At 37.8% G+C, this 144,179-nt stretch overlaps 3 protein-coding genes across 7 annotated transcripts in view; 1 reads left to right on the plus strand and 2 right to left on the minus strand.

Annotated features, from left to right (window-relative positions):
- The first annotated feature begins 22,781 nt into the window (after positions 1-22,781).
- Positions 22,782-66,183, plus strand: TMEM63A (transmembrane protein 63A). 3 transcript variants are annotated; one of them, XM_031967029.1, is made up of 24 exons: positions 22,782-22,937; positions 28,933-29,150; positions 32,939-33,135; positions 35,547-35,626; positions 38,689-38,755; positions 40,085-40,122; positions 42,179-42,321; positions 43,021-43,072; positions 44,915-45,023; positions 46,699-46,769; positions 49,415-49,495; positions 49,900-50,023; positions 50,209-50,342; positions 52,389-52,526; positions 54,974-55,127; positions 56,187-56,293; positions 56,426-56,512; positions 57,636-57,698; positions 58,442-58,604; positions 60,793-60,898; positions 61,260-61,427; positions 62,509-62,624; positions 63,080-63,142; positions 65,035-66,183. In XM_031967029.1, the coding sequence occupies exons 3-24, from the start codon at positions 32,941-32,943 to the stop codon at positions 65,191-65,193; spliced, it is 2,418 nt and encodes an 805-aa protein (XP_031822889.1). In that variant the 5' UTR covers positions 22,782-22,937; positions 28,933-29,150; positions 32,939-32,940; the 3' UTR covers positions 65,194-66,183. The 3 variants fall into 3 exon arrangements, with proteins under 3 accessions (XP_031822889.1, XP_031822888.1, XP_031822890.1); XM_031967028.1 differs by lacking the exon at positions 22,782-22,937 and adding an exon at positions 22,956-23,142; XM_031967030.1 differs by lacking the exon at positions 22,782-22,937 and adding an exon at positions 28,590-28,688.
- Positions 66,184-70,573: 4,390 nt separating this feature from the next.
- On the minus strand, positions 70,574-118,788 carry EPHX1 (epoxide hydrolase 1). 3 transcript variants are annotated; one of them, XM_023502018.2, is made up of 10 exons: positions 118,688-118,788; positions 116,081-116,155; positions 83,162-83,349; positions 79,843-80,023; positions 78,678-78,905; positions 78,052-78,181; positions 77,251-77,462; positions 75,931-76,039; positions 71,800-71,925; positions 70,574-71,427 (listed from the first exon to the last, which is right to left on the minus strand). In XM_023502018.2, exons 2-10 carry the CDS (start codon positions 116,124-116,126, stop codon positions 71,226-71,228), a joined length of 1,422 nt encoding a protein of 473 aa, XP_023357786.1. In that variant the 5' UTR covers positions 116,127-116,155; positions 118,688-118,788; the 3' UTR covers positions 70,574-71,225. The 3 variants fall into 3 exon arrangements, with proteins under 3 accessions (XP_023357786.1, XP_031822891.1, XP_012403368.1); XM_031967031.1 differs by lacking the exon at positions 118,688-118,788 and adding an exon at positions 118,066-118,606; XM_012547914.3 differs by lacking the exon at positions 118,688-118,788 and adding an exon at positions 118,103-118,242.
- Positions 118,789-124,100: 5,312 nt separating this feature from the next.
- SRP9 (signal recognition particle 9) overlaps positions 124,101-144,179 on the minus strand; it is a 24,929-nt gene continuing 4,850 nt past the window's right edge. The window contains exons 2-3 of the mRNA XM_003767745.3: positions 131,726-131,794; positions 124,101-127,340 (exon numbers count right to left, since the gene is read on the minus strand). Coding sequence (XP_003767793.1) covers positions 127,221-127,340; positions 131,726-131,794 — 189 coding nt within the window. The 3' untranslated portion in view covers positions 124,101-127,220. The remainder of the gene's footprint in view (positions 127,341-131,725; positions 131,795-144,179) is intronic.

Here is a 144,179-nt window from a genome sequence, read left to right on the forward strand (position 1 = left end):
CAGATATATTGACTTTCTTCTGGGACCTAGATCAAACCTTTGTTTGTCAGCTCGACACACTACAGACCCATCCCCCTCGCGGACTGAGCATCGTCTCTAGCATCGTCCCTGTCCAGCTTGAAGAACCAAATGACAGCCATCGCCCGTGCACACTTTTCCTGATGTAATTTGGACTGATGGGGGGGAATGGGAAAGTGGTCGACTTGTTAGAATTTTCACTGTATTACTGTGTTGTGTTTAAGATTTGGAATGGAAATTGTTAAACTTGTGTAACTATTGCTGTTATGTTTGAGGGACTTTTAGTCTGTTATGTATATGCATATCTGTATGATTTGTATGTGGGATGGTCATTTGATAATTCCTTTCCACAAAAAAAAAGGGGGAGGAGGAGAAGAAATAGGAAATTGGGAAAACTGGTACCTTGCTAGTTCAGATTTAATTGAAAGTTGGGAAAACTGGTATCTTGCTAGTTTAGATTTAATTGGAAGTCCTTTACTCCTTGCTTAAATTTACTAGACTACGATTTGCTGGTTGTGCTTTAACTTGGAAATCCCTTATTCTGTTGGAATTGCCCTGGCAGACTCAGTTTTGGGGATTATTTTTTAGAAACAACCAGAAATTGGATTACCTGTCTTGGAACTGACAGTCTCTCTGAGCTGTTTCTCCACTCCTGTTACCCCAGGTCCTTAATTAGTAGTTCAGCGTACTTGAAAGGACCTTGTTGATATTGAGGCCTCTAAAAAGTTTGGGTTTGCTTGCCTTGGTCTAACTGCATAATCTGCTCAGAAATCTGTTCTAGTGGCAGCCCTGTTTGTTCCTCTGGGTGGAACAGGTGGGGCTCCTCCAAGCCTCTCCCTTCTCTCCTGGAGCCGGCTGCTCCTCTGAATGGGCAACACAACTGCCTTGAGCCTGCTGCTCTCAGTAAGCAGAGGCCGAGTCATGCACAAATGACCACAGCTGTCCATATGCTCCCCAACTGCAGAGGATCTGACAATTGATTGTCAGAAATAATTGAAATAAGGAACCTTGTGTATTGCTGATTAATTCTGGGGTTATCAGGGAGAGACTTGTCCTTGCATTGGTCTAGCTTTATTTTGATTTTGATTTGCTTCACATAGGGTTGTTCAAATTATAGTGCTAAGGCCTTCTAGAGGAAGGTAATTCAAAGATTTGAATAGTTCCAAGAGAAAAAGGAGGGAATGTAATGCCAAAGGTCACTTTTAATGGGGTGACCAGTTCCTCCAATTGTCCTATTTGTATTCTGCCTTAAGGTCATGACCATCCCCTCTTAATGGTTGAGATAAAGGTTTTATAGACATTCCTTAATGTCATTAGAATATCAGTAACCTCCATCTATGAGGCTATCCCCACCTAGGTCTCTGCATTATGTCATTGTTCTTGTTATTCCATAAAAGGCTTGCTGTCCCAATACTTGGGGCTAGACTCTTTGAGATGATAGTCTCCTCTAGCCCCGGGATCCATTGGTCCCAGTATTTCTCTCCATTTAATAAACTATTGAATTGGTCTCTAATCTCTGTCTTGCTCAGTTTCTTTTGGCATTACAAAAGTATCATGGGATAGACCAGGATAGGTTAAGGGATATAGGTAATCGACCTAAGGGATGAGAGAAAGATCCAAAGGAAAAAAAAAAATATATATATATATATATATATATATATATATGGCACAAAAAGAAGATAAGCATCATAAAATGTGTCTGAGGTGAGTGGTATGAAATATATCCTTATAAAGTCAAATTCAAATGATCTGGGGAAAGGAAAAGAGAGAAACTGAATTTTCTAATTGGGTGACTAGAGGGGAAGGGAGGTAGGCTAGTTAGATACAGGAAATGCTCACAAAGAGAGGAAGTCTGGCAGCATCCTATTTTAACTAGTTTGGGGGCTTGGGCTTGTTTTTGTTGTTGTTTGTTTGTTTGTTTTGGGGAGAGAAGCAGAGACAAGCCTGTGGCATAGGAAATTCTCAGTGAGAAAGCTCCCTCTACATGCTTGGTAAGTAAAAATCTTAGATTTGCCTCTGGATCTGTCACTAGGTGGCAGAGCCTGCACTATACCCCAGGCCTTCCTGCTTTGAAGGACAGCTTAGCTCACCATGTTACAGCTACATCACAGTGCTTTGCATTTTAATTATTTATGGCTAACTAGGTGCTGAGCTCTGTTGTTTCTACTGGTTGAAATAGTGCAAGTATTGTTAGGGCTTCTGGATCCTGGTACCCAGAAGCAAAGTGACATCACCCTAATTATGACTTTGGCTGCCAGGGGCAGAAAGCAGGCTCCAGAGCAAGAGCGATATCAGGATCTGTGACCATGTCCAAAAGGAAAGGCAAAACAATGGGGTTTGGAGTCCAGCTGTGGAGATTTAATGCTAAAATAAAAAACACTTATAAGAGTTCAGAAAAATATGGGTACATGCTGGGTTTTATGCCCACATATGTGAAACTGGGCCCTAATGTCCAATTCCTTCAAAACATTGGGTGCTGGTCAGTTCCTGCTACCACGGACCTCCAGGACAACAGGTATCTCTAATGGGCAATAAACAGACTAGTTAGTCTCCATTGGGGGAGTGTGCTCTCCTGGATCCTAATTTTTTCTCCAAGATTGGAGATGGATTCTTGGAATATTTTACCAAGCTTTCAGTGTTAATGGGATGATCCTATGACAATTCTGTTCCCTATTAGACAGATCTGATCAGAGGAAGCTAAGCATAGCTAAGTGGATATATTGCTCCATGAATTGGAGCTCCATTGCCCAAATAATTGGAATTAAGAGTTCAAATTTGTACCAGATATTTAACATCTGGGATCCTGAGTAAGTCCCTTAATCTCTGTCTGTATTAGGTTTTTCATCTATAAAATAGGGATAATAAGAGCACCCACCCAGGGTTATTGTAATGAAATTATATAATATTTGCAAAGCACTTCCCGAGCCTTATAGTGTTGTATAAATACCAGCTATGATTGTATTCATTTTCATTATTGTTATTATCCTGATACAGGAAGCAATGGAGTATCTGCAGAAAACCTTCCTCTCATCATCCCTGTCTTTTAAGCCTTGTCAGGATGCTGAGGGAGTTCGGTTTGAAACCTGGGCCAAGAATCTATATTGATATATAGGCAGACGGATACACAGAAACATTAGGGAATTGGTGGGAATGTTTTGGAGGAAGTTTGATAAAAGCAGGATAACCGTGGACCTTAGGAACTGTGTCTTATTGCAATTCCAATGGCCTTTACTTTTCTAGCTGAATAGTGATAACTTCTAGGCTTCCTCTCCATATGGATTGATGGATATGAGATTGTGTAGCGAACAGCCCCATGTGCTAGATCTGCTCTAAACCTAACACTTCTATATTCTTTCAACTGCTTTGAAAGGCACAAATGTTTTCTGCTAATGGTTGGCAGAGACAAGTACCAAATATTCCTTAGGAGGGAACTGCCATGTTATAGAAAAAGTCAGAGGACCTGGCACTATGAAAAAGAAAAGAAAAATGAAGCAGTGAAGAATATGAACTCTAGGATGGGATAAGACTTCTAAAGATGGAGCCACATGTTTATTATACTCAATATTTCTTCCGAGTTTTTAATCTCATATTAAGAATTTTTTGACCTTTGAAATATCTTCAAATCTATAACATGCATAATAACAGAGGTTGGGACCAGATTGTGAAAGAAAAATATTAATTCCATTTGTACTAAGCATAAACCAGGGTGTAAACCATGATGCTAATCTAACTCTGCCCATAAATAAGTCCTTGCTTCTTTCCACTACAGACCTAACTCTTTACCTTCTGCTTCCCATTCCCTAATCTTCCCACCCTATTTTCTTTTCCTCCACCCAACATCTCTATCATAATACTCAGGAACTTTATGGTTAAAATAAACAAACATTTATGAAGCTTCTATTAGGATGGAAATAAACAGACTTTGCTATCAAGGAGCTTACAGCATCCTGGAGGTTGGATGTACAAAATGCTTATCACAGTGTCTCTATAAACATTAGCTACAATTATGATTATTATGCATACAATAAGCATACAAGAAGGGTAAAGATTTTGTTAAGACAGACAAATGGTATAAAGTTTACTTGTTATACCGTGTTCCTTTGTGTCTTGCTTCTGAGGTGAAATTTGCATGAGCTACAATTCACATTTTAGGAATGGGAAGAAATAGAGTCGATTTTTCTCACTCTAAGCCAAAAATGGCAACCCAGAGTGGCAACCTCAGGTAGAAACAAGGGAATTAACAAATAGGCTTGAATGACTAACAGTTTCTTTTAATATCTGGGTGGATCACACAGGCTAGGAGACATATTCCCAAAGGAACTGAAATAGTCCTGGGACCATGAGCTAAAAAAAGCTGAATAGAACTCTTCCCCCTCAATTGAGGAAAAGCTGCATAGCAGTTAGAGGCCAGGAGATGGCAGCAGAGAGAAACTTGGAAGAGAGAGCATCCCTTCAGCAGAGGGAGGACCTGAGCAAGGACATCATCATCTGCTCGCTGGGGAAACAATCAGCAGCATCGGAAGCAGAGAATTGTTTCAAGGGAGATACTTCCTTAGAACTATTAATTTTTCTGGCTGATGAATTCTCTTTCTATTAGTGGCCTGGCTGCTTGTGTGCCTGTAACTAAAGTATTTCCTATACTTGTATATTCCCCAACCACAGGTCTTTCCAAGTAGTAACATGATAATATGCAGGAGAGTGTACCTCTCTATAGATGAATATACTCTTTTTGTTACTTATTTTTGATATAATTTTTAATCAGATGTTTTTTTCTTTGAACTAGATTGATTCACTGATAAGTCTTTTTAAAAAGATATTTGTGAATACCATCAATCAACAGGTATTTATTAAGTCATTGTGCTAGGGACTAGAAATAGAAAGACAGAAATTAACAGTCCCTGTCTTCAAGGAACTATTATTCTATTGAGGACACACGGACACACAGACACACACATATACAGAGTGATGGGAGTATGATGGAGGGAGAGAGGACACTAGCAATTGGGAGATAAGAGAAAACCTTAGGTAGAAAGTGGCACAAACCAAGTTTTAAAGGAGTCTAGGGATTTTAAGAAGCAGAGATAAGGAGGGAACACATTCTAGCCATGTAGAACAAATAAATATCCAAAGGCACTAAGAAAGAAAAGGGATTATAATATATGACAATTAAAAGGCCAGTTTCTTTGGATTATAGAGAAATGGAAGAAATCAATGTATAATAATATTGGAAAGGTAAGTTGGGACCAGGTTGTAAAATTAGTACTGAGCACAAAACAAGTTGTAAAAGCTTGGTGGCTTTAAAGGGATGTGACATGTATAATTTATGGTAATTTGAAGAAGGAGAGAACACAAGCAACTGAGGGAATAAGAGAAGCCTTCATATAAGAATGTGGCACTCAAAATGAACCTCAAAGGATTATCAGGTTTATGAATAAATGAACTAACAAATGAATAAAAAAGCTTTTATTAAGTGCTATGTATTAAGAACTATAGTAAGCACCAGAATTCAAATAGAAAAACAGGGACAACCCTTGATCTCAAGGAACTTACTTTTTTATTTAAGATGATATACAAAAGAAAATTCAGCTTCAGGGCAAATTACAAGGCTCAGGAGTTCTTAGGTCATATAAATAAAGTAGATGGTTTTGCTGGAGGATTTTAGGAATCAGTGGCAGGGCACATAGTGCTGCTCCATGTCAAAGAAAGAATAGATGTTTGTTCCCACCTCATTCAAGCTGTAAGGGAGAAGGGACAGATTAGGAGGGAGAATATTATTCAGGTGGGGGGTTAGTCTGTGCCAATATAGAATATCAAATTTAGAGAACAGCTAGTAGTTAAGTTTAACTAAAATGTAGAGTTTATAAAATACAGTAAGAAATAAAAATGGAAAGGTAGGTAGGAGCCATATTTTTATGAGTCTTTAATGCCAAGCTGAGAAGTTTGTGTTTTATCCTACAAACAATAAAATACCATTGAAAGTTTTTGGATCAGGGTATTAGCATGGTCAGGTCTTTGGAAAATTATTTTGGCAACTCTTTGGGAAATAGATTCAAGATGAGAAGGAATAGAAGCAAAGGATTGAAGGGAAAGGGGAATGTTCAATTTTCTTAACCAGGAGATTATTATAATAATCCAGGTGAATGATATTAAGGACTAAACCTAAAATACTGGCTGTATGTGTGTAGTTAAGAGATATGTTGTGGAAGTTGAATTGGCAAGATTTGGGTGTGGGGAGTAGGAAGATAAAGTTCTCTTTTGAAAATGTTGAGTTTAAGATGACAAGGGGATATCTGTCCAGAAGACAAAATGATGAAGAATTGGAGATCAGGAGAGAAATTAAGGCTGCATGCATAGATGTGGAAATCAACTGTATAAAGATGATAATACATGAATTTATTACCAAGGAAGAGTACATAGAGAAAGAAGGGGGAAAAAAAGGCTCCAGGACTCCAAGGAGTGAAATAATACTAATGATTCAAAGAGTCAAAGAAGGAGAGAAACAGTGAGGGGATTTAGAAGATAACAGGGCCTCAAAAACCAAGGGAAGAGAAAACATCCAATGCTCATGGTGCCAAAAGTTCCAGAGTCAGGAAAAAGGCCCTTACATTTCAGGTATGAGATCTGTAGTTCTCTCAGAGAACTATTCATAAGGGTGGGATTGGAAATCTATTTGCAAGAGATTTGAAAGTGGGTGGAAAGGAAAGTGAAGCAGAGTGTAGATATTTTCTGAAAATTTGGTGATAAAAGGAAGGAGAAATATAATGTGGTAATTTGAGGAAAAAAAGTCCAGTGAAAATTTCTTTCTTTCTTTCTTTCTTTCTTTCTTTCTTTCTTTCTTTCTTTCTTTCTTTCTTTCTTTCTTTCTTTCTTTCTTTCTTTCTTTCTTCCTTCCTTTCTTCCTTCCTTTCTTCCTTCCTTTCTTCCTTTCTTTCTTCCTTTCTTCCTTTCTTCCTTTCTTCCTTTCTTCCTTTCTTCCTTTCTTCCTTTCTTCCTTTCTTCCTTTCTTCCTTCCTTCCTTCCTTCCTTCCTTGGATAGATCTTAAAGAGAGAGGCAACATCATGTAAGAGATAGATTTCTAGACTTGGCATTAAGATCTGGGTTCAAATTCCACCAAGACACATACTAGCTGAGTGACCTTTGACAAATCACCACTGTTTGCCTGATCTTTCCCTCCCCTCCCCCTATTGAGAAGGTAAGTAATTTGACATAGGTTATACATGAATGGTCATACAAAACACATTTTAAGGTGCTTCTGGTGCCTGTACACTCTTAGTATGTGTTCGATGCTGAGATGAAATAAAACATTGATGAGCCATTGGACAGTTAAAAAAAAGGGGGGGGGTGTTATTCAATCCTAACATAGCAAGGTCATCTCACAAGGATGCTGACACTTAACTTCTCTTTATGTGCCCCCCTTTCCGTGTGTGTGTGTGTGTGTGTGTGTGTGTGTGTGTATAACTAGTTGATGACTTGGAAGGTCTTCACAAATTCACGAAGTCTGCAGGGCCCAGATACCATAGAATAGGATTTTTTTGTGCCCTTAGATGACCAGGAGGCTGTGTCAAAGCAGCTGGGCCAATCAGATCCCAGGGGAAGTTTTGTCTTCCTATTTCATGGGATGGGAAGAAAGAAGGTGCTTTAGGGAAATGCTAGTTCTATCACAATCTCTTTGATTTCAACTAACTTATAAATTAATTTCCATTAACTTATAAAATGAAGTAATTTGATTTAGTTGACTTCCAAGGTTTTTGTTGGCTCTAAAACTATGATCCTATGACTTGAATATAGTAGACATCAAGTAAAGACCTGGTAGGTAAGAATGTATATTGAATGAAAGAGAAAAGGGGGTGAGGGAGAGAGGGAGAGAGATACAGACAGACAGACAGACAGAGAGAAAAGAAAGGGGGAGGGAGAGAAAGACACACAGAGACAAAGATAGAGATAGAGAGCAAGGAAAAAGAAGAAGAAATGTGTGATAATGGCAGAAAGAGAATCTGAAAGTAATAGTGGGGAGCAAAGAGTATTGGCTTCTAATTTTGTGTATTGTGTCAGAGGTGGCAAGATATGAAAGATATAAACAAACAGTAATAGAGAGGGTAATTAAGGAACAATGACTTCTGGAAAGGGCCAGGTTTTGAGAATACAAGAAGATAAAAAGAGTGGGAAAAGAAATATATAGCATTACAGAATGAAGAGGGTACAATGAAATCAATCAGCAATCATCTATTAGCACCTTCTATATGCCAGTCACTATGCTATGTTATAAGGATACAAAAGCACATTAGTGAAATCATCCTTGCTCTCAAAGAGTTTATGAACTTGCTGAAGAAGACAAATGTACATATATTTGTATTGTGTATATATTTGTTTTATAAAAACAAATACATGTCAATTGGAGGAAAAGAGCAAGGAAGACCTGGTACCTAATAGCTTTGAAAATTAGGAAAAGTTTCCTGTTGAAGAGCACTTTAACTGAGTCTTGAAGGAAAATAGGGATTCTAAGAGATGCTGTAAGGAGTACATTACAGACATGGAAAGCATCCACGGCAGAAGCACAAAGACGGAAATGGCATATCATATGAGCCAATTGGGCTGGGTCCCAGTGGGCAGGAAGGGGAGTAATGTATATTTGGATCTAGGTTGTAGGAGGCTTACAAGCCAAATAGACGATAGTATATTTTATCTTAGCAGCAATAGGGAGCCACTGGAGTTTACTGAGTAGGAGGAGTTACTTGATCTGACCTGAATTTAAAGATAATCACTTTTTTAGCTATGAAAAAGGGAAAGGAGGAGAGTGGGGAGGGGCAGGGTTGACCTGGAAGCAGATGAATTTTTGCCACAGATGATAATAACTCTGACTCAGAGATTAGGAAAGTGGGAGGTGAGAAATTGCTACAGGAAGTACTAGTTCATTGAGGTTTCCTTTTTTCTCAGGTCCTATGAGGAAAGTTGTTTTGAGACTAGGTGTTTAAACCCTAGAGACCCGGGAGTAGAGAGAGTGGGTCATTTGGGTTAATCATCTGGGTCAGTAAATACTAAAGATTTGGGTTCTAGGAGCTCACACAGTGTCCCAGTTCCACAGCTTACAGCCTTATACCTTAGATAGGAGTAAGTGGGGGAAGGGGTGAGGCACTCCCAAAAATTATCTAGCACTTGGTTAAAGTTAAGACGTGGAGTTTAAGATCTTGGTCTGTGGATCGCTGGATCTAAGTCTGGCATGGTACAAGGCCCTGGGGTGGGCTGTTCTAGACCTTATGTGTAAGGCTTAATTTTGGATAACTGTTAAGCAGTAGTTACAAAGTCTAGTGGAGAATTATTAAACACCATAAAGTTAAACAGTCATCTATCTACATGGGATGTTTGAGAAGAAATACAGAAATAGACTAAAGGCCCTTTAGAGGGCCTTTCTCTTCACTAAGGAGCTAAAATGTTAAATTTTATTTTAGTTCTGCCAACTCTTCATGATCCCATTTGGGGTTTTCTTGACAAAGATACTGAAGTGATTTGCCATTTCTTTTTCCAGTTCATTTTACAGATGAAGAAACTGAGGTAAACATAGTTAAGTGACTTGCCCAGGGTCACATGGATGGTAAGTATTTGAAACTGGATTTGAACTCAAGTCTTGCATATCACAGGCCTGGAACTCTCTTCAATGTATCTCAGCAAGTATCTCAGCCTTGAAAGAAAATACTCTATGAATAATACATGACAAGACCAAGGGCTGCTCTAGGTGATAAGAATCAAGAATTCCTAGTAGAGTTACTGAGGAATTAGATAAGAGAGCACATGCTTTCTTAGAATCCCATTTATTTGTCTGCCTGAACAAGGAACCTATGAATTTTAGGAAAAAATTTCTAATGGCATAGCTCAACCCTTTGCCAAAGGTGTAGAAGCCCAAAGCTCTGATCTTTAAAAGTTTAAATGTTTCTCTCAGCTAAGATTTTCCCATTCTTTGTGGCTAAGTCCTTTGCTATTCAGATAAGAGGAGTAAAGACTAAGTTCTCCAAGTAAAATTTCAGCTCTTTATGCCGAATATTACAACTATGGATTGTTGTAGTTGTAGAGGATTTCAAAGACCATCTCATCTAAATTCCTTACCCTACAAATGAGGAAACTAACACCTACATATGGTTAAGTGTTTTGCATAATGCCTTACAGCAAATAAAGAAGTTCTTCACAGAATGTCCAGGATGATGTGATAAGATCTGCCTCTATTTTTCTAGTTTCTTGCCAATTCTTTTTAGTAAACTAGATTTGGGGGCTATTACTTTAGAATTAATCTTCCTGGATTCACTCTTTTTCCTGAAGACTGAAACTGGACAGAAATGACAGTTAACATCATTGGTGATAATGATGTTAAGAAAGGTGGTTGAAAATTCTATTCCTGGAATTATCTGATAGTTTTTAATTGTTGGGTCTTGGTCAACATCTTTATCTCAATTATACAAAAGGCATAATACACAGAGCAGCTTTCGAGTGTTGAAGAGAAGAATATTAACACTGTACTCTGCATTATTAGGTTTAAATCTGTCAGAAAGAATTTTATTTACTATCCTTTTACATATGACACATTTCTGGGTTAGAGAAAGAAATGTCTAAATTGGTAAAAATAACAAAAATCTATGTCCACTGACATGACTCTCTATCCCAAGATGATTTGAATTAACTTTTATAGAAATCTTAAATGAGGAAAAGATATGTTCTATCTAGGTTAATATTCAAAAATGTTGAGTCAACAAAGTTATCAGAATGACTTCTCTCACTGCTCTAGTAAACAATAGGACCTCCTCCCTTCTATCCACATAATTTCTTATCTGAGAATTATAGGACCTAGTGCCACTCAATCAGTAAAGATTTATTAAGAACTTTAGCATAGCTTTGTGCTAAACACTGTGTGTGTATTGAAGAGGGATAGGAAGTAAGGAGAGATGTTTAAAAAAAAGACAAAAAGCAGCAGTCCTTGTTCTCAAGGAGCTCACAGTTAAATGGGGGGAAATAACATATAAACAACTATGTACAAACAAGATTTATACAAGATAAATTGGAAGTAATCAACAAAGGGAAGGTGCTAATATTAAGGTGGACAAGGAAATGCTTTATATAGAAGGTGGGATTTTAGCTAGGACTTGAAGAAAGCCAGGTAAGCCAGGAGGCAGAAAGAAAGAGAAAGAGTATTCTATGGATGGAGGACAGGCACTGTAAATGCCCAGGGTTGGAGGATGGAATGTCTTGTTCTAAGAATAGCTAGGATGCTGGTGGTTACTTCAAGTGAGTAGGGAGACAATAAGTTGAAAGAGTCAAGAGATGCTCTGTCTTAAAAGATTGAGAAACACCTTTAATTTCCTTTAAAAAGGCCTTTATGTGTGTGTGTGTGTGTGTGTGTGTGTGTGTGTGTGTGTGTGTGTGTGGTATCACCCTTTTCCAAGGAGATTTTTCCAGATTTTAAGGGTTTTAGAAAGAACTTTAGAGAATTTTTTTTTGTTCATCCCAGGACTTTTCATCAGAAATAAATGAAATTCACCTGTATTATTGAATGTCTATCTTCTTCCCTGAAGTTTAGCTGAATAGTTGATTCTTGGCTGCAATCCAAATTCCTTTGCCTTTTGGAATATCAGATTCCAGGCCCTTCAGTCCTTTAAGGTGGGTGCTGCTAGGGCCTCAGTAATCCTAATTGTGACTCCTCGGTATTTGATTTGTTTCTTTCTGACTGCTTGCAATATTTTTAACTTGGTCTGATAATTCTGAAATTTAGCTACAATATTCCTTGGAGTTTTCATTTTGGGTTGTCTTTCAGGAGATGATTGGTGAATTCTTTCAATGGCTAGTTTGCCTTCAGATTCTAGGACATCAGGATAGTTTTCTTTGATGATATCCTAAAACAGGGGTCCTCAAACTTTTAAAATAGGGGCCCAGTTCACTGTCCCTAAGGCTGTTGGAGGGCCAGACTATAGTAAAAACAAAAACTTTGTTTTGTGGGCCTTAAATAAAGAAACTTCATAGCCCTGGGTGAGGGGGATAAACATCCTCAGCTGCTGCATCTGGCCCACGGACCATAGTTTGAGGACCCCTGTCCTAAAATATAATGTCTAGGTTTTTTTTTTTTAATCATGATTTTCAGGAAGTCCAATAATCCTTAGATTGCCTCTCCTAGATCTATTTTCCAGTTCAGTTGTTTTTCCAATGAGGTATTTTACATTTTCTTCTATTTTTTTTTCATTTTATTTTGATTTTGTTTCACTGATTCTTGATGTCCCGTTAAGTCATTCATTTCCATTTATTCAGTTCTAATTTTTAGTGAATTATTTTCTTCAGTTACATTTTTAGCTCCTTTTTTATTTGGCCAATTGAATTTTCAAATGAGCTGTTTTGTTCTATGCATTTTTTTTTTTCCATTTCAGAAATTCTGTTTTTCAAGGAATTGTTTTTCTTTTTCCATTTTGTCAAATCTATTTTGTAAGGAGTTATATGCTTTTTCCATTTTGCTAAATTATTTTGTAAGGAGTTTTCTTCAAATAATTTCTGTTTCCTTTTTCAAACCCTCTTGCAAAGTTCTCATTTCCTTTCCCCATTTTTTTCCCTAACTCTCTTTTAGATCCTTATTGAATTCTTCCAAGAGAGCCTTGTGAGATGGGGACCAATTCATATCATCCTTTGGGGCTTTATCTGGAGACGTCTGCTTTTAGTGTCCTCAGGGTCTGAAATCTATTTTTCTCTTTCTCCATAAAAAATTTCTATGGACAGAGTTCTTTTTGCTTTTTTACTCTTTTTTTTTTTTTTTTTTTTTTTAAGATTGAGGTCTGCTTTTAGGTCAAAAGAGAGATTGTCCAAGCTTCTTCTAAGTCAACAGTGGCTGTGCTAGGTCAGTGATGACTAACTTCTGGTGCTGGATGAGTGTGGCCAGGTCCCAGTATTCTGGGGTTTAGGGGATCACTATTTGTCTTTTATATTTGTGTTGGATGTCTTACAGCTAATCTGCTGATCTACTGGCTTACAAGCAGGGCAGAATAGCCTACACTACTGTAGATTCTTCCAGGTAGATTCCCTGGGCAGGAATCCCACACCTCCCTAGGTCTCTGTACTGCCTGTGCTGAGGCTTGTGTGGGAGAGGGCTTTCCTCAGCTGCTTGTGCTCAGCCCACCTCCCTCCATGCTTGATTGAAATAATCTTTTTCTGAAGATCTTCCAAATTATCTTCTGCTGGAAATTTGTTACATTCCAAAAGTTTGTGAGTTCTGTCACTCCAAAACCAGTTCAGAGGTTTAATTTGCTGGCAATTTGAGGGATATGGGAAGAGCTTAGAAAAAGATGTGTCTCCTCTCTTCCATCTTGACTCTATCCTGAGGGGAAAAAAAATTAAAACAAAAAGGGAAGGGACCTATTTGTACAAAAATATATACATATAGTTGATCTTTGGAAATTGAGGGGATGCCCATTGGGGAATAGCTGATCAAGTTATGATATATGAATGTAATGGAATACTGTTGTTGTGCTATGATAAATGATGAGCAGGGTGCTCTTAGAAAGATCTGTAAAGATTTACTTGAATTGATACAAAGTGAAGTGAGCAGAAGCAGGAAAACAGTATACACAGTATCAGCAATAGTGTACAATGATCAGCTGTGAATAATTTAGCTATTCCCAGTTATACACTGATTAAAGACATTTTTGAAGGGCTTATGATGAAAATGCTATCTCTGTCTCCATCTGTCTCCAGAGAAAAAAAAAACTGATGGAATCTAAATGCAAATCAAAGCTTACTTTTTTTTTTTTTTTTAACTTTATTTTCCTCGGGGTTTTTGGTTTGGTGTTTTTTTGGCCTCTGTTTTCTTTCACAATATGACTAATATGGAAATATGTTTTGCACTACTCCGTAAATAAAAATGTGTGGGAACCACACAAATTGCTTGCCTTCTCAATGAGGAGAGAGAAAGAGAATTTGCAACTCAAATTTTTATTTTATTTTTCAACATTCATTTTTTAAAAGGTTTAGAGTTTCAAAATTTTGTCCCTCCTTCCCTCTTCTTACTCCTCTCCAAGATGGCAATCCATCTGAGATAGGTGATACATTTGCAATCATGTAAAAGATATTTCTATATCAGAGACTGTAAAAGAAGAAACAACAAAAAGGAGGAAAACACACAAAAAGAAAGTAAAAATAGTATGCTTCAATCAGCATTCAGACTCCTAGGTTCTTTCTCTGGATGTGGATAGCATTCTCCATCATGAATCTTTTGGAATTGTCTTGGATTGTTATATTGCTGAGAAAAGTCAAGTACTGACTTATAGTTGCTGTTACTATGTATGATGGAACTCAAAATTAAAAAAAAAAGTTTGAAGCTGTTTATTACATGTAATTAGAGGAAATAAAATACTGAATAAATTCTCTCTCTATATATATCATATATATACACTTGTGTATGTATATATATATATATATGTATATGTGTGTATAAAGCTTATCAAAAAAGAAGCGTTCTTTTTAAATTTTCCAGAAGCATGACTCTATAGGGTATATAGATTACCAGATAAGGTCAACCCAGTCACTGAGTACAAAGCATTGTCAGCCTTTTAGAAGGGCTGAATTAATATCTGGACGTCACTGAGTGATTTAGCCAGATGTGAATATTCTTGAGTACTCAAAGTACCATTGAACATATCTAAAATGATACACTGTGTATAACCACATGATTAGCTGATATTTTCCTTCTACTAATTACAGAAAATGAAATAAAAAGGGGGACTTTACCTAGAGCTTAGCATTTTGGCTCCAAGGATAGGATTTTTAAACTAGACAGTGAGCACTGTTTCTGGTATCAAAATACAAGGTGTTGTTAACAGTCATCTCCATTATTCAGAGACTGATTAGCCAAAGTCTGGTTGTCCAGAGTGTGAGTTATCTAAGACTTCATTCATCTCCTCTTTCTCCCTGAGGTGCCATTTCACTGATCATTTGCACCCTCCCCAGAAGGATTACTAGAAAGGTAAAAGACTGAGAAAGATAAACAGAGACTTGTATATTCAAGACTAATCATTTTTTGTTTCTGTCTCCAGAGGAAGATTATATTAGCTAAAGGGAGATCTTGTCAGTGTAGCAGTGATTATTCTGGACCCCACTGACTAAAAGTCAGACATGTTATATTTCTTCTCTCTACCAGGGTTCTCTGGTACTCCTAAAGGGTGATAGGGAGTATTTATTTTCTGCTATGGTCTCAAGCTCCAATCAGTTGTATTCCCCCAATGCTAGGGATCCCCACACCAAAATTCCATTAATAGAGTCATTTTTACAAAGGAATATTTATTTCAAAGGTATAGCAAGAACAAACATATAAACATCTTTTCACAACTCCTGTGGGGTATAATCCTCTTATTATATTCTATCCCAGACTTTGGGAAAAGAAGGGGGTTTAAATTCATAATTTAAATGAATTCCTGTAAAGCATGGTTATACTAAGTTCCAAGTCCAGAGCTCCCTTGAGCTCTCTAAAAAGGTTTTATAGTGATAGTATACCAAACTACAGTGAATTACAAACACTAGACCTGGGGATCTTACTCTCCCTGCTTTTCCATGATGTCTATAGACATCTTTAGGTATAAGGCAGGCGGAGCCTTTATGTCAAATATCAGCACTACGAGTAGTTTCCACCAATCAGCTGTCTTGTCTCACTGCATATGGGAACCATAGGATAACCCGAAATAAGACATGGAGTTCAAGATAAGACTGTAAAATAACTATAGTCATCTAGTTTGGCTGAAATGAAGATTGTATAAAATAGAGTAAAACAAAATTAAACTGGAAAAATAAGTTGGAGCCAAAATATGGGAGCTTTAAATGACAGTTTAAGATGTTTGCATTTTATTCTAAAGGGAATGGGGAACCACTGAGTTTCTGAGCAGGAATTATATGAATGCTACATAAATGGCTGTTTCTTTATGCTTTCACATCTCAGTGCCAGTCCCACCCTTCTGCAAGAAGTCTTTCCCAGTCTTCCTCAATCTTAGTGTCTTTCCTCTGAGATTACCCCAATTTTCTCTCTATATTGTATATGTATGTGTGTGTACATGAGTGTGGGTGTGTGTATACACATCATTTGTGTTTATTTGTGAGTATGTTGCTTCTTCCATTATATTCTGAGTTTCTTAAGAACAGTGACTTTGTTTTTTGTTTTTATCTTACTTTGTATCCTTAGCACTTACCATAGTGCCTGGCAATCAGTAGTTACTTAATAAATGCTAATTGGCAGACTGGTTAATGTAAATGCTACAATATAAAACTGCCCACAACATTTTACAAATCTAAAATTGCACAAGAAAAAAGGCATGAAGAATAGTATTATAATTTGGACTGGTGATTAGGCAAGAGCAAGGGGGAAAACCACTGGACAACACTGCTTTCAATATCAAGGAACTAGAGGAAGTTTTTCAGCATGTTGAATGGCTCTTAGTGGAAGAAAAACTATAAAACTTGGACAAAAGCCCCATAGAAAGAGGCTATGCAAGGGTTGTGGTAGGTATCATGGAAGGGAATATCCCTGTTTCAGTGACATATATCTGCTGAAATACTGTAACAATCTAGGACACATATGGATGACTCCAAGTTTTATTTATGAAATGAATGCTACCTCTTATTGAAACAGCAATCATTTCTTTCTATTGATAAGGGAGAAGGATAAGGAAAAAAAACAAATATATAGTTAAAAATAGTAGAAACACAGTTCCTCCTAAAACTCAGGCTTCTAAGTCTTCTGTATGTTTGTTCAGTCTAGACCTCTGATTTCATTGGTAGAGAGGAAATTTCTACCAATGGAGATCAATTAGAGTTTTGATATTTATTTGGCCTAGAAAATTGCCTGGGAATGAGAGTTTGGACATTCCAAGTATGTATGTTGGAAGTCTTACTTGCCTCCATCTCCTAATCTGTCTCTGTATATTTGTGTGTGTGTATATATCTATCAATGTATGCATGTGTATATATACAAATACACAAAATATGTTTGTATGTATGTGGAGTGGGACTAGATTTGTCATTTCATCAACATGGTAAAATTCCCAGGTGAGGAAATTTCCCTCTATCAATGTAGGTCATTATCTTCTTTGCAAGTAGAATCTTAGAATAGCTTAGATGTTAGTTAGCCTAGAGTAGCCTAAGAGGTTAAGTACACTAGAATCATGTAGTATGTTTTGGTCAGAGGCTTCCTGACTTAAAGATTGTCTTTCTATCCACTCCTCCAAGCTGGCTTATTCCTGATCTTTTTCACTTTCCTACCTAGTGGGTCCTTTGAGATCTGAGGAAGAAAAGTGATACAATAAACATGAAGAGTTTATGTTTGCTAATTCTGATTTAGTCTTTGATAGAGAGACTTCCTGTCCTTAACTTCAATTTGATTCAATTTGATAAAATAGTTATTAAACACTATATATATATATATATATATATATATATAGTACGATGTTCATTTATATACACATATATATATATATATGTATATAAATGAACATATATATATATATATATGTGTATATAAATGAACATCGTGTCAAGTGCTAAATACGCAAAGATAGTGGAATCTCAGAATAGTTGCCAAGTATCTTACCATCTAATTTAGGTTGTAATTCAGTTTACATGAAGATAAGAAATGGCACAAAAAAAACAGACATGGAGAAACACTGAAATGGAGAGAAGTGAAGAAACTTGAGGGAGAAGTCACTTTTAGTTACAGAGGGCAAGGAAGTGAATGGAATGAATAATTCTTGAGTAGAACTTCAAAGGAAAAGAGGAACTTAAACAAAGATGAGGAGGAAGTCCCTTTCAGATATGGGCAATCCATTGCCTCCCAAAAGTTTCAAGTAGGAGAGCCCAGTTTTATGTAATTTTTTTTTGTTGCAAATTTCCTTCCCAGCAATAGTGGCTATACCTTTATGTGTGTGATAATGACAAACTCCTATGAACTCAGTGATGTTTTTAAATGAAATGATATTCTATTACAGCACCTGCAAATATTTGAAAAGTCAATAATGTGTGTATGACTCATAGTATTTATTCAATATACAGGAGATATACTTGCTTCTTTATTACCTCAATAATGTTGCTAAGCAGCTTTTAACAACTGAAAATTTGGTTTGAAGTAAAGTAAAGAACATTTCAATTCTAGATCTGATCCTACATTATTGTCTTACCCTTTATATTTCAGATTTGTGGCCAAAAAATAAATAAACAAAAGGTCATATTTCTTTGTAAACTTGTTTAAGTTTATATCTATATGTTTCATTGAGATACAAATAGTCTCTCAATCATTCAACGATAATTTACTATCACTTAATATGTGCCATTTCACATTCAAGTTTTTTTTTTTTCAACTGTGTCTAACTTTTCCGGATCCCACATGTGGTTTTCTTGGCAGAGATACTGGAGTGGTTTGTCATTTCCTTCTATAACTCATTTTACAGATGAGAAAACTGAGGAAAGCAGGATTAGGTGATTTGCCCAGGGCCACACAGCTAGTAAGTGTCTGAGACCAGATTTGAACTCAGAAAGATGAGCGTTCCTGACTCCAGGCTTGGTAGTCTATCCACTCTGCCACCTAACTGCCCCTAGTATATGCCAGGTACTGTGCTAATTGATGAGGGCTCAAAAAAAGGCAAAAAGAGTGATTGCCTTCAAGGAGTTCACAATCTGATAGGGGAGATTGTGACTCTCTTGCAAATGTAAATAACTAGATACATATAAGACACATTGAAAGTAGATAATGGGGGGGAGAAGGGGGAAGGAAGGAAGAGGGAGTATTTATCTCAGAAACACTAGCAACTAGGGAAAACCTTCAGAAGAAACCAAGAACTGAGCCGAGAGGAAGGAGATTACAACCATTTTTGTTATTGTTATTGTTGTTTTACTCATATGTAAGGTAAAGCCTACAACAGAGTAGGAGGCACCATGGGAGGCTTGAGGAGAGACAAGGTTTGGAATAGCTGCTGTGGAAAATGAGCTAGTTTATCAGTTAGGGAGGAGTAGAAAGATTGTTTTATAGCACTGAGGCCCAGTTGATAAAATTAGATTTCATAAATTTGTAGATTACATATAATTGCAAACCGACTGGTCATTTCTTCCAGTTCCTTTGGATATTACATGAACTAGGTTGAAGGAAGTAAAGAGGGAATAATGTAGAATTAGTGTTTGGTAAAATATATTAAGAGACCCAGTTGCCTGAAATACACAGTCAATTGCAGGAATCTGGGATAATGAAATTAAAGAAATTCCTTATTTTTTTTTTATTTTTCTTTTTTTCTTCCTTCCTACTCTCTTTCTCCCTTCCTTCTCTTTCTTTCTTCCTTCTTTCTCTTCCCTCCTTTTTCTTCCTTCCTTCCTTCCTCTTATATTCTCTCTTCCTTTTTCACCAGTTTGCAGAACTTCTGATGTAAAAATTGCTACCATTCACAAGGATCAACAATGGTGGAAAGAACATTGAGTCTGGAATCAAAGGACCTGGATTCTAATCCCATTTATAATAATTATATGAAATCTTGGGTAAGTCACTTAACCTCCATGGAACCTCAGTTTTTTCATCTTTAAAATAAAGAGTTTGGACTGGAAAGCTTCTGGGTTCTCTTTTTGTTCTAGATCTATGAACATATTAATAGAGTTTGGATTAGAATCAGAAGAGTTGAGTTCAAATCCAGACTCGGATACTAGTTGAGAAACCCTGGACAAGTCACCTAGCCTGTCTGCCCATTTTCTTATTTAAAATGGGGGTAAGAAAAAGACCTGTTATGATACTTAACTCCCACCTGTTAGTGTGAGAAGCGAGTGATACAATATTTATGTTGGAAATGAAGACTTCAGACTCAAGTTTTCAGAGTTAGTGGAGAAAGGCAAGAAAGGCATTTCTTGCAAGAAGCTGGCATGATATTTCTTTCAAAGAGCATCAATATCTTCACAGAAGCTAGAGCAATCTTGCTTTAATTCCTCCTCCTCCTCTTCCTTCTTCTCTTCCTTTTCCTCCTCCTCAGAGTTTTCATTGTAGGACACCTCCCAAAATCTAACATTTCATTACATGCCCACTACATATACCCCCTGATATGTTTCCATGTTCTTTTTTCCCCTTGCTTTAACATCATGTGTTCAAATATGGTGGATGGCTCCTTCTTAAGAGAGAAGTTAATATGCATAAGGCTTATTAATCATGTTAAACTGAAAATTTAGCTTGCCCGGGCACGAACCCAAGTCATTTGTAGTCAACCAGAGATTGCAGTCCTTTAACTTAAGACATTCTTTAGTCCCCTTATCCAAGAGGTGCTGACCCCAAAGCCTACATACATCACATTCTTTTCTGATCATGGAACCATCTACATAACATTTCTATGAAACTCACCAGACATTTATTCCTATTTAATTTTGATGGGATACAACTTCTAGGAGAAATGTGGCAGTAGTACTGAGGCCTTGACAGTGCTATAGTTCCACAGATAATACTTGCTGCCAGATATCAATCTGTTGGTCTGTGATAACAGGGTTTCCAACCCTAGTGGGGTACTCTTCTACTTCTATCTCTAAATCATAAAATTCTATATTGAAGGGCATAATAAAATTAGCATTTTAGTGACATGAAACACCAGATCTCTGTCCTTTTCCTATACATTTATCTTCTTGCTCCCGATTCTTTGCTAAAATCCTTTTGGAACTTACCCAGCTTCAATTGGCATTATGAGAACAACAAACTTTGCCCCTTGACTTGGAGAAGGGTTCAAGCCTTCAAATTCTTTTGAGACACCTCATGACACTGGTCTGTGATCCCAATCTTTTGGGATCTCCTAAATTCCAACAATTTTATCTAATTAAATTTGGCTCAATATTATAACTATTATATATATAATTATCATAGCTAGTCAAGGTTTATTTGGAATTTTTCAAATGTGTGTGAGAATTGGACAGTGATTTAGTTTCCACAGAGTTATGAAAAATAGAATTGGAGATATGAAACAAATTAAATTAAATTTTAAAAATGGAAACCTAAGAAATGGGAGGCTGGGATCTACAAGGAATTCAAAGAATGTCATTGGGATAGAGATTTTAGATTTGAACAGGAATCCTCTAGACATTGCCCCCTTCCCCTCTGGCTATTTTCTTCCAAAAGAACTTAAGAATGTAAGCTCCTTGGGGGCAGGGACTGGCTATGTAAGGAGGGGTGAACATTCACATTCTGTAACTTCTATAATACCCAATTAATGGGAAATCAGGAGAGGGCTTTGCATTTCAGGATAGGAAAAAAACCACTGCATTTGCAATTTCAAAAAAAAAAAAATGTGATTACTAGCTTCGACACTCATTCTTACAAGAATATAAAATAAAATCTTTCCTGAATTTATCAGCAAGTCATTGAAATTCTTGGTAAGCCATTTTATTTCTTACATGTGGAAACAAAAGCTCACAAAATATTTTACTTTTCATATTTATGAAGTGCTTAGCTATATAGATTTTAGTTAGTATTATTTCTTTTCTTTTGAGGAGGGAGGCAATTGAAGTTAAGTGACTTGCCCAGGATCATACAGCTAGTATGAAAGATCTGAGGTCAAATTTGAACTCAGAGCCACCTAATTCTAGGGCAGGTGCTCTATCTACTGTATCATCTACTTGCCTGAGAGTATTATTTCTAATGTAACATTCTTAGATGTTGTCTAGATCCACTAACATTCAAGCTAAGTAGTGAAGTGCATAGGGGCCTTTAGTTCAAATTTGACCTCAGATACTAGCTGTGTTACTCTGGGCAAGTCACTTAACCCTGTATTCTTCAGTTTCCTTAAATGCAAAAATCAGGATAATAACAGCATCTACCTCTCAGGATTATAAAAATCAAATGAGTTGATATTTATAAAATGCCCCTATAAATGTCCTCCTCCAATTATTTATTTATCATCACTGTCTATAGGAGCAAAAGAAAAGACTGAACTTGATTCAATCACACTGCTACTTAGCTGCCCCATCAGGGTCAAATTTATGTCCTCACTTCCTCCTTCGGAAAAAAAGAAAAACCAAGTCCTTGGTACAAATATGCATATTCAAGCAAAACAAATTCTCACATTGGCCATGTCTGGAGATGTGTCACGTTTGTGAGGAGGCAGGTAGCATCTTTATCCATGGTTTTAGAACCAATTGTAATTCGAGTCGTAACAGCAATCTAGGCACCCTAGCAGAGTGCATGGAGTCTTTTGGCTCTCAGTGAGACTATGTTATCTATACATCAAAATATAAAGTATAAGTATAAAAATACTTTACTTACACAATACCTTACTACTTGGAGGATGGTATAGAGGACAGGAGGGCTAGCCTTAGGATCATAAAAACCCAAATTCAATCTTTTCTTTTGCTTCTACAGACTGTGATCATAGATAAATAATTGGAGGAGGGAATTTATAGGGGCATTTTATAAATATCAACTCATTTGATTCTTATAATCCTGAGAGGCGTATCTATACATGTCTCTCTGCCTTAGCTTCCATCTTTTCCCATACTCTCACTTCCTTTGGCAATAATTTCCTCAATTTGCCGAAAAAAAAAAAAAAAAAAAAAGCTGGCAGCTGCCCCTTCTCTACCCCTAGTTCTGGCCTCACCTCCAAGCACTTGCCCTGCTCCTTTTTCCCCACCCAAAGCTCCATCCAGGGTGGAGGTGAAAGCGAATTTATTTCACGTCTCCCAGACTACGTGTGAATCTCCTAAGAAGAGCTGGGTGCTGGGACCTTCTCCAGTTCCCGGCTCGGAGCTTCAGTTTCCCCGTCTGAAAAATGAGCTTTTTGGAGCAGAGGTTTTCTCTGAGGTCGGTAAGAAGCTCGGGGATGCTTAGTGAAGAGGAAGTACTCAGCTGGGAGGTTTGAGGAAGCGAGGTGGCAACAGGAAGATCTGGGACCCACAGTCGAGGGGCGCAGGTGGTTCGGTGAGTTGGGCTGCGGGGCATCGCTGAAGCGGAGCCTCCTGGGTGACCAGAGAGCCCAAATTGGGCAAGAGGCGGAGCCTCTGCGCATGTGCATTGAAAGTGCTTGAGTTTCACTTTGTAACTTTTAAGTGGTCAGGCCACCTCTGGGCCGGACCAGGTGGAGCTCGGCAGCCTCTCGGGGCCAGGACCGGAGCCACTGCTACAGGTAAAGGGCTACAGGGGTCGGGGGGCGCCGCCGCCGCTGCCCCTCGCCTCCCTGCTCAGGGGTGCTATGGGCTAGGTTGGGCAGGGGGCACCGTCCCCCAATCCTGCCACGTCAAGTGTCCGGTTCCGGGGCGGGCGTGGCAGGTCCAGGCCTTCTGTTTGGTCCGGCAGAACTGTGGGTGGATGAGTGGTGTCCATTGCCCTCCTATCTCGGCTACGAGAAAAGAAAACCGAAAGAGGCCCCTCCCCGGGGGGAAGCGTGACTGTACCCTCGGGGCAGCGCAGAGTTACTCCATTCTTCTGGGATTCCTTACTCCCTGCCCAGGACTCTCTTCCCTACACTTCGCTACCTCCTTTCTTCCGTCCTTATTTCTGCTCCTTCCCCTTCTGATCCTCTTTCTCCCTCACTACCTACTCCCTCCCTCACTTCGGGGGCTGTACCCCTTTCTCTCTCGGTCTGCTGGTGTCTGAAGCCTTCACTGGCTTATCCCGGAGCTCCATTAATTGACATTTCCTCCTTAGGCTTCTAACCCTCCTTTTTAAGGTTCACTTTCATTTACTCTGTATCTTTTAGATACCTTTTTATTTACGTTGTTCTCCCCGCCGCAGGTTAGTCCCTTTAGAGCAGGGACCATTGGTTTTTTCCTTTATATTCCTAAAGTTTAGCTCCATGTCTGTTAACTGGTTAATAAACGCTTTCTGATTGATCGGGTTCATCTACCCATTGGGGGACTTGGCAGGAAAGGTATCAAGGGACTGCTTATTGAAAGGCCTGAACTCACCAGTGGAGCTTAACCTCACAGGCTTAGGCAGAATATATCCCAAAGTGCTTAAAACTGCGCTAAAACTTTTGGGACACGCTGTATTTGGAAGGAACAAAAGATAGAGAAGTTAACTGAATTTGAACCACCTGTAACTAGTTTGGCTCCTTGGGAAGGGGTGGACAGGACTTGAAAGCTGGCTGAGAAAGTTATTGTAAAGAAAGAAAAATCTATTAAGGTTTCAAAACCAAGAGAGCTTATGGTGACTGGTGATTTTCATTCCCAAGGAGATGCCTCCCTTCAAGGACAAAATAGTGGGGTGTTTACTTTCTGCTCTAAGTCCCAAGTAGTAAATAAGCAGTAGGGGTAGGAGTGGGGGACTGAGTCAGGCCCCAGACTGCAGGCTGTGCAAAAAGGCTCTCTATCCTTCCTTGGGACAGTGTGTTGGTAAACACAAGGAGGGTTGAGAAGGATTCTAAAAGGAGTGCAGCCAGGAATCTTTCTTCCTCAGAAAGCATCCCATAAAAATGTCCCTCCCAACACAGGAAGTTCATTGGGCCCCTTAATAACAACACATCTGAAGAAATTTTTCTAAGGGTGGGTGTAGGCAGGAACGGAAAGCATATCCTCATTTCCCTTAGAAGTGTCATCACACAGTCCAGTGTTCAGTTGGGGGATGAACTTGGGCCAGCTGGCAGTTCCTATACCAGAGAGTGGAAGAAAACACAAGTGTGAACTGTTCCTGTGGAAATTGCTTGTGTGTTTCTCTAACTTGAGGGAATGACTTTTTAAAACCAGGAGCTGTAATTTCCCCCTCATCCTTTACTAGCAGGCCACAAGTTTGAAGTGTGCACAAAGTGTCCCAGCTCCAAAGAAAAGGCATTGTGTTAGGAACACCCTTTTCAAGGTGTCCAGTTCATTTGCATACAATTCAGCTGATGGTTGTTAAGTAAGTGCCTTTAGAAGTCAGACTGCCCCACTACTAGGGGTCCTCCATGGAGAAGCTTTTGCAAAGAAACAAAATTGACTGAGTTCATTCACTAATCTAAAATTATCAGAGCTCCCCAGTGACAGGATTTTAAGGGAGATGGCATCCAAGCTCCCCAACAAGAGATTGAGCTGCTTGGACTTAATTGTTCTCTCTCTCTCTTTCTCTCTGTGTTTCTCTCTCTCTCCCTTCTTCCCTCCCTCTCTCTCGTCTCCTAAAGTTTTTATTTTCAAAACATATGCATGGATAATTTTTCAACATCAACCCTTGCAAAACCTTGTGCTCCAAATTTCTCTCACTTTCCCCCATCCCCACCCCAGATGGCAAGTAATCCAATATATGTTAAACATGTGCAATTCTTCTATATATTTTTCTACAATTATCCTGCTGCACAAGAAAAGTCAGATCAAAAAGGAAAAAAATGAGAAAGAAAACAAAATGCAAGCAAACAACAACAAAGAGTGAAAATGCTATGTTGTGATCCACTCTCAGTTCCCACAGTTCTCTCTTTGGGTGCAGATGGCTCTCTTCATCACAAGATCATTGGAACTGGCTTCAATCATCTCATTGCTGAAAGGAGTCACATCCATCAGAATTGATCTTCATATAATTTTCAAGTTTTAACTGTTCTATTAAATTGGTGGGGAGAAAAGAAAAAACATTATCTTTGTGTTTCTGTAGTGCCGCTCTTCTGAGCTGCTTAGCCTTCTATAGTTTTTCTGGGAGGGAATAAGAAGGGTTAGTTGTTTGATGTTAGAGTTGAGGGAAACAGATTCAGGAATGCTAACTTACCAGAATTACACAGTGAGTCTGTCTGTCAGAGCTGAAAAAGAAATTCAGATCTCTTGATTTCCAACACAGTACCCTTTCCATCAATCCTTGCAGTGTGTTACCTTGTAATATACCTATGTAGACCCCCAAAGGCACTGAAATGGGCTGTTTTCACTTTGGTAAAGTCAAAGTTGGCAACTGGATTTGACTGAGAATCCAGGGTTTTAGATGGATTCTGATTTCAGAAGGACAGCAGTACTTGGAAAGAATGCTGAATAAGACATTGCTGAGCCAGCTGGTGTCTAGCATCACTTTTTCTCTGCAATCTTCTTGGGCTAGCTACTTCAATTCTGTTCCTCAGAGGTAATTCATTCAGGAATATTGTAGAGATCAAATGGAAAAATTGTCCTAGGTATTTTTAAAATGTGATTTCTAGGTAGAATAGGACAGTAGTATTTATAGCTTTAGAGCTAAAAGGGACTTTAGAGGTCATTTAGTTCATTGTCCTCACTTTATAGATACGGAAATAGAGTGAATAAATATTAAGCCACCAGAAATGGGATTTGAACCCAGATTCCCTGATACTAAATCCAATACTTTCCACTGTGCTGTGTCGCTTTATTATTTTATTATATTGAACTATCCAGTGTAGTGTGAGACATATTCTCTGAGGATTTTCTGAATTTCATATATTCTGAGAATATATTCTCAGAACACTTCTCAGCAGTAAGTGCCTACATGGCTGGTTTCCCTAGTGTCTTAGATTCTGGTTCACTGTGTCAAAGCTAATAACCTTTAGCATCACATCTCTGTCCCAGCCATCTGGTAGGTGGGCATTTAAAGTTAAGTCCTGCTCCCTTGAGGTTTTCAGTCTCCAATCAATAAGAATTTGTTGCTTGTTGCACTGTGTTAGGTGCTGAGGATATGAATGGAGGAAGGAATGGGCATTTATTAGGGACAATCTAGGACAAGTAGCAATAGCTAGTTGGTACATTGGACAGAGCACAGGTATCAGGAAGACTTCCTGAGTAGGAATTCAGCCTTAGACACTTACTAGCTATGTGAACCTGGACAAGTCTCTTAATCCTATTTGCTCAGTTTCCTTAGTTATAAAATGAGCTGTAGAGGAAATGGCAAAGCACCCCAGGATTTTTGCCAGGAAAACGAGGTCATGAAGAGTCAGACATGACTGAAGGACTTGCCTCCTTGAAGGAATTTTATACAAAAACAAGAGTGGGACTAGCCCCCACCTCGAAGAAGTTATATTTTGAACTGGGAGATAACATATACACATACATTTATGTAAATGTTCCCTGTGGTCCAGAATTTCCCAAGAACAGGGATACACATACACTGGGTTTGATTTTCAGGCCTAATCCTGACTAACCTTCACCTTAAGCCTGTGCTGCTTCCCTCCCAGGCTAGCTATAAACTTCAAATGAGATAAAATATCAAAAGTGTTTTAGAGATTGTAAATGCTATACAAATGTCAACTATTATGATTATGACAGCCCAGCAAGATAATAAAAGCTGTCTGCTGAGAACCAGTGTGCCTTGTGCCAAGTTTGGCCAGCCAAGAATGTCATTATTTAAATGGACACTGAACTGGGAAGTGCAAGGATATGGCTAAGGAGTTGACATTCAGTGGGCCTTGGTACATTGTTCATTTTGCTGCAAACGGATCCTGAAATGACTTCTAAGCTACAAAGCTAATCAAAGGAAACTTTGTTGTGGTGGTTTTAAAAAAAATTAATTCTCTTCCTCACCCACTGATTGAGAAGGCAAGAAATCCAATACCCAGTATACATATCATCTGATGCAAAATGTATTACTGCATTAGCCATGTTCCCTCACCTTAAAAAAGGGGGGGGGGCAAGAAAAATAAAGAAAAAATATGCTTCAACCTGCAGCCTGAGTCCATTGATTCTCTACTGAGGATGGATAGTATTTTATTTACTTCATTAGACTTCAAAGGAAACTGGGTACCCTTAGTGTGATTGCTTTATAAAGCCAGCCTCTGGTCCCAGAGTGGCAAGATTGTACTGTCCATTAACTCTCCAAATTATTCTCTATAGAATTGCTCTTGTAGAAGCATTTAGTCCCAGAGAAAAGAATCCAGAAATGTACCGATGGCTAGTAGTTGGGTGTTGGCTGAAGGAGGGTGAAGGGGAAGTTGGAGTGGGTACCCTTCATTTCCTAAAACTCTGGTAGAAAAAGGCACGGGACATCAACCCCACAGAGTATTGCTTTTGCCTCTGGAACCAGCACAAGATTTTTATGAGTGGCTTGTTTTTGCTTCTAGGATCAGATACAAATTCTTGTTTGGAATGTAAAGCCCTTTCAAGACTGATTACACATTATTCTACTTATGAACTATACTTCTTTCAGACCATCCTATTTGATATTTTCTGTATACAACTTCCATCGCATACTCTTCCACCGTGATACAAACTATCTCCTATGTCAAAAATGCCATCTCTCCTCTCCTCTTGGAACCCCTAAATCCCTTCAAGATCCAGCTCATGTGCTACTTCTTTCATGGGGCTTTTCCCAACTCCCCTAATTTTCTTTGCCTCTTCATTTCCTCCTTTGTCCCTAATCATGTTGCATTTATTTTGCTTATATTCTGTGTTTACTTATATGTGAATATATTATGTTCCCCCTACCCAGTAGAATGGAAGCTCCTTGAGGGAAAAGGCAGTCTCATGTTTGTATTTGTGTTCCTAGCACCTAATATGGTATTTGTCATATAGGTGCTTAATGAACTGTGATAGTTCAATTAAAAAACAATTGAAAACCTTGCCTTTTGAGGCAGAACAAAGTCTCTGATCTTTCCCCTCCCCTTGTCTCTCTCTTTTTTTTATTCTATGTTTTCCTGTTTATTTTATGTCTTCCTGATTCCTTCTTCCTTCTGGAGCAAGGGGAGAGGCCTTTGGGGGATTAGAATATGACCTCAAGGGCCACCTCCCTAGACTACTATCTCTTCTTGGGCAAGAGGGAAAGTTGATCAAAGAAGAAAGTCACAAGGTACTTCCTTTGGAGGGAGAGGTTGAATGAAGCAAAACAAGCCAGTTTTTTTTTTTTTTTTTTTTTTTTTTTTAATAGTTGGGTAGGAATTAGGAGGAAAAAGCTGATGTGGGTGGGCTCTCAGGTAAAACTAAAGTCTACTATGGGCTTAAATTCAAAAATGTTTGGGCACCTTTTCAGGGAATGTGAAAATGCATCAAGGACCCACATCTGGCTTTTTGACATTCCTTCCTATTTCTATCAGAGCAATCCATGACTGCCGAATGATCTCCAAGACTCTGGTTTTTCAAGACCTGCAGGAAATGAATTGTCATCCTGGCGGAGTCCAGCTTTCAGCAGTGTGGGAGGCTCCACTGTGGTGAGCCAGAGACAGGGAATGTGCGCCTCCCTTGCTCCCTTGGCAAACCCCAGAGAAGGCACCAACTGAGGCCATTTTCACAGGATCGTGATTCTAGTCACCCAGTAAGTATAGGGAGGAGGGGGAGAGACAGGCATTCATCTTGTTGCATTGGAACTCTTTGGGAATTTGGTTTGGGGTCTTTTGCTAGAGGCAATTGTGAAAGGACATAGGGAGATTCAGCCTCTGTGGCCCCAATCATTAAACCACCCGTCCAAGTGTATCGTTCCAGGAACACAACCATTTTCCTTGCTAAGCTGCTTCTTCAGGCACAGTTACATGTGATACAAAAGGGATGTGTGTCCAGAATGGGGGGGGGGGTCGAGGCCCTTTTTTGTAGGTGTTTCCTAATTATTCTGTTAAGCTCATTCATTAAGTCATTCACTAAGCATGTAAACGCCCACAGTGTTTGGGCAAAGTCTGGGGATAAGTGCTTGAAATTGAGGAGTGTGAGTTCCCAGTAATTCAGTCTGTGCTTCTGGAGAGAGGACCCTGGACTTAGGAGCTGTGCTACTTACTGCTCCTTACTGCTTCCCCTTCTATAAAATGAAGTTAATGTACTTATTTATATCTAGGCAGCTAGGTGGTACAGTGGATAAAGTGCTAGGTATGGAATCAGGAAGACCTGACTCCATTCTGGGCAAGTCATACAACCTTGTTTGCCTCAGTTTCCTCATCTGTAAAATGAACTGGAGAAGGAAATGACAAACTTCTCCAATATCTCTGGCAAGAAAACCCCAAAATGGGATCATAAAGAGTCAGATGAGACTGAAAATGACTGAACGACAACTACAAGTATCTAAAAGTGAATAGAGTTGGGACTAGACCTGGGATTTCACTGGCAGAGGGAATTCCCTAGTGAGGAAACTCTTGCCAATGCAGGTTGACATCCTCCTTGTATACTGCAATTAAATATCTTTTGAGAGTCACAGAGCCAGTATGTGGACTTGAACTCAGGTTTCCCTGGCTTCAAGACTGGCTTTCTACCCACTATGTCATATGTCATATTGTTTTTCAGCATATAAATAATAATATCAAAAATGATAACAGCCATTTTTTACTGTACTTTAAAGTTTTCAAAGAACTATATGTACATTATTTCACTTGATCTCATATTTACCTTATATTTCTCCATGTACATAGCACACTCCATATATTCAGCCTTGGAGTTATGAATAAGATGAGGCAACATATATTATTAAGTACTTTGTAAGCTTTAATTTGGTACATAAATGATCTTTATCCCCTGGACAGTTGGAGAAGTTCTTGGTTTGAATGATCCAGGTTTCTGGAATTTAAGTTTAAAAAAGCATTTGAGGCCATGGGCAAAAGAAGAGGGGAGGCTGAGTATTTCTGTGTTTAAGAACCACATGGTGAAAGACATTATTTTGCTATTGTATTAACAACAATTATTAAATTAGGATTAAGATTTTTTCCCCCTTTATTTTCTCACTTAGGGACCTGTCCTTATAGGTCAGTCAACCAATATCTGAAGGACATGGTTGAGTGGCTTAGACTTTCTTAATCCTTAGGAGGCAATTCTTGGGCCAGCACCAGTTGGACTCCACCCAACTAGGAAACTTTACTTTTGATTAGAGTGTAAGCAGAATCTAATCTAGATGAATTTTTGTCCTTAAGAAATAAGCCCATGTCCTTGTACCCCTCCTTTGGATGTTAGGTTGGTCTAGCTCCTGAAGGAGAAAACTAACCAGTGATCTGGATGGAGATGGGGAATTCCCCATCCAGATTGTTGAAGTTAGCTGAGGCTCCCGATCAAGCCACATTCTTAGTAGATGAACCTGGAGACTTAGCCCATCTCCTCATTTAAATGTTCACCAGTTGGGGTTGATTTCTCTTGTCAGGTACATTTCCTTTCAAAAAAATTATTTAAGTCATTTCATTATAGTAGGGGTTTTTGGTTACCTAGAGAAACCACTGACCATCGATTTATTGATCATTAGTTAGTCTAATTGATAAATTGATTATAAATCACTCAAAACTGTCTCAGGTTTTTCATTCATTACAGTGTAGCTGGAACCACAGATGTAGCTACAGTTTCTACACCTGCGTAAACTACACTCATAGTTCTTCATAGATCTGTGAGGTAAGGGTTTTGTAAACCTTAAGGTAATACAGAAATGTGAGCTCATCATATAATATACTACATAAAATTTTTCCTGGGCCTTCATTTTTGTGGAACATCTTTAATTTTGCAGAATCACCAACTTATAGAGTTGAAAGATGCCTTAGTATCGGTCCCATACCTGAGAAGAAATCCTCATAGGATGATAGGATCATAGAACTAGAAGGGAGTTTAAGCCCTTCATTTTACAGAGGTGGAAACTGAGGCTCAGAGAGACTACATGGGTGCCAAGTACCTGAGGCAGAGAAGTCACACTGGTAGTAAGTACCTGAAGTCTTCCTGACCCCAGGTCCTGGATTCTGTCCATCTTGCTGTCTATATATCCCACAAGTAATCCTTTAGTCTATTTGAAGGTCTCTAATGAGAGAGAGCCCATTATCTCCCAAGGCAGTTTATATTGCTTTGGATAGCTCTGATTATTGGGAGATTTTTCCTAGATCATTCCAAAATTGTCTCTTTGCAACTTCTTCCTTTGAGACCAGATTGACCAAGGATTGACTAATCTTTCTTCCAGCTTTTTCTTGAAGTCCTCCAATATACCACCTCCTGAGATAATCAGTTTATTCCAGTTTGGGGAAGTTATTTTTAGGAAGTAGTTTTTTCCCCTTTAATATGGAGCCTTTAAAAACAACCTTTAAAGTCATTTTAGAAGTTATTCTAGCTCTAGATTGTGTGGTTCTAGGATTTTATTTATCATGTAAATAGTTTTGTTGGACATGTTGGACAAGGACATGATATTCCATTTTTTTGCTACTCATTTCTTTTCCATATATTTTCCTTATATTTCCTGGGGGCTTGCCTGTGGCCCCCATAAATATTGTTTAATCCTGCTAGTGGCCTGTAGAACCATCTTTGCATAGAGAATATCCTTATTTATTTATATTTGAGACAGCTACTTGGCATTGTGGATAGAGCACTGGGCCCAGAGTCAGGAAGACCTGAATTCAAATGCAGCCTCAGATACTTACTAGTTGTACGAGACTGGGCCAGTTACTTAATCTCAGTCTTCCTCAATTTACTTATCTGTAGAATGGGGATTAGAATCATATCTTCCTCCCATGGTTGTCATAAATATAAAATGATGTAAAATTTGCAAATATTAGCATAGTGCCCAGCACATTGTAGACACATAATAAATGCTTACTCCTTCTTTTTTTTCCTTTTGGCAATATGGTGAAGCCTATGGACTCCTTTTCAGAAAAATGTTTTTAAATATATAAATTACATAAGATTACGAAGTAAACTGATTATGTCAAAATCCAGTTACCCAAATATTTTTAGAAAAAAGTGCATGGATCCCATATTCCATGGTCTGGAGTCTTTTAAGACATTGGCAGCTTCTTCTACATGTTTCCCCTTGGTCTGGTTTCCTCAGTTAATTTCCATTTGATAGATGGTATTTGAGGGAACCTGTTTTATAAGTGAGACCCAGAGTAAGTCTGGCTATCTCAACCCTTCTGATCATCTGGAATTGTTTAAACAATGGAACCATTCTCGAGCAAGGCTGCCAGGCACACAGCATTTCTGAATCCCTTTCTCTCTAGCTGGCTTCCTGCTTAGCCACCAGTCCTTCCAAAGAACCATCCACACCCTGCAGCAGCCTGAGAGAAGCTGGTACCAGTGGTGTGGTCTCAAGGGAGTGTCTTTACTAACTCTGACCCTGCGCCTTTTTTCTTTTCCCTTTTCTTCCTTTTCCCATCTGGCCTCCAGGAATGAAGGGGACAAGTTTCCCAACCCTCAGCCTGTGGCACTCCGGGGTGATCAGGAACAGAGAGAGGCTGAGCCTTGGTGATAAGCCCAATGACACATATTGCTACAGCACCGTCAACAACACCAGCACCGTGCTCCAGGGAGTGACCTTTGGTGGGGTTCCCACTGTCCTGCTCATAGATGTCAGCTGCTTCTTGGTGAGATGCGCCCAGTTCCCGCTGGTTGGGGGGGGGACCACTAGGTGAATCAAACTAAGTGGGGGCTCTGCCTCTAAGGAGTTTGTAAGGGAGGATGAGGGACGGTGTTCTGTCTTGGGGAAGGGGAGAATTGATACCTGAGCAGCATGGAGTGGAGTAGGAAATTGAAGAAGGCCGAGGTTAACAGGATGACTTGGGTCCTAGAAGGGGAGATAAACAGGTAAGGGTGGGGCTAGATGGGGGGGTGTCAATTTTGAAGACAATTTACATATGTGTGTGCATGTGTCTCCTTCCCTTCTGTCTCTCTGTCTGTCTCTGTCTCCCTCCTTTCCTCTCTTCCTTCTCTCTCTCTCTCTCTCTCTCATTCTTTTTCTCTCTCTCTCTTTCTCTCTCTGTCTCTCTCTCTCTCTTTCTCTCTGTCTGTCTCTGTCTCTCTCTCTCTCTTCTTAGTTTCTCTCTTTCTCTTTGTGTATCTCTGTCTCTCTTTCTCTGTCTCATAATGAGAGTATTGAATTACCCTGGTAAGATGGTGGACATGGGAAATTCTGTGTATGTAAATGCTGAAAAAAAGCTGTGTAAACACAGCTTCTAATCAGTCTTTCCAGTATTATGCCAAAATACTATATTGTTTATGATATACTTCAGTCAATTAGCATGTGCCTTTAAAACCAATCAGTCAATACAAAAGCCACAAGTTTTAAGATTCTACTATGCGCTGGATACTGTGATAGAAAACAAAAGTGAAAGCATCTCTTCCCTTAGAGAGTTTACATCCTCAAGGGGGAAACAACACGTACATCTTTAAGTATAGACAAATTCAATATGAGTGTTAACTTGATATGAAGGAACATATAAGGAATATATTTCTAAGAAGGTGAAAGAGTTTTCCCCAGAGGAAGGTTGAGATAGCAAGAGTAGATCAATTTCTGTTACAGAAAACCAAGATTGTAGGGGTCTAACAATAAGTCATAGAAAAAGAATGGTGAGCAGATGACCTAATGTGGTCTCTGTACTTCAGAGAAAGGAGGAAGGCATGTGTTCCTGGCAAAAACAAAGAAATGAGGGATGAAATGTGAGGAAGAACAAGTAGGCCAGTTTGGATGGACCATGGAGTGCATGGAGGAGAGTAATACACAATTAAAATTGAAAGAGCAAGGTGGAGCCAAAGTATAATAGGCTTTAAATGCCAAATGGAAGAATTTATATTTGCTCCTAGAAGTAATAAAGAACCATAGAGATAATTGATCTGGGGAGAAACACACAGACCCGTGCCTATGATACATCACTTTGGCAACTGCTTGGAAGATGTATTGGAAATAAAATGAAGTCCATGTTTGCTTATTTGCAACAATCCCCAGCGGTAACTCAGACCCACTGGAATCAAGCCAGGCTCTGTTATTGCTCTCTAAGAAAACAAAACTTGAGTGATTAAAAATTATTGATCAGGGCTCAGTCAAGGGAAAATGAGCAGGCTTTTTGCTGTTAATTCTTACACACACACACACACACACACACACGCAGACACACACACACGTTTAGTCCTTTCAGTCATGTTCTCTGTGACCTGATTTGAGGTTTTCTTGGCAAAGCTATTAGCATGTTTTGCCATTTCCTTCTCCAGCTCATTTTACAGAGAAGGAAACTGAGGCAAATAGAGTCAAATGACTTGCTCAGTGTCACCCACATTAGTTAAGTATCTGAGGCTGGATCTGAACTCAGGTATTCCTGACTACAGAACCAGTGCTCTATATACTGCATCACCTCTTGCCATATATATATGTATGTGTGGGGGTATATGTGTGTGTGTGTGTATATATATATATCTGTGTATATACACAGAATCTCTGAAATCCTTTCAGAGAGTCTACAAATTCATAATTAGTTTTTATTTTTAATGTAATCAATATCTGTAACTATAAACCACATAAACAAAAACTCTTTGGACAGATCCTCAATCATTTTTAATAGGATAAAAATATTGAGAACAAAAGTTTGAGGACCACTGATATAGATACATAGATATACATATAAATATATATGAAAGAACTTGGTCTACAAGACTGCTACATAAATGTGATTTTGCCTCCAAGGGATACTTTTTAATCTTTCTTTTTTGATGGACAGTTGGGATGATGGGAATGTTGCAGTTAGATTGGACTAAGATCAGGGAAAGCAGCTCCATTGCAAGAGAGTCTGTCCTCCTACCAGGTTACAGCTGAGTAGGATCCTGAGAAATGACCACCTTTCCATGCCCATGGAGGAGAGTTGCCTTTGCTGGAGATGCACAGTAGTGGACTTAGGATGGTGTTACCCTTATTCCCAAGAAATCTCTATTTCTAATTAGAAAAACATCTATGATGCATCTGTTTGTCTTTCTCTTTCCCTGGCCCTTTTTTCTTTCCTGCTCCTAGTTTTTAATAGTTGTGTTTTCCATAATTCGAAGAAGATTTTGGGACTATGGCCGCATCGCACTGGTGTCAGAAACAGACAGGTAAAAATAAGATTCCTTGGGGTGAGGGTAGATTAAAGACTACTTTAGTGTGATGGCAGCAGGACTGTCCCTTGGGTCATTTCCCAGGTCTTTACTTTAGGGTTGGGGTAGAGGAGAGGCCTTCTGGGCAGTGTCCACAGGAAGGAAATGTGGTCAAGAAGGAGATAACTCTTCTAGCTGGTATGTCTACCAGACCAGAGAGATTCATTTTCCCCCCACAAGGGTTGCTGTAAGGAACAAATGAGATAATTTATGCAAAGTATCAAGTTAATATAAATGTTATAATTCAAGCAACTCATAAAATAATCATCAAGGTTAGCCCCTTTCCCTACTTCTCACCCCCATCTTCAGGCATCTCAATTTTGATTTTTTTTTTTACTTCATAGAAATCCCAGATTTTCACTTTAACTTGATTTTTATCTTGATAAACATGTTGAGGGTAGTTCAGAGGTGTGACTGACTGGGCTAAAGCCCAGAAAGTTAGTGTGGGCTTATAATAGAATCCCTGCTCAGTTGGAGCATCACCATTGAAATGACCTTTTGTTCTTGCTGTTGCAAACACCCCTCCTAGCCCTGTTCTTACTGTCTGTCTCAAAAAGAACTATGTCAGGCCTTGTGATCAGGGTTCTTGGCTTTGAAATAAAAATGTACAGGGAAATAAAGTTGCTAAAACTCCCTGTGTGTTTCAACATTGAGGAAAATGTGGAAAGAGGAGGGTTTCTTTACTCAATCTGCTTATTTCAAATTTGAAGTTAATGAACTCCAAAAACCCCAAAAGGGACTTATTAGGGAAAAAAAGTTCATCTTCAGCCCTAGTAAAAGCTTAACTCAGGTGCTTGGAAACCCTTTGAGTTTATTGGGAAAAAAATAATGACTGTATTGGAAGACAAACTTTTAATAGCATACTGTGCTTTGAAGGCCTTTAGTATGTTTTACATTAAAGAGAGAAAAGTGGCAAATTATAGATCTGAATAACTGAACAGGTACAACTTCCAGATCTGGCTAGGGATATTATATATACCTGGGTGCTGTATCTGCTGCTGCAGTAGCCTGTTAATAGGGAAAACTGGGGCACAAAGGCAGCTTCAGTGAGAATTCTTCACTACAGTGCCTTCTCTTTTCACCAGCCTAAGCTAGTGCAGAAATGTGGCTTCTGTGGGAGGAGGGATGCCTGTGAACTGCCCTGTTCTGGGGATAGTTCCTGCAGTTTGTTACACCAAAGCTATCTTGCTTTATGAACCTTGGGATAACCCTGAGAACAAAACCATAATGCCATTTGCTTAGATTTAATTGACGGAAATCTTGGGCTGTTTGTTTGCCTTTTAAAGATAGGGAGAAAAAACCAAGGCTCAAAAAAGTTTTTGTGAGATAGTATTGTTGTTATTTGTCTTATGTTCTCAAAGAGAACCAGGACATCAGGGAGGGGATGCCGTGACATTCAAGTGAATTGAATTACTTGAGGGAGGGCTGTGCAAAATCACCTGCTTCACTTTTCCCTCCAGAGCCCTCTGGGCCCAGTTGCAAGATGTAGATCAAGACAACTGGATGAATGGGAGACTTTGGCCTTTTTAAGTTAAGGTCTTCCACCAGGTCTCTGTTTGCCTGACACTGTACCATTCCATGAGTTAGGCTAGGTAGCAATTAGTGTATTGATGAGGGCACTGAACACAGAATTCCATGATGGAGTAGAAATCCTGATTCCAACACTTAGTGCCTGGATGAATTTGGACAAATCACAACTTCTCCAACTTTAGTTTTCTTATCACTGATTTATTGGCTGGAAAGTGCTTTGTCAAGGAATCCCTAGGCCCACATTTTAATGCATGTGGGAACTCTCTCCACAGAGACACACCAAACAAGTCAGAATTTTCTGCCTTAGAGACTTGTCTACTGCTCAGAGGATTAAATTACTTGTTTATGGTCACCCATTTAAACCCAGATCTTGAACCCAGAATTTCCTGACTCCAGATCCAGCACTTCTAGCCATTATACCAAGAGTTCCTAAAGTTTTTTGTGTCATAGGTAAAGCCTATGACTCCTTTGGAAAAACTTTCTAAAAATGTCTTTAAATGCATAAAATTGTGTATGTGTGTATGTATACAATACACACAAATATATGTGTATATATACATACATGTCTATATAATTACCAGTTAAATTATATTAATAAACAGTTTCAAAATGTTTTTTTTTAAACACCCAAATTTGTGATATGTCAGACTTCCCTGAAATTTATCTTGAGGGGAGGAAAGAAGCAATCTATAGATCCCTAGTTGAGAACTCCTCCTCTATACCAAACTGTAATATAATGCTTTGTAATCTATAAAGCAGATATGTCAGCTTATGCTTGTAAAACTCCCAGAATGTAGATTAAAATGTAATTGGGAAATGTTTAGTAAATAAAAATTCCACAAAACATAGATAAAGCTAATATGTTGCCCTCAGCAATCCCTTTTAGTTTGAATTTGGTGCCATGCAAAGCACCTATACAAAGATGACAAATGTACTCCCCCAGTCAAATTTTCCACCCAAAAACTTTTTTTACAGAAATCTGGGCTTGAGAAATATAGACAGGTGACACACAGATGACGACCTTTTGCTGAAGTTCAGGACATATTCAGTCCACTATCTGTCTGTGTCTACCATCTCCTACCATCTCAGAGCCATATAGTTCTTCCTTACAGAGATTATGGGGTTTTTAATTCTTCTTGCAATTTGAAATGGTTATGGCATCCCCAGGTAAATTTTGCATAATTTACATTGGATTTGGTTCTATTGATTAGAGGCCTATAAAAGGCAAACAGAGTAACTTTAGATGATCTCACAGCACCTTTAATTTTTGTAGCTGGAACTTAGTAATAGGGCAAGGTAGAAAGTCCTTTCCAACTGAATCAGTAATTCTCCAAGTGATGCTGAAGGAAGCCAGTGTGTTTGATTCTATTCGAATGGAGTGACTTAGCACGGGGAATGGATTTCCAGTCAGGAAGGCAGGATAATGTGGACATTGTGCCCCAGGTGTGATTAAACAAGCTTACATACTTTTCTCTCCTTGTGTATCTCAGAAATTCCAGATACCAGAGGCTGTCATCTTCTTCTTCCTCAGGGCATTACGACTTTGAATCGGATCTGGTCAGTATTTTAAAGGTCACAGCAACATGGGCTGTGGCTATTAGGGGAGAGTTCCTAACAGAAATTTGAGAGTAGGATTACTTCTAGGATTGAGGTTGGTTATTGAATACACCACAAGAGGGCAGACCAGTTCAGAGGAAAGATACCTGGATCCAGACGATTGGATTGAGTCCCTGTACTCCAGCAAATTGTTTAACTTCCCTGAGAGTCCTCCTTCTTAGCTATAAAATTCTGATAATACTCTACTACTTGCCTTTCGAGTTGTTGCAAAGAAAGAGCTCTGTAAATGCCAAAATTTAAATTTTTAAAATTTAAAAAAATTTTAATCAATATTAACAGTAATTAACAATATTTTAATTAGTATTTACAGAGAGATTACAAGGCAATACTATTATGTGCTTGTTTGGCCCATGCTCATCAAAGGAATCATAGGCAAGAGAGATATAATGGTGGAGAATACAGTGGATACTATTTGGAAAGATATATCATGGGTTAGACTAGGATTGGGATATTTAAAGAATTCATGTGAACAGCATAGATATAATAGAAAAGATGAAGATCAGTAATTGTTTAGCCTTGATGTTAACCCAAGAGGGTCCCTTAGTAAACTGAAGGTATAGTTGTAAGAGGGGAAGGAAGTGAGAGGGAGAAGAGTAAGAGAATAGGACAGAAGAAAAAAAAAAAGAAAGGAAAGGGAGAGAGGAGGGAGAGAAGAAAAGAAAGAGGTCCCCATGCAGTAGATGACCAGCAGTTGGATTGCTGACCTACTTTTGAGCTAAAGGCATATTAAACCCTAGAGAGTTTTTAGTTTAAAAATAATTGTGATTGCTTTTAAAGTCTAAAAACATATTATAACTTCCTTCCCTTAGACCTTACTCTAAAAGTGGCCCCAGATTGCTGTTTTCTCCTCCCTATGCTTCTGGCCCAAGCAATATCAGTTTTTTCCAAATGTTCCACTGACAGGCTCTGCATTGATGGCTCCAACTCAGCCCTGAGATGTCATCATCTCTTGATTTAAGTGCTTGGACTTTACCCTCTTGAGCTTTAAAAATCTTTTTTCCCCAAATTATTGAGACTTGAAAGAGATGTTTTTTCCAGCGTTCCACACACATGGTGCACGGCTGTGATTTTTTATTTTTTTTTTTTACAAGGAGCATATGGAGACTGTCTTGAAGGGGACAAAGGGCCAGCCTGCAAAACTGTGGACAGATAAAGTGCTTTCAGCATAATAGAAAATTAAGTTGTTGTCTGATTTAAAAGATTATGAAAAGAGCTGTTTCCTCAATCAACAGATGTTTAGAAGCTAATCAAGTTGTTCTTTATTTCCAGGGGTGTTGTTCATGGCTAACTGCTGTTTTTCGGATGCAGTAAGTATGTGATGGAGGGAGAAGTCACTTAGATTCTTTGTTACAGCTCATTTGTTTGGGTGGTAGGAATGTTAGGGAGAAAAGAACTGAACTGCATTGGGATATAGAATGAGTGTTTTTATAGGGGTGTGGTGTGCTTTTTTATTGCATCATAAGCATTATCTTGAGGTTGAAGCATAAGTTTCATCCCAAAACTCTTTCTGATTTGGAAATGGAAGTGCTCAAAAGGAAGGGAACCCACAAAAACAGTCATATGCTGCTGAAGCTTAGAGGGAACTTATGTTTTGCAATAGACCATCTTGGGAATGTGAAGTGGTCATAAAAGGAGTTCAATTGATTATACATTGGGAAATGACAGAAGAGGAAAGGTAGTTGGGGTCCCCCCTTTTTTCTCAGTTACCCAAAATGTAAATTCTGCCACTGTTGAAACTCACAGCTTCGTGCATTGCTTTCTCTCTAAACAGCATTAGGTATGTCGTTGGTGTTTTTCTACTTGGACCAGGTCATTGTGCCAAAACAGGGACACATTTCTAAGATAGGTCCTTTAAAAACTACCCATTGATTAAAAGCTGCAATTAAAAGTTCTTTATTAATAGCAAATCACCAACATAAGTCTAGTTATTGCTACAAGGGGTTTGGTATTTTTTTGTTTTACTCCTACTCCTAGGAAAAGGTAATGAGAGTGGGGTAAGGGGATGTTTTAGTTAAAACTGATGAAGGAAATAGTTGATTTTCTATTACTCATTGCTTCATTCAACAAAATATCATAAAATACTTGCTGTGTGCAAGGCTTAGTAGTAAGAACTCTGGTTTGGAAGTAAAAACATGCAGCCAGATAGGGAGACTTGGAAAATGTTGAATAGTTAGAATCAATGGGATTTGACTATTGATTAGGTATGAGAGGTGAAGAAGAAAGAAGGTTTCTCTCTCCTTTTTCTAATCAGATTTACCAGAGGTTTATCAATTTTGTTGGCTTTTTCATAAAACCAACTCTTAGTTTTATTTATTAGTTCAATAGTTTTTTACTTTCAATATTATTAATTTCTTCTTTTAATTAAGAAAGAAGGTTCAAAGATCACCCCAGAATTTTGAACTTTTGAGAATATGGGAGATAGTGGCACCCCCTGACAGAAATAACAAAGTCAGAAGAAGAAGCAGGCTAAAGGGGGAAAAAGAAAAAGCTTAGTTTGTGGGACACGTTGAGTGTGAGGTGATTATAGGATATCCAGATCGAGATATTCTATAGTAAGTTGGAGACAGAGGTCTCAACCTCAGAAGAGAGGTCAGGGATGGAGATAGGACTTTGGAAGTCATCTGCATAGAGGTGGTATTTTAAAGGTATGGGATTGAATGAGATTATTATTGAATGAAGAAATTTTAAAAAATATTTATTAAGTGCTTACTACATGGGAAGCACTATGCTAGCTGCGGGAGATACAGAGAAAAAGAGGGTCTCTGCTCTTATGGAATTCATGTTCTAAAGGACGTTTCAGCTTCAAGTCAGATGCAAAGATCCCATGGTCCTTAGGATGCGGCAGTAAAACATTGTCATTTCTATTGATAAAATCATCCCAGTTTCTGACGCTGGACCATTTGAAAGTGCTGATAACTTTCTTTTCTTGGTCTATTGTAGCTGCATGCACAGTACCAGCAGAAGGAGTTGCCAGGCTCTCTCTGGGAGTTGCTTTCCAAGATAATGACTTTGAGATCCATAAAGGAAGCAAGACCAGTAGTCTGGGGAAGAATTAGTTAATAAATTAAGATTATTGAACTTCAGTGAGAGCCCACTAAAGTTATGGACCATTCACTTGTAGTGAAATCAGTTCTGTGATGTGACCTTTTTCACCCTGAAAAGCAAAAATAGAGAAATAAGATGCACAGACAATATATTTTGAGATATGTGTGTGCACACACTTTTACACACTTGGGTGGTCCCATGAAATGCTATCAACCCAAACTAAGGTAGGGTCTTGGAGGAATTACTGGACCAAGCTATTTAATTGAAACTTTGTGTGTGTGTGTGTGTGTGTGTGTGTGTGTGTGTGTGTCTGCCCAGAGATGAACAGATCCAGGAATGGTGTGGAGATGATGCCATACATTACTTGAGCTTCCAACGCCACATCATCTTCCTGCTGGTGGTACTCAGCTTCCTATCTCTGTGTGTCATCTTGCCTGTCAACCTCTCGGGCGATTTACTGGGTAAGAAAGAACGTTCTCTCCTTACTTCTGGGATTGGAGGTGGGAGAGACCAGAGCAGGGAACTCCTTGACAACGATCCAGAATGGATCTCCAGGTCATTATTAAGGACTGAATTCAGATGTGAGAAGGTCTGAGTGCCAGATATTCAGCCCAGCTCACACAGATAGATCATATACAAACCTGAAAGTTGGACAAAAGTCTTTAATTTCTAAATTCAGTGCTCTTGTCACAATACAACTCTCTTCAGTCAAGTTCCACAATTGGTGATTTTTTTTCCCCTTAAGTATTCCACAAGGGATCTTATTTTCAAATGCTGAAATTAATTTTCATCCATGGTAGAGATTCCCAAGCCATGAAATGTTTCTAATTTTCCTAAGGACTAATGTTTCTAATGACCCAGGATGTTTCTAATTATCCTAAGGGCTGTAATGAAATTATCTAGAATTAAATTTTAGTTTATTTTGGCTTATAAAAAATGCATGCATACTGGATACTAAAAGAAAAACAAATCCAGGATGGTGTTCCAAAGTGAATTCCAGGTAGTGTTCTAATTTGCTGAGAAATGAGAATCACTGGTTTCTAGGTTAGACAACACTTTATTTCAGCCCCTTACACAGAATTCTATAAATGCAAGCTGACTTTCCTTATCAATCTTCTTCAAGACTTGTCTCAGGACAGTTGTTTCTGTTTTATCTGCAGTTAAAGATGCTTACAATTTCGGGAGGACAACAATAGCAAATCTGCAGACTGGGTGAGTTGGGGAGTTGGGGAGCATACGAATCTGACAGAAGTTGGGCTAGTAGTCCTTGTTCTGATGTGTGTTTCTTCTTAGGCAGGAATTTGAGGGGAAGGTAGACTGGGAATCCCAGAATAGGCCACAACAAATTCAGAAGAGAAGAGGAATGGCTTTTGGGTGGAAGAGAAAGTTTCATTTTGGACAAGTCGATTTTGAATGCTTGTTGGATATACATTTGGAGACAACCTGTAGGTAGTGGGAGATGTAGGGTAACAACTCAGAATCAAGTTCAGGGATGAAGATGCAGCTTTGAGAGGCAGAGATGGCCATTTAAAGTATTAAATTGAATGAGGTTCTGAAGGGAGATGGTGTAGGGAGTAGGATGTCTCAGAATCCCTCCCTTCCTTTGAAATTTAACTCAAGTATCATTTTCTGTATGATGAGTTTTCTATCCTTCCCCTACAACTACTAGTGCCCTTTCTTTCAAACTACTTTGTGTTTAAACAATTTTGTTCTGATTTGTATTTATTTGCTTTAAACTTATGCTGTTGATATATATATATATATATATATATATATATATATATATAAATGTATTTATCTCCTCCATAAGAATATAAATTACTTGAGGGCAGATGCTATTTAATTTTTGTTTTCATGTCTTCATCATTTGTAGAGTGCCTGGCACTTAGTAGGTGTTTAATAAATACTGGTTGACTAATAGGTAGAGATAAGGAGAGGGTCAAGTGCAAGCAGATTTGTGCACTTTTACTGGGTGTGGGTGTTCTTCTGAACCAGGATCTTGAATGTCACAGGCAAAACTCATGTTTTACAGGGGGTGCTCACCAAAGGAGCAGCCCTTCATGCCCCAGAGATACAAATATTTTACAGTTAAAAAGGAATAAGGGCTGGGAGAGAGCTTTCTGACATCTTTACTCTTGATCTTATTCTGGGCACTTTTTCTTTATCCCTAAAGATTGAACCTCTACTCTACCTTCCTCCTATCCCTTCTTTTTCCATAGAACAAGAACTTTTCTAGCCCCTTCCTAAGGTTGGCAGCAGTGGGCTCAGGGCGAGAAGCTGCTGCAAAGCTGAGGAGTTTAATAAATGCTAAGATCACTAGGCATTGTGCTAAGCATCCCTTCCTCAAAGGAGCTCATCTAATGGGGGAAGATACCTGCAAACAACTATGTCCATACAAGATATACAGAGTAGAGGAAAGGTTATCTGGGAGAGGAAGTGAATAAAACTAAAAGGACTAGGAAAGCTTCTTGCAGGAGGTAAGATTTGAACTGAGGCTTGATCAGGAGATGGAATTGAGAAGAAAAAAAAATTCCAGGCACAGGGAAGAGCCAATAAAAACACACAAAGGAGAAAGTGAGTGAGAATGAGAAAGAAGGCAGATGTTGATAGATCATAAACTATGGAGAAGGGAGTAAAATGTAATAAGACAGTTGGGAAAGATTTTAAAAACTAAAGATTTTTAGTTGATCTTGAAAATAATAAGGCAGCCACTGGAGTAGAGGGAGAGGGAAGAAAAGGAATGTAATTAGATCTACATTTTAAAAGGAAGATCACTTTGATGGTGAAGTGATCGAGAACTTGGAGCACCCTAGCCCACTAAACCCAGCTCTGCTACATGACTGTAGTGAGGTGGTTCTATATCCTGTTCCTGTCCCCTTTCCAAAAAAGTATATTTTGAATGCCCCCAATATTCCGAAATACCAGAGGGGAGAAGGGTTTCCCTAAGGGAAGGAGAAATGCTGGTTTTTATATACCTGCCAAAAATTGAGATTGCATATAAAATCTCCTCTGCACCCCCAAACCCAACTCTGAAGTTTTTTCTCTTCTCCTCAGAAATAACTTGCTCTGGCTGCATACCATCTTTGCCGTCATCTACCTGCTGCTGACCATTGCCTTCATGAGGCACCATACCCAGTCCATCAAGTACAAAGAGGAAAACCTGGTCAGTGACCGTAGCCAGTGCCCAGAAATGGGAAGGGTGCAGAGAGGGGAAGCCCAGTGGGAACTCCCTCAGCTCATCCTGATCTCTGCTTGAGGTCATAGAGGGTCTTGGGGGAGCTCATAATTGCAGATTTGCTCCTGAATTTGTCCTGGGCTTTCCAACTGTTTCTTCCAAGGTCTGAAGGACAATATTATCAACAGAGGAGTTTTGACTGTTTAATTTTTCATTTTGCTGACTGCTTCTTTTCTGCTAAGATTTTCTGATATTTTATTCCTAATTCTCCAGTTATATCTTAAAATAAAACATTTTACATTTGCCTTCACTCAGATTAAACTCCCCCATGTAACAAAGAAAAACAGTTAAGCAAAAATACTTGATGAAGCAACCTTGCTTTAAAATATGTACTACATTCTGTTCTTGTGGTTCCCCACCTCTCTACCATGACGAGGGAGATCTGTTTCATTATCTGTTCTCCAGAATCATCATTGGTCTTTTTATTTACTCATTTGTTAGCATCCTTTTGGTGATCTTTTTATTTGTCATTTGTAGTCATTGGGATTATTCCTCATTTCCTAAATCATGTCTTTCTTTTTATTTTGAATAACATTTAACATTTTCCCCAATTACAAGTAAAGACAATTTTTAACATTTGCTTTTTCTAAAAATTTTGAATCCCAAATTTTCTCCCTCCTCTCACCTCCTCTCTCCCTGAGATATGAACAATTTGCTATAGGTTGTTCTTGTGCAATCATGCAAAACATATTTCCATATTCCATGTTGTGTAAAAAAGACACAGACTCAAAGGAGAAACACACACACATACACAGAATAATATGCTTTGACCTTCATTCAGCTGAGTCATATCTTAAAAAAAAAAAAATAATCTCTTCTCCAAATAGAATCAGGTGTTCTATGATCAGGCACACCCCCAGCTGGAGGGCAGCTCTGGTTCTCCTGGGGTTAGCTGGGCCCCAGATTTACTGTGTGGCCTGGAGCCGGTCAGCTCTCTTTTCTGGGTTTTTGTTTCTCAGTCTCTCTGTGTTGCAAATAAAGTCAGCACTGTGTTTTCTGTGTCTCCGAGGCTTCTGAAGAAGGTTCCAAATAAACAAATCCCTTCTTTTTCAGGCAACAGAAAGGCCTAAAGTAAAAGTCAATAAAGCATCCAGTAAAGCTCCCAGATGTTTTTTCTGGATTCTCTGGAAAGCACAAAACAAGCTGTGCTGTTTTCTTAGAGTTTTTCAAAGCCCTTCAGGAGTACCTGTCAGAGGATCCAAATCTTAATCTCCCTTCTGCCCCATACTGCATAAATACTATTGGGCAAGCCCTTGAACTCCTTTGGGCCTCTGTTTCCTTCAGCTGGGAGAACAACAGCTGCATGGTCTACTTCCTAAAGAATGCTGTGAAGTTGGAATGAGATTATCTACATAGAAATTCTCTGTAAACTGGAGAATGCTTTACAGGAAAAAAAAAAAAAACCCAAACCCTGACATACATTGTTATTTATTTATTTATTATTATATTATTATTATTACATTATAGCATATGTTATACATTATTAAGGTTTGCAAAGGGCTTTTTATATGACTCATTTGGGCAGGCACATTTGAGGGACACATCCTAGAGATGTTATTTAAAAAGTAATGTGCTGTTTTTGTCTTTTTTTTTCCTGCTGTAGGTGAGGCGCACTTTGTTTATTACAGGACTCCCCAAAAACACCAGGAAAGAGACATTAGAAAGTCACTTCAGGTAAGGAGGCCAATGGTGGAGCTTCCTGGGGCCAAACCCCTGCAGAAGTGAAAACATCCTTAGTTGTTGAATCAACCTTGGAAGTATCTCAGAGCCACACGAAAGTCAGGGTCCAGGATCCATTCAAAGAGAATGTTCAGTCATGGGACATAATCTGTGCTTGAGAAAGATCACCGAGTCGAGGATAGACTGGAACAAAGAGGGACTTGTGGCAGCAAGTTCAACCAGAAACCACTCATTAAAAAGGCAGGTTTTTCTTGTATCACTCCCACTTTGCCTTCATTCAAGAGGCTAGTTACTACAGGTTTTTCATGTATCACTCCTACTTACCCCCAACCAAGAGAACTAGTTATTACAGGTTTTCCTTGTATCACTCCCACTTTCCCTCATCCAAGGAGACTAGTTACTACAGTTTTTTTGTTTGTTTGTTTGTTTTATTCACTTTCCCCCATTTAAGGGGACTAATTACTACAGGTTTTTCTTGTATCACTCCCACTTTCCCTCATACAAGAGAACTATTTACTATAGTTTTTTCTTGTATCACTCCCACTTTCCCCCATCCAAGAGAACTATTTACTACAGTTTTTTCTTGTATCACTCCCACTTTCCCCCATCCAAGAGAACTATTTACTACAGTTTTTTTCTTGTATCACTCCCACTTTCCCCCATCCAAGAAGACTAGTTACTACAGTTTTTTTTTGTGTGTTTGTTTTATTCACTTTCCCCCATTCAAGGGGACTAATTACTAGAGGTTTTTCTTGTATCACTCCCACTTTCCCCCATTCAAGAGGACTAGTTACTATAGGTTTTTCTTGTATCACTCCCACTTTCCCCCATTCAAGGAGACTAGTTACTACAGTTTTTTTTTTGTTTTGTTTTATTCACTTTCCCCCAACCAAGAGGACTAGTTACTACAGGTTTTTCTTGTATCACTTCCACTTTCCCCCATTCAAAAGGACTAGTTATTAAAGAACCAGTAACTAATCCCCTTGGATGGGTGAAAGTAGGAGTGAGACAAGAAAAACCTGTCTTACACTATAGCACTTCATTAATTCAGACCATTTTCTTTGAGACCTTGGATCAGGGCTGGCTGTAGCTGAGTCCAGTCTATCAAGCAGAGAAGCAGTGTGGCAATGTGGATAGAGTGCTGGGCTTAGAGTCAGGAAGACCTGAGTTCAAGCATAGCTTTTGAGGAAGGAAAGGAAACAAGTACTTAACAAGTGCCTATTATGATCCAGGCATGTGATGAGTGCTTTAAAAATATTATCTCATTTGATCCTCACAGCCACCTAGGAAGTAGCTGCTATCATTACCCCCATTTTATAGTGGAAGAAACTGAGGTCTCAGAGTGACCTGCTCAGGGTCACACAGCTAGAAAGTGCCAAAGAATGGATTTGACATTCAGATCTTCGTAACTTTAGGCTAGTGCTTTGTTCATTATACCATATAGTTATGCAGTGATACTACATGGCATCTTAGGTGACTTGTCTTAAGTAGTAAAAGTAGGAATATTATACCTAAAAAGGAGAAGCTTAGCTTTGTATGTTAGTTTTGAGCTAGAAGCTTTCCTTTAATAATCACATGTGGATAACTCCTGTTAAATAGCTTTCTTGAACACAGTCATAGTTTATTTGTGGGACTCAGTTTTATCAGCACACTATCTTATATGCCAAAAGATCCAGAGTACTGATCCCCACAGATTTTGGGTTACAAGCAAAGTAGCCAAGATTTCCAAGGGAATTAGGATGTGTCCCTCTAAAGTCTCTTCTCTTAGCAGTTTTATTAATATACTTAGAAAGCAAAAATTGAAAGAGTAGCTGGACTAGAATGAATGAATGAATGAAAAAGAATTTATCATCAGTCATTCGGTCAATTAACATTTATACTTTCTGTGTTCCAGGCATTGTTTGAAGTGCATTAATTGGGGAAACAATGTTCAAATAACTATGTACAAACAAGCTCTATATATACTGTACAGTTTTAAAAGAAAATAATTAACAAAGAAAAAGTACAAACATTAAGAGGAACTGGGAAAGGCTTCCTGTAGAAGATGGGATTTTAGGTGAGACTTGGAAGGAAGCCAGGGCAGGTCAGAGGCAGGAATGAGGCATTCCAGGCATAGGGAGAGCCAATCTGGAGATGGAGCATCTTGGGCTAGGAACTTTAAAAATGTTGCAGGGGGAAGGCAGTGATGGTCTGGACAGTAAGATGCACAAAGACTAAGACAATAGAGATTGTGAATGGAAGATTTGATATTTGAACCTGGAAGGATAGGGAGTCACTGGAGTTTGTCAGATAGGAAGATCACTTTGAGTTGAGAAAAAACTGGAGCAGAGAGACTTGCGGCAGCAAGATCAATCAGGAACCACCTCATTTAAAAAAAAATAATGCATAATATATATAAGATTACAAAGAAAACCAATTATATTAAAATATAATTATTCAAATTAAAAAAAAAGTTCACGGATCTCAGGTTAAAAACAACTTGCTAAGTTTGGCGGAATTCTTCATAAGAACAACCCATGAGAAGCTCATCTTGCCCATTGGTTACCATTTTAAATGAATGATGATATTCTCCGAGTAGAGTTTGCTCTTTCCCATGATGCTTATTTTGTTTCCTTTTCCCTCCTTTCTCCATGCTGCAGAGAGGCCTATCCCACCTGTACTGTAGTAGAGGTCCAACTATGTTATGATGTTGCCAAACTAATTTATCTGTGTAATGAAAGGTAAGCTAGAGGAATATGTATGTCAAGGGATTCTATGGGAATGGGGGGCAGAGAACCTTGGATTAAGCCAAAACTGTCAGGTTCTAGTCTTGACTTCCGTGGTGATCCATGTCTCCTCAGCTATAAAGTAAGCAAGACTTCTGCTTGAATAATAAAACAATTTTAATTTAAAAATTTTGTCAATACACTATAAGCTTCTCAAGGGCAGGGACTATTTTATTTTCATCTGTCTTTTCCCTTACTACAGTGCCTTGTACATGGTTGGCACTTAATAAATGTTTGAATTTAATTGAAATTTTTCCCCATGATTACAAGGAGCAGACTCTTCTACTCTTTGTTGCCTGCCTATACCTTGGTAAATATTGCCCATGCCTCTGCTCTTGAATTTTCGTCCCCATTTGCAGAAAGAAAGCTGAGAAAAGCCTGAACTATTACACCAACCTGCAGATAAAAACGGGCGAGCGTACGTTCATCAACCCCAAGCCCTGTGGCCAGTTCTGTTTCTGTGATATCTCAGGATGCGAGAAGGTGAGGACCTTGAACCTTTTAGGAACAGATGCTGTTCCACAAGCTGAAGGGGAGCTGGCTCCTCTTTGTCTCATTTGAGTTCCTACAGGACAGGTTATATGGTCCTATGAAGGTCCTGTGGCTTTCTGGGTCTGGGCAATGTCCCATCATGTTGCTGTGGGATTGAGTCAGTGTTTTCCCGGCAGGAAGATGCCATCATCTACTATACCCGGATGAAAGACAGGCTGCTGCGAAGGTTATCCCAAGAGGAACACACTGTTCAGGATCACCCCTTGGGAATGGCTTTTGTCACCTTCCAGGAACACTCCATGGCTAACTTGTGAGTAGATACAAATGGGGGTTTGGGCTCCAGATTCTGCTTTCACAAAAGCTCCCTGTTTTCCATCTCTGTTCACCTTTTGTTCATTTCCCACTTACCTTCATGGGCTATTTTTAGATACCAAAAGGATGCTGTGATTAAGATATATGACCTTCTGCTATAAAAGTGAGGGGCTACAATGAACACCCTCCCTTTCCCAACTACTCTTTGACCCTTGGTATACATTTGTAAGATTGTAGATTAAGGGTGTAATCATTTATGAACATGGCACAGGGATTGCTAACTGGTTCAGGTCATGATTCACTCCTGGAACATCAGCACTATGTTTTTTTTTTTTATTTTATTAAAGCTTTTTATTTTTCAAAACATATGCATGGACAATTCTTCAACATTAGCCCTTGCAAAAAAACTTGTTCCAATTCCCCCGCCTCCATGCCCTTCCCTAGATGGTAAGTAATCCAATATATGTTAAACATGGTAGAAATATATGTTAAATCCAATATATGCATACATAGTTATACAATTATTAATCAACACTATGTTTTAACTAATTGAGCTGACAAGCTTTGGTATCACCTTAGAGCAGGGATCCTCAAACTATGGCCATGGGCCAGATGCAGCATCTGAGGACGTTTATCCCCCTCATCCAGGGCTATGAAGTTTCTTTATTTAAAGGCCCACAAAACAAAGTTTTTGTTTTTATTATAGTTCAGCCCTCCAACAGTCTGAGGGACAGTGAACTGGCCCCTATTTAAAAAGTTTGAGGACCCCTGCGAGAACCATCCTACATTAGCTCAGGCTTTGTCCTTTTTGCCATATTTAAAAGATCTTCCCTCCATTTCATTTCCACCCCTGGGATATCAGTTTTAGAAACACACTGATCCTTTCTTCAATTTTTGAATTCCTCAATATTCCTTGAAGTCAGAAGACAAGAATAACAGTAAATATGGGAAGAACATGAGTTTGCCATCCTAAATTTCTTCCAAATCCTGTTATATCCATCTGTGGCCCACTCATGGAAACATTGAACATGGGGATATCTGAGAGGCACCATTGATCCATTGGTGACAAAGTCTCTGGTATCCCTCACATTAAGAAGACATCATATGGATGAATTTTTTTCTTTTGTCATGGTACCTTGCTCATAAGCAGTCTAGGATAACTTAATTAAATGTACAAAGATAACAAGAAGCACTTGTAGCCACAGCGTACTCCTTTAAGAAAGCATTCATCATACCCTTAGCCACCACTAGGTCCGAGGGAACAGTATCTAGCTTCTGTTAGTATTAGTCCAGTTTTAGTCATTGTAGGTAGGTTAATTTTCATTTCTAGAAATAAGACTGTCTAGTTTTATCATCTCAGAAGCAAAGCTAGGAGCATGGAGGACTTGAGGGAAACCAAGGCAAAAGTAAATGTGATTTTTCAACTTAACTACACAGAAGCCATTTTCTAAGTTGGAGTTTCTCATTTCAGAAGAGGGACAATGCAAGGTACTCTTCTCCTTGCCTCTCTTTTGATAGCAGGTGCCAAGAAAAATGTAGCCATTTGAAATATTTTCCTCTGTCCCTCCCCTACTCAGATCCTGAAGACCAACTAGCTCGCACCCCATGTCTCTGATAGATCTTGGACTCTGGGAGAGCATATTTTTGAGTGTTAGCCTGGATAAATATCATGTCATGAGTTTTATCCCAGATAAATATCATCAAGCCATCCCATGTGTCTTCAGAGCCACAGGATTAACAGGAGGAGTCGAGGGTGAGCCTGAGATTGGAAGGAGAAATATTCTGAGGAAGTTTATTTGTGGGGAGAGAGAAGAAACTGAGGGGGACCTGATGGTATAGCAATGAGCTACAAGACTGGAGTCATCTCCATGATCTTGGATAGGAAAGACTTTAGGGACAGGAATGGCTCATAGGAAGGCAGAGGTGCTCATCTCACTCCACAAGGCTTTCAGAATGTCTCCCAGTGAATCACAGTCTTTGCCCTGGTGGGAATGAGCCCCTTCTGCATGCTGGATGTGTTCTAGTCTGTCTTTTATCTTGGCAGCATCCTCAAGGATTTCAACGCTTGCAAGTGTCAGGGCTGCAGGTGCAAAGGCGAGCCACAGCCTTCAGCCTACAGCAAAGAACTCTGTACCTCCAGCTGGACTGTAGCCTTTGCCTCCTATCCAGAGAACATTTGTTGGTGAGCTCTGGCCTGACTCTTGGGGGACTGGATTTGGGGATGGGTATTGGTGGGAAGGACTTGTATTTATTATAATGAACATTGCATCTTATGTTCATTGTTGTGTCTGGCACAAATCTCCTGGGGATCCCACTCTGCTGTGCTGATATGGTAATAACTCAAATTTATATAGAACTTTAAAGTTTGTAAAAGTCTTTCTATCCATCATCACAATAAACCTGTGAGGTAGATATGACAGGTAGGTGTTGTTATCCCCATTTACAAGGGCGACTGAGTAATTTTTCCAAAGTTAATGAATGTTAGGTCTATTTTGACTTCTATGCCATCATTTCTTAGCCCAATACCACACCTACAGTTCAGTTTAGTGGAATTCTGCCTAGTAAACTCATTAACCATTTTCTGACCTGTCTCCCCAGTAGCCTTATGATAGGTTAAATGGTGGAAGTTCAAACTGTTAATGACTTAGTTCCTTGGAGTCTCTATATGGAGCTTATGAATCCTGTTTCCCTCTCCCTGGATCATGGCTTGCCCAGCCCCTCTGCTCCATGATAGCTCTAAGGCAGGGATTCTTATTCTGGGGTCTATGGATTGATTTCAGGGGATCATGAACTTGTATCAGGAAAAAAAATGATAGCTTTATTTTTGCTAATGTTTAACTGAAATTTAGCATTGCCTTTAATATTATTCTAAGAACAAAGTTTTTACCATGTTCCTCAAAGCATGATATAAAAACAACAAAAATTGTTTTTACATACAAATGGGGGGAAAATAAAATACTAAATTAAAAAAAAAGCCTAGATCAGAAAGGGCACGGACAAATGTGTTACAGAAAATTCAAGACCTGATTCATATAAACATCCTACACTAGATGCATTCTCTTCAGCTAAGACTGCTTCAGGCTGTCTTTTCACAGGTTGCTCTGGGATTAATCACTGTATATTCAGGAATGTAAAGGGATGTTACTATTAGTCTTGAAAAAAAGTTTTTATTTTTTGAGCAGAGTTAAAGATAAAGGTTAAAAAAAGGATATAATACCAAAAAAGGGTTAAGAATACCTGGTCAAAGGTATAAGCTGGAAGAACCAATCCACAGGCATTTCTTAAGTACCTGCTATGTTCCTAGTGCTAGGAAGAATAGGAAAAGAGAGAGGAAATGGAAGAAGGAGGAACAAGAAAGAGAAGACGGATGGCAGGGGGAGAAACACAGAGATCTGTAGCCATATGCCAATGCTGTGGATTGCGAGCCTTGCCTTTCCTCCTCTAGCCATAAGTGTTCTCTCCTTTGCTCTTTCACAATACCACATAAGGAAAACTTGCTTAATTTTGGGTGGGGAGGAGTGGAGATTCTCTCCTCCTTTCCAATTTGGGAAATTTTTCTTGTTTGTTACTAACTCAGTTGGCTTGCTATGAATATAGATGATACCGTTTGTCAGTTCAATTCAGCACCTACTATGTGCTGAATACTTTGTTCATCTCCAGGAATATAAAGAAAAAATAAACTATCACTTCCCCTCAAGGAACTCATATGCTAATGGGGGAATACATTAGTAAACACACACATATACATGTACACATATACATATGTATATCTATACATATACACAGATGGATACACATAAATTATAGCTATACATATATAAATATATATCCACACATGCAAATGATATATAAATATATACACATAAATTATACACCCACATATAAAACTATATACATATAAATTTTATTTACACACATAAAATATAAACACATGTAAATTATATATACACATTCAGCATGCATATATATGAATTACATATATGCATGTAAATTATATATACACATTCAGCATACATATATATGAATGACACATACACATGTAAATTATATACACAATTCATAAATTATATATAAACATGAATCTATTTAAGCATACATGTATATTTAAATTAAACACACACATATATAAATAGAGAGAGAGAGATGAGGAAACATCACGAGACTAGTAGGCTGCAGAGCAGGAACCAGAGCTTGCTTTTTCTTATGGCTCTTGGCTCAGCACTGATTCCACAGCCCCAGCTATGTCTTCCAAGTTACAGTTACAAAGTAAACAAAGTAAACCCAAGGAGGGTGAATTTGCCTCTTTTGTTTCCCCTCCAAGCCTGCGGGGATCCAGTGGTTTGGCTTGCCTCCGGCTGAAAGCCATTCAGAGGTGGGTCTTATATTAACCCCTGCATGTCCAGAAGTCAAGAGTTTTGCATTGAATCCCTCAGAAGGAATCCTCCATAGTCCTCAGTTTTGGCTGTATAAGGTCTAGAGACATTTAATACCTCTAAGGCCCTAGACATGGATCGGAACAGAGACTGGGTGATATCTCTACACCAGGGGCTGCTACTAGTAGGAAATACTGAGGGAAGTCAGGAAACACTGAAAATGAGCTTCTCTTCCTTGTCTTCCTTTCTCCCACAGGAAGAATCTTTCTATTCAGGGCCTCCGATGGTGGTTCCAGTGGGCAGGTATCAATTTCATCCTCTCGGTGGTATTGTTCTTCCTGACCACTCCCTCGATCATTCTCTCCACCATGGACAAGTTCAATGTCACCAAACCCATTCATGCCCTAAATGTGAGTGCTCATTCTAACATACCTTGTTGGAGGTGGGAAGATAGGGGTGACAGGTGAAGATGAGAGAGCGAGAAAGAGGAAGAAATTGGCATAGTAATTGAAATAAGAAGCTACTAGCCTAGAATGAGAAAGATGAAGAGGTCATACTTGTCTCTAGAGTCTTGAGTAAAAAAGATAAAAAATCCCTATCATTTGAGACTAGGAATCTATGAGAATTATAATCATGATAATGAAGTAGGAGATGGCTATATGCATCTCCTGGAAGAACTGAGTTGAAATTTTTTCTCATTTACTTATTATCTTCTTACTTATTAGCTATATGATCCTGAGCAAATGATTTAATTGTTCTGTGCCTCAGTTTCCTTATCTGTAAAATGAGGGAATTGGGCTTCCTTTGAGTGCTTTTCCTACTCTAGAGCTATGATCCTTTGAAAATAACTGATATTTATTTTCCACTTTTAGCATTTGCAAAGTATTTTGCATGTCTTTCATTTGAACCAAACATCATCACTGTCCTATAAGCATATGACTATTATTATCCCTATTTAACAGATGAAGAAACTGAGGTTCTATCACAAGTAAAGTGACTTGTGCATAGTCATACCTGTCTAGTTCAACCACTTTTATTTCACATATAGGAAGGCTGAGGCTGTGTCAAGTGGAGGGACTTGTTCAGGTCACATCAGTCCTAAGTAGCAAAACTGGGATCAGTGGGATCCATGGCACCTGATTCCCAGTTCATGTTTCATCCCATTATCTGAATAGAGTTCATTTTACTGTATCACTTTTCAGCTTGAGGATGTAGTCATTGGTTTTCCTGGAATTGGCTTGGCTGAGGTCTCCACATTCCCATTCCTCTCCCCCCCCCACCCACACATGTTTTTGTGGATTTTGTTTCTCTTTCATTCTGGTGTTCAGTTAATTGTCAGCTGTTTATTTCAGACCCTTACCCTGCCTCCCAGAGGCATTGAGTGCTGATCCCAGCAGCTCCTTTCCCAGTGGGGATGGCATTCCAAGGACCCTGCTGTGCCTGTTCTTACTCTAACTCTTATTCTGTAGGATCCAGTAATCAGTCAGTTCTTCCCAACCCTCCTTTTGTGGTCCTTCTCTGCACTGCTGCCTTCCATTGTCTACTACTCCACACTGCTGGAGTCCCACTGGACCAAGTGAGTGAACAGGGTCCCTTCTTCCTCTTAGAGGGGTGGCTTTGGACCATATACAATGATAAGGAACATTGAAAAGGAACGTTGGAGGGCAGGGTGGAAATCTTTAGGACTCTCACCTTTTCTTTTCTTCAGGTCAGGAGAAAACAGAATAATGATGATCAAGGTGTACATTTTCCTGATCTTCATGGTGCTGATCCTCCCCTCTCTGGGACTTACCAGGTATAAAACATCACTTTCCACTGTGAGATCCACTTCTTTCCCATAAAAACATGGAATTTCATAGCCATGGATCTATGAGTATTTTTTTTTTTTTCATTTTTACCTATTTACAGTATAACTGTAGGGCTTCACTTAGAATTAGGCATTAACCTATTCAAAGAGAAATTCAATTTCCCCCCTCTTTTTACTTTGATAATTAAAAGCAAACTCACTTTTTAACCCTGTCAGTTAGGGATGTTCTTGTCATTGACCATAGGTGTCCTATTTAAAAGTCACAGCCGAGGGGCAGCACAGTATGATGGGAAAAGTCATAGATCCCTAGTTAGGAGGCTTGTGTTTGAATCCCAGTTCTTTATACTAGTAAGTTGACCTTGGATAGGGCTCTTATCCTGGATAAATCTTGATAGCTATAAAAAAGCAAGTATTACAAATCTTGACAGAGAAAGAATCAAGATGTGAAATGAGTCATATATTTTAGGACCAAGCCACTTAAGAATTTGTTTTGTTTGATTTTGTATATTTATCATCAGAGTTTTGTTTTTCTTTTTTCACTGGTAGGGAGGCAAGATGAGAAGAAGAGAGACACTAGTAATAAGGTTACAAAAGAAAAGAAAGAAAATGGATTACTGAAACATTTTTTTAAATATACAGAAGAAAACAAAAAAAAGTCTAGAAGGAAACATAGACAAACAGAAGCTTTGAAAGTATAAGATTGCATTTATTGTATATGAAGGAAAATCAAGACTGGCAGTTTCATATACAATTCTTTTTTGTGAGTATATATATACATATGTGTGTATATATATATAATTATTATATAATCTTTATTTGGTGTGTATGTTTAGAATTTTTCTAAAAAGCCACAATCATTTTAAAAGATCTTAAAGACTTAAAAAAAAAAGAAATAAATAAAATGAAGGGATTAAATTGGACCTTATTAGGTCTTTTCCACTTCTAACTTCCTGGAATTCCTTACAGAAAGCAGATATAGCTCCTGTTATTGGGCCTGTTTTTTGGATTAGAGAAAATGTGTATATGAGAAAGAGAGAGAGAGAGAATATGAATGTATGTGTGTGTATGTCTAGCTGCCTGACTGTAATCATGGGATCCATTTCTATTCCAGTTTAGATTTTTTCTTCCGGTGGCTATTTGACAAAGCTTCCTCTGAGACCTCGATCAGATTAGAGTGAGTGATACACATAGTGTCTCCCCATATCCCTACCCTATGTTCTTTGACTCATTTGTCTGGAATACTCTGAGGCCCAAATATTCTACAGAGGATGAAGGGGGAACCTAATGCAAAAACTTTCAAGTTGAAATCTATGCTTCAGAAGATATTTTTCTCCTTCCTCCTTCATTTCCGTCCACCCCCTCCAAAAAAAACAAACAAATTAAAAAAAAAAGTCTTGGGCTTTGTTGGCCCATATTGGGATTAAAGCCACCCTTGGGATAGGTATGTACAGTGACTTCCTTGTCAGCATAACTGTGAGCTGACCCACTTTTTACTGTGCTTATGAAAATGTTATTAATTTTCTGGGGATAAAACTCAATTAGCCAGAGCCTTATTCATCCTCTGAACCTTATTTACAGCAAACTCATCCACTTGGGGGAGCGGGCACACTTAGGAAAGGAAGCAGCAGGATAATTAAGCCATAACACTGAGCTGCTGTCCTTGTGGGATCTGTTTGCCTGACTAGCTGAGACATATGCTGTGAGCACACTCCTACGCCCACATGCCTACTGTCCTTTCCAAGGACTCTTGCCCTGCCCGCCTCCATGTATTCAGCATCATGGCTTAGTTCATCCTTCCAGCTCCCCAAAAGATTATTCCTCAAGGGAGCAGTCAAACCTTCCCTCCCTTCCTGTTTTATTGGGTCCTTCCCTTGCTCCTGCTCTCCCACCTTGCCCCTGACTCAGGCTTTCCCTTAGGTGTGTCTTCCTGCCTGACCAAGGAGCCTTCTTTGTGAACTACGTCATTGCATCTGCCTTTATTGGCAACGGCATGGAGCTCCTGCGGCTGCCGGGTCTCATTCTTTATACCATCCGCATGATCATGGCCAAGACAACTGCTGACCGAAGAAACCTCAAACAGGTGCTGGAAGGTTGTCCGCTGTCAGATCAACGACGCCCTCTCCTCTCTTATCTTCTTCCTTTCACTGGTCACTTAACAACTGTGTGGGCCCTCTGGGAGGAGTGAGAGATGCAGACTAGACAGACCTGGCCCTCAAGGAACTTATGATTTGTCCAGGCAGAGTACTTGAAACAGTGAATAATACATTGCACAGTGCAGTCACTCTCAGGGCACTGGGAAGTTAGTAATAGATTGGGAAGGAATAATACTTTTGGAATCACAGTACTTGGGCTTGCCATTTATTATCTTTTTGGGATGGGTTTTTGTTTTTGCTTTTTTTTTTTTTTGGATGCAATTAGGGTTAAGTGACTTCCCCAGAGATCAATCACATAACTACTAAATGTCACATGTCTGAGGCTAGATTTGAACTCAGGTCCTCCTGATTCCATTGTGCCACCTAGTATCCCCTATTTATTATCTCTGTGACTGGGCAAGTCACTTAACTTTCAGGAGACCTCATCTTCTTCTCCTGTAAAATGAAGGAGTTAGACTTAGATCAGTGGTTCTTAACTTGGGACTCTCTTAACCTTTGCCATGGCTAGAGCACTGGACCCGGAATCTGGAAGACTTGTAAAAAGGTTTAGATCCAGCCTCAGTCACTTATTAGCTCTATGACATTAGGCTACTTGCTTAACCTCTGTTTACCTCAGTTTTCTTATGTTAAAAAAGGATAATATTATCTATCTCCGAAGTGGTGTGAGGATAAAATGAAATATTTGCATAGATTTGTGAAACTTAAAACTACATAGAAATGCTTGTTGTTTGGTCATTTCAGTTGTGTCCCCATTTGGGGTCCCCCTTCTGTAACCTCATTTGGGATTTTCTTGGCAGAGATAATGCTAAGATATAGAGATCTTTCTTTAGCTCATTTTACAGATGAGGAAAACGGAGAGGGTCTTCCTAATCCTAGGTCCAACAATCTGTCCACCGTACCACCTAGCTACTCATATGAATTCTAGCTATTATTACTGAAAATGTTTGAAAATTGTATTTCAGTATAATTGGCTTCCCTTATAATTCTACAAATTAGCATTGCTACCTTTCAGATTTGCAGATTGTTAGCATCTCAAGGTATATTGGCTTTCTAAAAAACAAAACAGAATAAAGACATGCTTATAAACTTTTCATTTTAATTTACATTATTAGCATTTTCTCCAACACTTTCTTAAGTCTAGACATGCAACAAAACAGTAAACTAAGCCTTGATTTGTTAACAGTTGCCAGTTTCTGTTATGTAAATATTTATACTGAAAATGTAACAGTTGGCTCTTCCCAAGCCAGTGCAAGCTGGCGCCAGCACCCCCACCTGCATCCCAGTTTTCCCCCTCCTATAGATAATAATATCTGCTCTCTACCCCACAGAAATAGGGAAGGTTATTGTTAGATAGTTGTTTTAAGATATTAGGGTGGAGGAACAACTAGATGGTCAAGGGATAGAGCACCAGCTTTGGAATCGAGAGGACGTGAATTCAGATCTGGTCTTAGATACTTACTAGTTGTGTGATCCCCAACAAGTCACTTAACCCTGATTACCTCCAAAAGAAAAGGGGGAAGGAGAGAGACAGAGAAAAAAGAGAGAAAGGGACAGAGAAAAAGAAAGAAAGAAAAGAGAGAAGAAAGGACGGAAGGAAGAAAGAAAAGAGAAACTAATTTGGGTGAAAGCAAGAAGGAAAGAGCAAGTAGTCACTTTACTGCTATATCTCCATAGAGCTCTCAGAATAAAGGCATGTTTAGATATCTTTGTGTGAATTATTGTGCTATTCTTCTATAGGACAGTATATTCAGAAAGACTTTATGGCAAGATTGAAGGGGGGGTATATTTGGAGAAAGAGGGCTATTCTTCACAAAATCAAAGTTCTAAACTTCAAAGGGGCCTTGGAGACTAGTCCAATCTCCTTGTCTTACTGAAGAGGAAATTAGATCCACTTTGGATAAGTCATTTTCTCCCAGGCTATTCCAGTTAGTTGACATCAAAGTTGTTTATCTCCTATATCTAAAATCTTCCATTGTATACTTTTCATTTTTTCCTTTTTTTTTTTTTTAACTGCCCTGTGGTATAACATAAGTAGTTGGGGTTTGAGGTGAGGCTGCTCTATAAATTTGGTCATTGCTTTTCTCTCTAAAACACTTCTTTCCTTCTGACCTCCAGAATCAGGCATTTGAGTATGAGTTCGGAGCTATGTACGCATGGATGCTATGTGTTTTTACTGTCATCATGGCTTACAGTATTACTTGCCCCCTCATTGTCCCTTTTGGTGAGTGCTTCCCCTCCCCTCCATCAGTATCCTTTGAAATGATGTACCAAAGAGAATTCTCTGTTGTGAGTTTGGAAAGGAGTTTGTCCAAATGAGAAAGTGCCATTTGAGGGCAGATCTCACCATATAGCAACTGGCTTTCCCTAGTAGCCATGGGAAATCACAATCACTACTATTGGAGTTGAAATGGGGATAAGTCAGTTGGCTCATCCCTGACTGTCCCTCTCTTCTGTGATTGGGTGTGGTAGGGGCACTTGGGGCATTTGGGACAGGACAGATGACTCGGTGGCCACAGATCTGGCCCTGTTTGCTTCTGCATCATGGCACCCTGATCCTTAGATTCCCCATCCCCTTCCCACAGGTCTCATCTATATCCTCCTCAAGCACATGGTAGATCGACATAACCTCTACTTTGCCTACCTCCCTACCAAACTGGAAAAAAAGATCCATTTTGCTGCTGTGAACCAGGCTCTGGCTGCACCCATTCTCTGCCTCTTTTGGCTGTATTTTTTCTCCTTCCTGAGGTTAGGTGAGTAGCCCCGACCATGCCTGTGAAAGGCAGTGATACTCATGTACTTCTGTCCCAACTGAAGTCAATCCAGCCACTACTGTCCATGAGGTACCAGAATTGTCGCTCTGGATGGGAGAGAGGATCCCCCAAAACAAAGCAAGAAAAATCAGAAGTCAGACCACCTGGAATCAGTCCTAGTTATGATTTGATGATGTTGGATTAGTCACTTTACCTCAGGAGAACACCTTTCCTCATCTGTAAAACTGGGGGAATTTGACTAAGGTCCCTTCCAGCTTTGATTCTGTGATAGTGTGAAGAGACAAATGGATTCCAGGCTTGTCCTAAGCCTTTCTTGGGAAGTTTACAATTTTAGTATGTAGGATTTGGAAACTGTTGTCCCTGTGAACCAGCCAATCAGTTTCTTGCTGGTTTTAAGACATCTAGTTGATGGTCAGTCAGAAAACAGCTTAACTTAAAAGATGGCTCTTGGCTGTGTTTGGATGATGTCTTCAGCAGTCAGTTTCTAAGACATCCGGTACATAGAAGCAATCCATAGTGGGAAGGACCCAACTTGTAGGCCTGTGTCTCCACTGGACAAAACAATGGCATTGAGGATTCAGAGACAAAAGTGAAAGGGTCCCTACTCTCAGGGAGCTTACATTCTTTTGGAGGGGATGATGTAAAATAAAAGATCCCAGGATCATAGATTTAGAGGTGGAAGAGACATCCTGTTCATCCTCCTCAAGAGAGGTTAGTGATTTGCCCACTATCACATAGGGAGAAGGTGGCAGGGCTGGAATCCAAATCCACAGCTTTTCCCACTGCCCCATGCTGTCCGCTGTCTCTAAATACCAGGTTTCTTTGGGGCAGAGAGTGTATCAGGAAGGCTTCACATCACCTTCATTGCAAGGTGAGGGGAATAGCCAGGAGCTCACATATTGATGGGAGAGGGGAAACATTTTCTGCTTTGGTTTTGTTGGGAACATCCCTGCCATTTGGAGGTCTTCCTTTCTCAAGATCTGAGAGCGTGGGTCTCCTCCCTCCTTCCCTCTCGGCTCCAGCTCATTCTCCAGTGCTGAGGTTTGTTTCTAATCTTCAGGTTTCCGAGCACCCACGACCCTATTTACCCTACTGGCAGTGTTGCTCACCATTGCCGCCTGCATAGGCTACACCTGCTTTGGCTGCTTCAAGCACCTCAGCCCCCTCAATTACAAGGTAAGATGACCCCCATCGTGGACAAGGAAGAGCAATGGAGACTCATGTTTGCCATTCACTAACTGTTCTTCTGAACATTCTATTTTTATTTTAAGTGGGGTGGGACTTAGGTAGAAAAAGGGGGTCCCCTCCCCAATTCCCCCAAACCTTTCATTTTTCAGGTAAAGAAGCTAAAGACCTGGGGCTAGGGTTTGGTTGTGAGTAAAAGTCACCAAGTTAGAGACTTCAGACCTGGGATTTGAATGCAGATCTTTTAAATTTAGCATTCTTTACACCACCTTCTCCCTGGACCCCATTCTTCATCACCCCTCCCCCAGTCTTCTATCTCTACTTCAGATGAGAGTCTGGTGCCAGCTGGTGCTGTTATTCTGGGTGTTAATAGGCTGTTTGTTTGGAGGGTGTCAGTTCAGGACGATTGGTTTTGTTTATCGTCGCAATTTTGTTGTCGTCTATAGACAGATGAATCGGCAAACGACAAAGGAAATGAAACAGACGGACGCCTGCCTCCCAGAGCTGCTGTAAGTCACCACTTTTACTAAGAGTAATAGTGATCGTAGTAGTAGGATTTGTCATTTGCCTCATTTCTCAGATTAATGTGACCCTGGCACACTGGAACACCATGGGCACACGAGAATCAATCATTATGGAACAGATTCTTCCTGATTCTCTGATAAAGCAAGATAATGCTCATCAGCAATCACTCCCGTTTCTTTCAGATGCTTTGTAGCCTGGAGAAGATAATGCATCTTCCTGGGCTGTTCCAAAATGGTCACATTAAGTTTTGTCTCCCTCTTCCAGATCTCTGTGCTCATTTATTTTTTCTGCAGAGTTAAGACATGTAACCCTCTGGCTTGGGGGAGGAGAATCACAAGGCTCTCTGATTTTGTTCTTCTTAACTAGAATTTACTGAGCATATACTATGTGTGAAGCCTTGTGCTTCCTAGGTCATAGGAATATGACTATAAAGACAGAGGGCACTGTAGGAGTCTTCTGGTCCAAACTTCTCATTTTAGAGCTGAAGAAAAACAAGCTCAGTGACTCTTTTTCCCCTTCCTCCCCCCAGCCCCCATGCACCCACCCAAGCTAGGTGACTCAGTGAATAGAGCCCTGGACCTTGAATCAAGAATTCCTGAATTCAAATGTAGCCTCAGATACTTATTAGCTTTGTAACTGTAGTTACTGTAACTGTTACTGTAGTAACTGTAGTTACTGTAGTAACTATCTTTGCCAAGAAAACTCCACAGACAATATAGTCCATAGATGGACACAACTGAACAATGACCAAGTTGCCTAAGTAGCAAATGATTTACACCATGACTTCCAAGCTATTCTGTTCTCATAGACACACTTGTTGTAGAAGGCAGGGGAAGGTGGGGGAAACCTGGGAGTAATTCTTTCTGAGGTGTCCTTCAAAGGTTGGACATCTACTCCTAAAATAGTAATAATAATGTTAATCACTTTTGGTTTTTCCATTTTGTTCTGGCTTTTCTCTCCCAACACAATTCATAAGGAAATATGTAAAAGAATTAATGTACATGTTTAACAAAAAAATAAATGTACACATATTGGGAAAAATTAAAATGTAATACATATAAATAACAATAATTTTAATAATATAAAATAAAATAAACAAATGTGTGAAATGATTAGGAAAGAAAAAAAAAGAATAGCAAATTATACACAACAAATTTACAGTTTTAAGTGCAATATCATCTTTTCCCCCCTAAATTTATTGTCTTATGGAAATACTTGTTTTATTTAAGTTGAGAATAAAATTTTTTAAAAAACAACAAAAATTTTAAAAATATATTCACCACTTTTAAAGAAAGGACAGGATCAATTGTAGATGCCAGTCCTTTGTTCCTTAGTTAAAAGAACTTAACTAATCCTTTTTAAGAATTAGTTTCTTAACTGATCCTTAACAATTAATCCTTGTTCCTATAGTTGGGGTCAGTATTGTATTAAATTGGAAAGAGTTATGGGCAGAGCTTTAAAATGCTCACAGGTCTAGTTTAAACCTTTGTACAGTTCTAACTTTGGTTCCAGGAATAAATAGGCATCTAAGTGATGAAGCAGATGAAAGGTTAGGTCTGGAGTTAGAAAGCTCTGAATTCAAATTTGACTTCAGATAACTAGCTGTATGAAAACTGGGCAAGCCATTTAGCCTCTGTTTGCCTGTTTCCTCAGCTATAAAATAAAGTGAAGGTAAAAACAGCATCTACCTGGCAAGAATAAATGAGATAATATTTGTAAAGTGATTAGCCCAGTGCCTGGTTACATAGTAGGGGCTATATAAATGCTTATTCTCTTCCCTTCCCAATATTAGGGGTGAAGGGTTAGATCGGGATCTGGGGCAGGTGGAGAGACTTAGCCAGGGAACAAAAGTCCCAACTCCTCTTTTTGTCAACAGATGTATGTGCCCAAGGTACTGAACAGCTTGGCTTCGGAGAGGACTTCCCTGTCCCCCCAGGATCAGCAGACATATGGCGCCATCCAGAACATCAGTGGGACTCTCCCTGGACAGCACTCTCCAAAGCCTTCAGACTTTGCTCCTTCCTTGGATGACTGAGATAAACTTAACCCAAAATGGGCACGACTGGGATAGAGCCTTCAGTCTGGCTCTTGGGGAGAAGGAGAAGATGGACAGACCGCAGCTTGGTTTCTAAGCACCTCAGCTTCTTCCTCCTTTTCTTTTGACCCATTTTAAGCACCATTTTCCTAGGACAGGATGACCTTAAATGGCTTACAAAGTCAGGGACCCATCTGAGAGGATTGTTAAAATCCCTGTCCCAATCTGCTCAGTGGACATCTACCAGATGACCAGTAAGAAGGGCAAACCTGGCTTTCTGGATTCCTGATAGCTCCTTTGAAGAGAGTTTTTTCCCTTCCAGCTCTGTCCCCTGGCAGTGCTGCCCCTATGGTGCCAGCATATTTAGCTTACTGTCTGCAATAATGTACTTTAATTAAGGGTTCATGTTAGTATTGTGACCCTGGACAAACAATCCAAGGGACTGGAGCAAGTACTGGGATTAAGAGACTGGGGCCAGGGCAGACTGGAGCAGGTTTCCTCCCTCCTGAGCCCTTGCACTAACACACATATCCAAGCACACACATGTATACCAAATACACGTATTCCAGTTGTATGCAAAGAGCCTTCAGAGACAAAGGCTGTTGGGTAGGTTTCCGGGTCAGAGGAAGGGGCCTGCTCATCGTCCAATCTTCCCACTCTTGTCTTCCCACCTGCCAGGGAGTCCCAGTTTATTCTGTGCTGAGTCTAGACTTTCCTGTAGCCCCCAGGGGCAGAGGTAATGAAGGGGAACATGGTTTTAAAGCCCATCTCTTTGGTTCTTGGGTAGAGTGCCGATTCCAACCATAGTGCCATTGCTCCTTGCCTACAGCTGCCTTACTGCTTCTGTTGGTTCTTGTGCTTTCCTACTGTTGCCTTATGGTGTCAGTGACACTGCCAGCCAGTTCTCTCAGGGCATGTGTCAGGAGAAAAAGATAATGGCACAAAGATGAAACTGATGGCCCCTTAATAAAGCATGGAACGGAGAGTGCACAGATGGCCAGTTAGTCTTTTTCTGCCTTGATCCTCCTCCTGGCCCTTTTCTCCTTCACTCCCTGTCTTGGATGTGTGGAGTGCAAGCTACCTCCCTCCAACATATACCCCTGCCTTTGGACCAATAGCTGTATCTTCCTGATTTAGATTCTGCCACTGATAGCCCAGAGGGGAAAGTGAGGGAGGAGACCTTGCACAGCCCTCCCTCATGTAAATCCAACTCCCCTCCCACTAGTATCAGGGTCCTTCTTAGGAACCAAGAACAAGCAGCAGCAATAGCTTGCTTCTGGCGGCTGTTCTGGTCCCTTTGATCCTTCTCCCCCAGCCGCACAGAAGTTTCACTCCGTTATTGGAAGGAGCACCTTCTCTGGAGTGAGAGGACCTCAGCTTGTACCCAAACTATTATTAATTACCTGGGGGATGAGGTTGAGGGGGTCACTCTCTGAGCCTCAGTTTCCACATAACTAAAAAGGGATTTGGAGCAGGATGCCTCCAGGGCCCCTTCTGGTTCTCAGTCTACCTCTCGAGTGAATGGAGTGCATCTTGCATCTTTCCTGGCTCTCCCTGACAACCTTCCATCCCTCACTTATGTCAGGGCCTTCCCTGATTTCTCAATGAGCCCTGAAGTCCATCCAGTCTTGTGTTGGACCTCAGTTCCAGTCTGTCTTCTGACTTTGCTCCAAGAACTCTTAGGCTCTCTGTCTCCGGTCCCTGTCATCTGACTGCTACAAGGGCTATTAAGCCTTGGCCTTGTCTGTGCTGTCTGGCCAGACTTCTGTTTGCTTCCTCAGACCAAAGGGAAAGATTTTTCTGGTCTTTTGTGGCTGTGTGACTAATTAAATGAAGAATCCATCAACCAGCCAACATTTATTAAGAGCCTATTGGGTGCTAGATGCTGGGGATGTAGTCAAAAATGAAACAGTTGTTTTTAATATTCTGTTCCAAGCTTCTTTCTGTGGGTCTCAGTGCAAGAGCCCTCATTTGAGTATTTCAGCCCTGCCTCCAGGCTACTTTCCCTCACTCTTGGGCAAAAGCACTAAGGACAGTCAACTGCTTTTCCACTTCCCCCCTTCCCTCCCTTCCTCCCCCCTCTCTCCTTCTTTCTCTCTCTCTCTCCCTTCCTTCCTTCCTCCCTCCTTCCCTCCCTCCCTTTCTCTCTTTCTCTTTCTCCTTTTTTTCTCTCTTACTCTCTCTCTTCCTGCTTCCCTTCCTCCTTCTTTCTTTCTTTCTTTCTTTCTTTCTTTCTTTCTTTCTTTCTTTCTTTCTTTCTTTCTTTCTTTCTTTCTTTCTTTCTTTCTTTCTTTCTTTCTTTCTTTCTTTCTTTCTTTCTTTCTTTCTTTCTTTCTTTCTTTCTTTCTTTCTTTCTTTCTCTCTCTCTCTCTCTCTCTCTCTCTCTCTCTCTCTCTTTCTTTCTTTCTTTCTTTCTCTCTCTCTCTCTCTCTCTTTCTCTCTTTCTTTCTCTCTTTCTTCACTCCTTAGCTGCTCCACTTCCATTTTTAAACGATGATTTGGCCCTATTTTGGGAAATCAGACAGGCAGTGTTATTGTCTTGGAAGAGCCGAGGGGTAGAGATAGTTGCTGGTTTTCCAGCCCCGGACTTCTCCCAATCTAGGAACATTTGCCAGGCAGGAGCTACTGCTGCCAACACCCTGTGATAGTCTCCTCCCTTGGGACTGGGATTGAGCAAAGAAAGAAAAACATACAGGCTGTCAGATGCAGGGACGTCAGCTGGAGCAGAGAAGGTGGGATGGTAGCCTGCACAGAGCCCGGGAGTAGACAGGAAACCTGGTTCTAACACCTGGCTCTGACTTTTGCTAGGTGTGCAGCAAGTCACTTAGCTTAGTTCTAGGCCACAGCCATCTCTCCTATAGAAGGAAATGGTCAGATCCTCTGGCTTCTAACTTCTTTTACAATTCTAAATCTATGAATTATGATCTTGTCAGGGCTGAACTTGTTCTAACAATTTCCTCCAGGAGAGCACACTTGGAATATGGAAAGGAGGTATTCTTCCCACTGCCCTGCAGGCGGTGCCAGTGGAATATTTAGAACTGGAAGGGACTGGGACTTTCAGTCCTGTGGTCTCCATCTTTTCTAGGATGATTTATCCCTATTAGGAAAAGACTTTTGAGCACATACCTAATTATATTTATATAGTTGTTTATACATTACAAATAAGCACTAATAATTATGTTATAAAATTTACACAAAAATGGAAATTAAATTAAAGAGGAGACAAAGATGGAAAAAAATTTAGTCGAAGAGTCAATGAATGGGGAATTACTGGAGTGACATGGTCAAATCTGTGATGGGAAACTCATATTGGCAGGTACTTGGGGGGTGGACTTGAGAGGGGCAGACTCTTGAAGAAGTCCAAAATAGGTAACAGTGTAAGGGGACAAAAGGAATAGAAGTGAGTGGTTTTGCAGTGGCAGAAATGACCGGAGATAAGGGGGGGAGAGGGGGGGAAATGAGTGCTTACAAAGACTTAGTTGTATGGAATTATAATGGTATCTTTAAAAGGGATGGGGGAATTTGAAAGTTGGTAAGTTTATGGAGAAAAAAATGTAATGAGTTTTATGACAGATCGTAACCTATCCATCCTGTTTGAGGTCTTCTGTTCTACTTAAAGCAAAAAGGAGGGAGGGGAGAGTCTGCCTTTTAAAGGGGCGTGTGCCATAGTATTCATTGATCTGGGAGGGCCAGGGATGGGGCTACTGTGAATTTTTCAGTGGTATTGATGCAACTGCTGCTGGGGGCTGCTGGGTATGGGGGTTAGGTTATAATTACCCTGAGGGACTCATATCTGGGTCAGAAGGGACAAAGTTGGGCATCTGCAGGATGGAAAAAGAGCTGTGGTTGTTCATACTGGAGACAAAGCCCATGACTGGTTATCTTGAGGATCTTGGGATATGACATCTCCCTACTTCCCTATAAGTTGGCCAATTACAGGGATATCACCATGACCCCCTGCACTGAAGACCAATGATTTAACCTAGTCCCCTCGTTTAAATATAAGAGAATGGGAGCTCAGATGAGTTGTGATTTTCCCATGTCACACTGCCAGCTGGGATTCAGACTCGGGGCTTTCCCTGTTACACACATGTTCAAAACAAATGCGAGCACATCGCCAAGTCGGCTTGCCAGCCTCCCTACATTAGAGAAGGAGCTGATTCCTGGTGGCCAGGGGTGGGAACCTCTGCTAGCTTGGCAGCAGAGGGGCTGAATAATATCATTTCTTGTCATTCCCTCGGCTGTTTGGTTCTAAGAGATCAAATTCACCTTTGAACTTTATGAACCTTTCTCTTATCTTACCAACTGATATGTGTGTACCTGGGGAGAGAGCAGCAGAAAGAATACCCATAAGACTCCTGAGCAGAAAATTCAGTCTGTCCCCATTACTCACCCACACCTTTCCCTCTCTCCCTCTCCCTTTCTCTCCCTCCCTCCCTCTTGGCAGCCCAGAGTCTGTGGCAGATGGGAGTCTGTGGCCACAAGCCACATTGTGACTCCCCCATTACCCCCTGGCTCCCCTTCCTTTGCTTCCAGATAGGGAGAAGGGGTGAACTTGAGGACAGTAACCAGACCCACCCCTCAGCAGCAGGCTTAACAGCTGCTATCAACAGCTCTGTAAATCAAGCCCTCCTGTGGGGCCCAAGATTAGTCCCGAGGGGCTGGGGACATCCACTCAAATTGCTCAACTCTGGTCTGTTGGAGGTGGGCAAAGAACATAATCTGGCTGGATGTGAGAATCCCCACAATCCCTCCCATCTTTAAATCTATGATCCTAGTGGGAAACCAGAGGCCCAGAGGTTCAGGGACTTATGGGGGTCACACAGAACTTGCCCCCACCAGCTGGGAATGGTGGTACTCAGACCAATAGTTTCTGGGAATCTACTACCTGGGTGCCTGGGGAAGGTGGGAATGGGGCATCGGCTTTCCCCTTTGAGCTCAAGGGGTAAGTCCTCAGCTTCTCACTTTGAAATGAGGGCAAGCAAGAAAGGAGCCAGATCTATTTTCATAAGTTCTGGATCCTTTGAGCCCAGCTGTTAAATCCCTCCTGGTCATGTCTCTTTCTCTGAACATGAGGTGGCCAGATAAGAACTAGAACTAGAGGCAATGAGCCAGAGAGGTTGGGCCATGAAAGGAGTGCCAGAAAGCAGCCTCTTACTTCAATGTCATTTGGAAGCGGCAGGATTGGAACGAGCTCTCCAGGATGTTCAGTCTCTGTTACACAGAGCCCATTTCCTCTAACCATCCTCCTCTCATGTCATTTGGAAGTGCCAAGATTGGAACGAGCTCTCCAGGATGTTCAGTCTCTGTTACACAAAGCCCATTTCCTCTAACCATCCTCCTCTCCCCACCCCCAACTTCCCCCATGTCCGAGACTCGAGTTCTTGTGAAGCAAAAAAATTTATTATCAAAAGCCATTTTCCTTTCTATCTGCCATACAGCCCAAACCTACCACCAGGACCCAAGAAAAGTGTTGAGAGTCATAAGGAAGGCGGGATTTGTGTTTTGGGCTCCATCCAACACACAGAGAACAGTGATTTATTCATGGTGGGATAGCCAGGATGAGCAAACTCCCCTTACCAACATAAAGCTGCACCATCTGCAGCCCATTGAGGGAAGGGGAGCAAAATCACTCATTTGGCAGCTCCATCCCATGGTAAGCTATATATGTAAATGAGCAACAGACAAAAGTAACAAGAGGTAAGGTGACTAGTGCTCTCCCTCCTAATGAAAACTATTTCCACCATCCCAGAGACCAATTCTGAGTAGCTGGAGCACAGAGAAATTTAGGATTGGGCACGTACCACAAAGATGGGGTTTAATTTCCCCAGCCTAGTGGCCCAACCTTGGGATTCAAGGCAAGGAGAGCTGGTACACTTCCCTTCCATCATCATCTTCAAGAAGCTGTTTGTGGATTTATATCAGAGTTATGGTTTGGAGTCAGGGATATGGAAGGGAGTCTGGGGCATCTGAGAGATGATGGGAGAGAGATGGGCAGTTGGGGAGGGGAGGGAAGCATCTCCTCTTAAAACTCACTTCCCCTTTATTCTCCCTATAAACTTTTGGATGTCTTCTGCAAGCAGCAGAGGCTCTTCAAAGGCAGCAAAGTGGCCCCCTTGGGGCAAATGAGTATAGGAGCAGAGATTCGGGAATTTCTTCCGAGCCCAACTTTCTGGACAGTGCAGTAGTTCAAAGGGAAAGGCAGCCAGAGCAGAAGGTACAAATACCTTAATCCTACAAAACAAGAGAGGTCAATTGAGAGGGGTAGGTCATATAGCTTTACTCCCATCCCTATCCCCCAAGAAGAGGCTGAATCATCATTCATAAAGAAATAATTCATTAACTCATTAGGGCAAGTCAAGGGAAATTCAGGTTGAATTCAAAATTATAGATGGAAGGATTTTTAGCCACCTTTCCTTAGCACCAACCAGGTAAATGTCCTCTCCAGTCCAGTAAGAAGGAGGTAGAGAAGATGAGACTGGGCATATACAGAGTAGATGGTGAAGAGTAAGTTTTGGATGATGGAGAGATTCAGTCCCAAATCTTGCAAAAAGGGAAAAACACCTCCCACTCTCAAAGGGATTTTCCTTCAGCTGTAAGACTCACTTGGAATGTTTATGTGCACCTATGCCTTGGCCAAGATTCTCCTTGTAGAAGCGCTGTGAGGGGATGATACTGGCGGTCACCCAGTAGATCATGACGTTGGTCAGGAGATCATCCAAAGTATATTTCCTATACAGATCAAAGAAAAAGTCCCAGATAGGATCAGGTTTAGGAAGACATAAGAATTCAGAGTCTCTCTGGGTTTGGAGTATCATGTACAGTGAAGAGAGTATGGTAAACATAAGCAAATATAAAATATTCAGAAAGCAGCATAATAAATATAGACATATGGTTAGAAGAAATGCACATGTTTAACCTATATTGGATTATTTGCTGTCTAGGGGAAAAGGGTGGGAGGAAGGGAGGCAGAAAAATTTGGAGTACAAGGTTTTGCAAGGATGAATGTTGAAAACTATCTTTGCATGTAGTTTGAAAATAAAAAGCTATTATTAAATTTTTTAAAAAATATTCAAAAAATGCTACATCAACACTTCATTTAAGTTTAGAAGACATGATTTTTTTATTGAAGTTTTTTTATTTTCAAAACATATGTGAAGATAATTTTCTCAACAATGACCCTTGAAAAACTTTGTGTTCTAATTTTTCCCCTCCTTTCCCTACCTTCTCCCTTAGATGGCATATGATCCAATATATGTTAAACATGTTAAAAATATATGTTAAGTCCAAAATAGGCATACAATTATCTTGCTGCACAAGAAAAATCAGATCAAAAAGTAAAAAAAAAAATTAGAAAGGAAATAAAATTCAAGTAAACCACAGCAATAATAGTAAAAATGCTATGTTGTGATCCACCCTCTGTTCCCACATCCTCTCTCTGATTGTAGATGACTCTCATCATCACAAGATCATTGGAACAGGTATAAAGTGTGATTCTAAGAAATAACAAATTCTCATTAAATTTATTTTCAATAATTTGGGATTTGGGATTGTCAAGAGCTGATAAATATGATTTTTATTGGATACAAAATAGAAATAAAAAATTCACAAACACAAAGTTATGTGGGGGTGAGGAGGAGGCAGGACACTAGCAACTGAGGAGGTTAGGATGGTCCTAGTGTAGGAGGTGGTCCCGAGCTGAATCCCAAAGGAAGCAAGACCCTCTACAAGCATTTATTAAGCACCTACTATGTATCAGGCACTATGCCAAACATTATGGATAGAAAGAAAGGCAAGAGAGAATTCCTTACCTCAAGAAGCTCACCGTTTAATGGGGTATACAATATGTAAATAATTATGTGAAAACAAAATATAAACAGGATAAATTGGAGATAACCAACAGAAAGAAGACACTTACAGCATTAAAGAAAATGAGGAAAGGTTTCCTATAGAAAGTTGGATTTTAGTTAGGACTTGAAGAAAGCCAGGAGGTAAGGAAGTAGAGCATTCTAGGAATGGCAAAAAGCCAGTGAAGATGCCCAGAATCGGAAGATGAAGTATCTTATGTGAAGAAGAGCAAGAAGACTTGTGGGACTGGATTTCAGAGTACGTGATGGAGTGTGAGAAGCCTAGAAAGGTCAGAGGGAGCAGGTTGTGAAGGGCTTTGGATGCCAAACAAAGGATTTCACATGTGATCTTGAGGGGACAGGGAGCTAGCTGCTGGAGTTTCCTGAAGAGGGGAGTGTCTTTGGGAAGTTTTCTGGGAAGAACCATAATATCCAAGGATTGGAGAAGGGAGAAACTGGAAGCAGGGGGATCCACTAGCAGGCAGTGGAATAGTTGATAAGAACTTATAGCCAGGTAGTGACAAAATAGGAGGAGAGAAGGGGACATATAGGAGAGATGCTTCAAAGGTAAAATAGACAGGAGTTTGCCACAGATTGGATATGGTGGGTGAGGGCATGAGGAGTCCAGGATGACATTTAGATTATGAGTCTGGGTGACTGAGAATGGTGGTACATCAATAACAGCAAAGTTCAGTAGGGGGTAAGATTTTGGGGTAAAGGTAATGAGATTCAGTTGGAGATGGGAGTATGGAGGTTAGCATAGAGGTGATGATGGAAGCTGATGAGGTGACAAAGTAAAAGAGCACAAAGAATTAAAAAGAACTCAGGATAGAGGGCTGGGGGCTACCCACCTTTAGTTAGCTCGACCTGAAAGAAGCTCCAACAGAGAAGCCTTGAGAAGGAAGAGTCGGATAGGTAGAAGGAGAATCAGTATAGAAGAGTATCATGAAAACCTAGAGAGAGGAGAGATCCAGGAGAAAAGGGTGACAGGTAAGTATAAAAGATTGCAAAGATGGGGAAAAGGCTATTCAGTTTGGCAGCTGAGAGATTCTCTGCTAACTCCGGAGAGAGCAGTTTTGGTTCAGTGATGACATGAGAAGCCAACCTGTACAGTTAGGCAGAAAATGAAAGAAGTAGAGGTTCTAGGAAGAAGAAAGAGAGGGTAATGGCTAGAGAGGAGGATTCTCCAGTGAGGGCTTTTTGAAGATGAGGGAGATACGGCTGTGCTTGGAGGCAGGAGGAAGCTGCCAGTAAACAAGGAGAAATTGAACATAAATGAGAGAATGGAGACAATGAAGGAGGCATCCAGAATTTTGATTATGTAGTAGATATGCAATGAATGAGCCTTAAAGGAGAAGTGACTGAGTGGAGAGAGAACATGAGACTGGCAATGGAGAGAAAGGAGCATTCAAATTCCCCTCCTGTGACCAGTGTGTCGGGGAAAATGGGTAAAAATGCAGCCAGAGCTAGAAAGTCAGCAATGGGGAAGGAACAGTACCTCCTACACAACCTCAAGTATATCCAGCAATGCAATTTGCCCTTCCTAAGAAGTATCTTTTACCCAAAACAACCCACAAGCCCTGGATAGCTCTAAGAGCCGTGCTACCAAGAGAGCACCAGGACAACTTTCTTATCCAACCTTCCACAGCCTTAGGGAAAATCAGTTAGGACAAGTACCATGTATTATTCACTAAGTCTGACAGCCTGCGTGCTGGAAACCTGAGGGGAGAGAAGAACTTCATGTTCAGCAAACAATAATGTACAAACAAGCAAAAAATAGTCCCCTATGATGAGAATCTTCTCTCCCTCCAGCTACCACTCCCAGCAAACACGTGGCCATGAGCTGGCCTGCTGCCTGAGCATGAGCAATCCCCAATGAGTGTCCACAATCCGGCTGGCTAAGCAATGACTATATATTCAATTAAATTCAAAATATTCATTTAAAATGCCTGAAATATACATAGAGGTTCTCAGAACTGAGGGAGACAAAATTTACACAAGATACCTGCCCTAAGCCTCACGTCAATATTAAACATTTAACAAGCTAGTTGAGGATAAGGTCCAGAGTTGGAGTTAATGGAGCATAAGTAAGCATGACAAGTCTGGGAATCTCTGCTATTTGGAGTCCGTTGTCTTCTCAGAAACAGAAATGGACAATAACCTCCATGTATTCTTGCCTGCTCAGAATCCCAGATTGAAATTCCCAAATTTCTACTCAATCTCTATGATGAATGAAAGAAGCATTAGGCTCACAGACTTAGAATTTGGAGATCATTGATTCCATCTCTGTCCTCTTACAGATAAGGAAAGGGAGGCAGTTAAATGACATACCCAGAATCACCAAGGCGCAAAGGTATCTGAAAGTAGGATTTGAATCTGTCTTCCTTTCTCTAACTCAAGTAATATATCAACATCCCTTACTGCTCCCTTGCCCTATACTCTATTTTTTTTATTGAAGCTTTTTAATTTCAAAACTTATGCAAGGATAATTTTTCAACACTGACCCTTGCAAACCAAGGGTCCCCCCCTCTTCCCCTCATCCCCTTCCCTAAATTTGTCCTATACTCTAAATGCCTCCTCCCCTTACAGGCTCCTGAACACACTGCCCACTGTCCATCCCCATGTATTTTGGGTAAAAAAATATTAATCCCCTGTGTCTCAGCTTCCATAGCCATAAAAAGTGGATAATTTCTATTGGCCCTTTCCTACCTCACAGGGTTAGGATCTGTGAATTAACAAAAAAAACCCTCATTTCCAGTCCCTCAGAGCTAAGGAGTCAGAGATAAAGATGATGTGTGAAGAAGTCGAAGTGAGATTTCTGCTAGTCTAGGATTCTCCAATTCTGGTATGAGTCTCCACCCAAGCTCTAAAGAGGAAAAATGGTACCCACTTTTCCAGGCCTCCATCCTCCAGATTTCGATATTCGTCATTGGTCCATGTGGAGAACTTCTCCAAGATATAGGCAGCCAGTCCCACGGGGCAGTTATTCAGTGCACAGCCTAGTATAGAGGGAAAAAGTCAGGCTCTCTTTGGCAAGTCAGTTCACTCACCTAGGTTTCAATTTCCCTAACTGAGAAATAATAGAAATAAAAATTCCTGCCGCACCTGCCTGAAATTCCAGTTTCCCACCCAATTCAAGAATCCTCTCCATAGCAAGAAAGTCAAGCAACCTCTCTGTTTGCATCCCTCCAGTGGTGAGGAGCTCACAACTTCAGAAGGAAACAATGATTTCTTTCGTATACTTGGCAGAAATGTCTCCCTTATCACTTCTACTTATTGGTCTGAGTTCTCCCTTCTGGGGCCATGGATTTTAGACATTTAACCCTTCTTCCACATGACATCCCTTTACAAAGGGTTATAAGATTGAGAGCTACAAAAATCTTGAAAAGTCATCTTGTTCAACTCTTTCATTTTACAATGATATCATTTTCCTGGACTTTTGAACACGCCCAGGACCCTATCCCTCTTTACCTCTGCCACTCAGTAACTCTTACCTCCATTCAAGGTTCACCCAAATGCTATTTTTTATATAACACCTATCCCCATTCTCCTGGATTTTTAGCAAATCCTCCCCCATAAAATTTATTTTATTTACTTTGCTAGTATTTTATATGTACTTATCTGTATATTTTCCCCCAGAAGAATATATGTTCCCTGAGGGCAGAGCCTACTTTCTTTTCTCAGAGCACAGCATCAGGTGCTTATTAAATGCTTCCTGAACTGAACCTGATTGTATGAAGTCTTAGCATTGAGTAGGAAGGCTGAGGCTAGTCCAAAAACTTGCAAGTTGCTTTGTTAGGTTGGTTTTTGTTTCCTGCCTGTAAGAGTCCTGAGTCGTTGCACTGAGGTCGGTCAAGCACTTAAGGCTAATTACTGATTGGCCAATACTCTATGGGTATGTGCATGGGAAATGGCCCTTCCCACTATTCTGTGCTGACTCAATAATTGGTGGATACAGAGAACTATAGGAGGGACTAGGGGGTGGAGTAAGACTAGCCAGAGTCACTCTCTAGGCAGGAGATGAAGAAAGAAGGTTGTGGAGATTCTGCTTCCATCCAATTCAATCCTACCCATAAAGACTAAGGACTTTAGCTTATCCTGACTCCAGCTGATTCTAAGGTAACTAGGATGCTAATGCGGTCATCACACTGACAATCTTGGGTCTCTGGAAAATCCCCTCCATGAGAAGGGCAGTGGGGTCACTTCTTACCTACGGTATCAGGTTTGGTGGCCTGGATGTGCATGTAGCCAGATTCTCTAAACACAGAATTGAAGATCTTCTTGGCAGGGTACAACAGCTGCAAATCCCTCTCCTGGAAGCCAAAAAGCCATGGGAACCACCGTCCCATCAGAAGAGACAGAAAAATGGAGAAGGTGCCAGAATCAATGAAGCACATATTCACATGGATACCTTTCACCTGTCTAGGAATACAGAGAAAGGAGATTTAAGGCATGGTTAGGTGACCCTGAAGGAGGAGATGGGGGCCAGACAGAAAGGCAAAGAGAATAGGGAGAAAGAAGGGGAGAGGATAAAGTCCAGGGGAAAGGAAAAAGATGGGGTCATGGAGCAAAGGGACACAGCGTGCCCAATATGGAAATATGTTTACAAGTGTATGTGTTTAATCTATATTAGATTGCTGTCTAGGGGAGGGAGGGAAGTAGGAAGAAGATACATAGATGTGTACTGTGCATGTAATGGCGAGAGTACAGATGTAAAACTGTGAAAAGCTCCTGCGTGTGGAGGATGGAAAGACCCAAGTCAAAATCCTGTCAGTCTTGGTGCCAAAGGGTCTGTGGGGTTAAATGGCAGCAGGTATTTATGGACGCCAACATCCTTATTCCAGAGCACTCCTGGATACCAGGGAGTTTGTGCATGTAGCTCAGGAAGATCTGGAGCAAGGACCCAAGTCAGGGTTCTGGAGCCCTTTGGGGGAGGAAGATGCTCCATCCCTGCGGATGAGACCCACAACCACCCTCATGTTCACCCAGGGTACGAGAGCGCAGCACTCACGAGGGCGCCATCTGAGCGATGTTGGTACAGATCAGGGATCCCCAGTCACCTCCCTGGATGAAGAATTCTTGGAAGCCCAGCCGGTTCATCAGCTTACAGAAGATCTGAGCAGCAGCTACACTGGTGAAGCCTGGGGAAAGGAGGGGTGGGCAGAAGCTGAAAAATCATGCTAAGTCCCAGGGACCCAGAAGCACGGGTCCAAAGAGGGGAGCCTTGTACCACTGGAGTGAACGTTCACTCACTCCCACCAGCCAAAGGACCCCAGGATTCTGACTCCCTCACGTTGGCTGCCCGGCAGCATTAGGCTTTTAGCTCCCATCTCCCTCTCCTCTTCCCAGTAGCAGGAAAGAACTGATTACTCCCTTAGTTTACCCTCTGCAGCTACTGCCTATGGCTACCGCTTCTTCTTCAGTCCAAACAGCCCTTCTTTCCCTCTATGAAGCTGGTGCTAGTGGTAATGGTAAGAAGGAAAGCTGGGGGACATTCTGCGGGAACATGGGGGTAGCAGGATACCCTATCCTGGAATCCCTGGGAGAAGTACATTGATGGGAGAGCTTAGTCACGACACGTTAGTGATGGGGGTGCTGTTCAGGGTACCACCAGTGCCCGCAGAGCAGCATACATACCTTGCTTGTGGGGTGCATCTGAGAAGCCATAACCAGGAATGGAAGGGCAGATGACTTCAAAGATCTGGTTATAATTCAGGCCATGGCTCTCAGGGTCAGTCAGAAGGGGTATGATCTTGTAAAATTCATAGAAAGAGCCAGGCCAACCATGAACCATTAATAATGGTTTTACTTTGTGACCCGATGGTGGTTTTGAGGGCTTCACATGGATGAAGTGGATGTCGAGCCCTGGAAGGAAACAACAAAGTGAAATCCAAGGGCAAACCGATCTCCGTGGGTAAGGGCCAGAGCTGCACATTTGAGCCCAGAACAACATACATTCTCTCGGCCAACTGCTGATCACTCAGTGCCCTAAGTGATTTTTTTTCTTAGTTCCATGTGCTTTCATCTTGTTTCCCCAACAGGGTTTTAAAGTCTCTTAAGGACAGGGACTTTATTCTATTTCTATATCTCTCTAGTATTTATTTGCCACAGTGTGGGGCACGTGATTCTATAAACATTTAATAAACTATGAATGCAAGTATTAGGAAAGGATGTCAGAATACATGGATGTGAGGTATGAGGTGACATAATTCCTGGAAATAGGGAAGGCCAGTGGGTAGGTTACTGGAAATGGCGAGGTAGTTCCCTCCAGTTATCTCCATTAAAAACAAACTAAGGGGTTCCCAACATCTTTCTGCACCTTCAAAAACAATCTTAAAGCAGGAAATGTACTGTTAGTGGCAGAGAGATCAGGGTATCCAAGGACTTGGTCTTATGGATGCACAAACAGATGGCCCCCAGGGGGTCTGGAACACACAGTAACCTAGGCCTTCAAAGGAGTCCTATAAAGGGTCATTTCTAAGAAAGTCTTTGCTTTTTTTTTTTTTTTTTTTTTTTTTTAAGATTTCTAGGGTTCAGGCATAAGAAAAGCCTTTCTGACAGGTTGTCATTGAACACCAGAACAATGAAAAGGGGAGGCCATAAATCTCCAGCTCTGAGATAATTTGAATGTGGATTTATTAAGGGAGGGGGGGGATAGATAAGATGACCTCTTCATGTTATCTTATTAAACAACCACTACCAGGAATAAAGCTAAGGTAAGCTGTTGAGTCTGATGTCCAAGGTAAGACCCTGATTTTATCACAGAACTATGGGCAAAATTAGATGTATTTTGGAAAAATACCTTCAATTTTAGTTTTGAAATGAGGGTATTTGTTGAGAATCTCCACCTGCTTCCTCCAATCAAATTGGTTCCTCCAATAGGAAACCACCTTCTTTAGGTAATTAGAGTTAAATCCATAATGGAAACGGCTGTCCTCCAGGGGTGGGGTGAATCGAGTCATATCAATCCTCTGGTGTAAGTCCTAGGTTGGGGAAGAAGCAGGAACAAAGAGTGACAGAGAGATAGGACTCAGCTGAAAAACTCTATTCTCTAGAGATAGCCACAAACATTTAAACAGCAAATCAAAGAGTTGTTTTTTTGTCTTTAAAAATAAAAGGCTTTGACTAGGTGGCCTCAGAGGTTTGATAATTGCAAAACAAAGTTTAAGCAAGAACTTAGTATTATGAACATAAACTTACAATATGCTCCTGAATTAGGAAAGAAGCATTTTATGGTATTTTAAAAATGTTTTATTCATGTTCTTTTCTTCTCTTTTTTGTCAGATAACCACTAATTTACTTATCCTTTCCGCTTCCATAACCAAGAAATCCTCTTTTAACAAATAAGTATACTCGAGCAAAATACTATGCCTTTACTTTTGTAATGGGCTCCTCATTTAGGATAATCTTATTTTCTCTATGAAGATGATCCAGCACTATCTTCTTTCTTATCTTCTAGTTTTGCATCTTCAACTACCTAGTAGACATCTTAAACTGGATTTCTATATTTTATAGATGTTTAAAAAACAAACATTTTAATTTCAATGAATGAAAATTTACTTTCTCTCCTTTCAACTTCTTCCAGCTTTTGAAAAAAAGAAAAAAATAAACTCTTTGGAGCAAATATGCACAATTAAAAGATTAAAAAATGCATAAAGAAAACAAATTCCTGCACTATCCAAGTCCAAAAAAAAAGTTCATCATCTCTTTGTTAGGAGGTAGAGAACACGTTTCAGCATTAGTTCCCAGGTGTCAGTCATTGTGTTGATCAGTTTCCCTGAACCCTCTATATGAAGAAGCGGGTGATGAGAGAGAAATTTGCTCAGCACCAGTGCTTAGGCTTGATACAATTTAATTCAGCTCCCCTGCCTCTCTTTCTGTTAACTAGAGTCCAATCACCAGTTCTTATCCCTTATGTTCTCCCCTTTTAAATCCTTTTCCACAATCTACCCTCTATAGTTAGAGTTTGTTTTGCTTAAGACTAAATCCTCCCTTACTCTATCGTCCCTCTTTTTACCCGTCTTTGTCTTCTCCCTCTTCTCTCCCATTTCGCTGAATTCAGCTATTTTCTCCCCTCCTTTAAGAAGCTTGGATGAAAGTGATATAGGCTCTACTGGCACCTATTTCCTCCATCTCTTCCCTTTTGTAGAATTTTTTACCCTTCCCTTTCTTCTTTTTAGATCATCAAAACATAAAAAAAAAAAAAGTGTGTGTGTGTGAGAGAGAGAGAGACAGAGACAGAGACAGAGACAGAGACAAAGAAAAACACAGAGAAGAGAGAGAGAGAGAGAGAGAGAGAGAGAAAGAAAGAGAGAGAGAGAGGAGAAAGAAGAGAGGAGAGAGAGAGAAGAAAGAGAAGGAGAGAGATAAAGAGAAGAGAGGAGAGAGAGAGAAAGAAAGAGGGGAGAGAGGAGAAGAAGAAAAGAGAGAAGAGGAGAGAGAAGAAAAGAAGAGAGAGAGAGAAAGAGAGAAGAGAAGAAGAAAGAGAAAAGAGAAGAAAGAAAGGAGGAAGGAGAGAAAGGAGAAGAGAAAGAGGAGAGAGAGAAGAGAGAGAGAAGAGAGAGAGGAAGAGAGAAGAGAGAAAGAGAGAGAGAGAGAGAGAGAGAAAGAGAGAGAGAAGAGAGAGAGAAGAGAAGAGAAAGAAGAGAGAGAGAGAGAAAGAGAGAGAGAAAGGAAAGAAAGAGAGAAAGAAAGAGAGAGAAAGAAAGAGAGAGAGAAAGAGAGAAAGAGAGAGAGAAAGAAAGAGAGAGAGAAAGAAAGAGAGAGAAAGAAAGAGAGAGAGAAGAAGAAGAAAGAGAGAGAAAGAAGAGAGAGACAGAGACAGAGAGAGACAGACAGAGAGGGACAGAGAGAGAGAGAGACAGAGAGAGAGACAGAGAAGAGGGAGGGAGAGGAAGAGAGGGAGGAGTTGAAGAGGTTGAGTAGTTCCGAGGGGATTGCAATTGTATCCAGAATATAAACTGTTGTTTAAAAGATATTCTTAAAAAAATATTCTAGAATGTACCCAAATAAGGTGTTGAACATCTGGAACAACATGGTATAGTAGAAAGATGACCAGTTCAGATGATCTGAGTTCAAATCCCACCTTTAATGTATATTACCCCTGAGACTCTGGGTAACTTTCCTAGGTCTCAATTTCTGTATCTTTACAATGAGGAAGATGGACTAGATGGCCAGGTTCACAGTCTTTTTAAACTTTCCAAGTTCTGTCCTTACTGGTCTCCTCATTTCTCGAGATTCTCACCACCTGTGGCCTCTTTCTCTAGTGTACCAGACCATTCAGAGGAAGCCATTCCTTAGATGATATCATCCCACCCTCTAAAACCCCCAAATCAGCCAAATTTGCTGGTTTTCAGCTTTCCCAGTTATAGCTCTTCCATCTGACCACAGAGAACCATCTTGGCCCTACTCTTCATCCCCCACATTCTTACTTGCCCATATGTGGCCAGGATATTTGGGGGAAGGACTGGGGAGGCAGGGGTGGAGGGGAGAACTGGTATAGAAGAAGCTAGAGATTGATAAGAAGTCTGAAATTTTCCAAGGCGAGTAAGCTATTAAAATAGCTCCATTTTCGCTCCCTACCAAGAGCATTACCTCATCTTTTCTCCATCCTACCCTCCCATCCACGCAACCCTATTTACTACCAATGGCATGGCTCCTGTGGGGTCAGAGGTAGGCAAAAGATCTCCAATGCTAGGTTCCCTAACTTCAATTCCAGTGCATTCCTATTCTATGATGCTGCTAAATGATATACTTCAAAGGCTGTTTCTTTCATGGGATAATGAAAATTATTGCACATTAAATCACCAATTGAGTAAGCTGTACTTGGGTGGATGTGGTAGGGAAAAGGAAATAATGTAGGATTAGACTTGCTAGTTCAGGTTCAACATTGGAATTGAAAGGCGGCACTCCAAAGTCATTCAGCTCTCTCTCCACTGTACCACACTGCCTTTTCCAAACAATCCTCTAAGATTACAGGTTGCAGAGGAAGTGTTCATCTATATTAGCAGAGAAAAACCCTTAGTCAGAGCTTCCTGACTTCAGGCCCAGCACTCTAGCCACTGTACCACCCGTCTCCTAGCTCCTCTGTTTAGTTCTCTTCAAGAAGATGTCTCATTTACCTTGATCTCTTCTTCTGAGGTTTCCACCTTGAAGGGGCGGATGCTTTCATCCTCAGGTGTGCTGGGCTTTCTTCCTGGGCCCCACCATGCATCTTCCATTTCTAATTTTTCATTATTTCCTCTGTTAATGACCCAGTAGATTAAACGGATCAGAAACAGGACAGCTAAAATCTGTAGAAACCACATATCTGTAAAAAAAAGAAAGACACATACAAGCAAAATTAGTCAAAGGACAGTCAGTTCCATAGCTGGGGACCAGTCATTAAGGCTTAAAATCTCCATTACATCCTTATTCCTATGGCCAAGTCAATCCCATCTCCTTTCAAAAACAGGGAACATTAGCCATCCCACCTCAAAGGGCTGGCCTCAGGCTTAGCAGTTTGCAAGCACAGGGCACTGAAAAGAATCCTGAATTTAAGATTCAATCTAGACCTAGGAATCAAATACTGGCTCTGACACTTACTAGCTGTGTAACTACGAGCAAGAATTCATTCTTAAGCTTAATTTTCCTCATCTGTAAAATGGGGATGGTAGCATGTACCTCATAGGATATGGTGAGAATCACATAAGATAATATATACAAAATTCAATATAAGTATCAGTTATTGGAAATGAGAGTGAACTCAGAAAAAAAACTTATCTACATTGCTATGAAAATCTGAATTGTCAATGAATCTGTAACTGATCTAGAGCACATAATGTCAAAGCTAGAAAAAACTGTTGGGATCAACCCTTTCATTTTACAGTTAAGGAAACAGAGGTCTCAATTACTAAAAGATCTCTTGGGTCATAAGAAAAAGAATAGAGAGAATCCCAGGTCCCCTAACTTCAATTCCAGTGCATTTCTATTCTATGATGCTGCTAAATGATATATTTTAAAGGCTGTTTCTTTCACAAGATAATGATGTTTAATTGGTGATTTAGTGTGCAATAACTAAGTCACACTTGAGTGGATGTGGTAGAAATATTGTAGGATTAATCCAGTTAGTTCAGGTTCAATGTTGGAATGAAAGGAGACACTCAAAGGTCATTAAACAGTCAAGAAAAGGTTTGCCTATCCATAGCAAAGAAAAGATTTCCAAAAAGTCTACTTCAGTAGGTAGTTTGGCAGACACAGCCCCTGTCACTTCCATATGGTGATTTGGGCTCTCTTGAAACATTGTGGGACAACCAGGGATTGCACTCAAGTGGACATCTTGGTTCCTAGGTCATCTCTTTCATATTTGAAGAGAAAACTAGACTGACTTGGGGGAAGGGATTGAAATATTGGTCCCACATACTAGGGAAGCATTGGTTGAGGGGAGTAAATAAGAACCATGATCCCAGGATATGGAACTTATATCTCTAATGTCTTGTATACAGGAAACTATCTGAATGGTGGTAGGACCAGGTGGAGAGACTTCTTTAGGAGACTTCCTGGGCCTGAGTTTTATCATCTCCTCACTTCTCCCTTAGATATTTTGCCCCTACCCTACTCCATAGGATGGTTGATATACAATTTCAAATATAGAAATATAAATGTGGGATGACTCCTCCACAGCTCTAGTTTTAAAATGGGTTTTGACATCCCAATGGACAGTGGGATGGTTTTAAGCAGGCCTAACTTTGTGCATATGTGATGTTGACCAGTTTTTAACTATCAAATAGATTCAAATGGACTAAATAAGAGCACTAGCCTCAGAGTTAGAAATAGATCTAGGTTTAAGTGCCACTTACTAAGCTGTGTGATCTTTGGTAAATTACTTCTTTTTTTTTGTATCTCACAGTCCACATCTATAAAATCAAAGTTTCAAATTTTATGATCCTCTGAGCACAGAATGAATAAGTGATTAGATTGTTTCAAGTTCCTAGCCAAGAATTGGCCTCCGGCACTAGAAAGCTCTGAACTATGTTCGTTTTAATGGGAAGAGAATGTGGCTCATTGAAAGGAATAATAAATGACCCCAAAGAAATGCTTCATTCATTCTGCAGCTTTCACTTGTCCTTGTTTCAGTTCCTCCCTTTCCAACCCAAAACACCTGAAGAAATAAATGCCATGGCTTCCTGCCCATATTACAAGTCCTCACAAAATCAGAAGTTAGTCATTTCATCTAATCCATACTAGAAAAAACAAAAATTCCCTTTATAAAAGAGGTGACAAGTGGGTCGACTTTTATTTGGTGATCTCCAAGGTTACCACTATTTTCTCAGATAGTATATTCTACTTTGGACACTGAGACCCATTTAGAAAGTTTTTCCTAACTGAAAAAAATTGTATGAATTGATACAAAGTGAAATGAAAAGAACCAGGAAAACATTGTGTACAGGAACAGCAACATTGTGTGATGATCAACTATAAATGACTTAGCTTTTCTTAGGAATACAATGATCCAAGATAATTACAAATGACTCCTGATGGAAGATGCTATTCACATTCAGAGAAAGGACTGATGGACTCTGAGTGCAAATCAAAGCATACTATTTTCATCTATTTGTTTTTTGTTTTTTTTTTTTTAGCTTAATGGACAACAGGATATCATTTATTCATTGGGTGGGAGGACAAATGATTAAATCTTATTTTTTCCATAGTCTAAAACTATTCTGCCATCTTGGTACCTAGAGAAGAACTGTGGTATAGTGGTAAAATCTGAAGACCTAGATCCAAAGCCCAGTTATATTGTTTATTTGGTGTCCTTTGGAATATTACTTAACACTGAAGGATGAGAACATTAAGTTAGGACTTAGGAGAGATCTGGGTCTTTATATGACTCATATGAGAAGTCACTTAACCTCTTTCAGTTTCCTCATCAGGATAATGGGAAGGCTAATACCTGTAATATCTAACTGCACAGAGCACCAGGAGATCTTAGAGGTCATCCGGTTGTCCATTTGAAGAAAACACATCCTAGAGTTGAATGATTTGTCCAAAGCCACACAATTTGAATAAGTGATTGTGGGATACCATAAGAGTAAATAACAATAGCTGACACAAATAATGATGATGATAGCATTTGCATATCACTTGGGTATTTTTGTTGTTTAACCATGTCCAATACTTTGTGAGCCATTTGGGGGTTTCTTGGAAAAGTTACTGAAGTGGTTTCCTGTTTCCTTTTCCAGCTCCCTTTACAACTGAAGAAACTGAAGCAAACAGGGTTGTGACTTATTCAGGGTCACATAGCTACTAAGTGTCTGAGGCCAGATTTGAACTCAGAAAGATGAGTCTTCCTGACTCCAGAGCTGATGCTCTGTCCACTATACCTCCTAGCTACTCTATGGGTTTACAGATTCCTGTACATATATTACCTCTGCTGATTATTTCTTATAAAATGATAATATTCCATTGCATTCATACACCATAACTTATTGAGCCATTCTCTAACTAATGAGTATCCACTCAGTTTCCAGTTTTTTGCCACTACAAAGAAGGGCTGCCACAAACATTTCTGCATATGTGGGTCCTTTTTCCTATGCACAGTTTGATAGCCTTTTGGGCATAGTAACAAATTGTTCTCCAGAATGATTGAATCAATTTACAACACACCAACAATGTATTAGTGTTCCAATTTTGCCATATTCCCTCCAATATTTACCATTATCTTTTTTTGTCATTTTAGCTAATCTGAGAGGTGTGAATTAGTACCGCAGGGTTGTCTTAATTTGCAATTGTCTAATCAATAGTGTGTACATATATTATCTCATTTTACATATATCTTTAGATATGTATACCTATCCCGTAAGACACGGAATTATTATTGTATCCATTTTACAGATGAGTAAACAGAATCTTTTTTTGCTGAGGCAATTGGGGTTAAGTGACTTGCCCAGGGCCACACAGCTAGGAAGTATTAAGTGTCTGAGGCCAGATTTGAACTCAGGTCCTCCTGACTTTAGGACTGGTGCTCTATCCACTGTACCACCTAGTTGCTCCGAGTAAACTGAATCTTAAGTAACTTATTTAGTGTTGATGAAGCCTGTTAGAGGAGTGGGGAATAGGAGAAAAGCTGTGAAGCCATTTCTTCCTGACTCCAGATATAAAGATCTATCTTTGATTCGGTCACTTAAAGAGTAAACAGGATTTTACCATCCTAGTTTATTTTTCTAACTGAAATCATTCATAAACTTTCTTACTTTTAATGTTCCCTTCCAGCATTCAACACATGCAAAATTAGTTCTGGCTCTGGCCCTGGGATGCTGGAATGCAGCAATGCCCCAGAGGGGCTCAGCAAATTGTCACTACCAACTGAACATTTCTCAAAAATTAGGCCACTGACATCAAGAGCCGTAACAGGACAATAACTAGCTGTACTATCAGCAGAAAAGGCTAATTCATAGTCTATTTATTCAATACACTGTATCCACAAGCACATTTGCATATCCTTTGGTAGCTGGACATAACCTGGACTTGTGCCTTGGGACCCATCCAGCAATTAATGTCGTCTAGGATACCTTCTTCCACCTGCCCTCTGTCTACCATTCCAACACAACAAAGAACAGAATTGAATGCTACTTTCCCTCAATGGCTCAACTCTGTGCTGTGAAGTGTAAATGATTCAGACCAATTCCAATGATCTTGTGATGATGAAAGCCATCTGTGTATTCAGAGAGAGGATGGTGGAAACTGAATGTGGACCACAACATGGTATTTTCATTTTTGTTCTTATTGTTTGCTTGGATTTTGTTTTCTTTCTCATTTTTTTGATCTGATTTTTCTTGTGCAGCATGATAATTGTGGAAATATGTATGGAAGAATTGCACATGTTTAACATATATTAGATTACTTTTCTCTAGGGGAGAGGGTGAGGGAAAAGGAAGAAAAAGATTGGAACACAAGGTTTTAAAAATTAGAATACAAGGTTCACTGCCATCTGGGGGAGGGGGTGGGGGAAAGGAGGGGAAAAATTGGAATGAAGGTTTTGCAATTGTCAATGTTGAAAAATTACCCATGCATATATCTTGTAAATAAAAAGCTATTAAAAAAAAAAAAAAGAATACAGGGTTCAGTGTAACTGAGCCATGCCTTTCTGCTCTAAGACCAACTTTCTAATCACTATATCACATTGTCTCTCCAAGAGGCTTAATTGTCACAAATTTAGTTACATGGGAGGAAGACTGATATTAAATTAAAACACAAGGTGAATGTTGAAATTACCCATGTATATATTTTGAAATAAAAAGTTTTAATTAAAAAAAAGAAGTGCAAGAAAAAAGAAAATCTTTTCTACCTGGGATGGCAGGACAGAATTGCACTGGATTATTGTCAGCCAGCCAGAGGAATGAGGAAGCAAGGAAACTGCCACCAGAATGTGTGGGACTCCACCAGGCCTGAAGGACAGAAAATGTGCATTTGGCTGAAGCTATCTCTGTCCTCCTAGAAGCCATTTGGGGCATAGATTGAAGTGAGTGAAAAATGAATTCCCCAGAATGGAAGAAAACTGGGATAGATTTGAGATCTAGCCTTCAGAGAAAATATCATCAAAGGAGGAATAAGAAAGTATGTGATGAGGAAATCTAAAGGCAAAAGACTGAAATTACCAAAGGATTCAGGAAGAACAAAATTCAGTTAAAAATACTGAGCACAAGCAGATAAACCAAAAGAGAAGATATTAATTACAGAAGGTAAAATGATCTCTAGATCATATAAATTAATCTAAACACTCCTGAATAAAACAAAAGAAATTAAATCAACACCTGATGAAGCAGAGGATCCTACAGATTCCCAAGACAGCATGAAATCACAGTGACATTTTCCCAAAATGAAAAAAGAAAAATAATTGTGAAAGCAGAATTGACAACTATACTCCCATCTTTTGGAAAATCCATTTAAAAGTTTTTGGCTCTTCCTTCTTACCAGAGAAGTCTGAATTATTATGATACTAAAAGATAAAATATGTTATTACATAATACTATACATATATTTTATGCATTTCTGAGTTTCTAAACTTTTTCTGTGTTATCTTCTGTTTTTTGCATGTCATCTCCAGCTTCCGCAAAATTTCCATAATATTCTCATTTAATTTATTATGCCAATTTTGAGATATAGCAAAACTAAGTGAGGAAAGTCAAGATGTGGAAGGGATAACTACACAAACAAATGGTATTGATCTTAAAGACAGTTTGGTTAGAGACAATTTATGGGTCTTACACAAGGAACATGACAGATCAAAAATCTTAACATTATAATGCCAAAAAAATTATAGAAAACTCAGAACTTCTGAAAAAAAGGAAACAAAATGACAATGAAAAGAATCTATAAATTGCTTCCAGAATAAATAAAAACCCATGCTGTAAACTCTAAGACGTATAGTGGTTGATTTTAACAATTCCAATGACACATCACAAATTTTGCAAGCAACTAGGAAAAGTTCTTCAATTAGAAAAGAAATGAAAATCAAATAACTGAAGACTATTCTTTACCCACCAGAAACTGCAGAAGAGAATAGGGTAATATGTTGCAAAGAGCAAAAGAGCTTTACATCCAAGATGAAATATCCTGAAACCTAAGTCTAAATTAGCAATGAAAAGAGACGGACATCTAATAATAATGAAGCATGTGAAACTCTTCATTAAAAACCACCCTAAAGAGATTATCCACTTTGCAAACACCTACAAGAAAGGTAAATTACAGCAACCAAGGAAGATAAAAGTAATGAAATAAATTACCTCAGAGGATAAAAGCTAAAAAAAAGTAAAAACACCTTTGAAGTTAAAGGAGGAAAGAAAGGGGTTTTTTATTTTACTTAAACAAAAGGGAGGAAAGGGAAAAGAATTTGATAATGAGATAAAAGGATAAAAAAGCCCAGAACTACTAAAACAAAACTCCAAAACCAGAGTAAGGGTGCACATGAGTGGAATATTGGGTGGGGGAGAGAACAACATATGTGTTGTCTGAGGATGAGGGATAGCGAAGCCTGTGGGAATGAGATTGCCCTAAAGTAGAGTAAGCAAAAAAACAAACAAACAAACAAAAAAAAAACTGAAGAAACAAAGCAATGTTTTTAGAGAAGAAAAAGAACTAAAAAAAAATCTTAATTCAGAAAACAAAACTGATATTAGAGACATATGATGAAAAATAAACTCTCATAACTTTTAATCTGAATGAACTAAACAACTAATAAAATGAGAAATTGGATATGAACGCAAAATCCACAAATCTGTTGCTTCCTAGAAACACACCTGGAACAATCTAAATGAGGAGTGAATCCAAAAAAGCAGGAATCATAATCATTCTATCAGAAAAAGCAAAAATAAAAACTCCCAACATGAAGATAAAGGAGGAAACAATATTATGCTGAAAGGAACTATAGACAACAAAGCAATAGAAATATTAAACTTGTATGCTTTAAATACCTTATTTAGTATTTCTTCATTTAAGGAAAAAATTAACTAAATTACATGACATGGAGAGTAATACAATAACAGGGGGAGACTTTAATGAGTCTCTCAGTTTTGGACAAATCTTAAGGTAAGAAAAATTTAACAAATTGCTTAAGAAACTAGAACTAAGAGACTTATGGCATATTCTAAATGGTACTGCTAAGTGTGAGTGTGTGTGTGTGTGTGTGTGTGTGTGTGTGTGTGTGTGTTTCTCGGCGTCACATTAAACTTTTTTTTTTTTTTTTTTTTTTTTTTTTTTGCTGAGGGTCACATAACTAGTGCCCAGGGTCACACACCTAGCATATTGAACTTTTTACAAAAACTGATCAGGTATTAGGGCAGAGGTATGGTAAATAAATGTAAAAAGGAAAGAACAGCAAACATCACTTACAGAAAATAATGCAATACAAATGCAATACAAATAAGCAATCAGTTCAGAAAGTACAAACAAAAGACATGAACCAAATGAAGACTTAATAATGAAATCCTAAATAATTATGGATCAAACAACAAATCATAGAACCAAAAATTATAATAATGAAATAACAAAATTTCTAAAATGGAGATAAAGAAATCTTAGGGAGAGATAGGAATTATTTGCCTAAAAATTTACATTAACACAATAGAAACAGGAGATAAATAAACCAAATCTGCATATAAAAATTAGAAATACAATAAATAAATCTATAACAAGCACAAAGGGATATATTAAAAATTATAGGAATACAACATACAGTATATGCCCTGAAACCCTAGTTCTCTTTCTCTTCTGAGGAACGTATATTTTACTACCCCTGTGGCCCTTTGAAAGAGGCTCACTGCTCCTTACCCTCTCATCTGAAGGTGGGTTCTCTCAACAGAAGAATGTTCTTGTCTTACACTGAGGCTTAACATGTAATTTACTTGAAATTTAGAAGATGGTTCCTAAAGGAGCTTCTTCAAAATTCGAAGCCCTTGATTTTGTCTTATGGCAATTAAACCACTCCACCATCCTAGAGATGCTTCCTTAATAGGGCTGCTGAAACACTACTGGAAAGTTTAGTGTCCAAGATAGCTCTTTATTGAGTCAGAAATTTTTCCTTATCCAAACAAGGGACTCCTAATCCTACCAGGGAGTTCTGATTCTCTCAGGGTTCAAGAGGAAGCTTAATCTTTTGTTAAGTCAGAATTGTTCTACCAACCTCTTATATGAAGAGTTTCCCCAGTCTTACTCCAAGAGTCCTGGAAAGAGTAACAACCTTTCTCAAGACTCTCAAAGTTTCTCAAGACAACTTTTCTCAAGACAAAAATTTCTCAAGACAAATTCTCAAAGAATTTTTAAAATTTTTATAAATTCTAAAACTGTAAAATTCTAGAGAATTTTAGTGAACTCTCTAAAAGAACTTTCCTAAGTCTCTGAAACAGGAGATTATTTGGTCCAGTGGCAAGGCAGCTGAAATTGGAGTTGGGAGATGAGAGTTTAAATCCATGGACCTCTATTAATAGATATCTGATTATAGGCAAGTCACTTATCGTTTGTGGTCATCTTCCTCATCTGAAAGGTGAGAGGGCTAATCTCAAGGACCTCTAGGCTCCTTCCATTTATATTACAAAATACGTCAGTCTTTAATACATAGGCTTTCAACATTTTGAGCCGGTTGGCAAAATGCCCACATATTGCTATTGTAATTGGTATACAACATGAAATACAGAAGATCTTTCTCAAGGAAAAAGATCTCAAATTTTGCTTCACTCCTCTTTTATACATTTTAGAATAGGAAACCACAACTCATTTTTTTTTTAATCCTAACCTTGACTAGTTTTCATTCTTTCCCAGCTCAGTCCTGATAAAAGCTAAGTGTCCTCTCTATAACCTCTTATTCTTCCAATTTAGTAAAGGCCTGACTTGTTCTTCCAAAATCATTCTTCAAGGATTACGTGCCTTTAATATTATTTTTATAGTTGGTTTAAAGACACACTTATCCAATAAAATTTCTAAATACAAACTACAAATGATAATGTGAAAAAGTCAACCAAGCTCCCTATTAATCAGAGAAAATAAAATCAAAGCAATCTCAAGGAACCATTTCAAGTCACCAGCATGGTAAAAATATCAAAAGATGACCAATCCAATAGGGAATAGGGCCTTACAATTATAAATTCTCTAAGCCACTGCTGGCAAATCTTTAAATTGGTGCAAACATCTTAGAAAGTAATTAAGTGATCCTACCTCTTGGGCCAGTGATTTCACTGACAGAACTCTATCTTCAAACATGTCATTAAAAGGAAAAAATGATTACATGTGCAAAAATGTAGCTGGACAAAATGTCTATAGGATAATTGATATAGACAAAATAGAAAATTTCGATTATACCAAACTGAAAAGTTTTTGTACAAACAAAACTAATGCAGACAAGATTAGAAGGGAAGCAATAAACTGGGAAAATATTTTTACAGTCAAAGGTTCTGATAAAGGCCTCATTTCCAAAATATATAGAGAATTAACTCTAATTTATAAAAAATCAAGCCATTCTCCAATTGAAAAATGGTCAAAGGATATGAACAGACAATTCTCAGATGAAGAAATTGAAACTATTTCTAGTCATATGAAAAGATGCTCCAAGTCATTATTAATCAGAGAAATGCAAATTAAGACAACTCTAAGATACCACTACACACCTGTCAGATTGGCTAAGATGACAGGAAAAAATAATGATGATTGTTGGAGGGGATGCGGGAAAACTGGGACATTGATGCATTGTTGGTGGAGTTGTGAACGAATCCAACCATTTTGGAGAGTAGTTTGGAACTATGCTCAAAAAGTTATCAAACTGTGCATACCCTTTGATCCAGCAGTGTTACTACTGGGATTATATCCCAAAGAGATTATAAAGAAGGGAAAGGGACCTGTATGTGCACGAATGTTTGTGGCAGCCCTTTTTGTAGTGGCTAAAAACTGGAAACTGAATGGATGTCCATCAGTTGGAGAATGGCTGAATAAATTGTGGTATATGAATATTATGGAATATTACTGTTCTGTAAGAAATGACCAACAGGATGATTTCAGAAAGGCCTGGAGAGACTTACACGAACTGATGCTGAGTGAAATGAGCAGGACCAGGAGATCATTATATACTTCAACAACAATACTAGATGATGACCAGTTCTGATGGATCAGGCCATCCTCAGCAACGAGATCAACCAAATCATTTCTAATGGAGCAGTAATGAACTGAACTAGCTATGCCCAGAAAAAGAACTCTGGGAGATGACTAAAAACCATTACATTGAATTCCCAATCCCTATATTTATGCACACCTGCATTTTTGATTTCCTTCACAAGCTAATTGTACAATATTTCAGAGTCTGATTCTTTTTGTACAGCAAAATAACGTTTTGGTCATGTATACTTATTGTGTATCTAATTTATATTTTAATATATTTAACATCTACTGGTCATCCTGCCATCTAGGGGAGGGGGTGGGGGGGTAAGAGGTGAAAAATTGGAACAAGAGGTTTGGCAATTGTTAATGCTGTAAAGTTACCCATGTATATATCCTGTAAATAAAAGGCTATTAAATTAAAAAAAAAAAAAGGATAATTGATATAGGATACCAATAGAGCTGGAAGCTAAAAAACCATGTAGTCTATCACCTTCACTTTATAGATGAGGAAATTGACACTCAAGTAAGGTTAAGTGATTTGTCTCAGTTCACACAAGGAATGTATTAAAAGTGAGATCTGAATCTAGTTTCTGGTTCTAAAGCTGGTGATCTTTCACTTATTTGCTATATTTATCTATAATGTTAACAAAATTAAAAACAAAAATTGAAAACAACCTCTTTGTCTAACACAGCTAGATGAATTATAGTATAATCTAATATAATGTTGGAATAATATGGTGATATTAAAAAGAGGATAAACATAAATGAGAAGTAGTATGGTGTAACAATGAAAAAAATTGCCATATGTGACCTGGAGAACCCAAATTTGGATCTTCAGTATGCCGGAGCTTATGTAATCTTGGACAAGTCACTTTTCAGATTTTCAAGTTCCTTTTGTATAAAATAAGGGGCAGGACTAGGTAACTTCTAAGGTCCTTTCCAAATTTAACTTTTGATCATATTATAAATACAAGAAAACAGAGAAATACGAAGAAATGCAATTTGAGATCAGCCAAATCATTAGTTAGAAATGTCTCCCCACTGAAGAATGTAAACTTGAGGGTAGGGCTTCTTTTTTTTTTTGTATTTGTTTCCCTAGGTCCTGGTACACAGTAAGTAATTAATAAATGCTTGTTGATTGATTTATCGATTGATTAGATTATTTCTTCCAGCTTCTCTTACCTAGCAAATTTATTTCAAGCCTCTACCCTTTCTACATAGGTTCTATTTTCTAATTCTTTCATTATTTCCTTTGTTTTCTTCAGGATTCTCTCTAAAGTCTCCTCATTTCTCTCTGGTATTGAAGCCCAGTCCAGGATACAGTTCACTCTCAGCACTTTACAATGTGAGAAGTACTAAATATAATGGTAGAAGGACTGACTTCAACCTGTTGTACATCTTTCCATACACCATATCCTAGGACCAAGTTGTTGATGCATGATGACTCAGCATATAATCTATGACCCAAGTCTAATCTTGAGAGGACTATCTTGAACTTTAAACACAAACTCTTTTGACTTCATAGAGTGAACCATTGGATTTGGCCATGAACTATTCCACTGTGTTGACTTAGAAGAGAACTGCAAAATCAGCAAATGATAAGGAATGTCTTATCTAACTGAAGAAGATAAAGAAAGAGTTATATTTCATGCTACCCATGCTAGAATCAAGCCTTTAAGCCTTAAAAATAATATACTTTCTTCTACAATTTAAATTAACAACAGACTGTGTGTAGATCACTGTTTTCAACTTCTTAGATATATTCAAAATTATAATGGGATCTGGTTCCTGTCTAATGGAGGTTTCCTGTCATATCTCATAAAGACAGGACACAAACATGAAAAACTATCAACACAATAATACATTTTAATGTGATATATAAGATGTAAAAAAACCTACACACTCTTCCAAGTCTAATATGAAGAAGGTTTTACTAAAGAAAAAGCAATTAAGCTGGACTTTAAAGGATGAGAAGGAATGTGACTCAAATAGAGAAGGTCATTCCACACATAGAGACTGCAGGGACAAAGACACTTCATGAGTAAGATTGTGCTGTATACAATCTTGGGAACAGTGAGTATTCTGGTTGGTCTGAATACAGCATACATTAGAGACATCTAAGAGGCTTAGTAGATACAGCACTGGATTTGGAGTCAGGAAGAAGTGAGTTCAAATCCAGCCCCAAACCCACGTGTGATTAGACAAATCCCTTAACTTATGTGCCTCAAAAATGGAGATAATAAGAGCACCTACTTCCTAGGATTGTCATGAAGATCAAATGAGACATATTTGTAAAGCACATTACAATCCTTAAAGATAAAGGACTTATTTGTACAAAATATAGTAGCTCTTTCTGTATTGAAAAAGAAGTGGAAATTGAGAGGATGTCCATCAGTTAGAGAATGATTGAACAAACTATGGTATATGTTTGTGACTGAAATACTATTGAGCTACAATAAATGACAAGCAGGATGATTTCAGAAAAAGAAGATATATAAAGAGGAAGTTATATGAAGAGTTATATGAACTGATGCAGAACCAGGAGAACTTTGTATACAGTAACAGTAATAGTAATACTTTAAAGATGACCAGCATGAAAGACAAATACTCTGATCGATACAAAGATCATTCCATTGACAATTCCAAAGGACTCATGCTGATTAATAATGCTATCCATCTCCAGAGAGAAAATTGATAAACTCTGAGTACAGATCAAAGCATATTTTTTCATTTTATTTTTCTTGCCTTTTTTTGCAACATGACTAATACAGACTTTTTATGTGACTTCATGTGTATAAGGTACACACGAAAAGAAAGAAAAAAGAGAAAAAATTTAAAACTCAAAATTTATAAAAGGAATGTTAAAAAAGGAATGTATCTGAAATCTGCATTAATTCTCCAATAAAAGAAATTTAAAAATAAATTCTAGGGTCTCCCTATTGCCTCAATGTTAAAATATGAAATCCTCTATTTGATTTTCAAAGTCTTTTTACATCATGGTTCATTCTTCCCTTTTAAGTCTTCTTATACCATGAATGTTATGGAATATTATTGTTCTGTAAAAAATGATCAGCAGGATGAATACAGAGAGGCTTGGAAAGACTTACATGAACTGATGCTAAGTGAAATGAGCAGAACCAGGAGATCATTATATATGTCAACAACGATACTGTATGAAGATGTAATCTGATGGAAGTGGATTTCTTTGACAAAGAGACCTAATTCAGTTTCAACTGATCAATGATGGATAGAAGCAGCTACACCCAAAGAAAAAACACTGGGAAATGAATGTAAACTGTTTGCATTTTTGTTTTTCTTCCCGGGTTATTTTTACCTTCTGAATCCAATTCTCCCTGTGCAACAAGAAAACTGTTTGGTTCTGCACACATATATTGAATCTAGGATATACTATGACATAGTCAACATATATAGGACTGCTTGCCATCTAGGGGAGGGGGGTGGAGGGTGGGAGGGAAAAATCGGAACAGAAGTGAGTGCAAGGGATAATGTTGTAAAAAAATTACCCTGGCATGGGTTCTATCAATAAAAAGTTATAAAAATTTTAAAAAAAAGGCTTCTTATACCTTCCTTTTCTCCATGTACTATGACACTGGCCTCCTTATTATTCCCTGACAGGACACTAAGTCCTGTCTGTGGGCCTGGAATGCTCTTTCTCATCTCAACTCCTAGCTTTCCTAATTTCTGTCAAGTTTCAGCTAAAGTCTCACTTTCTGCAAGAATTATTTCCCAATTCTCCTTAATCTTAGGGTCTTTGCTCTAAGATTATTTATCCTGCATCTATCTTCTTGGATCATAATTGTTTGCTTCTTTCCTCCCCATTGGACTGTGAGCTCTGTGAGTATAAGGGCTGGATTTTTTGTCTTTTGTTTTTATTTTTGTTTTGTTTTTGTTTTTCTTTGTGTCCCCAAAACTTAGTAAAATGCTTGGTGCACTGTAGGTGGTTAATAGATGTTAGCTGACTGCTGAAGATATGAAAAAAAAAATCACAGTTAAATGTAGCAGAATTTCAAAAGAATTTGAAAAAAGAAACAAAAGGGCAAACATCCTTTGTCAGCTTTGAACAAAGGTCCTCCTAACTTTAGAACCAATGTTCTACAAGATAACAGTATAAATATGTATACATATACCGGATTTAACATATATTTAACATATATTGGACTACTTGTCATCTAGAGGAGGGGATGGGGGGAAGGAGAGAAAATTTTGGAACTTAAAGTTTTGCAAGGAAATTGAAAATTACCCATGCATATGTTTTGTAAATAGAAAGCTTTAATGAAATTTTTTTAATGAAAAAAATTAAAATAATAAATAAATGGGAAAAAAGGGGAAAAAAGAACCAATGCTCTATCTACTGCCTCACCTAGCTGCTCTGAAGTTACAAAGTTATACTATATCAAAGGATTTTAAATTACATCCATTTCTTTTTTGGATTCTGTAATGTCCACTGCCTCTCCGTCTCCTTGTATCATCATTATCTTCTCACATGAAGAGATCCATTCTACAGGTCTGAGTTAGACCTCCAGCAACCTCTGGCAGGTGGCTCCCGTATCACAACAGAATTCAATTCCTATTAATATCTACTTTAAATCTTAGGTCCCTGGAGATACGAGTTTGAATCCTGGTTCCAACACTTAACCAGTTTTTGGAGTAATGAACAAGTTATTTCACTTCTCATTGCTCACTTTCCTCATTTGTGTAATGGGGATGATAATGCCCATTCAAACCATCCTTAGAGACTGTTTTAAGGAAAGCATTTTGTAAACCTTAGATTGTAATGTTTAAAGTATTGTTAATGTTATTAATCATAAACAATTTAATTTCCCTTATCAAACATTTTGCTCCATTATTGTTCTGTCTTTAAACTCCTAACTCTAAGGACAAATATATCTCACTCTCACTCTTTCTTTATCAGCAACAGCTGAAAGATCTAGGGCCATGCCCAGCAGATAATCTTCAGGGTCTTTTCCTGACCTTGGGTTTTAGAAGAGAAACTTTTTAAAGAAAGCTCCAATTGTGCAGCATGATAAATGTGGAAATATGTTTAGAAGAAATAAAATAAAATGGATTTCAAAAAAAAAAAGAAGAAAGCTCCAAGCTAACATAGTCTTGCATGATTTTATATGTATAATGGGATTTTAATTTGTTGCCTTTTCAATGAGGAAGGGAGGGAAAGGACTTATAAAAATAAAAGGGAGGAAAAAAAAAGAAACACAAGCTGTAATCAGCAAAACTTGGTTGGGAGAATTAAATGATCCTCCTAGAGAGAACAGTGTGACCTTCAGTGAAGTCATATGAGAAGAAGGGACAGTCTGATCCTCAGCCCAGGTGCAAGGGAAGAAAAATTACTTGTGATAGGGGTACCATGACAACGGGAGCTGGAGAGAAGAGGCCTAGGGGTGATTATGCTTCTCAGTGGTATCTGAAGACCAAGGGGTAAAGTGATATGAAGAGATACCAAAACATGTCCTCATTTCTATTAGAACCCTGCACAGGGAGGGAAGATGTAAAAAGAGTGGAAAGGTAGGAAAGGTCCAGGTTATAAAGGGCTTTACAAGTCCCTTTTATATGTGATGTGAAGGCCAATAGGACAGCCCTGGAGTTGATTGACTGGGGTGGAGGGTGGTTAGGCCTGAATTTTAGGAAGATCAATTTGACAGACAATAAGCAGAAATTGTATTGGAGCTGAGAGAGACATGGCGGTGGATCAGGTGTCAGCCCTAGTAGAGGGAACATACATCAAAGAGGGAATCTGGAAGGATGACATGTTTTCAGAATAGTGGTAATAATCCTGTTTTGGCTCAGTTCCCTGTGTCCCAAGTAAGGAGTGGCCAAAAGTGGTCATGGTAACATGGTAAGATGATATGCTTCTGTATTTTTTTTTAATGTTTCTTAAATTAAAAGCCCTTCCATGACCTTATTCTCATGACTAGTTACTTATCAATCTCTCTCCTTCTACTTTCTAGCAACCTCCTCTGACCTGTGACCTTTACCCACCATATACCCAATTCCCTTTTCAACTGCAAACAGGCTCCTGTCCTCAACCTTTCACCAGTCACCATAACCTTCCCACCTACCTCTGCCAAATCCAATGTTGTTCCCAAAGCTCTTTCCTCCTGTGACATTTGAGAACCCCTATTATGCCTTCTTTTTTTTTTTTTAAAAAATTTATTGTTATTAAAACTTTTATTTTCAAACATCTGCATAATTTTCAATATTCACTCTTGCAAAAACCTTGTGTTCCAGATTTTCCCCTCCCTTTACCCCATCCCCTCCTTTAAACACAAATAATCCAATATATGTTAAACATGTGCAATTCTATACATATTTCCACAATTACCATGCTAAACAAGAAAAATCAGATCAAAAAGGAAAAAAATGGGAAAGAAAACAAAATACAAACAACAACAAAAAGAATGAAAATACTATGTTGTGATCCATACTCAGTCCCCACAGTCCTTTGAGTGCAGATGGATCCCTGCAGCACAAGATCATTGGAACTGGCCTGAAATACTTCACCATGGAAAAGAGTTGATTTTCATATAGTCTTGTTGTTGCCATGTATAAAAATTTCCTGGTTAAGCTCACTCAGCATCAGTTCATGTAAGTCTCTCCAGCCTCTCTGAAATCATCCTGCTGATTGTTTCTTATAGAACAATAATAGTCCATAACATTCATATACCATAACTTTTCCAGCCATTCTCCAAATGATGCTACCCCCTCTTTGTCTTAAAATGGTCCCCTTATGCAGAAACAAGGACTGCAACAATGCAATTTTAAAATCCACAAAATTACAAAGAATGAGACCTTGCTGCTTTTACTGTTCTTGCCTTTTACTGTCCCCCTTTTCTTCCCCTCCCCTGCATTCCATCCAGTAACTATGGACACATACCAGGGCTCTGTTCTTGCCTATCTGTTCCTCTATGTTCCTCCAGCAATCTCATCTACTCCCACAGTTTTAACTGTTTCCTTCTACAGGGCTAGTCCTGCAACATATTTTCCCATCTGTCAATAGAGCAATCTGCTTGGAGGTCTAACTATCCAGACCTTGAATATCCCATCATCTTTTCCCCACACAAGCTTCCCTTCCCATTTCTGCCAGGTACACTCCCATTCCTTCAGCAGTATTTGGATATTACACAGTCCAAAGGACTCCCCTAAGATTAAGTCTGGGAACTTTACCCAGATACCAGCAAAGAGAGTTCTTGTACTTTGGATAATTCTTTGTCTTGTGAATTTTTTAAAATTACATTTCCTTTATTCTGGACTTAATAAATGTCAAACAAAAGGATCACCAACATACAACGTAGAACATAAAAAAGGTTGTGCATGAAATTGAAATTCTCTATTATATGCCTTGCTTTTTCTCCTAAGTGTAGTAAGTTCAATATGCAACTTTTAAAGTTTTTCTTCTCTGTTTCCTTCTGTTCTCTTCTGTGCATTGAAATATTTTAAGGATTCTCTTTTTTCTTTTCTTTTTTAGGAGGCAATCAATCCTATTGCTAATCCTTCCCTTTCCCCTCCATACCAGCTGGGAAAAAGAGAAAAACAAAATCCTTGTCACTGATATAGTTAAACAAAATAAATTCCACATTGCCTGGGTTTTAAAATGTATGCCTCATTTTCCCCCTTGATTTAATCACCCTTCTGTCAGGAGGTGGATAGCAAACTTTCTTTATCAGTCCTATAGGGTCCATACCACTGAACAGAATTATTGTCTTTAAAAGCTTTTCATTTTTTCTTTTTTAAAAAGTTTTTCTTGACAATGTTGTTTTTGTCTATATTCCTCTCCTCATTATGCTTACTTTACTCTGTGCTAGTGCATACATGTCTATTCACGTTTTTCTAAAACCTTCCCTTTTGTCATTAGATTCACAAATCATAATTTATTCAATCATTCCCCAATTGATACACACCTCCATGGTTTTCAATTCTTTGCTACAGGAACTGCACTATTTTTATAAATCTGGGTCTTTTTCCTTCCTTTTGATTTCTTTGATGTACGCTTGCCCTACGGATCTAGTTCTCTGTATCTTTCGTTGTTCATGAAGCCTGGAACTGGTTGGAGCTGTCACAAGGAAATGTACCTTCAAGAAGCAAACCATTTCTATTTTTAAATATCCCAGAAAGGGAGATTTTTATATGGTTTCTTATTCTCCAGTAATGTGACAGCTTCAAGTATCTTTTAGGAAATTTTGTCTTGGGGGGGGAATATAAAAGAGTTGACCATCATCCTGCAGTTCATTTAAAGTCTTATTGTATTTTCAGTTTTTATTATGTACTTCACATCCAACTTGAAAGCAAGATTTTATTTCAGGAAAAACTTACAAACTTACTGGGAAAAGGAGGAAAAAGGAGACATGGAAAGGTTATCCACCCAGCAGATGAACCATATCCTAAGAACAATTCATTCACTACTGGGCTAAATAATATAGATTATGGATCTAAATTGTGGATATTTAAAAAGCAACAAATACAATAAATTTTAAATAATGACATAGTTTAAACTCTTGCCCTTTAAATAAAACTTTGTAAGTTATTGTCTTATCTGAAACTTCAGTGATGATAAATCAATGAGGATCCTTGTAATAGGACTCTTAAAATCTTCTATGCTTCCTAGGGTGATGATTTAAATGATGCAAGAAATATCCTATCCTCACTTCTGTATCTATTTGTGCTCAAACCAAATGGAGAACAATACAAGATATCTGTAATGCACTTACAAGTATGCTTGAAACAGAGTAGGTGCTTAATAAATTCTTGTTCCCTTTTCTTCTCCTTGGTGTAACACTCCTTGTTTCAATTTCCACTTCTTTGTTACCATAAAAGAGCTATTAGAAATATTTTTGTATGTATGGTTATTTTCCTCTTTCTTTGAACTCTTTAGAGTATAGACCTAGTAGGAATATTGCTGGGTAAAAATATGCCCAGTTTGATAGCTTTGAAGGCATTGTTCCAAATTGCTTTTTATAATGGCTGGACCAGTTTCACTATTCTATCAATAATACGTTAATATATCTATTTTTCTATAGTTCCTCAAGCAGTTGTCATTTTCCTCTTTTTGTTGACTTTGCCAACAGACGGGTGTGAAATTGAATCCCAGAGTTGTTTTTTAATCTGAATTTCTGTAATTATTAGTGATTTAGAGTATTTTTAATCTAACTTTGATAGCTTGTCTGTCTTCTGAAAATTACCTGTTCACATCCTTTGACTCTAAATGGAGAAATAACTGTTAGTCACATGTGTGAATCAGTTTCCTGTGTTTCTTAGAAATGAGCCCTTAAATTAGAGAAACTGTCTGAAAGACTTTCCCCTCAGTTTCCTGCTTTTCTTCTAATTTTAGCTGCATTGTACAAAAAAAAACTTGTTAAATTTTATATAAACAAAATTGTTTATTTTACCTTTTGGGATCTTTTCTATCTCTTAATTGGTCATGAACTCTTCTGACAGATAATTTCTTTCTTCCTTAATTTATTATGCCGATCCTCTTTGTGTCTAGGTCATATATCCATTTGATGCCTATTTTATTATGTGGTAAGAAATGCAGTGTATTATGTTTAATGATTTAAGGCAGATTCTGGCATAAGTAGCATGAAATAATGACCCCTTCTTTTTCAAATTCTTCATTTGGATGAGAAATGGCTTAGCATTCAACAACTCTGTATTTCTGTTCTAAGTCAGCATATCTTAGTGGCAAATTGCCAAACCTATAGTCTAGTCTATGAGATTAAAAATATATATATTTAAGATTTAGGCCAGTTCTCATGAGAATACAGTGCACTGATAATATAGCTAGTCAGCATGTATCAGTAACAGGGATCCTGGTGAGGACATATAAAAATATGGTCTGTAGATACAATTACATCAGGTTACCATTATCCCATGAGTATTTCTCATACTCCAAGCATCTTGGAGTGGCCCATATTCCAGATTGGGCTTCAGAACCAGAGAGAAGTGAAAACTTAGGATTCTGAGATGAATAATGAAAATGACAAAAGAATTAGAAAATGAAACTATGTGGAAAGGTCAAAAGAATTGAAATAATTCTGCCCAAAGAAGAAAGGATGGAGAGATGATCTAATAATTAATCAATCAATCAAAATCCATTTATTAATTGTCCAGGCAGTATGCTGTGTACTAGGGTACAGAGACATAAATGCAACAGCTCTGCTCTCAAGAAGTTTATATATAACTCGCATATATTAGGTACAGTCTCCTTTTTAATTGGATCAAGAAGAAAATAGTCTGATTGACTAACCAAATAAGTTAACCACACACTTGGGAACTTTAAATAGCAGGAGAAATTTCAGCAATTCTCTCAAATTGTGGAGGAATCCAGTGGTGGAAACTTTCAATTTGGAGGGTTCTAGCTAGGCCCTTTTCAAGGGTATCACTACTGAGTGAGGAAGGAGAGTTTCTTTCTCTCCTTATTCTCTACTGCATGAGCTATTTTATCAGAGATATGAGACCAATAGGAGACAGTGCATACAGAGGACACATTGAGTTCAAACATCAGACAAGCACACTGACAGATACACAGATAATCTCCCGAAGGAAGTAACTTCAAGGAGTATAACCAGAGATATTAAATTTCTAAGCCCAGTAGAGAACTTTACCTAAAGGGAATTTTATGAGAACTTTTAAAAGGGAGAAAAGGACTTCCAACATTCAGAAGTTGTAAGTTTATTCATTAAATATGTGTTTTCTCTATGTGTACCTCATCACCATTATACACAAACAATGCCTTCAAAGCTATCAAACTGGGCATATTTTTACCCAGCAATATTCCTACTAGGTCTATACTCTAAAGAGATCAAAGAAAGAGGAAAATAACCATACATACAAAAATATTTCTAATAGCTCTTTTATGGTAACAAAGAAGTGGAAATTGAAGAAGTGTTCATCAATTGGTGAACAGATAAATATGTTCTGAATGTGATAAAATACTATTAAGGTGTAAGAGATAAAAAAGGAAATGATTTCCAAATACCTCAGACAACTTGTATGAACTGTTGCAAAGTGAAATAAGCAAAACCAGGAAAACAGCATATACAATAACATCAAAATTATAAAAACTGGATGGTGTTGGGGTGACAGAAAGGCTTATCACCAATACACTAATTTCTTTTTTTTTTCTTTAATAACTTTTTATTGACAGAACCCATGCCAGGGTAATTTTTTACAACATTATCCCTTGCACTCACTTCTGTTCCGACTTTTCCCCTCCCTCCCTCCCTCCACTGCCTCCCCCAGATAACAAGCAGTCCTATACATGTTAAATAGGTTACAGTAGATCTTGGATACAATATATGTGTGCAGAACCGAACAGTTCTCTTGTAGCTCAGGGAGAATTGGATTCAGAAGGTAAAAATAACCCAGGAAGAAAAACAAAAATACAAGCAATTTACATTCATTCCTAGTGTTCTTTCTTTGGGTGTAGCTGCTTCTGTCCATCCTTGATCCATTGAAACTGAGTTAGATCTTTTCTTTACACTAACTTCTAAAAGAGAATTTCTTTGGCTACGGCAACTCATGATTTTGAAAGGCTTAGGAACTATCAACATAGTAACCAACAACAATTCCTGAGAACTCAAGATGAAACATGTTATCTACCTCTACACAAAAATTGGTGGACTTGAGAATGTACATTAAGCATATAATTTCTCAGGATATAGATGATAATGGAATTTGTTTTACTTGACTACACATGTTTGTAACTAATGTTTTGTTTTTCTTGCTTTCTCCATGGGGAAGAATGAATTAAGAGGGAGAGAAGGCAGAATTTCAGTTTTAAAAATGTCTCTCCCTCCCTCTAATTCAATGCATACAATAAATATTTATTACTGGGTACAGATCATTGTGTAAAGCGTTAGGGACAAAGTTTGGGTGAGATCTGATACCTGCTTAATAGAATTTTCAGTCAACTAGGAGAAGGTGACATATACATGACTATAAGATAAAACAATCAGCGATCACAATATATTATAAAAATGTATTATCAACAACAAATATTCAAAATTGTGGTATATGAAAATTATGGAATATTACTGTTCTGTAAGAAATGACCAACAGGATGATTTCAGAAAGGCCTGGAGAGACTTACACGAACTGATGCTGAGTGAAATGAGCAGGACCAGGAGATCATTATATACTTCAACAACAATACTAGATGATGACCAGTTCTGATGGATCAGGCCATCCTCAGCAACAAGATCAACCAAATCATTTCTAATGGAGCAGTAATGAACTGAACTAGCTATGCCCAGAAAAAGAACTCTGGGAGATGACTAAAAACCATTACATTGAATTCCCAATCCCTATATTTATGCACACCTGCATCTTTGATTTCCTTCACAAGCTAATTGTACAATAATTCAGAGTCTGATTCTTTTTGTACAGCAAAATAATGTTTTGGTCATGTATACTTATTGTGTATCTAAGTTATATTTTAATATATTTAACATCTACTGGTCATCCTGCCATTTAGGGGAGGGGGTGGGGGGGGTAAGAGGTGAAAAATTGGAACAAGAGGTTTGGCAATTGTTAATGCTGTAAAGTTACCCATGTATATATCCTGTAAATAAAAGGCTATTAAATAAAAAAAATTAAAAAACAACAACAACAACAACAACAAATATTCAACCCACAAGCGCATACCCATTATGTGCTAAACATTTTGCTGGGGTTATAGAGAGGCTTCCAACCAGTAAACTAGCTACTGAGAGAGAAATTCTTTGGCTATGGCAACTCATGAAACAAAGAAAAATACAAAATGTTGCCTGGTGCTATATGTCCCCAATTTTATATCTATACTAGCATGTGGTAGGAGTGAGGTAGAAAAGAGACAGAAGATGGTTTTTAGACAAGTTATAAAAACTAACTTTGTAGGACTTTAAGAGTGCAATTGAGTGTGTACCACTTAATGATGGACGTATGAAGAGATATGCTCCTGGAGGAAATATATCATATCAATACTGACATTCTCATTATAAATGAAATGGAAGATATAAGGAAGTTGAAGCTAAATAGAAGGATGGCTCACAAGTTCTCTTTGAAAACACAAATAAAGGAGTTGGTTTTTTATCATGTTTCCAAAATGAACAAGAAATATCATTTTATAAGACATTTGGTTACCTGGTATTGTGACACTCATGATAAGTATTTGTAAAAAAAAAAAAAACAAAAACAAAAACAAAAAAACAAACAAACAAAAAAACCCTGAAGCTTATTTGCCAATATCTGTGCAGAGGACAAAGAAGTAGAGGAATTGATGAAGAATTCAATGAAAACTTCCAAACTAGGGGCATCTATATGGCTCAGCGAATAGAGCACTAATCTTGAAATCAGGAGGACTTGAGTTCAAATATAACCTCAGAAACTTATTAGCTTAACCCCAGACAAGTTATTTAACTCCAATTTCTTTGTCAAAAAACAAAAACAAAACAAAACACTTCCAAACTAAATCTTAATACATATTCAGTGACTTCAATATAAACATGGGTAGAGGAGTTTACAAGAAACAATATGTTACAACTGTAACTATATATATATATATATATGTATATATATATGCTTCTCCAGATGTGTGTAGGTGTGTATGTATATATATTTATTCACGTTTACATGAATATTTTCTTCAAAAATTTTTTTTAAATACTTTCTTCTCCAGGCTGTACTCTTCACTATATTCTACTGGATTTTTGGCCCCATTGATCCATTCTTGGCCCCATTCCTTGTAGCCACTCTCTTCTCCCTAAAATTTTATGACATTGCTCTTCTGATTCTCCTTCTACCTGTCTGTACTCAGTCTCCTTTTGTGGATCAGCATCCATGCCCCACTCCCTGTCGCTGGGTATACCCAACTCTGTTCTAGATCCTCTTCTTGTCTTTTTTTACATTGTACATTCTACATCTAATTTGCTCCAATAAGTTCAATGATCATTTCTGTGAAATCTTCCTAGCTGGCCCTTATCCTTCACCTGAGCCCCAGGGCTATACCACTAACTTTCCCCTGAATGGCTCCTCTGTCTAGCTGTTCCACAGGTATCTCAAATGCCATCTTCAATAATAATAATCATACTTCAATAAATATCAAACTTATGTTCTTCTCTCCCCTTACACAGCCTATTCTCTTTTAGACCCTTATTATCTTTTCCTATTACAGATTCCTAACAGGCTCCCTGACTTTAATTCATCTGCCATACAATCCTGCTTTTCTATCATCATCCATAGCAAGGAGTATCCATAAAGTCTTCAATAACTCACAGTTAAAGCTACAAATTTAAGACATCTGTTGATTAAAAAGAGTCAAAAAAAACTTGGGGTTCAATTTTGTTTCTCTATCCAACTGATGGGACATTAGTCTCTCCAACTATGGGGCAAAGAAGCAAAATTTTGCACCACCCTCGTAAGAAGCTGTTGAAAAGTTATTTTTTCTGTAATAAAGTCCTAAAAACAGAAAAATGGTGGCAACTCCAGGTTATTCTACTTGCTCTGGGTTTGCAGGCTGTGGAATGACAGAGTGATGACAAGATGCAGTAAAAAGAAGGTGCAGGTTAATGGGAACATGAGAACACCCTGATGCTATGTGATACTCATCTGATATTTTCCTCATGGTGATTCAGACACAAATTGGAGTGAGAATCTTATGCTCTTAAAGAAAGAAAAACTGTACATGGACTGGGAGAAATGGAGGCGGGAAGGGAAACACACACAAGCAGTGGATTTTCTTCACAGATGCTAGGAGGGAGAAAGAGGGGAAATCAGGGAAGGTCAGCCTGAACCTCCCAAAGTCCAGGGGTAGTGTCAACCAAGGGAGGGGCCAGGGACTGAGATCTGTTTTTTTTTTTTTTACTATGATGATTTTGAACGTCCAGTGAAAAAGAGAAGACAGATGGTCTTTGCTTTCATCCTTGGGTGGATCTGCCAAGGCAAACAGACTGTGAACATTTCCCGCCCGCCAACTCTTTAGTCAGTAATAACTGAAGCTGGTGGTAGCATTCTCCTGGGACTTCTAGGCAGTGTCTCTGCAACCCCCACCCCCAAATGTTACATCCATACCCACCACAACAGAAGGAAGAGCTCACACTCGCAGGAAGGGGAACAAGCTCCCTGAGAAAAACTTCCTTTGGCATTTACTCACAGTTCTGATGGCCTGACTAACAGCTATCCTCTCATCCAACCTCCAGAACAAAGTTGAACATGTCAGGGTGTTTAGTAAGAGAGCAGAATGTGAGGGTGGGAAAGGGAGTTCTGAGCTTGGACACAGCTTCTCATGCTGTGCCAAGGTCAAGGACCATGCCAGTCTTTGGGGGAGGAGGCATATTTAAGTCCTAAAGAAAGGATGAAGGTGAAAATCTTCCACAGGAGCAAAATGGGATGCTGGATTGACCAGAGTAATTTGTAGGTGAACATGATAGAAAGAATACTAGAAAGATGGTGGAGTAAGTCAGAAAATTCCAAGCTCTCTCTCCAGAATTCCTCCATAATCAAGACAAAATAAAAGACTAGGGAAAATGTATATAAAACTATAAAAACAATATGTTGTCAGAGCTAAGGAATCAGACACAAAAGAAAGGATACATATGTTCATATGTTCATATGTGTATGTGTGTGTGTGTGTGTGCTTCTCTATAAAAACAGACAAGATTTGGGGCAGGACTGTGGTCCTGAGACAAACTGAGAAGATCAGAAGAAAGATACCAGGAGGGATATTTGTTCTGTGTGAAATATAAACTCTTCTGGGCTAATTCTACTGGGCAAGTCCTGGGGCCACTTGAGAGGTAGTCTCAGCCACAGTCACAGGAATCTTCAATTCTCTGCAGCAGAGAATTGGGCCTTTAAGTCCGGGAAGACTGAGGAAACCTCTGCTGATAAGGGACAAGATCTTGCCCAGCTGTATTGTCCAGATGTAGCTCCTGGAGAGAAAGAGCCAACTCAGGCTGAGTGAGTGCAGAAGCAGTGGGGCAGGGTCGCTGCTGACTGTGGATTCTTAGAAGGGAGCAGAAGTTTTGATTTTCATTCCAGATGAGAAGGGAAGACTTAAGGCTAGAAGTAACATCCCCATACCCTAGAACTAGAGGTGATTATGCTAATAATCTGCTAAAAAATTAAAACTAATGAGCAGGGAAAGGAGAAACTAATTTTAGAAAGTTACTATGGGAATAGAGAACATTAGGATTCATCTTCAGAAGATGATACCGAAGGAAAAAAAAAAGCTTCTCTTATCCCAAAGAATAACATTAAATGTAATGCTACTGTCCAAAAAAGAATTCATAGAACTCAAAAAAGACTTTAAAAATCAAGTGAGAGAGACTGAGGAAAAGCTTTAAAAAAAAAAGAACAATCCAAGAAAAACAAGACTGTTATGAAATGAAACTCAACCAACTAGAAAAAAGAGATCCAAAATTTTAAGGAAGAAAATGATTCCTTGAAAACTAGAATTGGAAAATTGGAACACAAGGTTTTTCAAGGGACAATGTTGAAAAATTATCCTTACATATGTTTTGAAAATAAAAATCTTCAATAAAAAATTAAATTAGAATTGGGCAAGGGAAGCTAGCAAAGTTATGAAACCAAGAAATAATAAAACAAATATAAAAAGTGAAAAAAATAGAAGAAAATGCGAGCCATGTCATAAGAAAAATAAATGATCTAGAAAAGAGATCAAGAAGAGAAAACATAGGAATAATTGGACTACCTGAAGACTATAACAAAAAAAAAAAGAATCTTCACATAATAATACAAAAAATAATTAAAGACAATTGTCCTGAAGTGTTAGAACAAGAGGAAAAGTAGAAATGTAAAAAAATCTACCAATCATCACCTGAAAGAGATCCTACAAAGAAAACCTATAGGAACCTGATAGCCAAATTCCAAAACCTCCAGGTCAAAAAGAAAATATTATGAGCAACAAGGAAAAAACTAATTCAAATATGGTGGAGCCACAATTAGAATCATATAAGACTTAGCAGCAACTACATTAAAAGACTTCAAGTCTTGGAATGCCATATTTTATTTTATTTTTTCTAAGAATGAAAATGCTATATTGTGGTCCACACTCAATTTCCACAGTCCTTTCTCTGGGAGTAGAGAGCTCTCTTCCTCACAAGATTATTGAAACTGATCTGAATCATCTCATTGTTGGAAAAAGCCACATCCATCAGAATCGATCATCATATAATCTGTTGTCATATACAATTATCTTCTAGTTCTTCTCATTTCACTTAGCATCAGTTCATGTAAGTCTCCCTAGGCTTCTCTAAAATCATCTTGCTGATCTTTTCTTTTAGAACAATAATCTTCCATAGCATTCATATACTATAACTTATTCAGGCATTCTCCAACTTATGGGCATCCACTCAATTTCCAGTTTCTTGCCACTACAAAAAGGGCTGCCATAAACGTTTTTGCACATGTGGGTCGCTTTCCCTCTTTTAAGATCTCTCTGGGATACAAGCCCAGTAGAAACACTTCTGGGTCAAAGAGTATGCACATTTTGATAGTTCTTTGGGCATAGTTCCAAATTGCTCTCCAGAATGGCTGGATCTCTTCACAATTCTACCAAACAATGGGAATACCATATGTTAAAGAGCAAAAGAATTAGGTTTGTGGTCAAAACTATCATACCTAGCAAAAGTTAAGCATAATCATGAATGAAAAAAGATATTCAATGAATCAACAGACTTTCAGGATTTTGCTGCAAAAAGACCTGAACTAATACAAAATTTGACATATAAGAGCCAAGATAAACATAAAGTAAACATCAAAGGCTAATTATAAGGTAGTCAATAAACACAAACTGTTTATATTTTATACATGGAAGTGTAAACCATATGACTAAGACTGTCATTATTGATTAGTTTGAAAGAAAGTTTGTGGTAGGGCTGAATATGATGTGATTCTAAAAAGCAATACCATGTAGGAAAAGATAAAAAGAGTAATTATGTTATACAAATGAGGTGCAAGAGAAAGAAATGACACAGAGGAATTAAATGAGAAAAGAGGACTGGTAATTCTGGAACCCTATTCTTACTGGAAATGGATTAAAGAGGGAACAATGCATATCTATCTAGAAGAGTATACAAATCTTCTAAATTTATAAAGAAATAAGAATGGGAGGGGACAGAATGGGAAATACAGAAGGTTATAATGGTAACTGGATAAGGTGTATAGACTAATGGGAAAGGGATAAAGAGGAGGGAAAATATGAGGGGAGAGAAGGGGAAGATCCTTAGAGAATGAGGAGGGTAAGTAATAGCAAGGCAAGGTAGTGAGTAGAAATAAAGTAGAGGAGTCAGAAGAGATAGAAAAAAAAAATACACATAAACATAATAATAATTATCAAGAGGAGAATTTATTAGAAAAAAAGCAGCCAAAGTTAAAGTTAAAATAGATTTAATCAAGAGAGATAAAATATGAAAACAACACTATATATCAGCCACATTAATTTTTTTTAGACTATTGAAAATAACTAGACAATATAAGGTTGGAATATTGCTATGTACAGGAAATGATGAGTTGGTAGATTTTAAATATAGAAAATCTTGGACATATATAGGATTATGTTATTCACTTTCAGAGAAGACAAATGCACCCTATTGTAGATGTATATAAATATACAGATTACAGATCATAGATGAGGAGCTGGAAAGGTCTCAGAGCCCACATAGTCTTGACCTCTAAGGTTTCTTTCAATTCTCAGACTATAATCTTATAATTCCCTTCTCACCTAGGAACCAAGAGAACATCAGAACATGCCCTGACCTAACTTTGAGGTGTATGTATGTATGTGTATGATTATAGATATTTATGTACATGCATATGTATGCATGTGCATATATGTACATGTGTGTATCTATCTATCTAAATATGCCTGTGCTTAATTGTAGCCTTCTTGAGGGAGGGAAGGAGGAGAAAAGGAGAAAAAAAAGAATTAAGTTAAAAAGTACCCAGCACAGAATAAAAAGAAAATCTAAAAAGAAGCAAAGAAAAGATGGATATCTCTGAACACAGTGTGTAATATTTATTATATAGGATTTCTTGAAATGGAAATTTATTGTTGCTTATTTTAAATCCCTTCATGTTCTATTGTGCCTAAGGCAATTTTTTTTCCTTTTTAAATTTTGTATTTAAGTTTTAAATTAGTTAAAGAAAAGAAAATGATAGAGAATAAAAAAATCAGAGAAGTACAGGTTGGACCTCTCTTCTTGGGCAGCACTGTGGAAAGGCTGAGGGAAGGCAGTCAAGTCAAGGACAGTGGAGGCCCTGGGTAAGTAAAAACAAAAAATCTATAGTTCAAAGGTGTCTGGCCTAGGCCACATGTGGCTTGTAATACTCCTGAATAACAGCGAAAATGGGATTAAAATACAATTGTGAAATATTTGACATAATAAAATTATAATATAGACAAAGTTAATTTGTAGTTTTCTAAATCAGTATTTTTGCTAATCTGAGATGTGATTTAATCAGGACAGGGACCCAATCTTTTGCTGAACTGCTCCCTTTGCTTTGGATAGTATATATCTTTTAATGTAGCATAAAACCAGATTGCCTTTCTTGGATACTGTTACGGGTAATTTTCTCTTCTTAGCTGTGAAGAAATGGGCATCTTCACTTTTGGTTGATTCAGTTTCTGAACATTTGAATTTTATTTGTTTTTAATTCTCTTAACTGCTGAGAAAATAATTTGTTCATAATAAGAAAAAAGCTGTACCCTTCCTCAGTCTAAATATAGAATTTCAACATTTAAAGACAAGCTATCCCTGATGAAGAATAAAATCTATCAGCAAGCAAAGAAAGGTTCAGATTTTAGAGAATAACGTACATAAGCTTTATAATCCACTTGGTTTGATTTTCTCCCCATATCCACACCTCATCATGAACTTATTCTATCCCTTATTATATACTTTACAATCCCTTATTCTTTTCTTTTCTTATCCCTCCCTCCAATCACTCAGGATCTCTGTCAACTTGGACTACTGGTTCCACATTCTGACAAGCCCTTTAACACTCTGTCACAAACAGCCCTATTAACTGGAGAATACCATTTCCCACAGAATTTGCTGGCATAATTTAAGACTTACTTGGCCAAAACAGAAATGGATAGTATTGAGAAAGGGCACTGGGAATTTTTATTTTCTTATGGGGCAATAATAATGCCAGATTTTTTTCTTAGTTTTTTTGTTTCCTTGGTTTTAACTTGTGATGAACTTTTTCTTTACATAACAAAGTACTGTGCATACAAACCTCTGGACTCAGAGGTTTCACTACCAGGCAAATATGGACACATATCCAAAGAAAAAAGAAAAAAATAGATACATTAATGTAAATCTAGATATACAATAATATTTAAAGCAGCTTTTTTTTTTTTTTTTTTTGCAGTGGCAAAGAATTGGAAATTGAGGGGATTCTCATCATTTGGGGAATAGGTAAATAAATTGTAGCATGTGATTGTGGAGTATTATTGTGCTACAAGAAATGATAGGCAAGACGCCTTCAGAAAAACCTGTAAAGACTTATATGAACTAAAACAAAGTGAAGTAAACCAGGGGAACACTGAATACAACTACAGCAATACTGGCTGATGATCAACTGGGGAAATGCGTTTAGCACTGAGATTTTAGCTCAAGCAATTAGTTCCTTTCTAGATTCTGCATTCCAAAGCTGGTCCTAATAAATTACTTCATATTTCTTCAATGCTCCCAGCCTCCCCTCATCTGTATCATTTCCCTCTCTTTCCATCTTGTTCAAGCCTAGCACTCTGATTGATTAGCAAAATTTAATTTTAGGAACCAACCAGATAAATCCACGCATATTAACATATAAATCATTGATATAGTTTCCTATAATATTTTTTTTCCAAGAATATATGTATGTTCAATGGGAAGGAAAGCCAAAGTCAAACAAACTGATCTTTAATGACAGCATTTCAGGAAGGCAATTAAAAAAAAAAAAAAAAAACTGGTCAGAGAAGTATAGGGGAGGCAAAGGGTTTTCCCCATATTCCCATCCTGAAGGCAAATATAACATAGTCTACTTTAGCATATGGTAAACTCTACTGCTTGCCTGGAAGTCACTCAGTTTTCAGTACCATGAAAAAAGTCCTACAACTAGAGAACTGGGATTTGAAGATTGGATTTGAGTCAATTTTTAGGTCTTAGTTTCCTCACCAGCAGAAGAAAAGGATCAGAGCAGAATACAGCTCATAAATGAGGAGTTGAAAAGGCCTCAGAGGCCACATAGTCTTGACTTCTAAGGTTTCTTTCAATTCTCAGACTATAATCTTATAATTCCCTCCTCATCTAGGAACCAAGAGAACATCAGAACCTGCCCTGACCTAATTTTCAAGCTTGTAGAAACAGAAGATCAGACTGAAAAGTTTTTGCTCCCTCTTTTTCCTCCTCCTCTTCCTCCCCATTCTCCTCTTCTCCCTTCTCTCCCTCCTCCTCCTTTCCCTACTCTTCCTCTAGGATTGGAGGTGGTAGGTGTAACTACTGGCATATGGCTTGTATGTTTTGGATTGTTTGTTACTCTGGATGCCCATCCATGTCTATACATGTTTGGAATTCGGGTAAGGGAAGATTCCTAATTTTGAGAACATTAATAATGAAAATGGTTTCCTGCCTTTTGGCAGGCAGAAAATGGACTAAAGGTATAGTATAAGACATACATTTTCAAACATGTCTAAAATACTGGTTTGTTTTGTTTGACTATTCTTATTAATTATAAGGAAATGGTAGTAGGAGAAGAGTTGGTAGTGATGTAAATGGGAAACCATCAATCTATACATCAAGGAAATACTAAAATTATACAAAAGAAACAAAAAGAAGTTCAAAAGAAAACAAAAATAAGACAATTTTGTTATTACTTTGTTGAGTTTAGCATACAATTTTAAATAAATAAAGTATGTGGGGCAGCTAGATGGTACAATGGATAGACCTCTGGTCTTGGAGTCAGAAGCACTTGAGTTCAAATCCAGCTTTAGATCTGTAACACTTGTGTGATCTTAGGCAATTCACTTAACTCCAATTGCCTCAGTGAAATGACATGAGAACCTCTTTTATTCTTGGTATATTAAAATATTTGGATTGTTGATAAAGTTTATATTAAAATAAAAAATTTTTAAATAAGTTGGGGGGACAGAGAAAGCAGAAGAACTATAGGATATATTTGGGAAGGAAAAGATAATTCAGTTTCTCCTCAAAGAGGCAAAAGGAAATGTCCATTGTTATTACTGCTGGTATATTTATATGGGAAGTATCTTGTGCCAGGCAAATCATACCCCAATCTCAACCACAACCTCCTTTCAGACCCCAATGGAGAAAGCCAAAGATTCTGATCCCCAAAGCCACAGGAACAGTAATGTCTCAAGTTTTACAGAGAAATAAAAGCTTCATACATACAGTTATAAGCAAAGTCTAAAATGAAACCCAGGAACGGAAGCTTCATCTCTGGAGGGTTAGGTGATGTCTTTGTACCTAGAAAATCCAAGAGAGTTTAAAAAATTAATGGTAGCAAAAAAGACTTTAATAAAGAATTTGAATCTATAATAGACTCATAAAATTTATATTTCAAATAGGTAGTCCAGTGGAATGAAAAGAATATTGGCTTTAGAATCAGAGAGCCCTTGCTGAAAAGCTTGCTGTTACTTGCCAGATGTGTAACTTTGGATAAATTCATTTTCTAAACTATAACTTTCTCATAGAAAGGCAAGATGGTCTCTAACATCATTTCCTGCCCTGAATTCTGTAACCCTATAATGCCTGTTCCAGGGGTCCTTCTACTCTAATGAGTAGATGAGTTTGCTAAGAATTTTCTTTCAGTAATTTCTATCAGTATCCCTCTAAAACCCATTCCTACTCTTCGGCTGGTTTGCTATGTTTATAGGGTAGAGGTTCATGCCCCAGAGCAGATGAAAGTCTAATGGCTACCCTCTGCATTAAATCATTGAAAGGGGGTGGGTGGAGAGGAAAAGCTGAAAAACTACCAAAATTTCTTCAGGGAAAAACAAGAAACAACTATTAACAAAATTCTATTGTTCTATTGGCTGCATAAATGCAACAACAACAAAAAAATCTTTAAACTGTTTAAACTTTTTTGGCTTCCAATAAGTGGGGTAAAGGCCATTCTATTTCCAAAGCTTGTATATGTTAAGCACTCCAGGGATCAAAGTTCCAATTAAGAAAACATCAAACCTAAATCCAATTATCTATCTGAAGGCTTGTTACTAATGGACAGAATTATGCTAAGCTCACAAAGAACTGTACCTGGCCTGAAACCAACTAGTGTATCTGGGGATCTAACTTACTGTAAGCTAAAATGCCCTCAGTTTTAGGGATGTTGCCAAACATTTTTGAACTCTGGGAAAACAAATGTTTTCTCAAGCAAGATTTCTCAAGGCATCCACTAAATGCCACTTAAACTACACCTGCAAGGAAGTGGAACAATGTTTCTGGAGTCAAATGTTTGGGCACCTATTTACTTTTTACTTGGGATCCAGCATGTTAATTTAAGACTTTAACATGCTCTTCAAGTTCATTTCCTGAGTTTCTCTTAAGGAAAATGTTTTCCTGGCTCCTGGCTGAGAAGTTACTTCTCTGGACTTCAGTTTCCTCCTCCTGCAAAATGTGGGATTGATTTTCCTCTAATAAAGGGAGTAGTCCTGCAGACTAATCAAGTAAGTTTGGTTACAGGAGAAATGAAGGGTCGCAGGTGTGAAAGACTTGGGAAAGTTTAGGAAAAGGAAAAAGAAACAGGGAAATAAGGGCTAGAATCAAAATAGATTTTTTTTTTTTTTAAAAGAGATTAGACATACATATATACACAGATAATCTTTTTTAATTAACAAGAATTTATTTTCTTTCTCCCACGTAGCCCTGCCACTGGAAAAAATAAAACTTTTGTAATAAATATGCATAACCAAGCAAAACAAATTTCCCCCTTGATCAAGTCCAAAAAAGACTTATTCCTGTATTGAGTGCATCCTCTCTCTGTTAGATAGGTAGCAACCTTAAAAGGTTTTTGGGTTGTTTATTTTAAAATAATTATTAAATAACAGTTGAATTCTATTAGGCTCCCTCACAGTGGAGTATTAGTGACCCTCTGCAGGCCGCCCAAAACCCACCTGCTGCCTCTAGCCCGGAGTCCCCATCCCCACTAGCCAGCCCGTCAGGCCCAGAACCTCCGGGCCTGTGTTGAGACAGAACCGAGGCTCACGTTCGCACCCCGAGTCCGCCACTAAGAAGGAGCGCTGCCCGAGACCCAGAAGGAAAACGGTCCCGTGCAAGGGTCCCTTGGGGTCTCAGAGGCTACCGGGGGCCACCCTCCCGGCCTCGGCTGCAGCGTCTCTCCGCGGAAAGGGGTGGGACGGGAAAGATGGGGGACGCACTCTTGGGCATGAAAGCAGATGTAACCGAGGCGCTTACGGTTGTCCAGGTGTTGCGCGAGGCCGCTGGGACCGGACCGGGGAGCGCAGCGATGCACCAGTGGCCGCGGCCGCGAGCTACCACGCAGGATGCAGCAGCGCCAGCCGCAGAGGCTCCGGTCAGATGCCGAGGCGGGGGCGGTCCCTGCGCCCCGGGAGGACAGGCAGACCGAACGAGCCTCGGAGCAAGCGCAGGCTCCCCCCCCCCCCCCCCCCCGCCGGTGTCCCCGCCTCCGGGGAGAGACGCCGCAGCAGGTAGCGAGTGGCTCGGCGGCGTGGGACAGGCAGGCTTCGGGGTCCCAGGTCTAGGGTGGCCACGCCCAGCCGAGCCCTCCCCGATAGCCCTGGGCTGGGCTGAGAGCCGCCGCCGGGGACCCAGGCGGGCGAGGGCACCTGTGGGGAGGTGTCTGCAAACTGTGGCTTCCCCGTGAGCGAATGGAGCCACAGTCCAGCTTCCCCTAACGTCAAGGACTGTTATTCCTATCTTCATCCCATTCCGGATCCCTTCAAAAGCAAGTTTCTGCTTCTCCTTTTTGGCCAGCTCCACGTCCCTCTGCCCGCACTTTTCCCCACTCCAGCTACTTACCAAAGGAACTCAGCAGATAGAGATCAGAAAACGGCTCCAAAGCAGACTAATCCTTGTCCCATAGGTTTGTAATATGAATGACCAGGTCCTGCTTGTGTGACTGCGGAGTTGCTGGCGAAATAGTTAGGTGTGAATGGAGAGAACAGGTGACAGGTGGGGCCAGCACGGCCGTAACAGGCCTCCCCAGGCCACACGAAACAAAGTCCAGACTACTCGGCCCTTGTTCTCATTTAACTTGCAATATGAACCCTCCCCTCCCGACAGTGTTACCTCCATGCACATTAAACACTCGCTGTAAAGACTCGTCCAACCCTAAAGAATTAAAGTCGATCGGGATTCATTACCTATTGTGTAATTTTTTTTTACTCCTATTATTAATAATTTTTGATTTTTTATAATTTTTAATTTTCCTATTTTTAAATTTTTAATAATCCTATTATTTCTCTTCAGTGTGAAAACATTGATATCTATAACTTGGTAGTGGGATTTAAATCCAGGTCTTCCTTATTCCAAACCCAGTATTCTGTTCCTTAGAGCACATGACATCAATTATCCAGTTATCCTTATGCTACCTAGAGAGGAAGGAGGAGGAAAAAACAAAACATCTGACCGACAGATGTAGCAACAATGGCCAGTTTGTGAAATGTGCTGAGGATCTGGGAATCCATAGGATTGGAATCAGTTTGAAGTGGTCAAGACCAAATTACAGTAGGATTTGTTTTTATGTATAGCACTGATGCAGATGGTAAATAGGAAATATCAGAACCAGAAGAGAAAGAGGAAGATATCCCAGGTACAGAGCTGTAATTAGAGCAATACTGGAAAAGGACAAATTGCTTGGGAAACATGATCAACAACAGAAGTTCAAGAATTCTTTGAATATCCATGGAAACAAAGACCAATAAGACCAATGCTATTCAAAATATTTTTTGAATGACTTCCAGGATCTCCTCCTGATTCCCACACCTTGCTTTAATTAGCTTCCTTTAATCAGGGAATATGGTAGAATGAACAGCGCACTGAACTTGAATCAGAAGGTTTAGATTTGACTCCTGACTTTGTTCTTTATTATTTGTGATCATGGGTAAGTCCTTAAACCTTAAAAAAAATTTTTTTTTGAATTTTAACACTTAAATGGAACATTTCTATATACATAAAAAGGATTCTCTGAATATAAATCTCCATTCCATAACACTTGATTTAAATATATATATATATGTATATATATAAATTCTACATACTACTATCAAAATTGTCCAGCTTGCATATACTTATTCCTAAATTTTTCGTGCATTATATATATATGAAATAGTGGATTTGGGGGCATCATCATTGCTAGCTCTCCCTTCCTCTCTACCAACCTTCCCACTTAAAAACTGAGAAAGAAAAACCTCTGTGATAGTCAAACAAAAACATACATGTAGTGGCCATGACAAAAAAAAAAAAAAAAAAAGTCTCCTTCTGCACTTTTGGTATGCAACATCTCAGATGGGTAAAAGCCTCCTGAGGTCCTCTGAGGATATAATCAATGCATTGATGAAAAATGCTGTTCTTTGACATTTTCTTTACAATATTTCTCTCCTCTTTAATTCACTTTACTCCATCAGTTCATACCACCCAGGATGTTTTGAAATTCCTTCATTTCTTATGGTGCAATAATATAAGATTAAATGCATATCTGACATTTTGTTCAGTTCTCTACTTGTCTAAAACATAATCTAAGATACCCCCTTATATTTGGTTTTTCTTCCAACCCCTCCTTCCCTCTCACCTCCTTTTAAATTCTTCCATTAAGGATCAGGAAATATTTTGCTTCAGTTATTTTCTTCCTAGTATTTTTTTCTTTTAATTCCATCCCTCTCCTCCTCATCTACATTTGTTTACTTGAGCTTGGTAGTTCTACACCAAATTCTTTGCGTTCAGTCCTATTTTGTAAGGTTTGTCTGATGCTCATTTTCCCCCTCCCCTTCGTCCATGTTTGCAAACTCTTCACACTTCTCATTTATGGGAATTGGCAAATTTTAATCATTTCTTCCTCCTTTTCCCCCAGAACAGAACCACTGTAACCCCAAGACTATTTAAAAAAGAGAATTATATTCAGCTTGGGTTGCAAGCCTATTGCCTTTGCTTTTTTGGAATATTGTAATCCAGGATTTTTTTCTTATGTGATCCTGACTCTAGTTCCTTGACAATTGAACTGCTTCTTGATGCTTTTAGTACTCTGACCTTTGGCAACAATAACCCTAGTATTTCTCCTTCTAGGGATTACTTTGAGAAATTATCAGTGGATTCTTTTTCTCTTTACTTTCTGGTTCTAATAGATTTAGAGAGCTTTCATCTATGACTTCTTGTAGCATCCAGGCTTTTTTTTTTTTTTTTTTTTTTTTTTTTTTAAATCATGATTTTCAGGATATCCACTGGCTCTTAAAGAATCTCTTTGACCAATTTTCCAGGTCAATTGTCCTTTCTATCAGACATCTTACATTCCCTTCTCTTTCCTTTTTTTAGTTTTGTTCTATTATTTCTTGTGGTCTCATGGAATCATTGATTTGTTTGTTCTATTCAAATTTTCAAGGAATATTTTTAGGAGTAAAATTTACCATTTTCTTTTCTATTCTTTCAATTTTTTTCCTTCAGGATATTAATTTCATTTAAAAAAATCTCATTTAACTTCTATGTATTCAAGTAATACTTAAAATATTTCCCCCTATGAGTTATTTTACAGTTGTTATGGAGTTATATTATTCTTTTGGAAGATCTAGATCATGCCATCATTTTTTCATTTTAGTATTTGTTATTTTTCCAGGTTTAGTTACTGAAATGGGATCTTGTAGTAGAACCAGGGAACCCTGGTACACTTTCAGGTAGGATGGTCAACCGTTTGATGCTGTCCTAAATTCCTTCACTGATTTCCACCTCCTGAGGTCAGGCTTCCTCCCCAGATCTTTGGAGACTCACTATTTTACTACATTGGTTGCTACCCACTTAAAATTCTCAAGGACTCTATCCTGAGGTTTTCTCAGGGGATCTCTGACTTTGCTGCCTCTAGGCATAAAACCTTAGGGGGAAAAGTTCTTACTGGATTCTGAGGTTTTTTCATAGTTGTGGGATTAAAGATACTATAGTTTCTTAATGGATTTTGTGATCCCTATTTGGTAGGGTGAGAACTTCTGAGTTTTGCTAAAGTATTAAAAGTTTTTTGATAATTGAGTTGGATTTAATAATCTCAGGTTCCTTCCAAATCTAAATTCTGTAAGCTACTGCATAGAGCAATTTCAATTGAGACTAGTCATATAGAGCAGTGTTGTCAAAATCAAACAGAAGCCACTCATCTATACATAATGATCCCTGTGGACTTCATAACTGACTTAGTTTTAAAATGTTATCTAGGCTTTGTAGTATTTTTTTATTATCATTTATGGCAAATATTTCCCAACTGAATTTTAATCTGGTCATTCCATAGTGCTGGACAAACCAGATTGACACAGCTCTTATAGAGGTTATTAACCTTCAATCAAGCTAATTCAAAAAATGTAGCGTCTGTGGGAAAACTGAAACTGCATGACATATTGGAAAGTAACCAGATTTGGAACCAAAAGGCCTAGGTTTGATTCTACAACCTGGTAGCTCTCTGATCTTGGGTCAAGACTTAAGCTCTCTGGGTCTCCTTTTCCTAAGGTGGGAAATAAATTGGATTAAACTGTCGGGGTTCCTACCAAGTCCAAATCTTAGATTCGTGATTTCAGCACAATTAAAGAACTTTAGAGACCTCTATTGGTTACCGGTAGATATTGCCTTGATGGCTATTTATTATGAAGGAAGTTACTTCCTCCCTATATTCAAAAACCCTGATTTCCCCACTCCTTTCTATTCAAGATTTAAATTCTCTAAACTTTGTAAGACTTCTTCAAATCTCCTAAACAGTTAAGTCAGAACCCTTCTTTTCTATGTGTACTAGCAGTAATTCCCACTGGGTAAAAACTATAAACATTTTACTTGGCAATGGGAATACTTCTTCCAATATAGCTCACTGGGATGACTTCTCAATCTAATCATGGACTGAGAACCACTAACAGAAGCTATCAAAATTAAAGAAATTATATGAAAGCTTCATAGTTCATTTAAATTTTGGATCACTAGATAACAATGATAAAAAATATAAATATTTTTAATAAAATGAAATTAAAAAATAAAATTAAGCTGATAGGACTTTTCAATAGGCCACCTAGTCCTACGCCATCATTTTATCAATGAGGATCTGAGGGCAAGTGTCTTAAATTTTCTTGGTTTCCATTTTCCATGGATTACTAAGGCTACTTCCAAAACCAAATGACTTAAGATAAACCCTGGTTTATAAATGTAATCTCAAAGAGAATTTCTAAATGTTCTTATGAGTCGTCTTATTATTTGGCATAATAGCAGGTTCTCCAGTAACATGTTTCCAAAAAAATAGTACAGTCTTTCAATTAACAGACATGAGATAAAATTCAATATTATATTTTCATATATTTACAATTTTAATTAGATTATCCCTACAATTATTCATTAACAGTAAGAAATAAGTGATCAAAAATGTAAAGTTATGAATTGGTAGAATACAATGCCTATATAGGACAATCAGATTCAACTGAAAATATTTATCATTTACTGGTCCCATTTGTCAGTTTTCCTCTACACCTGAATTCTGAATCTGGGGACTTAAATAAGTAGTTCTTTAACACTAAGACCTTAATTCATCAATACTTGACTCTTATCCACATACTAAGGTTCTTATATCCATTTTCCTTGATTCTCTTTGATACCTGCTGTCCTCATCTTCACCAGCTGACTTCTTTCAAGTCTCAGCTAAAATCTCACATGCAAAAAGCCTTTCCCAACCCTCAGTATGAGTCTACCTCCATTTTTTCCCTACAAATCTTATTTGTACAGTTTGCCTGTTCTCCCCCATTAGCTTGGGAGCTCTGAGAGCACAGGCTGTCTCCTGCCTTTCTTGGTATCTCCAAACACTTATTGAGCACATTGAGCCGGGTCGAGAACAGTTAACAAATGCTCGTCAACATATAAACTATTCTATGTCTGCAATGCACAGCCTAGTGTTCTCAGAGTCCGTGACTTTCTTCAAGGCTCAAATCAAATAGCATCTCCCTGACTCCTTCTATCCCACTCCAGTTGAAAATCCCTTTACAAATTACTTATATACAAGTTGTATCTGGCCCCAGCAGTATCCCATCACCCACCCCTTTGTGTAAGACTATTGTTTTTGCTTTTGTATCCACAGCACTATAGCTTTGCTGATGTTTGTTGAATTGGTGTGTTTTGCTAATTTAATGATATTGGCTATGGTCCAAAATTCAGATTTGCTGACTCAAACTTAACTATTTTTTAAAAAGTAAACTTTCTCCCCACAAAAATGAATTTCTATTTTTTAGAAAGTTTATCCTTATGGCAACTGAAGAAACCCAACATATGTCTAGTTAGTGTACAACTAAAACAATTATATGAAATGACAAAAATAAATACAAATCTCTATTAAGAATTACATCACAAAACACTGGTTTCTATGTTGGCTTTATCAAAGCATTAAATTGCATGGCAAAAAGTTGTTCTTTGGATTCTTTCTGTCCCACAAAATGTGAACTTCCAATGACCCCCATTTACCAATGGAAATTTTAATACAAGACTGAAGCCTGTGTCTGTCTTCCTCAACCTTCAAAAAAACTAATAGAATTGAAGGATTTTTCTTTTTAAAGGAATAAATTTTAAAAAGCAGTCATGGCTAGGAGACATTCAGGATGAGCACCAGGAGATTTCAAAGGACTCTTATTTTCTTCCTTGATTTTGATGAGTAGAAAAAGGGGAGTCCCTTCCTACTTTTCTTGTGTAATTAGTTTCTCTCGGTTACATTTCATTTATTTTCAATTAGTTTCAGGATAGTTTTAAGTTTAATATAATTAAAGATTGCTGTTAAGTGTTAGGTTTTCTTAAAAGGGTAATAGAAGGTCTTATCAGCTATAAAACATTGCCAACATTGCCGCTAATAAATGACTAAGAAAAACATGAGCTGTGACTAATGCACTTAAGACAAAAAATTGGCAGGATAGGTAGGTGGGGGAAGAGAGGAGGGAAATGCCATTTACATTCATGAGTATATAGCCTTTAGTGGATTTTTGTTCCAAGGAGAGTAAGACAAAAATTGAAAATAAGAATCAAATTACTTGATTTCCCATGTATTTATTTATACAACTACCATAAGACCTTCTTCAAAAGAGCTGCCTACAATACTGTGTGTCTAACATATCTGAGAGGGTTCAGTGGATACAAACATGGTTTTAATGAAAAAAAAAAAAAAAAAAAAAAAAAAAAAAAAAACAAACAAAAAAAAAAAAACAACTTTTTTTCCAGTAAAGAAAATACTCAGGTGAAGGGCAGCAGGCTATTTAGAATAAATTAGGTTAAAAATATTTTCATATATTTTTCAATCTTGAAGAGCCTCATTGTACATAATTCTTGTAAGTTATAATTTGACAGTTGTAAATAAATATTTGCTTTTTTTCTAGTATTGCACAACTACAACAAAGATGGAAAGTTGTATTTTAAAATAAAAAAAATTGCCAAGAATATGCTTGGCAAATTAAAGTTATGTACAACATCTGATTTCAGAAGGAAAATATAGATTAGCACACTAATCCCTTTAAATTTTTTCTTAAATCTAATGTGCTATCTTGTAGAAAATTGCTAGTGTTTTCCATTAAAGTATGTGTCTATTACTATGTTGGGCTGCTGGGAATACAAAAGCGCCAAATGGTCCAATGGACCAATTTCTTTCACACAACATTTGCTTAAGTTGTAAAAACCCAACAAAATCAAAGAGGACCCAAGTAGCATCAAGAGTAGATGTGATAGTTTTATATTAATTTCAACCCTAGTAAAAAGCATTATTTTGTTATTTTAACGTAAGAAAATAGTATGGAAAGGGGGGAAAAAAACCCAATGTGTAATATTGAGTACTGTAAAAACACACCATTACTGCTCCAGTAGTATTACTTATCCTTTAGGTTAAATCAACTTTTAATTGATTTTTAAAAATTTGTAAATCCTGAAAAAAATTTTTTTTCCAAAAGAAACATTAAGATTTTTATGTTGCTTTTTTCTAAATTTTTTATTTTTGCAGACTGCTTTGAAACATACCAAAACTTAAATGGCTAATGGCACTTTACAATGTTGAAACAGTAGCCAAATAAAATGTCAAACAAAAAATATCTTAACGTGACATCTTTAAAGTTGAACCTTCATTCTGATGCTGGGCAATTATTTTAAAATTGAGGGTTTAGGTTTTCTTTTCTTTTCTTTTTTTGGGGGGGAGTGGGGTGGGATGAGGAGAGAATACACATGTGATTTTAATGGCACTGGAGAGTTCCCTCTAAACTTATCAGTATCTACTGTCTAAGAATCTCAGAGAGCACTTAAACTTTAAATGGTGTACCAAGTAAAGAGATGACCTAGGAATCAGGACGACTGGTTTCAAATCCTGCCTCTCAGGACAAGTGCTAACAACAGAGGTTAGTTAAAATGTAAAAATTATCAATCTTTAGTGATTGATTTGTAATTCATTAGCCATCACAACAATTAATCACACCAGATATGACATCATTTTTAGCACCTTCATTACTTCTAAGAAATTAACAAGCAAAAAAAGGGGTACAAATAGTTTATACATAGAAACAATAGTTTAATCAGTCCTCGGTTTTTTGAGAAACTCCACAAATGGACCAAATATAACAAAGCTTTCTGGAGTAACACTTTTCAGTCCTTTGGTGGACATTGGTCACTCATTTAGGAAAAGTTTCGGATCACAGACAATTGGATTCAAAAGTTGTATTGTTATCTTGAATTATAGTTCAGTGAAATGATGGAATCATTTAGGGTTAAAAACAGTTTAAATATGGAAAGCACAACCATATTTTAGGTATGGCTTCAAAGAAGACATAAAACATTTCTACAAACAATTACCTTCATTATGGTGCAAAATTAATTTTGCTAGTTTTGTTTATTGGTCAAGAAATGTATTTTGTCAGACAAAATTATATCTGTAGAGAAATATGTTCAATAAAAAATGACCTTAAATTCTAAATTAAAAGTTGAAAAGCAAACTAAACAAACAATATTTAGCTTTCTTTAAAGGCTAGATGCATTTCACAGAATAAAGATGGCTGATCTCTCCTTTTCAAATTAGTGTTAAAAATTTACAAGAGAACATATTTACAAGTCTTGCCCAACATCAAATAACCTGTAAAAACTTTTAAGCATGTTTTACATTTCAAAAATAAATAGAAGCTTTCAACTGAAAGCATATATATTTATAGCTATCTGAAGTAAGAATTTTTTTTAAGCTACAGAGGAAAAAAAATGCTCCCAAGCTTTTTAAGGGCCCACTGAGTTATATAAAGCCTCTTCTGTCCCAACATTTTCTTGAATTCAAGTGATATTTTCTTCCTTTACAAATGTGACCACCAGAGCTTTTGCTTCAAACCAGTCAATCCGTTTCCATGGCAGCACTTCGGGATTCCTTAGCTACCATAAGTCTCATTAGCTGACTATGGAATTTCTCAATCTTTTTTACATCTTGGGCCTGGTCTGTCCTGTATACCAGACACTGCAAAACAAAACAAAAAGTAGAGATTAACAAAGCATCAATTTAGAATGTGATTTCCTATCTTTTAATATTATATACTTGTATATAATATATATAATACTACATACTTATATAATAATACTATATACTTATATGACAAGTTTAGAGATTCTGCCATTTTATTGTATTATCTACTCATACTCAAGAAATATTATGAGGCATACTTAAAGCTCCCTAAAATTATAATCCATGTTCATTTCATTTCTTTAAATCTTGATCATCTTATAAAGCTGTCAATGCCATTATAGCAAAAAAGATCAATCATGTCCTAATATTTGAGAATATCCTTCCCTCAATGGTGTCCAGTTAAAAAATTATATATTGATTTTTTCTGAACCCAATGGAAAGAGGTCAGCACCTAAATATCTATGTCTTTCTTACCAAGTTCATCAATGAGTCAAGCACTGTGGAAGAAATCAGGTAAATTTTATAATGCACTTTACTTCTGCAGGAAATTAAGAATAGGACAAAATAATTAGATAGTGGCATTCAAATCCTAGCCTAATGTCAACCCAAGGTCTGCATTAAGGCAGATAAAATACCTATCCTACTTTTTACTATTAGAAATCTAAGATTCCATAAACTTCCTCAGGAATCTGGATCCAGTGTCAGTTTTTCCTGATAAAAAGTCTCACTTTTCTCTTATTATGAATTTTCCCTTACTATAATTTCAATTCTTTATATTTTTTTTCACCATGGATAAAAAACTAAATTCCATATTACAGTTATTTAAAATATTTTTTGTTTCTTCTTCTCTTCAAAATAAAATAAGACTCACCTTTACATATTGCTCAGAATGCCTATTTCTGACTCTTTGAATGACCCCCTTTCCTTTTGTAAAAGTATAGAGTAAAACCATGCCAGGAATGGGAACCTTAACTTAATTTCATCTGATCCACAAAGTGTTAGTCTTATGAATATCTGTAAATTACAAAAATGCTTTTTAAAAAAATCTTTGGAAATATGTTTTAAAAATTGCAAATAGAGGCATTATGAATGTAAAAGTCCTAGATATTTTATATACTCCTTCCATACCCCTTCCAAAACTGATCATAATGTAAAATTTTAATTAAAAAACAATTCACTAATTTAAGGTTATTCATTCTGCAATTTCCCACATGGAACATTTTGAGAATAGGGGCAAATAGCAAAATCTCATTACTATGTTACAGTATGCTCTAACAAGATGATTATAATAATGTTCTTTAATCATCCTTTGATGTTACTGTATTATGTTCAGTATATTTTAAGAAAGTAGGGAAAGCCTATGATAAGATTTTCAAAAGATTTCTAACCAGAATGTTTCAAATAGCAGATCTACTGTGGAATAGCTTTCCATCTGTCAACTGAGTAAGATGAATTAGATGATCTTTAAATTTTTTTCTAGTCCTACATTCTTTTGAACATTCCAATTCTTTTATTTTCCAAACCTTTAATAAGTAGCTCAACAGAAAAATAGTTGTACTTTATAATACAATAAGATTTCTTAATCTTTTTGTTATCATCCATTCCTTTGTCAGACTAGTGAAAAATACAGATTGCCCCCTACTTAGAATGTTTTTAAATGTATAAAACAAAATATACAGAATTATAAAGGAAATCAATTATACGTGTATGTGTGTACGTGTGTGTATTTGGCCTTGGGCTAAGGCATTTGGGGTTAAGTGACTTGCCCAGGGTCACACAGCTAGGAAGTGTTAAGTGTCTTGAGACTAGATTTGAACTTAGGTCCTCCTGGCTTCAGGGCTGGTGCTCTATACAAGGTGCCACTTAGCTGCCCTGAAATCAATTGTATTTAAAAACCAGTTATCAAGATAATGCTAACTATGCTAGGATTAATTTTCAAGATTTACAAGCCACAAACTCTGGTATCTTTTAATAACATCAAAACATTACTAACTCATTTACTTTGTGTTATACTATATTTCCTAAGTCTTTCTGCCATATTTTATCTAACTAATGTGTCATGTCTGGTCATGTTTGATTCTGTCAATACTTATTCCAATTGCGTTTCATCTTCTCCTGAAGAACCATTCTTGTAAATTAATCAAGATGTTGAATTTCATTTCTTTATTCCAAAGTGTAGAGCAATTCCACCCAGTTAAGTGCCATATGTAAACAATAAGCATATTTTTATTTCCTTCATTTAGGTCTCCGATACAAGTATTAGGTAACAGACTCAAGAACTAATCCTTTGGCCCAGCACTTGATAGGTCACATACACCTACTGTTGACCAAATGGTGTCACTCTAATGGGCTGTCCATATATGCCTGACAGGAAGAGTCACAATTCTATCTTCTTTGATTGTTGTGGATGTCACAGAGATAGTATCAAACATTCAAATGATGTCTAAATTCTATAAGTTATACCTATTGTTACCCTCTATATCTTCATAACCCAACATTCTACCACAGAAAGAAATTCAAAAATGACCGTGCAGTATATACTCTGTAACTGTTATCAACCCTTGCTGACTTAAGTATATTCAACTTTCTATAGTGTATACATATAGTGTGTGTGTACGTGCACACACAGACACAAAATAACAAAAGCAAAATGCTGGAATGAATAATGGGAATTTAAAATGTAGAAAGCAAAAAGGTATATACTCCTGAAGTAATTACCACTATGCTTCATTCTGGGTTCCCTACATAAGAGAAGACATATAGAACTGAAACAAATTATTCAATCTGAAAATGAAAGGGTTTAATAAGAGTCATCACATATACAAAACACTACACAAGGAACTATATGTTGGCCATTAAATCTAGAATAAAAAGAACTAAGTTTAAGTTGAATGTAGTTATTAGCAGATTTATAGGTGAGAACTGTATAGGAGTAAGGATCATTAAAGAACACAATTCTTTACTATGCATAGATTTTTAACTGTCAGGATCCTTTTAAGGAGAAAACACAATCATAATAGCATTTATACAGAACTTTCAAATTTATAAAATTATTTACAAATATTATCTCATTTGATTCCCACAATAATCCTGTAAGATATGTGTTATTATTATCTTCAACAAATAAACTGAAGCAGAGATGAAATGACCTGATCAGGGCCATACTACTAATAAATTTGTCTGAGGCAGAATATCAACTCAGATTTTCCTGACTCCAACTCAGGCACTCTATCCCCTGGACCAATAAGCTACTCCGATTTGTAATATTCATCTGTGATAGTCTTTATGGTCTACTGAGAATATGAAATAGGAAAAACTAATTCTACTAAACAAATCTTATGACATGAAAAAACACATTTTAAAATAAAAATTGTGTGTGTGTGTTTCTGTTATCTATAGTAGCCCTCTAATTTACTGAAATATATAAGACTGTGACCAAGGGAAAAAATAATCCTTTAAAGGTTAAACTGTCTATTACTTTACTTAATGAAGTGTTTTTCAAAAAGTACTTTATAAAGTTTTTAATGAATGAATGTTATGATTTTGTTTATCTTCTAATCCTTATTACAGAACATATTTTTAAGTCTGCCACCTATGTATTCTTGGGCTAGATCTAATCTTCGTTCTCTGTTCCATAACAAATTAATCACAAGTAAACATCAGGATTTTCTTTATATTAATATTCAAAGTTCTAAAAGACTATTTCTTTCTTTAAGAAAATGAACCTTACAGTCTTCTTTTTTATTACTTCACCCAATTTAACAGCCTGTTCTCCAAGAAAATAGTATAATCATTAAAAATATAAGACTTTAACATTACTGAGAAAGCATTATAAACACAAATTTTTAAGGGATTAGTTAGCTCCTGAGCAGAAGTTTTAAATCTTTTTTTGTATCATGGACTCCTCACTTTAGTAGTGTAATGAAATCTATGTACATTATCTAAGACTGTTATGTTGCCCACATTCAGTGAAAGGAAACGCTAAATTTCAGCTCAAGGTTAGTTATAATTTTTCCTCTTATCCAAAGTCACAAACCACCTGAAATCTATCTAAAAGGGCTATGGGTAAAGATAAAAACTGATAGCTACTTTGTAATTGTCCTAATTAAATAATCTAATTCCAGTTATATGTTCTAATTATGGGGCTGCCATAGATCGTATTCTAATTATTTTGAGATATGGCTTCTACATTCTCCTTACATGAAGATGGTCAAAAGAAAGAAACTACTAGCATGGGCTTCACATGCTACTAAAGAAGCAAGCTGAATTACTTTCTAATACCCCACAAAAGTAGTTTCTAAAGCAATGTTTCTGAACTTGGAACAGAGAATAAAACTGACATCTTTATAAAGTAATTTGCATAAATGCTATGATTAATTCTTAACGAATAATTAACCCAGGAAGCTTAAATTTGCATAATGAAAAAAAATTATACTTACAACTAAATCATCTGTTACTTTGATACACAGATTCCCATCTGAGTGCCTATATTTGAGAACCACACGTGCCTGAAATACAATTTTAGAAACAGTGAAGAGTTGGCATTTTTTCAAAAATTTTGCTTCAATAAAACAAATTTCAAATAATCTTAATCTTGCTTTCTCATCAAAACCAAAACATCTAAATGTGTCCTTTTAAAAAAAGAATTTACATTAGTGAAGTAGAAAGAGTCCTTTATCTCATTTTTAAGTAGATTTATACAATACTGGTATCCAAATATAACAGCTTTGTTTGGAGGGTTATTTTTATTACTATAAAGACAAAAATTAAACTATTTTGGAACTTTACTGGGAACAGGGAATTAGGTTTGAAGTGAAAATAAACTTAACAGTGCTTTCCTAAGGTTAGAGTTAATGAATGACAAGGGAAATATAAAGTTTTTAAGCAGAGGACAAGTTTTAGAAGTCATTCTGAATCAATTTCTTTCAATTCAATGGTGGTGCCACATCCACGACAATTTGACAAGCTCTTCTTATATTTTGCACAGCAAAACAAATAAAAAGCTATCTTTACTTTCACCCAGTTATTTTCAATAAATATTTACAGCCTGAACTCTCACTCTTCCACATTAAAGTCCTACCAAAATGATTCATCATGATCTCAAGGTAACTCCAAATGCCTCAAGAGTATTATCAACAGAGCATAAAAATTCTGGTCCAACTGAAAATGCTGTATGAGTACTCAGTGCTAAATCTGTATGTTTGAGGAAAAGGCTGGCTAAATTTGGAGAGGATCATCTCCAAAATGTTAACATCCATCCTCTACTAAAGTGGAGTGAGGTTGTGATCTGTGAAATATTTAATTTTCTCTGTGATATATTTTATAAAATGTTAGCAGAATTTTATATTTGCATACTCCCTGATAATCTTGTTCAATATAGTTAAATTGCTAAAGAATTTGGATTATACTTGCCATAGTAAAAAAGACAAATATATGTATACTTTAGTTGAATAGTTTGAGAGGTAAACTGAGGCAACTATTTGGCTAGAAGTTAGAACAAGAATTTATTAAACAACTATCATGGCCAGGCACAGTGCTAAACTCTTTAGATACCACCCCCCCCCAAAAAAAAACCCAGTTCTACTCATCTAATGGGAGAATAAAATATGCAAACAACTACATATATACAAAATAAACTGAAGAAAATCAATAAACAGAAAAGCGTTAGATTAAGGGGAATCTGGAACAGAAGATGGAGCTTTACCTTAGACTAGAAGGAAGCCAATTGAAGTTAGAAAGAAGAGATGAGGAATAACTCTAAAGCATAGAAGACAACCAGTGAAAATTTCCAAAGTCAGGAAAAGTAGCAGTACACTAATATCCCAAAGAATATAGGAGATGTTGGTGTGTGTGTGTGTGTGTGTGTGTGTGTGTGTATGTGGAGGGTGAGAACTAAGGAGACTAGAAAGGTAGGAAGGGGCCACATTATGGTGGGATAATCAGAAGATAATTTTTATATTTGATCCTAAAGGGAACAAGGAGATACTGTAGTTGACTTAAATAAGAGCAGAATAATAATTGTCAAACTTGTGTTTTAGGAAGATTCAATTTGATGGCCGAGTAAAAGATGGACTAGAATGGAAAAAGACTTGAGGAGGGGAGACCAATCTAGTAGACTACTGCAATAATCTACTTGTGAGGTAATGAGAGACTAAACCAGGTTGGCGACAGAATCAGAGGAGAAAAGGGTACAAAGAGAAATGTTACAATGGTAGAACCAACAAGAATTGGCAGCTAATTGGATGGAGGAGGTTAAAGATTGGAGAATCACATCTAGGTTATAATGCTGGATTACTGGGAAGAGAAACAGGAAAATTAGAGGGCAGGATGTGGCTTTAGGGCAGAGGTGGGAAGATAATGAATTCTATATTTTGGACATGCTGAGTTTAAGATTTGGCTCAAAATATCCAATAGAAAGTTGGAAGTGAGCAGAAAATTAGGGCTGAGCAAATAATTCTGATAATTATGAGCATAGAAATAATAGTAAGAATCATGAAAGCTGATGTTATCACCAAGAGGAAAGGAGAGGGGAGAAAAGTCTAGGATAGAATCCATGGTGAAGAGGGGATGACCTGGATTAAGCTCCAATAAGAGACAGAGAAGTAACAATACTTCTCAGAAAGGTCCAAGAGACAGAAATTCACAAAAACCTAGACAGAAGAGGCTATCAAGGAGAAAGGGATGATCCATAGTGTCAAAGGCTGCAGAAGGTTAAAAAAAGGACATGATTTGGTCAATTATGACATCACTTGTAAATGGAGAAACTCCTCAGAACATGATCAATAACTTAGATGATATATGAATTTTTCCAATTCTCTTATATCCCCATCAACCTAATATTGATCTTCTGACTACCTGTATTATAAGATGCACAATGTTGGTATATTACTTGTAAAATGAAAAAGCATTCAAAAATGATCACTTTTCAAGAAAATTCCCAGAAGAAAAAAAAAAAAATCACTACATGAACTCTTCCATTCATTCCATCTGATCTGCTGCTCTGTCTATCAAACACAAACATTAAGAATGGAATATCTTCACTAATTTTACAGCCCATCAAAACTAATTCAAATATGGCATTCAAACTTAAGAATTCTTTTATATTTTATATATTACATTTTCCAAAGAAAATGGTGTCCTATTAAGCCTATTGTGTAACATATAATACATATTACATTAGAATTTTGAGAACTAAACTCTACAATGTTACCAATGATTTATTTATTATTAAATTCAGAATCCCTTTTCTTAGTGCTCATCTTTCTTATTTAACATTAATCATCATATATTCTCCTAAATACTCTTCTTCCCTATATTTTCTTAATGCTCCTCTCCTACCTGGTTCTCCTATCTGTATAACTGCTTCTCATTTTCTTTTTGTATCATGCATTACATATTCCCCATGAAGATGTTTATCCCTTAGACTTTCTTTTCTTTTCTCTGTAGATATTCTTTTTTTGTTTATGTCATCAGCAACTATGAACTTAATGTGAAGTCTATAGATGATTCTCAAATCTACATATCCTGAGCTCATCTCCCCAATATCTCATTCTAATCTCTCTATTCAAATCATACTAGTGTAGGCCTTTGGCCTAACTAATCTCTTTATTTCTAATATCTTCCTCGTTTCCAATCCATCATCCAAAGATCTGTCTGATTCAAATATAGATGTCATTCCTGCTCACAATGCTTCAGAATAAAATACAGATCTGTGTCTTCTTCCACAAGATGACTAATATAGTAATATGTTTTGCATGATTGAAGCATGCTATTGCTTACTGTCTAAGAAGAGGAAGGGAGGGAAGTGAGGAGAAAAAATTTGCAACTCAAAAATTTTCTTAAATGAACACTAAACATGATTGCATGTGTGTAACTTATATTAGACTGTCACCTGTCTTGGGGAGGGAGAAAGAAAAACTTGGAACTCAAAATTTATAAATGAATGCCTGAAAACTTTACATGTAAAATGATTTACAAAAAAGTTTAAAGTGTTTTGCAAACCTAAAAAATGAATTTTAAAAATTGTCTTTACTTATTAACTGGAGTAAAATAAAATTTATTTAAAAATAAAATACAAATTCTTCTAATTGTATAAAAAGTCCTTCATACTTCTTTTTCCAAATAATTGTACATTCCACCCAAATCACCCTTGTACTGTTTCTTCCATCCCCCACCTCATACCTTTCTTTGCATTGGCTGCCTGGAATGTTCTATTTCCTCATCTTTTCTGCCTCTTGAAATCCCCAGCTCCATTCAAGAAAAAAATTCAAATGTAATCTCCTACAAGAAGCTTTTCCTGATCTTTCCAGTGGTTTCCTGGCACAGTGCTCTGAAGAATGAGTTGGAGTTTGATTAAATGTGTGGGTGTAGGTATATACATATTTCATTATTTTGGGATGCTATGAGAACTAATGAAAACCTAAGTGTGGCAGAATGATGATAACACAGGTATGATGAGTTTACCTTCCCTAAGTCAGGCATGCAGTTCCTTGGAAGACATGAGTACAAAGATTTAATTGAGCAAAACAATATTTTTATTTGTTAAGCACCCATCTTGAGCTAAAAACAGGTATACAAAGAGAGAGATGCAAATAGTCCTTAGACTCAGGTTGTAATCCTAGAGGGGAGATAGGAAGGAGAATGGGGAAACAACATGAATGCACATATACAAAGAGCAAAAATAAATGTAGCCTAAATGTGGAGTTAGAGGGAGACCCAGAAACCACAGTAGGAGTGCTAGTGTGATTTCCTAAAAGATCAACTTGACTTAGTAATATGATGCTAATTGTTTTCAAGTTTCAGTGAGATACAAAACAATACATTTTCCATGTGCATTTTAACATACATATGAAATCTTGTCTTTATGTACTATTTATCACTCCTAACATTTTCAACTTCATTCCTCTATATCTAATCTAGTGCTAAGCATAATGCTTTAACACAGATAAAATTAAGTGATCAAACTGTAATTTAGATTTTGGCATGTTGCCAGGAGTATACAGGAGTACAGGATGAGTTTCATTGGTAAGGGTTAATATTACTTGCTTTAAGCAAAAGCAATAGTACCAATCTCATGCTGTGACCACTTAAAATTGTTCTACATTTAGTGAGCTGTTTTCAAATTGCTCAGCATCTATAAGTTAGGAATAGAATCTTTAAAAATGTATATTACTCCACAAAAAAATTGTATAAATTGGTCTCAATGTGGATATAATTTCTGTAGCAGTCCTAATGACTTTTTTTTTAAAAATTAAGAATATTATAAGCTCTACATTCTGTTTTCTCCAAAGAGTGCTAGGAGAAATATTAAGCCCTCTATGTTATTATACAAAGACCAGTTACAAAGCAGGAGGAGGGAAAGAAGCAATACAGTTTAGCACCTGAGATCTTTTAAGTAGTAAAACTATGATCTACAGAGAAAGGCAATTAAGACATTAATACATTGTTGGCAGAGTTATGAACTTATCCAACCATTCTGGGGAGCAATTTGGAACCATGCCCAAAGGGCTATCAAACTGTGCATAGTCCTTTGATCCAGCAGTGTCTCTATGGGTCTGTTACTCAAAGAGATCATCAAAAAGGACCCATATATGCAAAAATGTTTGTAGCAGCCCTTTTGGTAGTGGGAAAAAAAATGAAACTGAGTAGATGGCCTTTCAATTGGGCAAAATTTGGAACAAAGGATTTTGCAAGGGTAAACTATGTATTTTGAAAACAAAAAAGCTTTTGAAAAAAAAGGCCAAAAAAACTAAGCATGTATTAGCATGTATTTAACACCAACTAAGTGTAAGGTACTATGCTGAGATTGATTAAGACTACAATGCAAAAGGGAAACATTTCTCTTTCCTCAGGACTAAGCTTTAAAAAATTGTCAAGATCTCCAGAATATTACATATTATTCAGTCTTCTCCAATTCTTTGTGATGCCATTTGGGGTTTTCTTGGCAAAATGTTTTGCCATTTTCTTCGCCAGCCCATTTTACAGATGTGGAAATTGAGGCAAACTGTTAAGTGACTTGTCCCAAGGTCACATAACTATGAAATATTTGTGGCCTGATTTGAACTAAGGGGAAATGAATCATATAATGCAATGGAATTCTACTACATTCACATACCACAACTTGTTCAGCCATTCTCCAACTGACATGCAGCCTCTAAACTTCTAATTGTTTGCCATCACAAAAAGAGATGTTAGTAATAGTTTTGTACATTTTTAAATGATCTTTTTGGGACAGTGGTATTGCTGGATGTACACTCTGAGCACAGTCCCAACCTGCTTTCCAGAATGATTAGATCAGTTCAGAACTAGACTAACATATGTACTAGTGTCCCATTTGAGGAGGGGTCAAGTTTATACAAAGTGCATCTAAGGAGAGGAAACATAAGAATTGCAAGAGGAAAGAATACTAACTCTAAGTCTAGAAGTAAGACAAGAGATTCGGAAGAGTTAGAAAGCTAGGATCTTGGAGTTCATTATGTGTCAGTTTGAGAGAATAGCTAAAATGGGAGAAGGCAGCAAGAAATGGGGGGTAGGAGAGAGAAGGATCCTCCACCTTAAAGTCTAAGTCAAGAGGTAGTGGAGGCCAGAGTAGATTACTGTTTTCAGCAATTTTGCAGGGAGGAGGATTAAAATGACACTTAAGGTGATGTCTAGAACAAAAAAAAATTTCTTTTAAAACTATGATTAATTCATAATTGTGAACTGGATTTAATTTACTGAGCAGTTACAGACATGAGTTTAAAAACAAGATATTCTATAAAATGAATACAGATTACTTTGCATTGTGTAATAACATAAACTAAAATGAGCTGGGATTTAAATTTTAAAAACCCAGTTAAGCAATGGGGTATGTTTAAGGATAGAAGACCAGGAAGGGAATCATAACTTTGACTTTAAAAATAAGACATCATCCCAAATTTTGGGAGGAAAGAATATGCAATTTATGATTCTCAATGAAATGAATGGATAGTGGTGAAGCACTTCACATTTCACTTCAACAGACAATGACTACTGTTTGCAGAGAGCATAATACTAAACACTGGAGGACAAAAATGCAATATTTGAATAAGATACGGTTCTATCTTCATGAAGTAGGGAAGACCAAAAGATATAATTTAAGATTACTGAACTACCTGAATGCCATGAAGTTGTAGGGATACTCCTTAATTGGGCAATAGCTGAACAAATTGTGGTGTATTATTTTGTGCTATAAGAAATGATGAGGGGGTGATTTCAGAAAATACCTATGTGCAAAGCAATATGAACTGATGAAGTGAAAAAAGATCACAAGATTGCTAAGCACAGTAACAACAAAGTTGTAATGATCAATTATGAAAGACTTGGCTACTCTGATTAATACAACGATCCAAGACAATTCCAAAAGAATCATAAAAAAAATGCATTTTTGTTGTTCAGTCAGTCACATTTGATTCTTCATGACCCTGTGGGCTATATCACACTTAGGCCTTTCTATCCCACACTACCTCCTGAAGTCAGTCCAAGCTCAAGTTTATTGCTTTTATGACGTGATCTATCCAACTCATTTTCTGTCATTCCCCTTTTCTCTTGCCTTCAATCTTTCCCAAAACCAGCACCTTTTCCAGTGAGTCCTATTCTGAATTCTGTCTTCTCATCATGTAGCCAAAATATTTACATTTCAGCTTCAGTTTTTGAGCTTCCAATGAAATAGCCCAAATTTCTTTATATAGACTAATCTGATCTCCTCAGAGACTTCTACAAGTCTTCTTCAGCACCGTAATTCAAAAAACACAGTTCTGTGGTGCTTAATTTTTGTTATAGTTGATACCTCAAGGTCATACATTGCTACTGGAAAGAGGAACACTATGACAGTTGCTGGCAAACTGATGCCTCTGCTTTTTAGTAAGTGGTCTAGACTTACCACAGCTTTCCTTCCAAGAAGCAAGCATCTTTCAGTTTCATGCATGCAGTTGCCATCTACAGTTATCTTTGAGTCCAAGAATATAAAATCTGACACTGCTTCCATTTCTTCTCCATTTGCCAGGAAGTGATGGTCCCAGCTGCCATGACCTTAAACTTCAAGCCAACTTTGTCTCTCTCTTCCTCTTTCACCCTCATCAAGAGGCTTCTCAATTTCTTTTCACTTTCTATCATCAGAATGGTATCATGTGCTTATCATTATTTCTTCCCACAACCTTACTTCAGGTTTTCAATTCATCCAATCTGGTGTTTCAAATGAATGTAAGTATATAAGTATCTATCTATTTATCTATCTGTGTATATATATATGTATATATATACACATATACAAATACATACATATATACATACACACAGTCAATGTCTGTATAATATCTATCTATCTATCTAAAATACTATCTAATTCAAAGAGAACTAATAAACTCTGAATGCAACCTGGTCTAATTTTCTCTATTCCCCTTCCCCCCCCTTTTTTTTTGCAAGATGGCTAACATGATTTCACACAAATAATTTGTATCTTTATTTGTCATTCTGATGAGGCAAGGGAGAGAAAGGAAGGAATTTTGAATTTAAAATTTAAAAAAGAAAAAACTCTGTAAAAAATAAATAATTTGGGAAAGGGAAGAAGAGAAAAAGAAGTATAAAATCTTACACAAGAAAATAACTCTCTGAAAATCAGAATTAATCAAAGTGAATCGAAGGACTCCATGAAACATCAAGAAATATTACAACAAAGTCAAATAATTGGGGGGAAAAAAAAGTAAAGTATCTCACTGTATAAACAATCGATCTGGAAAATAGATTGAGGAAGAGATATTTTAAGAATCAATGAACTATTTGAAACTCATGGTCCCTCAAAAGAACCTGGACGTTATATTTCAAGAAATCATAAAAGAAATCTGAAAATTCTGTAGAACCAGAGGGCAAAGAAGAAAATCAAAGAATCTGCCAGTGAAGTTCCTGAAAATCCAAAATGAAAACTTCCAAAAACTCCCAAGGAAGAATTCAAGTACCAAGAAGCCATAGTCTGGACCACACAAGATTTAGCCACCTTCATATAGATGAAAAGAACTCATAAAAAAATGTCACACAAAGCAAAAGATCTAGGTTTACAACCGATGATAATTTGCCCAGCAAAATTAATGAAATAAAAAAACTTGCAAGACTCCTGATGAAAATACCAGAAGTGAATAGAAATTCACATACAGAGGAGTTAAGGAAAACATAAAAAGATAGTAATGTACAATCACAAAGAACTAAATAAAGTTAAATGTTTATATTTTTATATGGCAAGATGACATATATATATCCTCTCAGAATTATCAGATATTGCTGAGGGATTCTAATTAGACAGACTAGGAGTGATTGTTATGATGATTAAAAAAAAAAAAAAAAGAGGGACAGCTAGGTGGTATAGTGGATAGAGCTCCAGCCCTGAAGTCAGGAGGACCCGAGTTCAAATCTGATTTCAGACACTTAAAACTTCCTAGCTGTGTGACCCTAAGCAAGTCACTTAACCCCCAACTGCCTCAGCAAAACAAGCAAACAAAAAACAAAACTGAAAGAATGGGAAAGCCTGTTAAATGAGAAGAATAAGGAATGTTATCTCACATAAATTGAGTGCATAAATAAAAGTCTATACATAATAAAAAGAAAGTGAATCAAGCAACATTTGAACTTCACTTTTATCTGAACAGGTTCAAGGAGGGATAACTTTAGTAATGTATATAAATACATTTGACATAAGGTAACAATGGGGAAAGGGACTAAAAAAAGGTAAATCAAAGAAGGGATCAGTCAGAAAGCAAAACAGTCTCTAAAAGAGAGGGTGGGGGAAAAGAGAAGAAAAAGTTTAAGATAATAAAATGGAGGAAAATGTACAGGTAACAACCATTACCGTGAATGTGAACAGGATCTTCGCTCATAAAACAAGAGGATAGTAGAAAAATGAATACAACAAAAGGGTGCTTTACAAAAAACATTTTAACCACAAAAATCCACAGTTAAAATAAGGGGCTGGAGCAAAATCTACTGTACTTCAACTGAAGTAAAAAAGGTAGGCATAACAATTATGAACTTGGATATAACAACAGTAATAACAAACCTAACTGAAGGGGATAAATAAGCAAACTAGACTGCAAGGTATCATAAACAATGAATTAATATTAATAATAAACATATATGACCCAATGGCATAGTGTCTGAATTCTTAAAGGAAAAGCTTTATTAAACAAAGTATAAACAGTAAGAGGCTTCTTTTTTTTTTCCAGTTAGATTTGATACATCTAATCAAAGAATAATAAACAAAAGAAAAGGAACTGCGTATAATTTTAGAAAAGTCAGCTATGAGAGATATGTGGAGCATATTGAATGGGAATAGGAAAAATTATATCCCAATTTCTCAGCTGTTCATGTATCCTCACAGAAAGTGACTATATATGAAGACTAAGAAATCTAACAAATGCAAAAAGGTAGAATTTTTTTTTTAACCAATACGAACTATATTCCATAAAAGGGCTTTAAAATAAACATTAAAAATTGGAAACAAAATCATCTTAAATAATGGGTGAGTCAAACATCTAATACTCGATACCAAGATAAGGTCAAAATGGGTTCATGATTTAGATACACAGGGTAATGTTATAAGCAAATTAGAAGAATAAGGGACAGCCTGCCTCTCAGATCTGTGGAGAAGGGAAGAATTTATGTCCAAGAAAACATTATGAAATGCAAAATGGATAATTTTGATTATATAAAATTAAAAAGGTTTTATACGAACAAAAATCAATGCAGCCAAGATTAGAAGGGAAGCAGAAAGCAATAAACAGCCAGTGTTTCTGATAATGGACTTATTTTTAAAATACATAGAGTACTGGCTCAAATCTAATACAAGTCATCCCCCAATTAATACATGATCAAAAGGATATAAACAATTTTCAGATGAAGAAATTAAAGCCATTTCTAGTCATAGGAAAAAATGCTCTAAATCACCTTTGATTAAAGAAATGTAAATTAAGACAACTCTGAGATACCACTTCACAGTCTCAGATTGGCTAAGATGACAGGAAAAGATAATGATGAATGTTAGAGGGGATGTGGGAAAACTAGGACATGAATACATTGCTGATGGAGCTGTGAACTGATCTAACTATTCTGGAAAGCGATTTGAAATTATGCCCAAAGGGCTATAAAACTGCATATCCTTTGATTCAACAGTATCTCTATCTATTGGGTCTGTAATTCAAAGAGATCTTAAAGAAGGAAAATGATCCACATGTGCAAAAATGTTTGCAGCAGTCCTTTTTGTAGGGACAAGGAACTGGAAATTGTGTGGAAGTCTATCAGTTGGAGAATGGCTGAATAAGTTATGGTATATGAATATAATGGAATGTTACTGTTCTACAAGAAATAAGCAGGTTAATTTCAGATAAGCTTAGAAAGACTTTATGAACCAATACCAATGCTCAGTGAAGTGAATAGAACCAAAAGAATATTAAACACAGTTACAACAGGATTTTGTGATAATCAATTGTGATGGACTTGTCTCTTTTCAAAAATGAGGAGATTCAAGGCAATTCTAATAGACTTGTGATGAAAAGTGTCATTCGCATCCAGAGAGAAAGCTGTGGAGACTGAATGTGGTCAAAGCATAGCATTTTCACCTTTTTGTTTGTTTGTTTGCTTAGATTTCCCCCCTTTTGCTCTGATTTTTTTTTTGAGCAGCATGACAAATATGAAAATATGTTTAGAAGAATTGCACGTTTAACCTATACAGGATTATTTGTTGTCTTCAGGAGGGGGAGGGAGGAAGAAAGAGAGAAAATCTTAAACACAATGTTTTGCAAATGTGAATGTTGAAAACTATGTTGGCATGTATTTGGAAAAATAAAGAAAAAGAATGGGTGGGTCAAAAAACAAATCATAGAAACAATAATTTCATTATTACAAAATTAGGAGTAAATTTGGATTTCTCAACCCTTTTATCAATTAAAAAAAAAAAAGCAACAAATTGAACAAGCAACAACAACAAAAAAAAGACCAATAAATGAAAGCCCACCAATGTAAAAATCCTGAAAACCAAAGGAGAAAAAAAGAAAGGGAAAAAAATACACAGAATTAACAAGACAGGGACCTTGATTATGGGGTTTTGCTCTTTTTTTTTCCTTAAAGAAATAAAATAAACCATTAGCTAACTTGATTTAAAAAAAAAAAACCTGACAATTTCAAAAAATGAAAATAGATGAATTTACAACCAAAGAACAAAAACAAATAAGGAGATATTTCATCAAACTTTATGCCAATTGACAATCTAAATAGATGAAAACTTTTTCTTGCCCCTCAAAAAAAAAAAAAAAACCCTCCAGATGGATTAACAAATGAATTCTACCATTTAATGAATAATTAATTCCAATATTACATACACTGAAAAAAAAAGTTAAAAAGAGGGGTGAGGGAATCCTGCCAAATTCCTTAACAAATATCACCTTGATACTTGCTTCAGAGTCAAAACAGAAAGAAAACTAGACCAATATCTTTCATGAATATTAATGCAAAAAATTTTAAATAAAAATATTAGCAAGGAGACTACAAAAATGTATCAGAAAGATTATACACCATGAACAGGCTAGATCTATATAGGAATACAGGGCTTCAATGTTAGAAAAATTATAATCATAACTGACTATATTATTAACAAAGACAAAAATCACACAATTATGTTCCGAGTTGCAGAAAAGGCTTTTGACAAGATATATTTATTACTATTAAAATTTCCTATTAAAAAGTATAGGAATAAAAAGAAATTAATGTACTGTTGGTGGAACTGAACTAATAAAGCTTTTGTGGAAACAATTTGGAATTGCTCCCAAACCAAGCATAACCTTTACAACTAAGTCTATACCCTGAATTCAAATAAAGAGGAAAATAATCTAAATA

The sequence above is a fragment of the Sarcophilus harrisii genome, chromosome 4, assembly GCF_902635505.1.
Source record: "Sarcophilus harrisii chromosome 4, mSarHar1.11, whole genome shotgun sequence".
NCBI lineage: Eukaryota > Metazoa > Chordata > Mammalia > Dasyuromorphia > Dasyuridae > Sarcophilus > Sarcophilus harrisii.

Excerpts from the sequence above, each read along its gene's own strand:
- TMEM63A (XM_031967029.1), top strand. The coding sequence starts at position 32,941 with ATGAAGGGGACAAGTTTCCCAACCCTCAGCCTGTGGCACTCCGGGGTG. Across the intron at positions 38,756-40,084 it reads ACGACTTTGAATCGGATCTG|GGGTGTTGTTCATGGCTAAC; the intron begins GTCAGTATTTTA and ends CTTTATTTCCAG. Across the intron at positions 52,527-54,973 it reads TATCCAGAGAACATTTGTTG|GAAGAATCTTTCTATTCAGG; the intron begins GTGAGCTCTGGC and ends TTTCTCCCACAG.
- EPHX1 (XM_031967031.1), bottom strand. The coding sequence starts at position 118,591 with ATGAAGATAGGAATAACAGTCCTTGACGTTAGGGGAAGCTGGACTGTG. Across the intron at positions 77,463-78,051 it reads ATCGCTCAGATGGCGCCCTC|ACAGGTGAAAGGTATCCATG; the intron begins GTGAGTGCTGCG and ends CTGTATTCCTAG. Across the intron at positions 76,040-77,250 it reads CACCAAACCTGATACCGTAG|GCTGTGCACTGAATAACTGC; the intron begins GTAAGAAGTGAC and ends CCTCTATACTAG.